Here is a 114,679-nt window from a genome sequence, read left to right on the forward strand (position 1 = left end):
ATGTCATTATTTTTTTTCTATAACACATTGTATAAGAGCTCTGTTTGTTGAAATATGTCGCTAAAAACGTTTAATAAAAATACGAATTCCAGATCATCCAGTTTTCTTTTAAACCCATCTGCCTGCCTAATTGATTTCGCGTTTGATTCTGGATAATTCATTATCTCCTGAAATACTTATTAATATATTATACAATTAATTTTTTTCTTTCCTGTAATACGGCATTTAACACTTTAGCATTCGAGTTCCGTCTCACTTCGCTATTTGTAGGAATTCGTTTTCCGACAAATTGATTTAAGAAATGGGATCTTTTGGAGGAATGGTGAAAATAAGCCGGAATTCCTTGAAGAGTCGAAAAAAATATTTTTACTGCCGTAATATTGGAGCAACTTTGCTGTCAAACTAAATTAAGGCGATGCGCAAAACAATGAGTAAAAATAGCTAATGGTGCAGAGTCTTTTACTAATTTTTGTAGTCCGTTTAGTTGGCCTGATATAACACTAGCTCCATCATAGGTTTGAGCAATTAGTTTCGCTTTACAGTCAAATTTACCAATCACACTAAACAGTAAATCGCGTAACGCTGGAGCATTTCGATCTTCCCCTAAATCAAAGAATCCTAAGAAATATTCTTGAACTATGCCTTTGGCATCTACTAACCTGCATACAATTGAACACTCTGTGCCTTTTCAGTTATATCGGTTGTTTCATTAACGATACATGCAAAAAATGGGGAATTAATGATGGCATTTTGAATAAAAATGGAAATTTCGTCTTTAATCAGGTCAATAAGTTTATTTTGTATCGTTTTTGAGAGGCCTCTAAAATAAGTATTTTTTTGCCAGTGATCTTTTAGTTTTGGATTTGAATTTAACATTAATTCCCAAATTGCTTTGAAATTTCCAGGATTTAGAGAGTCATCTGACTCATCGTGGCCACGAAAAGCCAGTTCCTGTTTAGCTAAAGTACAAGTTAAAGCAATTATTTTTTGAATAATTTCATTATACCTGACTTTTGAAATTTTCGACTGTTCGTCTAGCAAGTCACGAACAGAAAACTCTCTTTTTTGTACATCCTTAAAGGACAAAGAACTACTTAAATGCTCTTTACAAGTTGAATGTTTCTTAAGCGATGCAGATATATTTTTAAATTGGAGTATCCTTCACAATTCCATACACACTTTTTATTCGAAAGCAACAAACATGGCCAACAATACAGTTTCTTTGTAATACAACTTCCACACAGCCATTTATACACATCATACCAAGAGATATTAAAAGCACGTCCTTTTTCCCATCTTTTTGGTCAGTACACAGTTTTGGAATAGGCCTGTCACTCAAAATAATTTTTCGTCTTTCAGCCTCAGGTCTTTTAGCCAATGGTAATTCCAACAACGAAACAATAATGTCCAATCCACTGCCAAGTGCCAACATAACATTATTGGTACTAGTACTGCAACTTGGTAAAACTCCAGGCTCAGATAAACTCATTTTTGTCTATTATATTATCTTACTATTCCAAAAAAAGTAATATTTTAGTCCTCAAACTTAGCCTTTAATTTTTAAACAAAAATTTAAAATAAAGGCCTAATAAAAGGCTTTGGCCTCTTACGCCTTTTTCTTAATTACACAACCAACTAGTGTTAAATTAAAAAAAAAACGTAATAGGCAAAAGCCTTGTAAAAACATTGCAAATTTCTGGATTTAATTATTAGGTTCTTCACCAACTTCACTTTACCAATGTCTACAACTTTTAAATTAAAAACACTACAACTTTTTAATTCACGAAAACATTTAACGACGAACCCTCAAATTACGAATTAGCAAATTAAGAACAAACTCAAGTACAAATCGATAAATTTTTCCGCTAAAAACAAACATTCAACCGCGAAAACAAACGCCCTAAATGACTTCCGTAAGCGCGCATATAAAAATCAATCCTCCGACGCGTTGACCAGCGTCGCGCGATTTTTCTATAGGGATATATTGTGGATGGGGTCGGCCAAATTCGTTCGGGCCTATTAGTGGTTTTTTAAGTGCGTTTAAGCGATTTGATGCTTTTTGCGTTAAATAAAATATATTTGCGGGTTAAGATAATAAAAAATTGGTGTGTTAACATGATATTTAATTAAAATAAAATATTTTTAAAATTTTATTTTTGTATTTTGTATGCTCAAAATTGGCCTACCATGCCTATTTCCACGAGCCGCCACTGATACCTACATCACCTAAAATTATCAAAATATATTTTATTAAATAAATATATTATATATATTATTTTATTATATAAATATATTTTTATTATAAATAGTAAAAATGCAGTAAAAAAAGTTCTTTTATAAACTTAAGCTAAATTATTCCACATGTGTGTAAGTATTGGTGCAGTAATTTGATTGATGTTGGGGTAGTAAAAAGTTCGTTGTTTCCATTACTCATATTACGCTGGTATCTAGAGAATAAAAATTTCAAATATGGGACGTAATTATAAGTATTTCAATGTCGACATAATTTTCGTCCTATTTTTATTATGTTATAGTTTATCTCAGTTGTGTTCGTGACCTTAGATTACTTTTGCACAATCAGTGTTTGTTGTATTCACCACATAAATAAAACATTCTTGGACAACCATGTCCGCATATTATGTCAACGTTTCGATCTCTCTGAGGTCATCTGCAAAACACGAAAATATTAATGATATTTAAAATATTACAAATTTAGTTTGTTGAATATTCGAAAGATTGACATCAAAGATAGGCTGATCGGGATTATACAGGTCCCACTTTCTTGGTTAAAATTGTCACTGCATAAGAAAATAAGATTTTCCTTAAAATAGCAATTACTTATGTTTTGCACTTAAATTCATTATCAATAACAACTCTCAAAAATTTTTCTCTTTGGTCGACATTCAATTAAGACAATATGGACTGAAGGAAGCCCTAAATAATAATATGTTAATTTTGGTTAAGTTTAGCAAAAAAGGGATAAAGTGACATCAGTTCTTTAACCTAAGTAGGCAGCCATAACGAAGCATAATAGCATCCGTGTGCTAAGCAAATTTAACTATTAAATTCAATGCGTGCGGCCATACCGGCGCACCGCCTCTCGCTTCGCATTGCCCTTGTACCTAGGCGCATCGCACAGTAAATTGAGCTTAGTATTTTTCGGAGCCTCGCACATGGTCGCTCGCTTTGTTTTTGAAATTGTTACTGGGATGGATAAGGATAAATTAATTACCAATGTGTTTACCAGGGAGGCGATCTGGAACAAAAGTAGTGGAAATCATCATAATTCGATATTATTATCGAAGTTGTGGAAGAAAACGTCGACCATCTTTCCTCAATCCTTATAAGTGATGGAATTCTCCAAAGTAACTTCGTTTTTTATTTAAAGGGTGTACTGACATCCTTGGTTTATTTTTAATTAAATACCACTTTGTTAAGTTAGAATCTAATAAACAAAAATATATCTTCTAAATATCTATAAACAAAATATATCTTCCTACATTATTGGTAGTAAAATCATTTATAAAAATAAGGATTAAAAATGCTTTCAGAAGTCAAGAAACTTATAACATTACAAAGAAAAACCTATAAAAAAGAAATCTGATTTTAATCAATTAAATTTTTACATTTTTTTCTTCATACCTTTAATACTATATGCTTGTAATTAATTAAGAATTATTTCAGGTCGATCGCTAGCGCTCTTTACGCATATTTCTTTTATTAGGGGGAGAGGAGAAAGACAAAAACGCAGACATGTGCATTAAGAATTTTATTACATTGAACTTACACAGCAGACAAACATTTCAAGACAAATACCAACTTAAATCGATAAAAGACTAACTACAAAACGAAAATAACCAAAATTCATTGGTTCTCGTCATCTACTTTTGCCAATCTAATAAAAATATTAACTTATTTTACGCTATTAGAGAAAAAAATCATAAAATGCACAATGTCGAAAAACTAGAAACTTACATAAATAATCAAATAAAGATACGGAATAATCATTACAAAGATGAATGAATATAATTGATTCTTGAAAACGCGGCGTCGTTTATTTTTTGCCACCTCGTTTGCCTCTCACAGAGGCCGGTGCAGCGCTTTTACGGGTGGTCCTTGACGGAGTCGGCGGAGGCTCCTTTTTCACCTAAACGAAATAAAAAAGACGTCAGAAACACCCGTGCAATCGCACATTCAAAATTAATCTAGTAGCCACCCACTACATTAAACAACCTACCTACTACACCTTACAATCTAATTTTCTTTGGTTTTACCTCTGGTTCGGGTTCTGGCTCCGGCTCGGGCTCAGGTTCCGGCTCCTCGGCGGTTTCCATTTTTTCTTCGACGGGTGCTGCCGCCTCCTCGTTTTGTTCAGCATCCTGCTGCTGCTGCTCCTCCTCTTCGGCGGCCGCTTCATCTTCTTCGGCTTCGCCGTTTTCCTGCTCCTCTTCCTCGTGCACTTCGCTCGGATCGTACATTTCTGCGTCACCGTCTTCTTGACCTTCAGCACCTATATACAGCAAAAACCACGTTTCAGTATAAGCCCTAAGGATTATCATTTAATGGCAAACGAAAACGTTGAAAAGAAATATTGTCAGGGGCCACAATATGTCTGAAGGTTGTATGGTGAAAATCGTCAATCGCTCGCTTGGCAAAATTGATAGGAGCTGACAGAAATGACGTTGTTGATATTGCCTGATATGAACATCATTTGAGTTTGTTTTCATTTCAATGTATGCTGGAAGCGTGGGTTGGAATTGTTTAAGTTTAACTTTTAGCTAATATATTACATAACAAAATGCATGGCCTCTCGTCTCCTTTTGCACAATTCAAAATTGATTAAAATTTTCCTATAAATATCTTTCATGTAAGAGTAGGTATATTTTAACTAGTTCATAAACGTGGTAATAAAAGATTTTTTAAATTTCTTTCAGTCCCCATTACAAGAAAAGAAAGGAAAGAGATATGCAATGTACAGTAGGGTGGGTCACTTTATATAGGGAAAAAATAAAAATCGTCTTATTAATTTCTAATAGCTGTATTATGTTGCATTGCACAAAAACAAGTTACAAAAGAAAAAAAAAAGTTAATTTAACTTTTATCTTTAGCCCGCGCATGAATTTTGAAATTTTGATAAAAAAGACAAAATAGTTTCAGGGCATGACGATAGTGAATCCAGAATTTTAATTATAATAAGTTTTATAAACATTAGGAATTTAATGGTAGAAACATATCGTTAATGCTAAATATAAAAAAACACACAAAATTACAACTAAAGTCTTGTTAATAACATGCCATTATGCATGAAAATCTTGCTTACTTTCAAATTTGGGCATTGTTTTCCTAGATGAGAGTTTAGCATGAATCAGGCCTTCCCTTGACTTCTTGTCACACAGAGACATTGATGCTTCTGTCACTAATTTGACCGTCCGCTCTACCGCTTGTGTGTGACATGGTAGTCTAATGAAAATTAAATCTTCGTCACCATTTGATGCAACAATTTTTTTAAGTCATCATTTGAGAAGCTTCGGAGGATTGGAGGATCACAGTTGTTATTTTCTTGCCAGTCTATTACATCAATATAAGACGAAGCATTAAAATTTACTGCCGGTACTTCAAATATACGTAGTTGCCTTCTTAGTGCCAATGAATCTCGTGCCTTTAATATTCTTCTGGCAGCTAATTCCATAATATTCTTTTGCTCATCTGTTAACATGGCTAAGAGTAAATTCTCTGGATGGAAAAAATATGCATTTCGTTGAATGACTGGATCTATTACGTCTCTTAGCTCTTTTGATAGATATCGAGAATTTTGTATCAATTTCCATAAATTGCGGGACCCATCTTTACAAGAAGGATGTGTTTTTATCTGAAACCATACAGGGGCATATACTTTGACGATAAATTGCGCTAGGTGACATAAATTTTCAGTCGGATGTATTGTAGCAACATAAAGTCTCAATATTCTATTGGCTGTAGTCAACCAGCGAGCATGGGAAATTTTCCCTGGCGATTTATGGGCTAAGTCGGTGGGGCAGTTTCCAGTGATTACGGCTGTGTTTATCGCGTACAAATACTTTTGGTCCATGCTTAAATCTTCTGTTTTAATTACTGGTAGCTGACTTGGTATTATTTCGTACTCAATAACGGGTTTTATTTCACATTTTTCCAACTGTTTTCCAATAGGACCATTATACGAATGTGGACCAGTTGTTTTACCATCTAGCTTGTTGAACAAATGCCTCAGAGGCAACTCATTTAAGTGAAGCATGCAAATTATCCATTGTAGTGGTCGCTGAAGCTTCTTCTCAAACAGTCTAATTACACCTGCGTTCTTTCCAGTATTAGTTGCTGTCCCATCGCAACCAATAGCCACCAATTCGTCAGAACAAATACGTTTTGATTGTAGAAGTGCACTAATAGACCTTTCAATACTTCTGGCAGTACCATGTAATGGTGTAGTATAACCTACATACAAAGAACCGGGTTCTTTCAGGACAGAAATGTGTTCTTCAACTACCACCTTTCTGTATTTTTTGCCTGCTTTTGCCATGACTTTTAAAGTTTTGTCCTTGCGCCCATCAAAGTACAACGCGGGAAGCTGCAAATTGGTTTGTTCTCGCAAAAGCGTATCCCGTAATTTTTGTCTTTCCCTTCTTAATTTAGATTTATCTATTACCTCTACATCAGAAGATATGTCATGTAATACCGCCGAAGCAATTGCAGCCGCCGCTCTATCAGAAACACCATAACGGTCAGCGGTTTTCGATAGCGTCGGAAAACGTTTACGTTTCACAGATTCCTTTTTGGAGGTTTGTGAAGTGGATGGCAAATCTTCTACGTTGTGTTTTACGGGCGATACATAACGTTCCTCAAAATCCGTAAAAGCAGAGGAAGACACTTCTTTTTGTGGTTGATCACAACTAGGAATGAGTTTATTAAAAGGCTTTAAACTCTTACGTTTTCTGTCCAATTTTTTTTTCAGTTCTAAAGTGCGCACAAGATCTACTCCACCGATAAGCATTTTTCTTTCGCCCCTCCGGTCAAGCAAAAATGCGTGTTCTTCTTTGGGTACCTTCGACTCACGCGAGCATTTACAGAGATGAAGAAGATCCTTACATTTACAGGAACAAATATCAAACAAAACTTCACTTTGGCGCAAAAACAAGGCTTTCTTTTCTTCGGTCAACCTTTTTAGAGATTTAATGTGATTTTTGCACTTTCCGTGGTACGTTTTTAAAATCTGAATAGTTCGTGTGTGTGAGACCATAGGAATATGATTTTTGCCAAATTTTTTGAGCCACTATGTCTGCGATTTGAGAAAAAGACGGTTCTTTGTTACTTCCTTGTTGAATTTTAAGTTGTATTCTCGTCCATTCGTAAAACTTCATTACATCTTGGAAAGTTGGTAACACATTTTCTTTTAGTTCACCAATAGTTCCAAATATGGGACACTTGTACTTTATTCTTTTACTTTCCATACTATTTGGTAAGAAATTAGCGCCAAGTAAAGCTCTGATAAACAAAACAGATAACCACGATGGTACGCGTTCAGAGATTAATTCACACTAAATGTAGCATTATAGTGACCGCGGCGCGATTGGCTGCAGTGACTAAACAGCATGCATTGCGTATTAAAAATAGATTCAAGGTCATGAAAGGTCTGTAAAAGAATAAAATAAATTAACTGTAAAGCAAACGTCTTAAATTAGAATATAGGAAGACTTGCAGTGTCTTGCAAGGTATTACCTTATTTTACAAATTTGACGATAATGCGGCGGCCTTGCGCGGGCTCTTAGAGTTTAAATATTTCAATATATATAATAATAATAATAATATTCCCCAAGTAGTAGAGATCGGAAAAACATACTAATTTTAGAAATAAGAAGTGAAGCATCACAAAATCTTCAACAGTAAGCATATAAAATGCTTAAGACATCCAATTCAAAATATTCGCCATGTTTAGTAGCTACTAATGTAACTGTTCCTATTCCGGATGTCGACCGTGCTCGTGGATCTTTCCGCAATGTAATTGCTGTTGTGATGGAAGTAGATGAATGTAATGGAAATTATAAACTTGGAACAAAGGATATTATATGTGCGCTCTCAATTTGAACCTTGCTTAAATTAGGACTTCCTTTATATTAGTGATGTTTCCACTTTCCTTAGAAAAGCAGCTGCAATTGCCTCTGATACTAATCAAGGTTATCAACGATGCAATATTTTGCCGATATATCGGCTACACACTTTAGTACTATATACACGTTCGCCGGTTGAAAAATTTCGAATATGATTTTTGCGTAATGTGTAAAGAGACGGAGTAGAGCGAGAACAAACTTGGCTCCACCCTGGGCGGCTATCGAGTCGTCGTTGCGTTCATCAGTCCGGTTGCAATTCCTCGCATATGTACGTGTTAGCCGATCATGTTTACAATTTATTTCAACCTTTGGTACGAAGACGGATACAGTAATAAAATAAAAATGGTTTTCACTGTTGATCAAAAGATTAATATCATTAAATGGTATTGTCATGCGGATAGTGCAGAAGTTGTCGGCCGTTTTATATTTGCATATCCTGATCAGCAAGTCCCTACTGCTAAAACAATTTATAATACCTGGCATAAGTTTGAGCAGTCGGGATGTGTAAATCGGTGTGCAAAATATTCTAGTGGCGATCAGGAACCTCGTCGAACACCTGACGCTAGGATTGAAAAGGAGGTCAAGGTGTGTGCTTTTGTGGAAGTAAGTGAACCTTGTTCTAGCTCCCAAATTTCTTAAGAACTTGATATTCCAAGTCGTACAGTGCGTGATATTTTGAAAAGAAATAAGTACAAAGCCTATAAATTTAAAAACACTCAAGAAATTTTTCCAAAAGATCAAATAAAACGCTTGGAGTTTTGTGAAACCTTAAGAGAAAAAATTGATCAAAATGACGACTTCACAAGTAATATTTTATTTACAGACGAGTCATCTTTTTCTCTTCTAGGTCGACATAATTCTTCAGTCGTGAGATATTGGTCTCGGGAAAATCTACATTTGAGTGTACCATTACGAACTCAATACCCGCAAAAGGTAAATGTTTGGGCTGGTATTTTAATCAATCACATTGTAGGGCCGTTTTTTATTGATGGTACCTTAAACTCTAAGAGATATTTACTTTTATTGCAACAAAACCGCTGTACGAAACTTAGATGTTAATTTTGAGGAAATTTGGTTTCACCAAGACGGATGTCCCGCTCACAACGCTAGACAAGTGCAGGACTATTTAACAAACACTTTTCCTGAACGGCTTATTTCCACAAGAGGTACCATACCATGGCCTCCGCGATCTCCAGATCTGACGCCTTGCGACTACTTCTTATGGGGCTATTTGACGGAAATTCTTTACCAACACCGACACGAAAGAGCCGTTAATTTGGACGAATTTCGACTTAGAATTATTAATATTTCTAGGTCCATTACGCCTGAAATGTTAGCCAATGTACGTAGAGAATTTTACGACAGGTTGGGATACTGTGAAGCCCAACAAGGAGGTGTATTTGAACACCTTATTAAATAATCCATGTAATTAGAATTATTTTGTTTAAAGAGTTATTTTTCATTTTATTTTAGAATAATGTATTTAGTTTTCAGCAAAGGTTTTTAAGATTTGAGCATATTAAAGTTGTTTTTTGGACTTGCAATTATGCGCACGTTAAAAAACAACATAAATTTTTATCTTTCGTGTGCGTGTAAAATTCCAACTTGATTCGAGGCTGACCTACCCATCTCCCAAGCGCTTGCTAAACATCACTGCGAGCAAGCCGAAATTAAATTCGTATTGCATATCGGCGTCGCTATCGGTGGGAGGTTACCGATGCAGTCGTTCTCTGTCTATTAGATCTAATACATTAAAACTCAATCCGTAAGATTCAACTCGCCAAACGTGTACAATATATATTGTGTCAGGGACTTTCTATAGCGGCAACGTAAATAAATAAACACGGAGCCACCTCAAACAGCCCTTATACTCTGGCAAAGCTCAGGAAGGTCAGAAGAAATTTTTTTAAAAATCTTAAAACCTGCTGGAGTTTGCCCTAAAACAAAAAAAAAAAAAAAACAACAAATCACTAACCTTCCTCTTTAACCTCGCCCTCCTTCTCGGTCTTCTCGTCTTTTTCCGCCTTCTCCTTCTCCGCCTTCTTCCTTCGCTCCTCCCGCGCGTACTTCTCCTTGATCACCTCGATGAAGCGCGAAAAGTGCCTTTTGGTCTTCAAATGGTTGTCCGCGTCCTGTTTCTTCAAGAAACTGCGATGGCACAGTTTGCACTGGAACCCGGTGAACTCGGTGATGCTCTTAGTGGCGATCGGCCGGGCCGGTTTCCATGCGGGCATACGCGACGAAATATTCTCGAGACTCTGGTCCAATTCGAGGATCGGATCCTCGTCTTCCATGCGATTCGCGTCCTCGAGACATTCCTCCAAGTTGATATCGGCGTTTTCCTCTTCTTCCGCTTCCTCGACAACTTCGTCGCCATCTGAAAAGTTACAAAATAAATCGAACCATTTGGGGGTATTTTGTCGGAGTTACAGAACACTGATTGAAGAAAAACAAATACATATTGAAGCTAAATAGAAGATTATCAGTTGTCTAGAACAAGAAATAAGGAATTATTACAAAAAATCGAGATGTTTTAAAATACACAAAACGATAGCAGGGGGACCTTTTCTGAGATGGTAAGGAAAGGAAAATCAGAAACTGAAAAATCTGACTGTAAATCACAACAAATTTGCTCGAAGTGTTGTGGAAATCACTCTTATGAAGAATATAGGTCTAATGAACGAAAAAATGTACAAATTGTATACATTCTAAAAAGTCAAATGAAAACTTAGATGCTAGTCATGAAGCCTTAAGTCAAGAATGTCCTTATTTAGATTAATTAGCTTATGTAATAAAAAAGTTGATTATTTGTCTGACTGTGAATAGATCTTTCTCAAGATGAATATTAATAAGAGAAATTAACAAGTCATACTTAAAATGACACATTCATACTTGAGGTCGATATTTACGTCGAAATTTCAGGAATTTGTAGATTTGATAATAGGGAATGATTATGATGTTGTTGCTGTAAGTAAAACTTGGCTGACTACAAACGTCTCATCAAATATAGTTTCCATAACTTGTTATAATTTTTATCAAAAGGTAGAATTTTTCAAATCAAATCTCACTTAAAGACCAAGATTTTAAATCTTAATAATGTTACAGATATATGTTTTGCAAATATGTCGCTGAAAATCATTATTACCAAACTTCGTGATTACTGGGTCATATATTATACTATGAATAATGTCCCGGGCTTGTGCAAATGCACTTTACAATACTTTAGCAGAAATAATATCAACCTCCGACTATGTAATGGTTCTAGGGGATTCAAATCGTCGGTCTTATCACGTAAGGGCGTCTCTCAGTTTTGCTCATTTTTCAGAAATGCGATTTTAAATAATTTTACGCTCTTTTATTGTGAATAGTAATATATATTATTAGTCATTAAGATGAGCCAGAGATTTAAAGAAATCCTGATGATCTTTTTGTCTAATCACAGGAGTAACACCTGAACATAGAGAAACCAAATCCTGGTACTTGTCCTTACTAATATTGTTTGGGCCAGCATTCAGTCGTCTGAGAGCACATATGTTGTAATATTATGCTGTTGGTTTCGTTTTAGTGACAAACTATCATAATTTTGTTGATTGTTGCTCATTTTAAAAAAAGATCTGGTCTGGAGAATCTTTCTTAACTCTCACTTCGCTAATATCTGTCCTTAATCTGGTTTCCTAAATCGCTCTTCCTCACGGTCAAAATGCTTACATCTTTTGAAAGCTGTTTAAAATCGAGAAAGTCTTCAGTATTCAGAGATCTCACTTTGTATGGCTGTTTCTGTCTTGCCAGTGCAAAAACTGGGTGTAACTGAGATGAAACGTAGATATTTCCTGCATATTTGATTGCATAACCTATAGCACTGTGCGCAGATCGCCTTTATTCTGTCCGTGAAAGGATTCGAAGAATCTTAAAGATATTTCTTTCAAATTCTCTAAGTGAGTTACAGCATAGAGAAGCATTGCAGCCATGACAGTATTTTTATTTTGGCCTCGACATCCATCAGAAAAAAGGGCCAGTTCTTGGGTCACCTCATTGTCATTGTAATACTGCAGGGTTTTATAAATTGCCGTCGATATTTTTGATGCCCTTCTTTTGCTTATGCCTTCATGCCACGTCCAGCAGAAACAGTCTTAGACTGCAGGCAATATCATAAAACTTTAAATTGAAATTGGCCAGCCTGTTTTTATAAAATAACGCATTTTCGTTGCAGGTGGGTAAATATATCACCTGTTGAAGATCAAAACACCCACATAGCAAAAAGCTGTTTACTTTTGCTTCTTGTTCTAAAAGCTATAAGTATAACCTATATAGGTTTCGTACTAACCTTAAATAACTCTCAGAAGGCACAAATACACAAAAAACAACAGGATACATAGGCGGTAGGTACGATTTCTCGAAGCAAATCGATTATGACTGATTGCTAGCATCTGTGAATCGCCCAGATAACGCCGTAACTCAATATACGCCTTGAAAATTTTAATTTCGCATGATTTTTAAGTCACACGTATGGGCCTATCTTAAGTTAGGCCTATACGTGAGATTAAAATTTGAACTTTTTTGAGATACGACCAAAGAAATAAATAATGGAACAGCCAAAATATAAAATATTGATCATGCCCGTTCGTGAGATAAAAATATGAGGCTTCAGTAATTTTATGGAGGGCTTAACTCAATTAATTTTCAATTTTTCTGAGATACGCCCTTACGTGATAAGACAGACGAAATGTTTGATGCGACTTCAAGGGTCACTGACAGTATCAACATTGACTGAGTATCAACATTGCTAGATCATATATTTTTTAGTGATGCAGATCCTGTTGTGGATGTTGGAACAATTTCTGCTACCGGTGTAAGCGACCATAAATTGACATTTTGTAATATACGCGTACCAAATTTAGGAGCTTTCACAAATTATAACATATATTACATGCCAAAGATGATAAAGTACAATTTCTGTCAATTGAAAAACTAAGATAGGAAAGTGCAACCCGTATTTCTCCAAGTTAAATAATTTAGATTTTAGAGTCTGGTAAAGTTTTTAAACATTTTGATTTTTAATTGTTGATGTTTTGAAAACAGTTCAAGATTGGTGTAGGGTGTTATACATGAAATGTGTTTAGAATTTATCAAAGAATCCAAAAATATATGAATAAATGGGGTGTTGTTCTATTTAAAATAGTAAAGTTAAGAAATCTGAAAACGCGCAAAAAATAAAAGAAAATTGACGTGTCCGAGAATTCTTCAACCAGGTAATTCGTTTACATGTAAAAGCTATTTTTCCAGACTTTTTGGACACACTGTATGTAAGGATGCATGATTAATAAAAGATGATTTATTATTATAAACCCTACCTGCTCCCCCGAGCCTTTTCTCGGTTTTCTCCGCGATGGTTCTCAAATGTTCTGGGGTGAAGCAGTGCTCGATCCATTCGATCCTGGACGGGAACTCTTTGGCGCATGCGCGGCAACTCGGGTGCAAATATCTCTTCAAACGTTGATGACCCTCGGTCCTAAAAGACAAAAAAAGTCATCAATCACGTTACCGTGCCTAAATTACTAATGCGAAAAAAACACTTACTTGCGATGTCCCGCGATTTTACCCATAAACTTCAAGTCGCACATAGAGCAATGGTTGACGGGGGGATCGCGCCTCGGGAACTTCCTCTGACGGTTCTGGCGATTATATTCGATGTTCTTGCGCTCCTCGCACAGGCGCAGGTTCTCCCTCAGGATGTTCACGCAAATCTGGATGCTCTCCTCCATGGCCTTGAGCATTTCGTGGTGGGCGCGCCCCCGGATATGTTTACCCATAGATTCGCCGTCCCACATTTGCTTGGTGCAGATGAAACAGTTGAGCAGGCTGCGCGGCACGTTGACATACGCGCCGTCCTTCTTTTCATCTTTTTCTAAAAATTGTTGGTAGAATTTATTTTTCAAGCCAGGGAATACCGAATAAGATAAGTACTGCGTGATATCATAGTTATTTTATTTTTAAATAAAACTATTATAGTGCCAAGGTCAATATAATTATTGATCAGTCAAAAACCTGGTTTCACCTAAACAATATGGAGGATTGTAAATGCTCTACGTGGTACACAAAAATATCCCAATAACTAATATAAATCCATTATCTCTTCTGCAAGGTGTTTCTGGACAATCTGTTTATTTTAGTCCTGTAACAGTCAATGAAATTTCTAACATCCTCTTGGAAATTAAAGAGAAGGAAGATTCAGGATAGGATAACATTTCTAATAAGGTTTTTGTGAGTTTGCCTAGGTGTACACTTACTGCATTAATGGCTCTATATTACTGGGTGTACCATCATTATCTAAAATTACGAAAAAGAAATAGAATGGTTAAATTCCTAAAAGCAAAGGCAGTTTTAAATGAATCTCAGTTTGGTTTTCAGTCGGGCAAAAATACAAATGATGCAATTTTTCACACGCTGGAAAAACTTTACCTGGGACTTAATAATGGTGAGGGTGCAGCAGCGGTTTTTTGCGATTGGCAAAGGCCTTTGACTGTGTCTCACATGAAATTCTACTACAAAAATTGGAATTTTATGGATTTAGAGGTTTTATACTAAATTGGATAAAGTCCTTTTTATCTAATAGGTGTCAGAGGGTGCGTTTTGGTAGAATTGAGTCAGAGGAGTTGGATGTTACAGTGGGTGTGCCTGTGCTTGGTCCGCTCTTATTCCTAATATATATAAATGATCTACCATTGGTACTACAACATGGACGATGCACATCATTTGCTGATGACACTACACTTCTTTGGAGTGGCACAGATTCACATGCCCTCAGCATTGTGATAAACCAGGATTTGGCAAATGTTAAAACATGGTGTGATGTTAACTGTTTGTCTTTTAATGTCTCTAAGACAAATATCTTAAATTTCAAGTGTAGTCTAGATGATTTGGGTCCACAGCATATTAATGTCACAAATTGTAATAAATTTTTAGGGTTGTTTATTGATGATAAACTAAAGTTTGATAAACACATTGAGAAGCTTTGCACTAAATTGGCATCTGGCTGTTTTGCGATTAGAACAATTAAGTGCCAGCTAAATAAGAGTATTGCTAGAAAAGCTTGCTTTGCCTTGATTGATTCTCACCTGGCTTATGGGACAACTCATCTCTTTACTTACTTCTGTGTTCATTTTACACAAGTGTGCAGTTCGATATCTGTGCGGGCTTAATTTAAGAGACTCATGTAGGCCTTATTTTATAAAGGAAAATATATTGACTCTCCCTTCAATTTTTATTCTTGCTTGCTTAATATATAAGAAATATTACTCTGTGTTTAACTCTGTTAACTTAAATAATACCAGGTCATCTTTTAACATAAATTTACAAATACCTACTTCTAGTTTGACCAGTGGCGGCTCGTGGGTCAATCTTCAGGGGGGTCATTTTGGTTTGAAAACTTATAGTTTACTCTAATAAAAAAAAACAAATCAAGCTATTGATTTTTTAAAGTATTTGAAAGATCTTTTAGCATTTATATTTTAGATAAAAAATACAAACTTGGATAAAACTCAATAATATTTACCGGGATTTTTGGAATGCTTTTGACAAGCGTTTTCTTGATGCTCAACATAGACAAGGCACTAAGTCTAGATTGTCTTATCGTATTACGCAGGAATGTTTTTACTCTTTTTAAAGTAGAAAAACATCTCTCACTTTCCACGGTTGTCATAGGGAGTGTGCACAAAATATTTAATAATTTCACTGCTTCAGAAAATGTTTCAGACAAATTCATGTTAATAAAAAGCTGAAGTATGAAGAAAGCCCATCGAGTGGGTGCAGCTTTAGGTAGCCTTACTTTAACCACTCTATCCAGAACCATCGTACGTTTTGGAGATTGGTTGAAAAAGGACGAAAATGCGTGTAAATTTGCAAAAAATATTTTTATACGTTTATGTTGACTCGCCGCTTTTTGCAGGATAAGATTAAGTTGATGGGCATAGCAGTGAATAAAGTGTGCATTTGGGTATATTTTTAATTTATTTTATGTTTAATTTTTGTTTGTACTCCTCCCAGTTTACCGCTCATGACATGCACCATCGTAACTTTGGGCAATCAATTTTTCAGGTGCTTCATTAATTTTTAATAATTGAAGTTCTTCCAATATTACATTAGTGAAATGTTATGCTGTGGTACCTGGTGGGTTAACAAATTTCCTTAATCTTTCATGTACAATACCAGTTAATACATATCGTAATATGACAATCATCTGCGTTTTATTGGAGCTGTCTGTGGTCTCATCTATTTGAATTGCCACAAAATTTGTCTGGCCAATCTCCTTAATTATATGAGTATGTACAATGGCTAACATTAATTCTAAAATATCGTTCTGAATTGTTTTTGATGTTGCTTTAAATACTGTACTTTTTTCAATATATTCCTTAAACATTAAATCCAGTTCAGAAACAAAATCGATAAGGCCCAGAAAAATTCCAGGATTATTGGAGCTGTTACTTTCGTCATGACCGCGCAATGCAATTTCGAAAACTCCGCAAAATTTTACACAGACGATTACTTTGTTTAAAATACAGTAACTAACTAAAACAAAACATTCATCCAGTCAGGCCGTCGACTACGTTAGCGATATAGGACTGAAAGGTGACTCTCACTCCCGCTCACGAAATGCGAATCTGTCCTCTTTGTTCTATTTTACATGCATTTCTCCATAAGCCATAAGAACTGTATAGGGACAATTTAAAATACGGCCCAGCCACGGGCTTGTGTGATGAGCGCGAGGCGCGACGTTAGTAATATATTTATTTGTTTTGCTATTATATTTGTTTTGCCAATGCAGACTGCTTAGGGAATTTTATAATTCACAGTGAAGTTTTAGATAAAAGATATTTTTAATAAAATTGGTATTTTTATGAGATTATTTTTGGGGGGTCATTGGCCAATTGACCCTAAGAAGGAGCCGCCATTGAGTTTGACACAAAATTCAATTTTTTACAAAAGCAAAAAAATATTTAATCATCTTCCCCAGTCATTATGGAAGATTCAAACATTCAAACGTTTTCGACAGCAGGTAAAAACAATCCTGCTTCATAAGGCATTTTATAGCTTGGAGGAATACTTCACAGAGCATTTTTGAACTTGGTTACGTTTTAATATATACTATGTGATGTCTATTGATTGAGTTTGTAATGCAAGTACTGTTTAAGCAATAATAATAGACATATTTTAGATTTTGATTTCTTACTTGTATATTTGTGTTGTGCCATTTATTATTTATTTATTTTGATGTTACACTAATATGTTTTAGATTAATGATTGATTGTCTCAGTTGTTGATTGTTTACAAAAAGAAATATATATATAATATATATTTTTTTTACCACAGCTTTGTTAACAACACCTTGGTGTTTTAGACGAATAAAGCTTTATTTCATTTTTGATTTGATGGCTGAATTAAGGCTTGTCTTTCAAAAAGAGAAGGTTGCATTTAATGACCACATTTAAATTATCTTGAGTTTTGTAAGTTGAGATAAGAGTGTAAATGTTAGTTGAATGGTTGGGCATAATTGAGTAAAAACCATATCCAAAAGACCCAATCAAAAAAAAAAAAAAATTAAACAAACCCAATTAAGAAAGAGTTACAATACATCAAGTGACATACCTTCATCCTCTTTTCCTTCAGTATTCTTCTCATCCTTCCAGTCTCTCTTCTTTTCGTCACCATCTTCAGCAGTTTCATTGTCCTAGTAATAAATCATTAATGGACTGCTGCAAGAGCACTATAACAAAATGATTTACCTTATCTTCTTTTGCCTTAGCATCTTTGGGTTTATTGAAGTCCTTTTTCTTAAAATCATCCTTGCGCCTTGGAGGAGACCTTCTACGGCGGTCTTGGATGCGACTCTATATTTAGACAAGGAAACAATTACCATACGAGCAAGTGCTTTTTTAACATATTTAAAAGACATTGTATCAAATTTTGAGTGTATTTGAAGCTTGATAAATGACTTGGGAGGTCAAGAGATCATAGAAAGCAGCAACTATGAGAAAATATTTTAAAAGCTTGACTGAATTGAGTATTTGCTGCAAGAAACTCTTTCCCTTGTTTTGTAGAGTAACTTTTGGATGTATTTTTAAACCAGCGATAAACAACAATAATTCAAAAGATTTGGATGAATGTAAGTGCATATTAAAATCTAGAAATAACCAGTAATAGATGCTTGGAACTAAAGTTGTCACTTGATACTGGTTTAATTTGGATCAATATTTTTTTGTATAAATGATTGCCATAGGATTATAAACATAGCATTGGTGCATACTACAAAAATGTCCAGGCTAGTAAAATGTATATAAATAGGATCCCAATAGACTAAACTACTTCCTCTATTATAAGAGGAAACACTAGGAGGTCTGCAACAATATAGAATAATTTAATTACATACATACCCAAGCAAGTGATTTATTCACAAATTTAAATAATCCATCCACTAAAGTAAATTATCATAAAAAAGATAAATTAGGAAGTGGGCGCATGTGGCTCCTCATTAGAACTTCACAAGTTGCAATCAATCTTTGCAAAGCAATAAACAGAAAATCAGACTTTTTTGTATGAAGGCCAAAGAGTTGTAGTATTAAAGATGGGCCTTAAGTGAGAACCATGTAATGATTCTCTATGCTTCTTGATTATTGCAATGTTAAAAATCAATGTTTATAACGTAAATTATACTGAAAACATAAATTACAATTAAATAAAGTCAATAAATGTATACTTACCTTGCATGACAGTTGATTGAAGTACACTATTATTAGGTTCAGGTACAAATGTATATATAAAAAAGCAAGCAATAGGATTTCCAAATTGAAATCAACAAGAGAAATATTTTACGGCTACAATTATAAAACTAGTGAGAACCCTATTTACATAACTTTGTTCGGACATTAATGTAATATGGAAACCAAATAACAGAAGTAAAAATAATAGGCAATGTACTTGAAAAGGAATCCAGTACATAGAATAGGATATCATACCTTATTATAGGGCTCATGACGTCTAATATCCCGTCCCCGATTGTTCATTCTGTTGAAACCGTTGCGGCCCGAGTTATATTGCGGGCCAGTGTTTAATGAGAGTAAAGAGGGTGGCTGTTGTTGTTGGGGCTGAAGTAAACTGGTCAAAGCCAGAGCAAGTTGCGGATTTGAAAATTGAGATAGGAGTCCTCCTCCGCCTTGATTCATGCCGCCGCCGCCCCCTTGCCAGGGGCTTACACCTCCTCCGCCACCAGCATTGTTATAGCCCTGATTAGAATAAGACGGACGACCGCCGCCACCTCCTCTGGGGCCACCACCCATTCTGCGATTCATTTTTTTTTTGCAAACTAGATGTGGGAAGAAAAATAATTGGCAATTGGGAAGGTTATGTGGTTCTTGGCAAGTCGAGGAAGCTGGTGCACTTTGTTGTTGTAGCTTGGGATGTGGCACAAATCGGACTCATTCAACAAAAATTGAGTGATAAAAGTAGAATTTACTGCTATACAGTAATATGCTTAGAAACTAAATAAGCCATATTAAACTGACATGTTAATAGTAAATATAAATGTAAGACAGTCAAAATATTGGAATGGCCATTATAAAAACTGATAGATCATGTTGTAGATGGTTAAGCATTAAAAAGGAATTTTGAGCGTTCAATATTCAATTTTTATGTGCCTTCCAAATTTACCTTATAATTTAAAGTATTTACGTTGATGAGCATCTTTCATGGACGGAACACATCGAATATGTTACAGGTATAATTAGAAAACTTATTTTTAAATTTACTGAATTGAGAAATATACTAAGACAACTTTAAGACATTAAACTCTGTCTATTTTGCTTTAGTAGAATATATAATTAATTATGTTAATGTGGTATCAGGTGTTGCAGGAGTTACAGAAATGGGTTATTATAGTAATGCTCTTTAAAAGGAAAAGATATCCAAAGAAGCTGGTTTATAAAGAGTGGCTTACTTTAACGACTGTTACATATGAAGGCAATAATTAGGTGCATGTCAAAATCAGACTGGTCTAACAGAATAATAATTAAGAAATGCAGCACAAAATAAAGTCATTACAAAACCCTAAGCACTCCATATGCCAGAATCACATATACTGCCTAGGGCCAAAGGTTTATAACAGTTTGCCTGCACATTCAAGATCTAAATGATACCAGAAATGCAAGGGAGAAATAATTAAATGGATTATAGCAGAGATAGATGATCACAATTTGTAGTAGTTTTAAATTATTTTTTTCCTTTTATGGTTATTATTTGATGAATGATAATTTAGAAACATTTATTTTAACTTATATAATTTGGGATTCTAGTAAGTAGTTTGGAGTTAGAATTGTAAGTTAAAAGAACTATTGTACTTTGTTATACCTACTGTTGATAAATAAATAAATTTTCAAGAATGGAATAATAATTCCCATCAATTTGTAAATCAAATTGTAGCAGCTGTTAAAGATAATGGGCCATACATGGTGACTTTTTGGAAAAAGTAAACATGTTTTGCTCATACAGTTAACATTGAATATCATTTAATTAAAAATACTGAAAACTTGTTGAATTAATATTGAAAAAGTTCAGACAATTGTTCTTTGGTTCAAATGGAGTATTCATGTAACTGATTACCTTGGAAAAGCCCAGAAAAATAAAGGGGTTCTGGAAGGTAATCTTTTAACACCAATTAGTTATCAGTTAGAACCAGGTGGACCTCAACATAGTATATGCTTAAAAGACTTTTGAAGCTAGCTTAGTCCTGTGGTTGGAACCTTTGTGACACTAAAATTATGAGACAGTTTTACCACTAACCAAAACTTTTTACTTTTACTCTTGACACATGTTTCACTATTGACGTTAGCCACTATCTTCGGGAGAAGATTAAAACTAGTATTGACAATTACTAGCTCCTCTTATTAAAAATCCAATATGAATGCTGCTGAACTTGAAGAAGTTAAACAAGTTCATCAGTTTCTATATATTACTCTTGCAGCAAATCAAAAAAAGAAATAAGCTGAAAAACCTATATTACTTTGAGTAAAGTAATATCCATGATGAAGTGTTGGGAATGATGATATCAAACAAATCCCAGTATTGCCGACAAATTAGAAGCTGCCATTTTAAAGGAATTTGAAAAAAGATTCAGATCAACAGAGAAAGATGTTTTGCTCTCAGCATCTACAATTTTAGATCCTATAGGTTTAAAAACATTCATTATCTTTAAGACCCAATTGCTCTGGCAAATGTTATTAGATAGAAGCATAAAATATATATTATTTCAGTCCAAAAGAAAAATGAATCATCATATCGTCGGCCAAATGAGAAAACCGCGTAACTCCACTTTTTGTCGAAATTGAGATTTTATCGCCATCTATCAAAAGAGTACGAAACCTGCCTATTGTAAAAACCACTTATCAATCAAAACAAAATTCCCACCAAAAAAAGAAAATTAGCAAAGCGTGTAACTCCAACTATCAAAAATATAGCAGGAAAAACGCGTATCTCCCAGTTTGTTATGCACTGTCAGTAGTGTACGTACGTGCTTACTCTTGCAGTTAGAAAAAAGTGCTAAATCAAACGTTAAAATAAGTGGAACCATTGAATTTATAAGGTAAGATCATTACATTGAATAAGTACATTTACAAAAACATTGCTAGTTTATTAGTAATTATAAAAATACCTCTTTTAAATTAGCTTTGGAGTTACATGGTTTTCTTTTTTTAGTTTAAGAGGCACATGCATTACTTACGTGGTTTTCCATTAAATTTTAAAATTAAAATTAAAACTATTATTTTTAATTAAGTGCGGTTTCAATTTATAAATAAATAAAATTTTTTTTTAAGATGTCATCGCGAACAAAAACTATTATGATGATGGCAAAGCAGCAAGCTCGTATAGATTCTTTCGAGTATATAGTTGGAGAAAATGGGTTTTTAGTTCCTGATGAGTTTGAAGACATACGAGAGTTGGTGGGAAACCCAAACAACGAACTGCTTTATGCCGTAAACCTAAGTGAACAAGAACTTGAAAATAGTCAGATCGAAGATGCGCGCTTATCTGCTATCGACTCGCCAGCACCTGAAATTCCACTTGGTGTTGAAATTCCAATTAAAGACATATTAGATTTGATGGAAAGCGAAATCAATAATGCTTCATCTTCAAGGATTACTTGCTTTGCAAACTCCCAAGATGAGAGGAATGATAGTGATAACTCGGACGATGCTTATGTTCCCAAAGAAAATAATTCGGATAGTTCGGATGAATCTGATACTGACATGAACCAAGAGCAGCAAGCCATACTCAATCAGATGGAAGTGCAACACCAGCAGCCACCAGTACCAGAAACTTCTTAAAACTCAAATTATACAAAAAAGATCAGCACCGGCTACCTGGAATTGTAACATAAATAAAACTAAACGTTCAAAGGGATTACCATAGGAAGAAAAAAAGAAAATTGGGAATACTTGGAACTACCAAATGAACAAACCAGGTAAATTTCTTATCATTTCAAATTTACTAATTTTGCTTTTTCAATATTATATTACTCACAGATTTTTCATTTATTTCATTTTTATGTTTAAGAAAATTTTTGCAAAATCCTTGTGGGTGTACACTTGGCAAAAAAAAATGTACTATTCAATGTGACACATTAACAGAAGAACGAATTCTCATATTTAGAACATTCTGGAACAAACTAAATTAGGCGAAACGAAAGAAGCACGTGAAGACCTTAGTCGAAATTCTCGGTGTCAAAAGAAGAAGGGGAGAGCAAGAAATAGTATCCAAAAGAAATTTTTCTATGTAATACTTTCTAAAATTTGACACTAAGAAAGTTAGAGTTTGCAAAAGAATGTTTGGGGGGGACATTGGGGTTAAAGGAAACAATGCTTTTAAATTGGATAAAAGATGAAAATCAGAATGTCAATTTTGAATCTCCTGAAGTTAATCCAAAAAGTGAAATAAGAAAGATTAAATTTGCTGAAAAGAACGCCTGCATTTGCGAATTTTTAAATATGCTATGTAATAAGTCATTATTGCCGAGCATCTTCAAAAAAACAATACCTTGAACCTCTTTGGCAGTCACCTGCTGAGTTATATAAATTTTATAGAACTGAATTTGGTGTTGAGCATAATTTGGAACCAGTAAGTACAACTCCGTTTTTTTTAAAATTTGAGGAGCTAAACCTATCACTCTATAAACCAAAAAAAGATTTGTGTGATTCGTGTGAAGCATTTAAAACAAAAAACTTATCAGAGACAGATTATAACTTGCACCAGACTTTAAAAGAAAAAGCGCGTTGAGAAAAAGAAAATGACAAAAAAAAGACTGAAGCTACAGTAAATGTCTATACAATGGACTTGGAGTGCGTATTATTGTCCCCGAAATCAACAGTTTCTTCTATGTACTATAAGACAAAGTTGATAGTGCATAATTTCACCATTTTCAACTTAAAAACCACAGAAGGTTTCTGCTATCTTTGGAACGAAAGTGAAGGGGGGATAACGGCGAACGAATTTTCGTCAATTCTTTCCTATTTCGTGGAACAAGAAGTAAAAAATAAAAATCCAAATGAAATGATTTTTTACAGCGATGATGGGTGTACAGGGCAAAAACGAAACTCCATACTGGCCAATGCATTCCTAAATGCAGCAATTCAAAATAATATTATTATAATCCAGAAATATTTGTTTAAAAGGACACACACAGATGCAGGTGGATGCAATGCATTCTGCCATCGAACGTCAAATTCGCGACCGTAAAATAAACCTCTCTGCAGATTACGAGGGCTATTGTCAAAGGGCTAGATTGGTTCCTTTTCCATATTCAACAAAATACATTGACCACACCTTTTTTAAGAAGTTTGAATGTTTAAAATTTGATTCATCCATACCCCCTGGAAGAACCGTTGGCAATTCCGTTGTTACAGACCTAAAAGCCCTAAGATATTTGCCCAGCTGTGAAATAATGTTCAAATTAAGACACACAGATCCATGGAATGTCCTGAACCAAAGACTTAACAAGAAAATTATTTTATGTAAATTTGTGGATTTGCCAGTCCTGTACACTGAACGTCGAAAAATCAAGAAAAAAAAATACGACCACTTACCAGCTTTAAAATCGAGTATATTAACTGATTATCATAAATTTTACAATGACTTGTTATACGAGTGAATTTTTTAGTTTAAAGATCTATTAATGTAAATTTTACCTTCTAAGTATTGTAAATTCGTTAGGCTTTTTTTGCAACTTATTTTGTTCGTTGTTGTTAGATAAGTGTTTTCAAAGAAAATTAATACTTTTTTATACCTAGCTACCTTAAAAATGATCTAGGATTAAGGTCATTTTAATTTTTTAAATAAATATTTAGCTTTTCTTTCAACTTTTTAATTTTTCTAGTAGTTTTTTTTTATAACTGGAAAAGCACCTATATCCACAATTACTCATATTTTTTAGACGGAAAATCGCGTAACTCCATTTAATACTAGAAAACAATATTTTTCAAAGTTTTCCCTTTACATGGTAAAAACAAAGTATTTTTGCTCATATTTAAGGTTTTAACAATTGTTTGATATTAAAAAAGGAAGATAGGAAACAGTTTTTCTTATCTCCCGAAAAATTCCCCAAAATGGAGTTCCGCGGTTTTCTCATTTGGCCGACGATATTCTTCTTCTATGATCTTTCAGATAAAGGAGATTGATGTGATCAAAGCAATGGGTTTGTGGGCTTCCCACAAAAAAAAAAGCCTATTCAAAAAGAAAAGGTTGAAGGGATGAAACTGAGGAACTATCTCGGTATTTGTCAATGCCAGTAAAGCATCTAAAAGAAAAACCATTAAAGGTTGAGATGAAATAAAATTAGTTTAACCACAGCTTTGTAAGTTACAACAAAAATATCTATGCATATTAGCAACTCTGTCACTAGTGTAGGTTGTTCTCAAAAGCTGGGTTGATTGAAAAAAAAAATCGAAGTCAAAAAGTTTATTTTTGAAATCATTTTGTTTAAAATAATACCATAAACTGTTTTGAAAAAAAAACTTAATTGTATCAGTTGGACCCATATATTGATAAGATTAAAATATTTTGCCATCCCTAGTGAAGCCTAGGATTTTGGTTCGCAAAAGCTCCATCAGATGGCGCGCTATGTTATAAAATGGATGATTTACCGATATAAATTTTAAAATCAACCAAGGAGACTCGTGCAATAGTCAGGGATAATAAAAATCATGAAATATATCCATAAATTTTAAATAATTGACAAGCCCAAGCTAAAACTGAAAGGGTGAGTCTTGACACCCTTCCACACCCAGCGCAGCCATTTCCACACTTGCCATGAAAAAATAAAGTTCTTTTAAAACTCCCGTTGACCAAAACGGGGTTCAAGGAAACGGTGCATATGAACTAATGCAAGTAAATTCGCCCCGAATAGACGAACGTATAACGTGTGAAGAACATTTTTTTCCGCCATGCGGCGATACCAAGAGGGACGCCGCTTGGGCCGGTAACGTAGCGGGACACGGAAGTGTTTTATTTGGAATAATTCGCTGTAGAAAAGAAACTAGTAAAAAATAAATTAACTTACCTAAAGAACGATGGGACAGCTACACGAAACGGTTACCGTTAAACGAATTAACGGGGAATTTTATGTGGAAATGTGGAATTTGACGAGACAGAAACCGACGGTACACGTCACGCCACAGCAACGAATAAAATGGACGGTCATACTACGAAATGAACAGGATGAGGCCGCGCACTGCTACGAATCCGAGTTGGCGCAGTAACATTTACTACGGATTTTTTGACAGCGTTGACATATCTTCAAGGTAAATTCATTTATAATAATTAGAATAAAGCGTATTCAAACATCTAAATAATTATCAGAAAGTTATATTTACAGAATTTTCTATGCTATAAATGTTCCAATTCACTCACTAATACCACAGCCGACTTTACTCAAGCCGCGCAATGATAACATCGGCAACATTGGTTTCAGTTCCGTTTTCATTTCAAGGTCTTGCTTGGCAAAATTGACAGAGAGTTGTTGACATTGATTGATGGAACATCATTTGTCATTGTCATTTGTCATACCATTTTTGTGTTTGAATAAAATAAGCCAAATTTTAGCGAGTTATTTATTTTATATTTTAAGTGATTCTCATAAACATAATAGAAAAAGATTTTTTCAAGTTCCTTCAGTCCCCATTACAAGAAAAACATGGAGAGAGATATGCAATGCAAATTTTGTTAGGACTTTGAGCTATAGAATTTGTACTGGTTAGTTCTCTCCAACAAATTTCAATGAGGCTGATACTGCTGGTTTTACACTACGATACATTTATTTTGTCTTCTTTTTCAATTAAATCATTAAGTGAATTTATTTATTTATAAGGTTTGCACTGCCCATTTTTTTATTTTATGCTCCTATCATACAACTTCCTGTGTTCACTTAGATGAGACATAGTTATAGAGACTAAGAGAGCTAAGCACCCAGAATGGATAGGAATGATTTTCTTTTAACTTGTGTTTTTTTTTTAAGTTTCTTTTTATGTTATGTATACATGTGTCTTTCAATTAAGTTTTTATTAATATAGTTCCATGGAATGTTAGTATTATAAGAGACCAACAAATATTTACTATATAAGTGATATATGTTTATACTAAAATAAGTTTATTTATTTTTATTTATTTTTTTTTTTTATTTTACGGGATCAACCCCATTACAACAGTAAATTAAATACAAAATCAATTGAACCTAACCATACTTAACAATAAAATACTAACTATTAAGCAGTAATAAAGCCTACTTATAAATGTAAAATACCGAAAATAGTTTTATAACTTAAATCAATATAACAGAATTCTAAAAATACTAAAAACATACCCTACTAAAGTATAATATTCAGTATTGCACTAAAAAAAAAAAAAAAAAAATTAAACAATTTCTCTTATTTGACTCTTAAATCTAGATAAGGAAATGCCCAAAATTTCAACCGCCCTAGTATTGACAATTCTTAGAGTTCTTTCAATAGGAGCATGTAATGCATAATTGGCGCTATGAAATGGTAATGAAAAGACATGATACTGCCTTAAATTCCTAGATGGAATATTAAATTGTTTTGTCATCAGAAGTTCTGGACAAATTATCTGACCATTCAATAATTTATACAAAAAAATTAAATCTGCATATATCCGTCTTTGTCTCAATGTCTTCATATCAAGCATTTCTAAAACAATATCATAAACATGATCATCCGGAATTCTTATTCGAAGTTTATAGAGACAAAACCTAATAAATTTGTTCTGAACTCTTTCCAAGGACAAGCAATTATTCATGTAAAAGGGCGACCATATCACTGAGCCATATTCCAGCAATGAAACAACCAATGACATGTATAACCTCTTACAGGTCTCTATAGAAAATTCTTTACAGTTCCTTAGTACAAAATCCAGATTCTTAAAGGATTTGAGAACAATATTGTTTATGTGTGCATTAAAGTTTAAATGAACATCAAATGAGATACCAAGATCTTTAACTATGCTGCAATATTGAAGTGTACTTCCTTGAATGTTATATGAAGTGACAACCTTTTTAGTTCGCTTGAGAAAACTTATATAATTGCATTTGCTTACATTCAAAAACAAATTGTTGTTAACACACCACTCATTCAATCTATCCAAATCACTTTGCAACAAAATCTGATCAAGTATTGATAAAATCTCTCTAAAAAACTTCAAATCATCAGCAAATGATAGAAAGTCACTGTTCTCAAAACAGGCACCAATATCATTCACAAAAATATTATAGAGCAAAGGTGAACAGTGCCCACCTTGTGGAACACCTGAAGTGACATTAATATAGCTTGATCTTGCATTACCTATTCGTGCCTGCTGGGTCCTCCCTGACAGGGAATTTACAAACCAATTCACCATAAGATTAGAAAATCCAAAAATATCCTATTTTTTTGCCAAAATACTATGGTCAACTCTGTCGAACGCCTTGGAGAAGTCCGTGTAGATTACATCCATCTGACATCCCCTCTCCAAGGCATTCAACAGATTCTGCTGAAACACTAACAAATTAGTCACAGTAGACTTTCCAGAAATAAATCCATGTTGTTCGCTAAGTAACAACTCTTTACAATAAAAATATAATTGATCATAGATAAGACTGTCCAGGAGCTTCGGAATGGCTGATTGTATACAAACACTTCTGTAATTCTCGATTTTGCTATTGTCGCCAGATTTAAAAATTGGCATTACAAAACTATGTTTCCACAAGGTTGGAAAAATTGCAGAATCTAAAGATCTTTTAAAAATTATAAAAAGAGGGTATGAAATAGTACATACACACTTTATTAGAAAATAATTCGGAATGCCATCGGGTCCTGAACTAACTTTGGGTGGCAACTTGGTAATTTTATCAAAAATCAACCCAACGGAAAGGGTGGGATTAGGAATGGTCATATTTAACTTTGCTTGCTGATTGATAAAAGCACCATTATTGTTTATATTATTAATAGGACTATAGACTGTTGAAAAAAACTGGGCAAAACCTTCAGCTATCTGTTCACAGCCAACGAACTCATTATCATTATAATACATTAAATTAGGAAGTTTATTAATTGATCTTTTATTGTTTATGTTATACCAAAAACTTTTAGGGTTAGTGTAGAGTAGTTGGTCTAAGTTTGAAATATAATTATCATAACAAATATCAGTCAAAGTTTTACATCTAGCCCTAATGTTTGAAAAAGTAATATAATCTGCCACATTATGACTGACCCTGTAGCATTTGTGTGCAATTTTCTTTTGCCTAACTAAATATCTTAATTCAGCTGAAAACCAACTAGGAAACTTTGAAGTTTTGTATCTCTTTAGGGGAACAAAAAGTGCTATAGCCATATCCAGTATATGATAAAAATGTGAGACTGCTATATTAATGTCTGCTGAGCTTAAAACCAAGTCCCAATTAATTCCACATAAATAATTATTAATACCAATATAATCACCCATTTTAAAATCATAATAAAACTCTACATAGTTTAAATTCGACTGAGTTTCACAACTAAAATCAATTTCAAAATTATACCCTTTGTGATTTAATGACCCCTCAAAAAGACAATCAACTGCTTCCATTACAGCAAGAGTTTGCTTGCTTGAAAAAATTAGATCTAAATAAACACGCCTATCATTTGGAATTGTAATATTCTGATAAAAACTCAAACAAGCATAATGCTGACCTAAAACTAGACCCGCCGAGTTTAAAGGACAAGTCACCACCACACCATTGTCGTCATTCCACCAACTTGAATCAGGTACATTAAAATCACCAAAAATATAAAAATCACAGCTTGAATATTCTTGCCTGAGAATGTCAACAGTATGGCAGTGACTTTCATATAAGTTAATTGCAGAATTTGGGGGAATTTAAACTCCCCCAATTATAAAGCTAATACTACCAATTCTACATAATATATTGTTAATTAATTTATAATAAAAGTTGTTTCAATTTTCAAAGAGTTTGTTTTGTTTTGTAGAAAGATATATTGTTTCTTTAGATATTACTTCTAATCTGTTTAATTTTTCTTTAGGAAACAGAAACAAGTACATACTAAACGAGGATAATTCATCCTCTATCGAATATATGTTTGTGTTAATAAAATAGGGATATTTCTCGGGGAGGGCCGGGGTAGAATAGCCCTCCGGTACGCTCTGCCTGTCGTAAAAGGCGACTAAAAGAGCAACCCCTTTGGTGGTAGATGGTGTCCACTTGCATCGCCCGGTTCAATACCACCACATAGGACTTAGGCGGCGTGAAGTGGTTCCATGGAACTCACGTTTCGCCGCCATGTCGATGTGTCCGGTTTCCAAAGGGGAAATGGAGAAGAAAAGTAAATGCATGATGGCGCCCTCACGACCTAAACTTTCCGGAGGTAAACTCGCCTCCCATTCGGATCTCCGGGCGGAGGCTGGTCGGGGGGGTCCATCAGGCACATCAAAAAACCTAAAAATCAATTTCTGCAACATCAGAGGCCTAAACACCAATATTAATGCAGTACACCAACACCTGCAATCAAATAAGCCTCACATTCTGGCATTGGCAGAAACAAAGGTGAAACCTTCAACAACAAATGTTCACCTCATTTATCCTGGATACGATCTACACACCCGATTTCGACTAAACTTTGGATTGGCAATATTTGTCAAGAACGATTTGAGTTGCCAGCGGGACGAAACGCTTGAACCTGCGGACTTCGACGTCATGTGGTTCAAAATAATAGCCAGTGGAGCCACGAAATTTATCTGTTGTATCTACAGACCACCAAGCGACACCCAATATAGGCGGCTCTTTTTGAACCTGGTTGATTGCATTAACCATCTGCAAATTGACTACCCAAGCGCAGAAATCATCGTCATGGGTGATTTTAACGTTCACAATATCAACTGGCTGCGCTTCTGCAACAAGAACGACGATGAAGGACGAGAAGCTGAGCTATTTGCCACCATATGCGGGCTTACGCAGCTTGTGGAGGAACCTACCAGAATCCCCGATCGAGACGGCGAGTTCGCGAGTCTCCTAGATCTGGTCTTGGCTTCAGACCCTGACTCGTACATAGTATCAGTACATGCCCCCCTAGGAACATCGGACCACAAATTGATAACAGTCTCTTGCCAGTTGGAGGTTAAAACGCAGGATCCTCCGATGCCGCGGATGGTATGGCACTATAAATCAGCAGAGTGGAACCATCTTCGGGAATTTTATCGCTCATTCCCTTGGAAAGAAGTCTGCTTTAGAACCAATAACATCTCAGAATGTGCAAACCAAATTACAGAGACGATCTTGGCAGGAATGGAAGCTTATATCCCTTTTTCTACTAAATGCGGATCAAACAACAAGCAATGGTTCAACCTGAATTGCAAAAAAGCAGTAAACACTAAAAACGCAGCATATCGCAAATGGCGTCAACATTCTTCCTTCGAAAATCAGAGGAACTTTTTAGCCTCCAGAAATAGCTGCAAGCGAATTATTGATGAATGCAAAGAGAGCCACAACAACAGGATCAAAAACAAACTGCTAAACTGCCCAAATGGAACAAGATCTTTCTGGTCGGTATCGAAAGCCGCTAGTCAAGGATTTGCTAAGTCGGCCTTGCCACACCTAACAGCAGATGATGGTTCTATCGCGGTAACAGCAAGGGAAAAAGCCAACTTACTGGGTAAACTTTTCGCGTCCAATTCTACTCTGCACTCGCAAGGCAAAACACCGCCATATTTGCCAAGGGTGAATTCATCGATGGGAAAAAATTTGGTTTCCCCAACGAATTATAAATAAAATTCTTAAAAGCGTAGACACCAACAAAGCTTCTGGACCTGATGGAATTCCAGCCCTAATACTAAAACATTGTGCAGACGAATTGACTCCTCCCTTATGTAGACTGTTCACGGCATCGTATAAGCAGGGCCAATTTCCAACAAGCTGGAAAACTGCTCGAGTGCAAGCTGTACCCAAAAAAGGTAAGAAGACGATGCCCTCCAATTACCGCCCGATTGCACTAGTTCCAGTAATATCGAAGATTATGGAGAAAGCAGTCAACCAACAACTGTTAAGATATCTGGAATCATCTGGACTAATCAGCGATCATCAATACGGCTTCCGAAAGCTTAGATCTACCGGCGATCTTCTGACCTACGTCACACACTTGTGGACGGAGGCCATGGAGAAGCATGACGAGTCCCGCTCAGTCGCTCTTGACATTTCCAAGGCATTTGACAGAGTGTGGCATGAGGGACTACTAACCAAGTTCTTCTCAATCGGCATACAAAACTCATTATTAAACTGGATCAAAAGTTTTCATGAACAGCGAACAATCCAAGTAGCCGTCGATGGATACCTCTCCGACAAACATTAACGCTGGAGTCCCTCAAGGATGCATTCTATCCCCCACCCTTTTCTTGGTATATATCAACGATTTGCTAGGAACCATTGTCAATCTAATCTACAGCTTTGCGGACGATAGCACACTTATTTCCACATTTAAGTCCGCCAAACCAACGACAGCCGCAAGTGCTCAGAATCTTAGGCAGCAACAAGTAGCTTCAACCAACAACGATATTAGAGCAATCTTGGAGTGGGGCGATAACAATTTAGTCAATTTTAACGCTAAAAAAACGCAGGCTGCAGTATTTACGATGAAGACTAACCTTGGTGGCCCGGAGCTGGTTATGGCAGGGAAAACATTGCCAATGAAATCATCTTTACATCTTCTAGGAGTCGAGGTCACCAACAGTGTGTCCTGGCATGACCACGTTGCCGAGGTCGCCAGGACGGCTTCCAAAAAACCGGGAGTGCTTTTCAAAACGAAAAAACTGTATACACCAGAACAGCTGCTGACTCTTTATAAGGCTCAAATACGCCCTTCCCTCGAGTATTGCTCGCATGTCTGGAGCTCTGCACCAAGCATAGTTTAAACCTGCTGGATTCTATACAGAAGAGAGTGTCGTCTTATCGACAAACCAGAACTGACAAAGAGTCTGGAGCACAGGAGAAAGGTGGCTGTTCTCTGTTTATTCTACCGTTATTATCACGGTAAGTGCTCCTCTGAGCTGGCAGGCCTGATTCCACCCAGGGCTGTTCCGGCAAGGACGCGTCTAGCAGTTGCGGCTCATTAACATCGAGTCCACCTGCCTACCCCAAGGACGTCGCTGTATCGGGACTCATTCATCTGGAGAACATCTTCTTTGTGGAACGGGCTTCCACCTCACATATTTCCCGACGCATACAACCTACAGCGATTCAAGATAAATGCCTACAAATATCTTCGCGCAAGCACCACTCCAAGAGTGACATAGGACTTTCCTCTTGTGCTTGTGTTTACCATAAAAAAAAAAAAATCCCAAAAACTTAACTGACGATTCGCAGACAATTGAAACAGTATCCAAATATACAGAAAAACTCTGAGCTTCCAACACATTCTTTGAGAAACTTGCATGACACCAATCATTAAACTTTTTTATAATCGAGCGGGCTTTGAATTCGATTTCCTCCATACTCTCTCCTGTAACTACAATAGTAGTATCGTCTGCGTACATGAACAATTTAATGAATTCTGAGAGATCGTCAACATATAATAGGAAAAACAACGGCCCCAAAGTGCACTTTAAGGTACAAATGCCTCATGAAAAATTAGAAGGAATTATATGTAATTATGTCATAACATAATTACATTACGGATTAGTATGGCAAGGATTCAAAAAAAAAAGACAACTTAGTAAAAAAAACTTAAATCATTTATTCCATGAAAACAACATAAATACAGTAATAATTAAACTTTAACTTCTTAACTTAAGAAGGGATCATCCCCCTGCTTCTCTTCCAAGTAGCTCCGCCCTTTCTATTATGGTTCGCCCTGCTTGACTTATTGACACTCTTCTTTTGTCTGTTTAATTGCGTTGACTTCTCTTGACCTTGGCCTTTTGGTTTACCTATAGATTGAGAAAAAAAACACGGATTCTTACTTAAGTTATACAAAGTGAATTAACTTAAAACTAACCGACTACGTCGTTTTTAGGTTTTTCTTGGCCGTTTCCGGCTCTAGGATTCCTCTGTCTGTACCGCGCTTCCCTCCTCTCACGTAGCACCGCGGGATCTTCACAGAAATTCAATCTGTTACGGTCCGAGGAGGCGTTCTCACTCTAAAATGCGTTTTTCTTTGTTGTCATTTCACCTATAAACGGAATATATCGGAGTATTTACCTCGGATGGCTCCTCTTCGCTCTCGGATTCCTCTTGTTTCTTACTTTGCCTGTTGGGATTGAAAATTTTCAATTCTCCATTAAGAGGATCGTCTGCCACCGGTAAAGACACATCATCATTAAACCGATCGTCGTATTCGTCATCATACAAGTAATCCGTACTGTACTGGCTAAAGAAAACCGAAAATGTAACCCTGCATATAAAATTCTGTGTGTCCTACTTACATTCCTTCCAGCACCTTCTTTTTAATACTTTGAATGTCGGTTTTGTCGTTTAATAAGGTCAGAGCGTCATTGTAATCGGGTTTTTTCCCCTTATAGGCCAAAATTGGTTGCTCAGGTTCCGGTTCCGGAGGTATCCGAATAGTATCGAAAGGTATTTCGGCCAAATGTGGCGGTAAATTGTTTTCTAGTATCGCATTGATCACGTCGGACGAGTTGAAGTTGTAGGATTCGAGACACTGATAAATATATCCTGAGAATGGATTTTTTAGCTAAAATTAATTTTAAAAAAAGTGAGACCTTACCATCTCCCAAGTGAGGGAACATATCGACAATACCCCGAATCATTTCCTCAATATCGCTGTCATTTTGTGCAGTAGACGTTCCCGCTTCTAAATCCGGTTGGAAATACTCCGGTTCATACGGCGGCTTGAAGTCTTTAAAAACATTCTCTAACGTTTGTCGGTTCAATTTGGACAGTTCCTGTAACTTTTTGTTGCGCGGCAGCTTTTTTATGCACGACACTATAAAATCCGTACGCGTCGTATCCCTAGATTTGCACCGTTAAGGAACCAATTTTAAAAGAAACCAATAATCATTACGAGAGTAAGAAAAGGATACAACATTTGGCAACAGCTCGCCAAAATTTCGTTTTGTGTAGTAACTTTGTATGTCGCATCATAATCACAGATAAAATAATCTTCTTCTAGGGCAGTAGTCAGTAGACTCATATAAGTTTCCACTACACCTTCTTGTTTTGATTCGTTGTCCCTTAAATGATTTAATTTACGTAATTATAGTAGCAAAAATACTAGTAGTTGTTTGCAATATGGCACTTATAAACTAGGGATTAAGTTCCAAATCCATAATAATAATAATAATGATAAATAAAAATAAATAAATCAGTTTATTTACAATAATAAAAAAAAATTACAAAATGATTCATTTCAATTTACCAGTAAATAAACAATAATCACAGAAGTAGTAGTATACTATTTGAACGTGATAACTTATTACACCTATACATAATATTCCGACAGAGGTTTCATTTCAGGGTCATTCTGTTAGTGGTGCTCTAGATATTGCTAACCTTCCTACATGTATAAGGGATGTTCTGATATTTTGTGTGCTCCACTAAAAACAATTTTTAATCTGTGTCTAATGACGAATACATTTCCTGAAATGCTGAAGTATGCAACAGTAACTCCAATAATTAAATCGGGAGATGCATGTTTGGTTAACAATTATCGACCAATTAGTGTTCTCAATTCTATATAATAATAATAATAATAATATGTCTTTATTAAAAAAAAGCAATATTAATCTTACAATATTACTTAATACTACATTGCCAAGAAGGCGAAGATTAGCTTAAAGCTACTCTTTAACTCTTAACCTTCCTAACATTCACAGTTTAAATGGAGAAAACGAAAAAAAAAACAAAAAAAGAAACAGGTATATATAAAGTATTTATCTTCTAGAACATTAGACTATATTTTGGATTGAGTTAAAAACAAAAGTTTAATATTTCCTATACACATTTAACGAAGTATTAAATATTGGTTTATAAGTATTAAAGAACTTAACGGCATTATAAGTAAAAGATCGCTCGAATAGAGCCGTGGAATGGTGCGGCATGGTCAAGATATTGTATCTAATATTTCGAGTGTGAACATGGTTTCTTGGTATTAACTTTTCAAAAAGATATTCAGGTCTTTGACTAACATATATTCGATAAAGAAAAGTAGAAGTGAAGAATTTGAATAGGTAAGGTAGCGTTAACCACCTCAACTGAAGTATAGAGTCTGATACATGGTCAAACTTTCCGAGGTTAAAAATAAATCTACAGCAAGTATTCTGCACGCGTTGCAGGCGGTAACGATTTATTTGGTCTAAGCAAGGATAATAAACTATAAGGCAGTAATTTAGAACAGATAAAACAAGAGCCACTACAAGTTTTTTCCTAGTTTTTAAATTTAAAATGTGTTTATTGGTATAAAGCATACGCATGCGTAAATAACACCTCTGCAGAAGAGTATTAACATGTTCCTTAAACCTTAAAGAATTGTCTATTGTAAGTCCCAGAATCTTCACAGTATCAGAGAACAAAATACTTTCGTTATCCAATTGAATGTGAACAGTTTCCATTACATTTTTATGTGATCCTCGGTTTGAAAACAAAACCATTTTTGTTTTATTAGGATTAATGACAAGGTTATGCTCTTTTGAAAATTGATTTATTACGTTCAGATCAGCGTTAATAGTATCAGCCACGTTATCAAAATTAGCAGAGTCAAAATAATGTATGTATTGAGTATCATCAGCATACTGATGTATTTCAGAATCTTCAACTAGACCGAGTAAATCTGAAGTATATAAAAGAAATAATAATGGGCCTAGGATCGACCCTTGTGGGACACCAGAAATAATGTTTTTCGAAGCAGAATATTCATTATTCACCCTCACTTTCTGGGTTCTACGCCATACTTATGGCGTTTTAAAAAAGGACAAAACAACCTCACTACAGCCATAATATTTCAGTTTCGCTACAAGCAAATCATGATCGATGACATCAAATGCTTTCGAAAAATCAAGGGCTATCATAATGGCTGAAATCTTTTTGTCAAGAGCTCGCATGATATTATCGGTGACGTTTAGAAGTGAACTAGCTGTACTATGATGTTTCCTAAAACCAGATTGATGGGAAGGGAGGATATTATTTGACATTAAAAATGATGACAGCTGCATATAGACTATTCTTTCGAGAACTTTGGAGATTACGGGAAGCAAACTTATCGGACGCAAATCTTGAATACTTTCAGGACTGGAGGATTTGGGAATCGGACATACCACTGATTCACGCCAGGCCGTAGGAAAATATCCTACCTCCAAACAACAATTTATAATATCAATCAATCAATCAATCGGATATATTACATATAAGCTTTTACAAAGTATGTGTAATAAAATCCAATAATTATAATCTATCTCAGTACATTTTAAGGTGCACCTAGGTAACCAAATACCTGTATGTGCAAAAAAAATCAAAAACAATTTTATAAAAATAAATATTTAAACAAAATATGTCCCATCCATTAACTATTGCAAAGTTTCCATTTAACACCCAATAAATAATTAAACATTAGAAAACAAAAATCCTTCACGATCATGTATGAATGCCTAAAGCTATGAAATATGAAAATTAATTAACAGTAAGTAGTTTTTTAAATACATGTAAATGATCATAAATGTAATCCCTAGATATTTTACAAAATTTTTTGACAGCTTTTGTATGTCTAATATATGGTGGTAATAAGTTGTACAGTTTGGGTGCGTGGTAAAAAATTGATTTTAATTTCATAGTAGTGGCAACAGTTGGAATTGATAAGTGTCTATTTACATTTAATCTAGTCTGATACTGATGATTAACAAAGTTCTTAAATTTATTCGACTTGTGAATATATATACAGAGCGACCAACAGTATAATGTGCGTACATCAAAAATATTTCTGGAATAAAGTAATGCAGTAGAAAATCTTTTGTTTTTTTTGAAAATAACTTTTAAAATGTAGTTTTGGGTTACATTTAAAGAAGTCAATGTGTTTTGGTATATCCCACCCCAAAGAATTAGACCATACCTTAGTAGTGATTCCACAATTGCTTTATAAATCGAAATCAAAAGTTGTTTATTTAATATTTCCCTGAGCACATAAAACTTGTATATTAGTTTTCGAATATTTTTTGATAGTCTAAGGATGTGGTGGTCCCACTTTAAGTGTTTGTCAATATAGATTCCAAGATATTTTGTAGAGTGAACTTCATGAAGTTTATCCATAAGACTATCTATGTAAATACTATTAAATGATGGACGGTTTGCAGCTGTGAGGGAAAATGCTATATAAATAGTTTTAGTGATATTTAATGATAATTTAAATGAGTCTAGCCAGTGTTTTATTTTCTTTATACCGTTTATAGCATGTTCCTTCACCAAATCCCATGTTTCCCCATAGAAAGTTACTGCTGTGTCGTCAGCATAAGAGATAGTACTACCGTTTTGTATTGACATATTGGTTAAGGAATTTACATATGCTACAAATAAAATTGGACCCAGAACAGTCCCCTGAGGGATGCCCATTTTAATTTAAAGGGGTTCACTTATAGTATTTTCAACTTTGACGGATTGCTCTCGATCCATCAAATAATCAGCAAAAACGTCTAACACGGTTCCCCTTATCCCATAGGATTCTAGGACTTGGAGCAATTTGTTATGAGGGACCGTGTCAAATGCCTTGGCTAGGTCTAGGAAGACCGTAAGACACTTTCTGCCACCATCCAAATGGTCTGTTATTTGCTCACAAAGCACACAAACTGCATCGGTTGTGCTGAGGCCACTCTGGAAACCAAATTGGTTCTTAGAAATTATATTGTTTTGATTAAAAAATTCCACCAGGCATTCTTCGTCCTTAAGGCATTTCTCAAAGACTTTAAAAAAAATGTTCATTATACTTATGGGTCTATAATTATTTATATTTGATTTATCACCTGCCTTGTGAATAGGTTTTACTATGGCTTGTTTAAATTTTTTTGGGACCTTTGCAGTTTGAAAAATTAAATTTATAATGTGTGCGAGGGGGGAAGAAATATAGATATGAATATGTTTTATAATATAATATGACACATCATATCACTCATATTTTATAATATGAGTGACATGATCCAGTATATCAGGGAGACATAAGTGTAAGATACGTCGAGTTATGTTATCCACACCAGAGGCATTGGACCTAATATTTTTTATAGTTTTTTCGACAGTACTTTGGTCTACTAAAGAAAAATGAAAATTATCCTCGGTAAATTTATTACTGGAGTAGAAATTAATTTTGTTTACACATTTTTCAGATTTATTAAAAACACTTACAAAAAAATCATTTATTTGATTTGGATCAGATATATTAAACGGCAGCTCGTTATTATTCTTGGTTGTTTTAATATTTAAAGTTTCTAGACCTTTCCAAAGTTTTTTACCAGTTTTGTCACTCTCCAAGCTTGCAAGATATGCAGCTTTTTCTCGTCTTATTGATGCCAACGCAAAATTACGACACTCCGTGTAATACCTCCAATTTTCTAAACACTTGTGATTTTTGTATTTAGTCAAAGCCTTATCACGTTCCTTTAAAATAAGTCTTAAGGTGTCTGTCAACCAGGGAGCTGGCTTTTTACTGACCCTTATAGTTCTGTAGGGTGCATGAATATTAAATAAATAATTAATATTTTGTTGTAAATATTGAACTTTTTTATTTATGTCCTCAAGATAATAAATATTATCCCAGTAAATCTGTGATAAATCAATCCTAAAATATATCTCATTGAAATGTTTAAAATTGCGGATGGTTATAAATTTTTGTTTTTGTCTTTTAACTACTAATTTTAAAGTGCAGAAAGGTATTTGATTGTGATCACTTAAACCTGAAACAACGGTGCCACTTTTATGACAAATATCTTTAGTATTGATAAAAATGGGATCTAAGCATGTTGCAGTAGTATTTGTTATACGAGTTGGTTCATTTATTAATTGTACGTACCCAAAAGAGTTAAGCATAGAATATAATGAATTAGGTTTTAACATATCAATATTTAGATTTCCGAGAATTACTGAATAATCATAGGTCACTAAAAGATGTAGAACAACTTCTTCCAGGAAATTTATAATTTCAAACCCTTTCGATTTAGGGGGTCTGTATATTATAAGTATTGCAATATTGTGAATACCAATTTTAACATTTAGGAGCATAAGTTTACATTATTAACATTAATATTTACAATTTCGCACTGAAACATTGACCTGACATAGATGCCAACACCACCCCCAACTCTGTCTAATCTATCCTTCTAAAAAAATTATAACCTGGCATAGAAACCGCACTGCTTAATATATTTTCATTCAGCCACGTTTCACTTATACCCAAAATATCATATTTATTGTTTACAAATTTGAGAAAATCCGGAAAACTTGGCAATAAAGATCTAATATTTACATACATTTAAATAAGAATTTAATTGTTTGTTAGCCATTTCTTATAAACTATAAATATAAAATAAACTATAAAAATAGCTATTTATCCCAGTAAAAAAAGTTATTCGTAATTAATTTGAGATCCAAGCTTTAAAAGATATTTCTGATAGGAAAGACAATCTTTACCAATGCTATAGTGGTTAGTAGAAATAGACTTTACATTATGTTTGTTATGAGAACCTAATTTAACACAATTAATACACATTTTTTCATCAGAAATACATTCTTTCAATTTATGATTTTTTCCGCATTTGGGACAAGTGTCTTTTTGTTCGCGACAGTCTTTTACGGTGTGACCATATGCACAACATCGAAAACATTTAATAACACGCAGATAGTCCTCCACAACTGACTTGCTCCATCCCACAAAAACCGATCCTATTCCTAGAAGGCGCTTACGAAGTGCCGGGCAAACTTCAATCACAAGGTCAATTTTGTTATTGCGTTGCTTTAACTTGGTAATATATTTGATTTCAGATGCTAAATATGAGATATCATTTAAAGACGTTATGTTGCCTATTATTGGTCCGTTCTCTTGCAAAAATTTTTGAAAACATTCTATACCAAGATATCTTGAACACCTTTATAAATAAATTTGCTCTACAGCAGCACGGTTTCTTGCCGGGAGTCTCGACTGTCACCAACCAATCTTGACCTTCTGACAGAGGCAACAGCTAAGGCTATTGACAATAAGGAGCAGGTAGATGTGATCATGACGGACTGTGAAAAAGCTTTTGATAAGATTGATCACGGTCTGCTGATCACTAAACTGGGTAAATTCGGTTTTTCTCTGTCCGCATGTAAATTTATAGATTCCTATCCAAAGAAAAGAATTCAACGGGTTAAGATGGGTAGAGAATTATCTGTGCAGTACATGGCAGTATAATTCCAATTTTTAAAAACGGCGATCCATATCAAATGACAAACTACAGGCCCATATCTCTACTAAGTAACTTTTCAAAAATATGGGAAAAATGTGTCAAGACTCGCCTAATTTCATTTTTTTAATCACAAAATATAATTTTTAATGCACAATTTGGTTTTAGATCTAATAAAAGCACCGATGATGCAATATTTTTTTGGTTTAAAAAAATTATGTCAGATATGCAAGAAAATAAGAAATGTCTTACAGTATATATGGACTTTGCAAAGGCTTTCGATACAGTCTCCCAGACTTGCTGTTAAATAAATTAGAAAATGTTGGAGTAAGGGGTCAAACTCTGGAGCTTATTAGATTCTACTTGGAAAATCGAGTGCAAAGAGTGCGATGTAATTATATCCTAAGTAGTGATATGGTTGTAAATACTGGAGTTCCTCAAGGGACAGTTTTGGGTCCTTTTGTTCCTGGGTCCAATTTTATTCTTGATCTATATTAATGAATTGGGAAAATTACTACAAGATAGTTCGGTTATTTGTTACGCCGATGATACTGCAGTCACATTCACAGACAACAGCTGGGATGGTGTATACTCGAAAGCAGAGCAAGGCCTTTATGTAATTCAAAACTGGATAAATGAAAACAAAATCACCCTAAATATAACAAAGACCAAATTTATAGCTTTCTCTTTGACAACTAGTGATCAACTTAAAAAAAGTAATATTAAAATTCACAACCCAACTTGTAATTTATTAAATAACAACTGTCCTTGTCCTTGCATACAAAAAATTAGTAAAATTAAATACCTAGGTTTATACATTGACCAGTATCTACGCTGGAATGAACATGCTTTTGAAACGTCCAAAAAACTTAGAAAACTTTATTATAAATTTTATCAGATTCATAATATTTTAGATAAGAAAACACTAAAAATAGTATATACTTCACTAGTATAATCAATTTTAAGATATTGCTTAGTAATTTGGGGTGGTCTGAGTGATAATGCCATGCAAATGTTAAAAGTATGCCAAAATAAAATACTTAAGATTATCCTAAGCAAAAGCAATCAATATCCTACAATCAACCTTTATTCGGAACTAAATGTACTAAATTTAAGAGAATTGTTTGTTAGTGCGTCTTTGTTACTACAGAAAGGTTAAAGATATTTTTAGGGAACTAGACCATCAGTATTATACTCGTTCTAAAACAAACAAGGATTTGCAATCGCACTTTTTCAGCAAATCACACTTGCAAAGAAATATGCTGTTTCTACTTCCCAAATTTCTTAAGCTTCTGCCCACAGGCCTAAGGTCTAAAGTCGAAGTAAATAAGCATAGAAAAGGTTTAAATTTTGAGATAAAAAACTTCGTCATTTACCATTACGAACTCTTTAAAAGATTAATGTAAAAAAAAAAAGAACGAAACGTAGTAGATAAATGTGTATTACACTATAAAAATAATATTAGAAGAACAGAAAGACTCTTCTTCCAATGCTTCTCTTGTTTCTGCTGCTTCATTCCGGGTTGTTTTGTCTCCTTGTCTCCTCTCTTACGCTTCTCTTTATAAGAATTATTTCTTTTGTATATAGATGGAATTAACTATTTAGGACATATTAGCATGTATTATATAGATTATTTTAATGTTATGATATGGTTTCATTTTAATTATTTATACTTAATAGCAGAAAACTGCCACACAGGTCGAGGGATGGGAAATTTCGATACAGGCCAAGCTAACGGTCTAGTGAAATGTTCCATTCCGTGATAGACGCTACAATAATATTAAGGTAATTTTGTTAATGGGATATTGTACCAATATAGACTTGTATTGCTGTCTATTTGCTATTGAATGATTTATATTTTGTAAAATTGAATTAATATATTGTATTGTATTGTCTGGAGTGCCACAGGGCAGTAACTTTGGTCCATTACTGTTTGTGATTTTTATTAATGACTTGCCAGATTCTGTAGAATGTTCTGAGTGTGTCATGTTTGCAGATCACTTTAAGTTATTTAAACATATATTATCTATTAAAGATTGTGATGAGTTGCAGAGTGATTTAGACTCAGCGTCTGAGTGGTTTAAGGTCAATAGAATGTCATTAAATGTTGGTAAATGTCATGTTTTACCTTTTACACGAAAAGTGGAATGTACCAAGTTTGATTACATGATTGATAATTTGTCACTAAGCAGGAAAAGTGAATGTAGGGACCTTGGTGTGTACATGCAGTCAAACTTTAAATTTAACCAGCACTATGAACCTATTGTCAATAAAGCATATAAAGTTCTTGGATTTGTAATTAGAAACACTAAAAACTTTAAACAAGTAAAATCAATCATAATGTTATACAATACATTGATTCTAAACAAATAATTACTTACATGTACTGAAAAGCATCATCTAGACATTTGGATATAAAAGAATGAAACAGTTCCACAAATTCCCTTCTGCCTACATTTATAACATCAATGGTTGCTCCAAAGAGGGTGGTATTTGTTTGAGTTTCTTCTCTGTCATCCAGTAACTCATATATTTCCCTATATATGTTTACATAGGTATAGGGCAGCCTAGAATATAAAATTGACAAAAAGGGTAATAAAGACAACATTTTTTTGTACCTATATGGTAGTTCTTTAACTAGCGCTAACTCTAATGCAGGCTTATAAAAGTGAAATAGGGCATTTAAAGTGAGCAGTGTGCTCACCAAATAGTCGCCCACAGAATACACCCAATTCAAGCTAAATATTGGTGGTCTGTTTAATATTGATATTGGAACACTGTCTGATCCTTTGGTGCCACATATTTGATCACAAAGTATCTCTAAGACCTATAAACATCAATATATCTACTAACTATTAGTAAACCTATTATAGGGACTTACCATACAATTCTGCTCAATAACAGTCTCCACTTCCTTAATAAGAAAATCCATTTCTGTAGTGTTATTAAAATAAATATCCACTATCTTATTAACAAATTCTAATTTGCTATGACTATATACAACAGCTAGAGTTATCACAATAGGTAAATTAAGAAGTTTTTTCTCAATTATTTTGGACAAGCCAAATGAGTTTGGCATATATTCATACTGAAAAATAAAATGTGACATAGTGGACCTAATTATGTCACAAACTTACCTCGCTCTTTTTAAATGTAATCAACTTCTCATAGACCAACAAGAATTTATTAAAAACAGCTTTAAATAACTGCAAATTGTCCCTTTCTAAATATTTAAACTGAAAAGGGAGAACTGGGTTAAGTAGGAAGCTCCTGAGGGAGACAGTCACTGAGGGTTCATACAAAACCAAACACCAAAACTGATGAAAATCACAATTCAATAAATATTCTAAACCTTGAAGGTATACAATATTTTTAGCCAGAAAAGTGACATTTTCTTCATCTTTTTGGTGAATTGAAAATGGTACCCACTGGGACAAACTCCCTTTTGGCAACCATCTTTTATCAAGGGCTGGAATAATTTCAGTTTTCTCTTCCAAGTAAGCAGCTTGAAGGTCTTTCCCTGAACAGTTTATTATGTCCTACAAAATGGACTTCACAAAAAAACTCTGGATAGCAATCATTTTTAAAAGTTACCAAATCCTCGGGCAACTTTTTCCTCAGCTGTCTCCACTTTTTCTCCAAATGCACTTGCGTTATCGGCAACTTATTAGGGTTCTATAATTGAATATTTAAAAACTTTTTAGGGGCTATAACATTGTGAAATACCTTGAAAACGTTGATGTATTGGAAGTTTGGTGCCTCTATGGAATCATCGTTAATATTTAACTCGGACAGGGAGTTGCTGATATTCATAATGGTCACTAAAAAATTTATGGGATTCTTACAGTTTTAATACCCCATAAGGAACAATTTAGAAAATGTTAACAGGTAATTCACCCGTTACCGCTGTTCCAGAAATTTGTTTTTTTTTTTAATTGTGACTGTCAAAAAATTTGACATGTGTCAGAGCTTGACGTGTCTTAAAATTTGACAGAAAGAAGCGAATTTTAGTGCTGGAATTTATTCGTTTTTTTGTATATAATTAAATTAATCATCTAAAAAAAAAGGACAGTTTTAGTAACATTTAGGAAATACATTTATTTTGTATTTGAACTCTTGTAACATAAGTAATACATGATCACAGCCGACTTTACTCTTGGCAACGTCGCACCACGTGGAGATTCGGATCCGTTTACGCTTTGAAAGCGCGGCTCATTTGAAATTTTGATTTATTTACAAATGAGAATATTTTATTTATGTGATTGATTCCATGTTTCAAATATGTATAGGTGCCGTTAATAATTATATAAATGCATTATTAGACTTTTTCCCCTATAGTCTAGTCTTTTAGTTATATAAATTTCATCAATTAATAAATTAACAACTTTCCCAGTCGGTGTTAAATAAATGGATACAATGTTTAAATAATTAGTGGTGTCATCAGTTTTATTTAAGGCAGAATTTGGTGACACATCAAAGCTAGAAGAAAGATCTGAAGGTATCTCTCGGTGGGTAGATTAAAATAATCTCTAAGCAATTCATATGCACAAGGGGATATAATATACAACATAAAAGACATTACTATTAAAGTACCTATTACTCGATTACAAATGTCACTATCTTTTTCATCCTCTAGGTTGTGTGAATCAAAACTTTCCAATAAATTTAACGCCTGTTTTAAGAAATCTGAATTTTGGTTATTGAAGTCATAAAACTTCTCTAGAGATGAAGAATATGGTTTATTAAGCTCACAATAATCAGAAGACTTATACCTAGTTAATAGATTTTCGAGTTGAGACCACCTACTTAATTTCAATAAAAAGAAAAAGAAAAGATGAAAGGTAAAATTCATTTTAGGTCAATTCATTGTTTTTTAAAAAGACTTTAACATGTAGGTCGCTATCTATTGATATTTGATTAATAATGTTTATACAAGCATCATTCAAGTTTAAAGTATAGAAATATAGTTTTGTATCCCCAACAATTTTTACATTCCACAGGTCAGATATTAGAATTTTTTGGGAATAATTAATTACTCATAAGATCTTGAAAATTTGTTATGAAATCAAGTTGCTCTTCATTGGCAAGTTCTTTATGTTTTTGTTGTTTACTATTTCTTTTCTCTGAACTTTTTGTAGGAAGAGGCACTGTTTTTCTAAAATTAATGTGCCTAATTGGACCTAATTGGAAATCAACGTTCTTTTAATTTGATAATATTATTTAGGTAACATCTAAAGCAAACGCCTAATCAAAAAGGTTACTTATAGAGAAAGGTGCCTTTTTGATTGGTGTTAATTTACTGCAATAATCAATTAACACTAGTGCACTACATGAAACCAATTACAAAATGGAAATAAAACAATGTTTTGCTCTAATACATTTCTTATTTAATTTTCCTGAAATAAATTACTTAAAGGGATATACATAAGTAATTTACAATAATTTATTATAACAGACTCCATATAAATTAGAATTAATAATGTTTAAAAGTATTTTGTTATCACTGAACACCCTAATTTTTAAAAAGATTGTGAGGACTTTTGTGCTATTTTTTTATCATACATCTAAAGACATTACCATTAGGTTAATTTTTTTTTTATGGTAAACACAAGCACAAGAGGAAAGTCCTGTCACTCTTGGAGTGGTGCTTGCGTAAAGATATTTGTGGGCATTTATCTTGAATCGTCGTTCTTGTTGCAGAAGCGCAGCCAGTTGATGTTGTGAAGGTTAAAATCACCCATGACGATGATTGCTGCGCTTGGGTAGTCAATTTGCAGATGGTTAATGCAATCAACCAGGTTCAAAAAGAGCCGTCTATATTGGGTGTCGCTTGGTGGTCTGTAGATACAGCAGATAAATTTCGTTGTACCACTGGCTATTATTTTGAACCACATGACGTCGAAGTCCGCAGGTTCAAGCGTTTCCTCCCGCTGGCAACTCAAATCGTTCTTGACAAATACTGCCAATCCAAAGTTTAGTCGAAATCAGGTGTGTAGATCGTATCCAAGATAAATCAGGTGAACATTTGTTGTTGAAGGTTTCACCTTTGTTTCTGCCAATGCCAGAATGTAAGTCTTATTTGATTACAGGTGTTGGTGTACTGCATTAATATTGGTGTTTAGGCCTCTGATGTTGCAGAAATTGATTTTTAGGCTTTTTGATCCGCCTGATGGACCCCTCCGACCAGCCTCCGCCCGGAGATCCGAATGGGAGGCGAGTTTACCTCCGGAAAGTTTTAGTCGTGAGGGCGCCATCATGCATTGTCTTTTCTTCTCCATTTCCCCTTTGGAAACCGGACACATCGACATGGCGGCGAAACGTGAGTTCCATGGAACCACTTCACGCCGCCTAAGTCCTATGTGGTGGTATTGAACCGGGCGATGCAAGTGGACAACATCTACCACCAAAGGGGTTGCTCTTTTAGTCGTCTTTTACGACAGGCAGAGCGTACCGGAGAGCTATTCTACCCCGGCCCTCCCCGGGGTAAATGGATGCATAATAGAGCAACAAAAAATCTTTTCTTTCTCAAATTGACGAGATATGCAGCAAACTATCTAGATTGTATTTTTCATTGTTCCTTAAAAGGCATCTAGGAATGAAGGGTCTATTGAGTGTGTAATATGGGATAGTGTACCCTCTCTTGACCTCACATGTTGCTGTTTGGGTAGAGCTGGCAAAAACCGGCCAAAATCGAAACCGGTTTCGGTTAAAACTGTTCATTAGAAAACTTCGTTTTAAAACCAAAAAACAAATACGGTTTTTAAAAACCGAGAACGGTTATTCGAAACCAGAAACGGTTTTTAAAATCGAAAAACCAAAAAAACCTCATCAGCCTAAAAATTAAAAATGTATAGTTAATTATTCGGAAAAGATATTATAGATTAATCGGTTTTTGATTGCTATCAATTTGACAACGGATTTTGCTATGAATGAGCTGCAATATGTGTTTTACACATGGTGAACTAGAATAACTACAGTTAAGATTATATATTCTTGATACTACCGTGAATACTGATTAAAAACTCGATTTTAAACAAGTAGGTATATTCAGATTCAAGAAATCTTAATTTTTTTGATATACGAATTTTTATTTATTTTGATAACATTGTTGCATCTTTATAAAAACAGCCTTAATGCGTCCGTATATTAACGATGCCATACATTATTACTTCCATCCGATGTTACCAAACTTAAGGACACAATAACATCTACATATGAATGCAGATGCATTTACTAGGAATTAATTTATTTTTGATTTAGCATTATTTAGCGGAATTCTGTATATTATATGGTAGAACGACTAGTTGAGCAACGACAGGCAGTCATAAACGTCCTCCAAAGTCGCGTTTTTACCTCCAGGTCTCAAGCCATCAGTTTTGAATTAAAAGAATCGGATTGGGATATGTTAGAGGCACTCGTAGTTACTTTAAAGCCGTTTACTTTAACTACAGCAATTATGAGCTCAGAAAACTCTCCAACCATATCAATAGTTTTGCCAATTGTTCAATCCCTTTTAGACAATTTTTTAACTTTCGATGATAAATTTGCCTTGCCTGAAATAAAAAAGAGATTGTATCTAAGCAGATAAGGTCAAGATTTGATGTTAATGATACTGAAGGCGTCTGTCAGACCAAAGCAATAAAACTCCACGATATAGCAATTTTTTAGACTCGCGGCACAAAATGCACGAAAGTAGTTTTGGAACCATTGTAAAAACTAGGTTAAAGATCAACCAACTTTTGTCACAAACACCAAATACGATAGCTGGTCCCCGACAAGATGAGACTTCTGTATCACTTTTAAAAACGGCCGTAGATTTTCTCTTTCCGACAAAGTTGCAAGACCAAATCAACACGTCGCAACATGCTGTTAAAAGGGAAATTTAAATATATGCCAAAGAAAAAATAAATAGATAAAAACTCATCCCCATTAGATTGGTGGAAAGTAAAGGAGCCAAGATTTCCTTTTATGAGTCAATTAGCTCGTCCTAAATATCTTGACATACCAGCAACTTCTGCACCTTCAGAGCGAGTCTTTTCTGATGCAGGGAATATAGTTTCAGCTAAAAGAAACTGTTTGAAAGCAAACACAGTAAATATGTTGGTTTTCCTTAACAGTAATCTAAAACTCTAAATTCTTAAAACTATTAGTTTTCCTTGACTTACATTTTTTAGAGTTTAAAAAATTAATTAAAAATAGGTATTAATTTAAGCAATTTATGGAGTTTTATTTAAGTTGTCCAAAGGAAATTTCCAATAAATACTGCAACCCAAACTGCTCACTGCTAACCAAAATTCGACTTAACAAAGTCGTTTTTTCATTTTGATTTGGTTGGTTTACCTTTAAAATCACGGTCATAGTCAACCAACAATCCATTAACCACCTAATAGGTTTTTGGTTTTGGTCAAAAGTTCAAAAACGTCGGTTAACCGAAAACTGATTATTCGGTATTTGATTTACTCGAAAACCGATTAATCTATTTTTGAAAACCCGTGAACCGAATATCCGGTTTTGGGTTAATCGGTTAACCGAAAACCGATTAATCGAATATCCGATTTTCGGTTTTGGCGAAAACCGAGGTTAACCGAAAAATCGATTTCGGTTGCCAGCACTAGTTTGGGGTAATATATTAGCAGAGACAACCAAGTTTATGTACAAGTTGGTTGTCTCTGATATTAGAGGCACAAAGGGTATTTGTATTCCAGAAAGGATTTATGCGACTGATTTTTGGTTTGAAATATACACAACACAAAGTTCTTTAGTAACTTTAATAGTAATATAAATTGTATAATGATGTAGAACTCCATTTTGAGTACGCTTCTGTCCTATGGTCACCACAGGCAGAAATCAACATTACCTGAGGGCAATCTTACTTCACTCTAATATCACTGATAATTTTTAGTCTTAATATTAAGTTTGTTATGCATACATATTGTTATAAATATAATTTTAATTTCTCTAAAATGAGTGTTTTTTTACATGTGATTACAATTTATAATTGTATTTGTTTCAGAGTTTAAATTAATTAATATCTGTAAAAAGGGATTTTTCCACAGAATGACTCTGCAAGTGTGAACAACATGAAATCCCTGCAAGAGTTAAAAAATAAGAAAAATTCCTGGAATAAAAATAATATTAAACACCTAGAACCAATGATTGAGTTTTGTGCATCTTTATTATGAAATGTTTGATAGGAAATAAAAACATAAATTTATATTCAACAAATATATTACATAAATAAACATCTTATATACTTATTATGTATAAGTAACAAAAAAAAAACAGTCCTAGAATCATAAAATATACTAAAACTTATTTATTCAAAAAAAAAACTCTTCATTATTGCACCTTGTGGTGCACCTTCTTCCTTACATAGATATATTATTTATATACATGTAACTGGTGGTAAGGATTCCCATAAATATTGCAAACACGTAATTAAGGTGAAACGTGTGTCCCGATTGCACTCTGAAATAGAGAGAAAATTAGAATGCAAATACAAATACAAATAAATATATTACTGTTAACACATTTTTCTTTATAACTAAGAAATTATATATTTGTAACATCATAGTTTTATTTTTGCACCTAGACAACTCAATGTCTGTATGTGCAACACATACATGCTCTAATAATTTAATTTTTTTTTTTCAAATTGAAACATACCATAGATGATTACCTAGACAGAAATTAAGCAATTAATAATTACCAAAACAGAATTTATACAGTATTTTATGTACCTACATACATACATACTCTATAATATTACACAAATGCTCTCTTAAATAATATCACATTTTCAAATATAAACATCCTACATTTTTTACTAAAATTTTTAATTTCGGTTATGTTTCTAACTGTTACAAATAAGAAATTGTACCACTTTGGAGCCAAATAGTTGAAAGATTTGAAATTTAATGTGTCTATTTACATTTTGCCGTGTTTAATAATGATTATCAATAGATTTCCAGTCTAAAATATTAGATTTATAATATGTACTAGAGGTTCTAATAGGTATGAATGAAGAGACTTTATTACTATTGATGTCATTCCAGCAGTTATTGTTTAGGGAGCTTATATGTTAATTACATAATTTTTTATCACAGGTGGTAAATACATAGATGTTTGATATGCATTTTTTAGTTTAAATTGTTTTTGGGAGAGACATCTATTGATGTCATAGTTTCAATTTTCTATAATGTGGTCTACTCCTCAATGGAAAGGTTTATTCCTCTGAAGAGGTATAAAAGTTCTTCTTTTCCATCTTGGTTTTCTTCAGAACTTCGCAAAGAAACAAATTCATAAAAAGTTTAAAATTAGTGGTCAACAGCAGGATTACGATGAATTTGTATTGTTGAGACAACAATGTGAGTTGTGCTATCAACAATACATTAAAAAGGTGGAAATGAATCTCGCTGGCAATCCAAGGTACTTCTGGTCATATATTCAAAATAAAAGAACTGGTTTTAGTCTTCCCTCCAGAATGACATACAATAACAGAATTAGTATGAATATCTCGGATACTGCGGATATGTTTGCAGAATACTTTTCATCCGTCTATTCGGATGAGCAAGTCAATGACATACCATCTTTTGATTTTGATAAATCAATTTGTCTGAGCACTTTAACTCTGTCAACGCAGGATGTTTATGAGGTTATTACGTCCTCTAAAAATAAGCTCTGCGCTGGACCAGATGGGATTCCGGCATTCTTCCTAAAGAAATGTGTTTGTGTTCTTACGAAACCAATACTGTTCATTTTTAACAAATCTCTGGGTACTAGTTCTTATCCCACTGTCTGGAAGAGAAGTTTTCTAAAACCCATTTTTAAATCTGGTAGTAGAAATGAAATTTCCAATTATCGGGCTGTGTGTAACCAATCTGAGTTGCCAAAGCTGCTTGACTGCCTGGTCAGTCATAGGATTGCCTGGAGTTTTAAATCTTTATTTAATCCTGAGCAATTTGGATTTATAAAAGGCAGATCTACTGATGCTAATTTGGTGCTGTATGTCAACTACCTCTACCGCTGCTTTGAGAAGGGACTTCAGGTTGACTCAATATATGCAGATTTTTCCAAAGCTTAGGGTTAACCATAGGGTACTCTTGCAGAAGCTTAGGGCTTTAGGTATTGTGGGGACTCTTCTTCAGTAGATCTCGGGATTCATCAGAGGTAGAACCCAGATTGTTAATCTTGGAGGTACATGTTCCTCTGAAATGTTGGTGCCATCTGGGGTGCCACAGGGCTCTCACTCGGCCCCTGTTTTGTTTTTCCTCTTTTTGATTGATTTAGTTTGGAAACTTGAAAATTGTCGTGTGCTAATGTTTGCTGATGATGTGAAGCTATTTAGGCTTATCACATCCCTTTCTGATGCTGTGCTCCTGCAAAAAGACCTCAATTTGTTCTTTGATTGGTGCCACTTGAATAGAATGTCCCTTAATATCAATAAGTGCCATAAGATTACTTTTTCTAAGCAAAGAAACCCAATTGCTTTTCTTTATAAAATAAATAATGTAGCAATTGGTGTCAAAACAGAGGTTTCTGACTTAGGAATATTTCTTGACTCCAGGTTGTCTTTTAAAAGTCACATCAATCAGGTGACTGGTAGGGCAATGAAAATGCTGGGTTTTATCCAACGGTCTACAACTGATTTGTCTTTGTTTACTTTTAGATTACTTTATTGCTCTCTTGTTAGGCCCATCTTGGAGTATGGCTCAATTGTGTGGTCCCCATCATATAACTGCTACATTGAGCAGATTGAAAAAACTCAAAATAAATTTTTAAGGGTGGCGGCTTTTAGATGTGGTTACAGAAGACAGCAGTATTACTATCAGTGGGTCAGGGATAACCTGAACTTACCCACATTAGAGTCACGAAGAACATTACTCGACTTATGTTTTATGCATAAGGTTTTAAATGCTACTATAGATTGTCCCGAGTTATTGTCTCTTTTTAAACTTAGGGTGCCTTCCAGATTGAATAGACAATCAAAAATATTTTCAGTCCCATTCCACCATACCAATTATGGCATTAATGAGCCAATTACACAAATGGCTCGAAGTGCTAATGGTCTGTCAGGACAGATAAACTTTTTTGACTCTAGGATTACATCTTTTAAGGGGCAGTTAAAGAATATTATTTCATAGCGGCTTTAATTAATTAACTCATCTACACCTTTCACTGATTTATAGATAGTTTTGTATCTGAATATATATGTTTGTATGGGTATGCTATGTAATACTTTTGTAAATGGATTCCGTTAATAAATAAATAAATAAATAAATAGATTAGTAAGAAAAAGCTTCTCACCGATATCTTTCTGGTGACATTGGACTGGGCGGACTCACCCCGGGCACATTAGAGTCTAAATAGACGCACATCCAAGTAAAGTATGAGATCATTAATCCACAAAATAGTGGAAACCATATGCTGCTATAACTCTCCAAAGCGTCCCAGATACTTTGGAAGTCTAAACTGGGGTTAACGTTTAGGCTTTTCATGGTTATTCCTGGAAATTGTGAAGTTAATGGTTTAAATAAAAGTAATTTGGATTGAATGCAGTGGTTGAACTGTATTTACTTACGTTCCTCATAAATAATTTTTATGGAAATTATAAGTAATGCAATGCAAAGTCCTAGAAATGCGATCCTTTGCTCTGTGAGATACGGGGTGCTCTCTTTCCGTTTGTTTAACATGGCGACAGGGGGAAAACGACAAATTACTGTATAATACTATTTGTTTATTAATTTTTTGTTTATTTATAGTTTATGACGTTTCCGGTCCTAGTTTAACATGACTGACACAAGGACATATATCTGGGAGTGGCTAATGTACAAAAAAGAATAGGGCTGAGTTACTTATTTTATCGGGTATTACATCACTTAGGGCCAAATTACGGACCAGCTGGTAAAGTTCCTGTGTGTTATCAGGCAGATAAATGCTATCACAGAACACAAATATATAGAGAAGTGGTGGTTGCATACAAACTGAAAGAAATTCTTCTGACAAATCAGCTAGCGGCCTCTCGCTTGGCAGCGGAAACTGTTGCAACTAACTTGACAGTTTGACGTGTCTAATTGGACCAATCGAAATGGTAGAAAGGCGTGGCCAAATTAAGGCGGGAAATCACATTTTATTTAATCTGACAATCTTATCATTTAATCGTAATATCTAAAGCAAACGCCTAATCAAAAAGGTTACTCATAGAGAAAAGAGCCTTTTTGTTTAGGTGTTAGCATCAAATATTGATCTGAACAAAAATAAAACTTTTCAGCTTTATTTTACATATCTAAATAGGTTAATTTACTGCAATAATTTACGAAAGTGTACTAACAATAGTGTACGACATATCACCAATTGGACAAATGGAAATAAAACAATGTTTTTTTTGCTTTAATACATTTATTATTTAATTTTCTTGGAAAAAAAAAATTACTTAAAATGATATACATAATATTCAATAATTCATTATAACAGACATTATATAAATTAGAATTAATCTAAAAATGTTTAAAATTATTTTGTTAGCACTGAACTACCTTAATTTTATACAGATTAGAAAAGGTTGTCAACATTTTTGTGCTATTTTCTCATAATACATCTAAAGGCATTCCCATTAGGTTAATAATATCCTCATTTTATTAACACATAGAGTCAATAGAGGATGAATTATTCTTATTTAATATACTTGTATCTGTTTCCTAAAGAAAAATTAAACAGATTTTAAAATTATTTAAATTATAATCTAAATATTAATTTTTAAAATTAATTAAAAATTCTATAACAGAGTATTATCGAAAGAAACAATATATCCATTGACAAAACAAAATAAACTCTTTCAAAATGAAAACAACTTTTTAGTATAAACATATATCACTTACATAGAATATTTGTTGGTCTCTTATAATACTAACAACATATCTTGGAACTATAATATTACTAAAAACTTAATTCAAGGATAGATGTTTACATAAAATAAAAAGAAACTCTTAAAAAAACAATTTGTAAGAAAAACATTAAATCTGATCCATTCCGGCTGCTCAGGTCTCTTAGCCGCTATACCTATGTCTTGTCTCAGTGAACACAGGAAGTGGTATGATACGAGCAGGAAATAAAATTAAAAAAATAGACAGTGCAAACCTTATAAATGAATTTACTAAATGATTCATGTAAAAAAAGACAAAATAAATGTTTTAATAAATATGTATTGTAGTGTAAAGCCAGGGGTATCAGCATTATTAAAATTTGTGGAGAACTGATCAGAAGAAATTGTATAACTCAAAGTCTTAATAAAATTTACATTGCATATCCCTCTCCATGTTTTTCTTGTAATATGAACTGAAGGAAATTAAAAAAATCTTTTATTACTGTTTCTCAGAAACATTTAAAATATACATACTCTTATATCAAGGTCAGGAAAATGTCAATCAATTTTTAATTGTTGAATAGAAAATGAGAGGCCAGACATTTTGTAATATGTACCTATTTATAATAATCAAGTTAAAAATTAAATACTTGAAAAGTGAAACCTCTTCATTGAAATCAACTGAATTTGATTTTAATAAAGACTAAAGATTGAGAATACAAAAACATAATAGTAATAAAGAAAATCAGATTTTCTTACCAGAAACCTGGAATTGCTTGCCGCAAATTAATTAAAACACTACTCCCAATATTGAAAGAGAACTTTTTAGAAAAAAAGTCATAAATTTAAAATAACATTCTTAAAACAAATAGCAAACTCAACCCACGCTGGCATTCATTGAAATGAAAAACAAATTCAAATGGTATGACAATGACAAATGATGTTCTATCAGTCAATGTCAACAACTGTCTGTCACCTCCCTGTCAATTTTGCCAAGCAAGATGGCCGATATACGATTCCGATTTTTACCATACAAGTTTCATCCATGTGAATGCTATCCTCTCGGTAAACCTACCTGTAGCTGTAGGAGGAATGATGAACCAAATTTTAACCTGTTGTTAAGTAACAGAAGGTTTACAGTTTGGCAACATCGTAATAATTGTTCTGGTTGGTAGTTGGTACAATAATCTTGGGAAAAGAAGAAAGATTATAATATTTATAGGGCTATGAATCTCCGGTCCTGAGAAAATAAATAAAATAACCAAAAATAGTGGAACTGTTTGGTTTTTAATTTGAAATAATAGTTACAGGTACTTGCATACTTGTTTTGTGCCAAATCCGATATTCTTTCTGTTAGTACTAGTATTAATAGGTATTTGCATTTTCGCTAATTGTTTGTAAATATACCACCAGACATTTGATAGTGAATCACAGTACACAGCTTTTTAGAAACTGCATACTGTGCAGTGAATTTGGTAGAATTTTAATAATTTTTTTAATATTATTTTTTTAGAGGATGTCTCAACAACCTGATAAAAAAAAAGGTCGGTAAACTTTTCTAAAAAAGAAAAATAAATTATTTTGCTCTGTAATTTAGTAAATCAATATGCAGGTACAATTGAATCAAAAAAGACTGATGCAACATCTTGGGAAGAAAAAAATCAGGCCTGGGAAAAAATGACAGCAGAGTTTAATGTAAAAAACCCTGTGTCAGGAGTGGTTCGAACCCTGAATAATCTTCAAACAAAGTATGAGGGTATAAAAAAAGATCTAAGAAAAAAAAGTAGCCAAAAACAAACAGGAAATATTTAAAACTGGTGGCGATAGTGCAACCATAACACCTCTTACCACCTATGAGGAAATAATTTATAATTTAATAACACTGAGTGTTTAGGGACTGCCCTTAAGATATCATGATGATAGTAAGTGACAGAATATAGTGGCTCGAATTTGACGTTCACGATCTCTTATAATGATATAGATGTTATGATTATAGATGTTTTGTTTTTATTTATTAGTCATATAACAGTGACATAGCCAGCAAAGAGGGGCAGGTGAGGGAAGGGTGTAAACTGTAACCTTACGTCGGGCATTGTCAAATAAAATAAAGACAGATTTAACCAGATGAAAAATCACAAAATACTTATACAGATTAAGAACAAAATTTAAAATATTATACGCAAACTTCTTGCAAAAGTATGCAAGCTCCAACTCTTTGAAAAATTTGAGATTAAATTTCCTAGTAAGCTTTTTCCTGTTGTTAACTTATTCTACTGGTAAGCAAGAATTATCCTGCTGGTAAGACAAAGTTCATTATTCAATTTTTAATGTTACCAGCAGGATAACTTTTCCAGACACTTTACCAGCTGGTCCATAATATGGCCCTTATAGTAAAAATCAATTGAGGGGTTCCATTCCAAAACTGGCGTTGTCCACATTGAGTATAATTTTACAATTGGCAAAAAACGTTTTATAAGTGCTATGAATATGAATGTAAGCAATTCTTATATCTATAGAATAACGGTAGTAATTTTAGCATTTACTTAAATGCTCTTAATTTCAATTCGACGAAATTTAATAAAATAAAATGGACAAGATAAGTTATGGCATTTAAAGCTTTTTCAACGTTTCGAAAAAAAAGGGATACCTCTTTTGGAATTTATGAAACCTGAAATACACGTTCGGCGGTTAAAAAATTTCGAATATGATTTTTGCGTAATGTGTAAGGCCTGGGACGACGGCCAAAGATACACGACAGGGACGCCACATCTCCGCGATGTCGCCAGCGTGTATCTTTCGTGTATCGTGTCGAACCCATGTTTTAAAATCATTTTGTCCCCACCAACGCTGCGCCGAAGACACATCCAAATGCGCGTCGTCTTCGTGTTGCCGCAGATGTCTGTGCAGCTTCTTAGCAGCAACAAACATTTTTTTTTTATTCTCAATAAAAGTATGCACCCACCATTTTCTTTTTTTTTGCCTTTTTATTTTTTTTTCTATTCCGCAAATACCAATACATTCACACCACATCCTCGTCTTCACTCGATGACATTTTGAACTAAACTGAACAACTAAACGTAGGACAGAGGTGGGTTGCTAAATAGCAACCTGCTATTTTATAACTGCTATCTTGTTTGAGACATATGTAACTATTATGAGCCCAAAAAATAGCTGCTATTTTTGTAGCAGTTGTAATAGCAATATAATAATGAGCACGCGAGCCGATTTTGGTTAGATTAGCAAAACTGTGATGCGCGATCTGCAACTGCGACTGAACGGCGAGACGCGATTTTCGGCTATTTACGGGTATTTTGCATTTTTAGCAAGTAAGGTGGAGAGAGCAGGCATGACCGGAATTTACCGGATCAGGAATTCGGGTCACATTATTTTATATGGTCTGTTTTTAAAAAACAAAATGTGTTTTATTGTTGTTTTTCTCTGTTTAAAGCAATTTATAACAATTATTGGTAGGAAAAGTGGTGTCAACGCATAAATAGAAAATTGAAAAGGTTGTGGACTGTATTTGAAAATTGTAAGTAACTGCTAAGTAAGAAAATTGTAAAAAACGAATGTACCACACTACTCAAATGGGCACTTACCGAATAAGACAGTTGTGGTCTTCTTAAAGGGGATCCCCTTAGTTGCTGTCCAGGCTCACCACTATCACACAATGGTTTTTAAACCGAAAATTAATTAACTTGTTTGAACAATTGACTTAGTATCGACACCAAAAATTAACTTGTTTTCAACGTCGTTGCTCTCGTAAGTGCTTCGACCTTGCACATCCCGCCCAGATAATGGGAGAAAAATGGTACATATTCCACGCGAAATGGAGTAAATTTTGAAATTAATGATGGTATGGAACAGGTGGTTATTGGGTGACAAGGAATATCTAAATATTGTAGAGCCAGGAGGACGTTCATATTACATATATGTATAATAATAATAATATATATTTTATAATATATCGTCGAGATTTTCAGTTAGATCCCCGTAATTTATTTCTCGAGTTCTAAAGCCCGTTTCAAACGAATATAATATAATAATCGTGTAAACCGAAAATTTAATTTTAAAAAAGTTCGAATTATTTTTTCTTTTAACAGTTGTATGTATAATAAGTTTGTAAGTGCGAATTAAAATTCGTTGGAAAAATCCTGAATCCAGTATCGTATTTATCGTAGATTAATCCAATTTTTAAATAAAATGTAAGTTAAAAAATTAATTTGTGTGACCAATGGGGACAAAAAACATTCTTAAAAAGAGCAATCAACTTTACTTAATTAAAATTATGTATATTAATAAATATACATACATACATACGCATACGTAACGTGTCAGATAAAGCTGATGTAATAACTGTTATTTAAATAGCAGCTATATTTAACTGCTATTTCTGTTGAGCAGTAGCAATAGCAACTGCTATACAAAAATAGCGGGTTTGACCCATCTCTAGACGGCCTTAGAGTTTGTCTAGCTAAGGAAAGGTACACCATCTGTTTCAAAGCTGCGCCAAGTTTTGTCCCTAATAACAGTAATAACGCGCGATTAGCGACAGTAGCGCGCCTTTTTTTAATTTTAATGTTAGAGCACAGAACACAACGGCACTGTTTATATGCAAATCGGGGCGATCGATACCGTTGCTTTGGCAGCGGCGTAAACAAATTTACTGCGCAACCGAGGCGAACAACACGTGCTGTACCTTTCCTTAGCTAGACAAAGTCTAGCCGATCATGTTTAAAATTTATTTCAACCTTTGGTACGAAGACGGATACAGTAATAAAATGAAAATGGTTTTCACTGTTGATCAAAAGATTAATATCATTAAATGGTATTGTCATGCGGATAGTGCAGAAGAAGTTGTCGGCCGTTTTATATTTGCATATCCTGATCAGCAAGTCCCTACTGCTAAAACAATTTATAATATCTGGCATAAGTTTGAGCAGTCGCGATGTGTAAATCGGTGTGCAAAATGATCTAGTGGCGATCAGGAACCTCGCGTCGAACACCTGACGCTAGGATTGAAAAGAAGGACAAGGTGTGTGCTTTTGTGGAAGTAAGTGAAACTTGTTCTAGCTCCCAAATTTCTGAAGAACTTGATATTCCAAGTCGTACAGTGCGTGATATTTTGAAAAGAAATAAGTACAAAGCCTATAAAATTAAAAACACTCGAGAATTTTTTCTAGAAGATCAAATAAAACGCTTGGAGTTTTGTGAAACCTTAACAGAAAAAATTGATCAAAATGACGACTTCACAAATAATATTTTATTTACAGACGAGTCATCTTTTTCTCTCCTAGGTCGACATAATTCTTCAGTCGTGAGATACTGGTCTCGGAAAAATCTACATTTGAGTGTACCATTACGAACTCAATCAATACCCGCAAAGGTAAATGTTTGGGCTGGTATTTTAGCCAATCACATTGTAGCGCCTTTTTTTATTGATGGTACCTTAAACTCTGAGAGATATTTACTTTTATTGCAACAAAATATTATACCCGCTGTACGAAACTTGGATGTTAATTTTGAGGAAATTTGGTTCAAACAAGTCGGATATCCCGCTCACAACGCTAGACAAGTGCAGGACTATTTAACAAACACTTTTCCTGAACGGCTTATTTCCACAAGAGGTACCATACCATGGCCTCCGCGATCTCCAGATCTGACGCCTTGCGACTACTTCTTATGAAATTCTTTACCAACACCGACATGAAAGAGCCGTTAATTTGGACGAATTGCGTCTTAGAATTATTAATATTTCTAGGTCCATTACACCTGAAATGTTAGCCAATGTCCGTAGAGAATTTGACGACAGGTTGGGATACTCTGAAGCGCAACAAGGAGGTGTATTTGAACACCTTATTAAATAATCCATTTAATTAGAATTATTATTTTGTTTAAGAGTTATTTTTCATTTTATTTTAGAATATTGTATTTAGTTTTTTAAGATTTGAGCATATTAAAGTTGTTTTTTTGACTTGCGATTATGAGCACGTTAAAAAAAACAACATAAATTTTTATCTTTCGTGTGCGCGTAAAATTCCAATACTTGATTCGAGGCTAACCTACCGATCTCTAAGCGCTTGCTAAACATCACTGCGAGCCACAGAACACAAAGAGGAAAAAGGTCCTTGGTCTGTTTTCTGTGCTGCGAGCAAGCCGAAATTAAATTCACATTGCGAGCGGTACGGAGAATCGGCGTCGCTATCGGCGGGAGGTTACCGATGTCAAAGTTTACTGAATAAAATACAAGTTGCTTCACTCGGCGAAAAACCTTTTATCTTTCGATCTCAAAGGCAGGCCGCCGAGCTCCTCGCCGACGGGGAACTAGCAAAAAATGTAAAGGGGAATTCTGGTAAAAAATAGCTATTATTTTACGAGTTTCGTCTAATTCGGACTGTAGGGGAAGACGGAGCACGATTTTATAATAACTTTATTATCTGGAATAAAATTATTATTTAATTTACCTACTTGGGAAAAATATGTATATTGATAATACTATAAATTATTTGTTTTTATAACCACCAAACTAAATAAATTTTACATTATCAAAGTTTACCTAATTCAAGAACTAAATGGTTAAATTTTTTTTGTTAATAATTAGGTACTTAGGTATCTTATTAAAGGTTGTTTTGGTACGACTGGTTTCATTAGGATTTATTTTTAAATCAAAGTCAAAAGTTTGTGTGAAAAAATGCATATATTACTGTTACTAAACTTAACAACTAAAGATAGACATAACTACTAAGTAATGACATGTTTAAATTTTAAATGATTGATTACTACACTTTTTGACGTTTTTGTTATTTTGTCAGACTAATAATAGCATTACCAAAGACATTATAAGTAAAAAACGTAATGTTTCATTCATAACCAGCCCAAATTTTTTTAAAAGCCCGGCAAAACTGTATGGGAGTTGGATTTCTCACATTTCCAGTACAATTCCTGATTTGCCCGAAAAAGTTTTCGAAGCAATCTTGATTTAGATTTCTGGTAAACAGATATTTATATCCCTTACCCTGCAAAGTCTCAAATAATATCAAAATAGCATTAATAGACAGCCGCCAACCAAAAATAAATTTAAGTTGTTTTGTCATATTTTTTCCATTAACATTTATAACGTTTAAGTTTTTAAATAAGTTGTCCATTTCTCTTAAAAACAAAATTTGTTTTTCATTTCCCATGAAAGCATTGAAATTTTGCAGAGTACTCGAATTTAGAATATCAAATAATCTATTCATTTTTTCAATAAAATCTGCAGTAACTTTTGCTGCCTCTGGAAGAATTTTAAAATCAATATAAGTATGCAATGCTGCAACAGAGTGACTAAATATCTGTGTCGCTAATTTAACCTTCATTTTCTGAAAGTTATTTGGAAGAATGTGCTCGCTAGATAGTCTTGGAGCAAGTCTATACTGTTTCATTTTATCATAATTATACATGGTTTCCAAATAACTCTTATTTGTTGCTCCTTTGTTAATTACAAAATTGTACTTAAAAAAAATTATTCCTCGTTGATTTTAACAAATGTGCAACGTCAGACATATATACAAGTTCTTTGTCATCAACTAAAAACCGCGGATTTTCCTCAGATAAATCTAAAGTAGTTTTGACTAATTTATAAAAATTTGAGCCTTGGTCAGAAACCACGCCTAGGACATTTAAACCTGTTGAATTTATTTTCCGAACTGATTCAAATAACATATTTTTAAGTTCATTTGAATTTGGAGATGATTTATAGAAAAAATATGTGATAGGCTGCTTCCAACTGGTTGCAATACCCCGTACGGCCATTAGAACCAAAACGTTGCTGGCAATATCTGTAGTGTTTTCTCTCAAACCTTCCTGGAAACCAATACCTTGTCACTTGAGATATTGTAATATAGATGTGACTTAATGGACATCTCATCTATACATAAAAAACAGTCTTTTGCCTTGTCATTTAAAAAACGCGATTTCAATTCTGTTAATAGAAAAATAAAATCATTAAATCCTGGATTTATTGGCCAGTTTTTTGCGAAACGTTGAAGAGTGGACTTTGACGGCAAACGACAAACGGATGACATTTTTTTATAGGCTTTTGGTCCAACAAGGTATAAACTCATAGCAAATTGTTTATATTCATTTATGTACCTGCTTCCCCGAGGAGACTTGTTCAGAAGAGATAGCTGACTCTTAAGGAATGCACAAAAATCTGCTCGATAGTTGTCATCTAGGAATTTTTGAACATCGTCCAAAGTAACTCCTACTTCCAGGGATCTTTTTGCGTGAGAGCCTTCCTTTTTCAGAGTTTTTAATTTCTTTTCTTAATTGAATTTTTCTTGGAGTCATTGCTGAAATCTTCATTGACGTTTGACAGAACTTATCTTAAAAGTAAAATTTATTTTGGATATACGATACCTGTTTTAATACAACATTAAAATTTAACTCAAAACAAGATCAAAATAATTTAAAATAATTGAAGGTAATGTTTTTTGTAATTTATTGAACTTTACCCAAACTGAAATAATAAAATCTAACAAAAAATATAAATTTTTTTACTCAGGAGCTAAAAAACTATTATAGGGGTAGCGTCGTATTCATTATTAAATTACTAGGTTTTTCTTAATTTTTATTGAACTTTAAGTAAAACATTTAAGTATAGTGCAAGCGTAATTGTTTTGCATATTATAAAAAAGTTCACAGTGCCGATTCTTTCACTTACCTGTATTATTACATACATCCGTCTGGACAGAAACATTAACCTGCATCGGAGTGTCAGTTTGCACGGAAGCGTCACTGAATTCCTTCCTTAATGTGTGACTTGCAATGATGTTAGAATTATCTGTGTCTGGAAAAATAGTACGTAAATTTGTAAATAATTCTGATTTCCCTATACACCAAAGAATCGCAAATATTAAAAGGTACCTTCTATAATACATATTGCCATTATAAGTGCACAAATTAGAAGAAAACATAAAACATACTTGTCGATGCTCTGGTCAGGAACAATGTAGGAATTGCGTCGGGTCTAAGACGTTGATTTGAAGGGGACATAAAACTGCTCTCCGCAAAATGCAAGCTACAGATATTAACCCTTTTATAACATTGTTCCGGAGTAAGATCGGCATATCTATGTTCGCCAGTAAATCCCAAAATACCTTTCCAGAGTTGGCACCTATATTCCATTTTTTATATTAATTTAAAAAAAGAAACAGGAACCAGATCATAAAGTAATTAGGAATGCAATCATGAATTTAATAAACAACTAATTCCAATGTACTTACCTATTTTAATTTTTCGGGCATCTAAAAAACATTAAACCACTTCCACGCTTTGTAAAATAACTGTCTACCGAACAATAAGTCGACATTTTAATATATAAGATATATAAGTAAACTTTGCCGATGCAGTCGTTCTCTGTCTACTCTCTATCTATTAGGTCTAATACATTAAAACTCAATCCGTAAGATTCAACACGCCAAACGTGTATATCTCTCATTCCTTCACAGTTTTTCTCTGTCACAGATTTTACTCTTTTGGAAGGGAGAACTTTTTTTTTTTTAATCGATTTCGAAAGGCGGCAAAAAATATCAGTAAACACGTTTTCGGGTTTTTCTAAAATTTTTTTTTTAAAAGCGCAAGTCCATTTATACCAGTTAGAGTTCTCTATATAAATAATTAAATTCATACAAAAAAGTACTTTTATTATTATTGCCAATATACAATGCTTACGATTAAATAATAAACCTACTTATGAAAGAGTAAGTATGAACAGAATTATTGCATTTCTAAAAAAAAAAACATTAAATTAATTAACACAACTACCTACATAAGTCATATAATTAAGTCATATACTGGCTTTGGGTTTTAAACATGCGAAATAATTCGGCATCGGTTCGCTCCATATCGAAATCCCTAAAAAAAAAAAGTCATTAAGGAGTGGAAATAGTGGGAAATAATAGAGTAGAAGTGGATTTTTTTTAAAATTCTGATCGATTTCCGCTCTTGTTACAGAATACTGTATTTTTTAAATCATACATTTTTTTATTAATAATAAGCACACCGTCAGAAGGGTCAATAATTAGCAAATTTATTAAAATGAAATGAAGCTGAAATGAAAAGAGAAATTAATCAAGCAAGAACTCTGCGTCGATTAAAAAGACATTTTGTCAAAAGATGCAGAACTTGCATAAGAGCTCGTGGTGAACGCTGAAAATTTATTGTAGGCCTCATCCCCAGGAACAATAAAAATTAAATTATTCGATTATTTTTGTAGCTTTGTTTTCTAGCTTTTGTTTTTATGGCATTAATAAACAATCTGATTTATGCATTCAAAAATACGCGTTTTGCTAATAACTTATTTAACTTTACATAATTTGCCTTGCATCTTTTCCTTTTGTATATTCCTGAACTATACATATCTGTCCTTATATTTAATATAAATGCGAGTCAGCAGGTGAGAGGTTTAGATTAACGGTTACATTCGAATAGTTCATACATGAGTCAGTGAAACCTACGATTTAAGGGTTGTACTTAATTCCCTCGGGATATACATATTTCGAAGGAGTTAGCCCATCCTGTATATGTGATTATCTAAGTCTAAAGTTGAAAAAGACCTGAATTCAGGTTGTTTTATACTTACACTGAATTCTTAACGTCATAACTGGACATCGGCGTCGTAATAATACCGACCTCGCTCAAATGTTTTAACAGAAACGTGTTGTCTTGCCGCTGGAACAACGCCATTTCATCCGGAAGACACTTTCGCATTTTAATACTGTATAAAACAATCCTAAAAAAAAATTGAGCAAATTCGAATTTAGTCAACCCTTATATATGTATATATAGGGTGACTGATGGTACCTTAGACGTTTACGGAGAACCGAAATTTTTTTTGAAAATTTGGCGTCATGCATTTTAGGTGGCGATCTAACGATTAAAAATAATTTAAGCGATGCAGCATTGCCTTGCCGCTTATACTAAAACGTAGTAGCAACTTCGTTATTTTAAATGGAATACCCTGTATATTATTTTATTTTCTGATCCGCTATCACTTCATTGTTTTTGTATAGGTTGTTCCTATACCTATCTTTAGTGGTTTTCGAGAAATTAATTCTTTTCTAACAATAGCTCCAAATAAATATTTATTACTACGGCACTGGAACGCGCAGAAAATTAAAATTATGAGCGAATTCTACGGAAGTATTGTATATTATACTCTATTTCAGAAGTGTGTAGAGCAATAAAACCTCATTAGGTATGCAAAAGTGATACCTGGTGATCCACCAATATTTTATGCCACTACCTTAGTTGGGTATTAGTTTCAATGTAAAATTCTTTCTTTTCGTTGATTGCAGGTAGTGCCATCCGGTTTTGGGTCAATTTATGAGTTTTGCCCATTGTTACCCACTGATAAACATTGAAAACGGTTCGCCAAAGGCGTGCAACTGGGACTTGTTTTTTACCTTATAATTAATGTACTTAAATGCTATTTTATTTTAGAATATATTTTTAAAATATTATTAGAATATATTTTAAATATATTTTTTTCACAAATTTATTGAACATAATATGTAGAGTAAAACAGTTGAAAATGTCACTTTTGGATCTGGCACTTTTTGAACAGTGTATAACAATTTTAAATTATAATAGATTGTAGTCTTCTTCGTCATCTGACGAACTGTCATCACCTCTTGACATTATAATTAAAGGATCGACTGTCTGATCGATGAGGTTGTCAAGATCCCACATTTTGTCCTCTTGCTTAATTACATGCTGGACTGCTTTTCGCCAATTCTCTGGTGTCGCTTCCGTAATGGCTTGATCAAACAGTAGCTTAACATCTTTCATTTTAAAAGTCGTGTTTTGTCTTGCTACAAATCCTCTTACCTGCGCCCATATCAGTTCTATAGGATTTAGTTCGCAATGATATGGCGGTAAGCGCAGTACAGTTATATTATATTTTTCGGCTATATCTTCCACGGCGTATGTCATGAAACGAGTTTTGTGTAAGTTTGCTATTGCCAGCAGTTCTTTTTTTATCAAATTTGCTTCAAACGCAATACCTTTTGCAGTCAGCCAATCGATAATTTCTTGCTTTCTCCAACTTGAAGTTGGCGTCTTCTCTATTCGCCGTGAATGATAGCTTGCGTTATCCATAACCACCGCCGAATTAGCCGGAAGAAATTTTATCATTTCACCAAAATAGTCCTCGAAAACGTCTGAGTTCATGTCTTCATGGTAATCTCCTGTGCGAGTAGACTCAAAGGTTAGCAGACCTTCTTTTAAAAATCCCTCTTCGCTTCCAATATGTGTGATTATAAGTCTTTTTCCTTTTCCCGAAGGTACTTTAATACTCGTAGACAGGCCTTCTATGAAAGCTTGGCGAGCACTGGTTATATTTTTGTCTTGCCACATTTTTTGGACTATATAACCTTCGTTAATCCACGTCTCATCAAGATAAAAAACTTTCTTTTGCTCCCTGCGGTACTGCTTGATACTTCTCAAGTATTGTCGTCTCCAACAAACAATTTCGTCGCTCTCCAGTAAAAGTGCTTTGCGGTTATGCTTTTCCCAAGCAAAATCCATATTTTTTAAAGTTTTCCATAAAAGTTTTCTACTTATCAACGGAATACTGTCACCTCGGCCAAGCTCCATTAAAATTTTGTCTAGGGTGGGTATTTCCTTTTTAAAATAAAAAGAGTGAACTTTTCTTCGAATTATACATTTAGCATTTTCATCAAGGACTTTTGTAGGTCGTCCTGGCTTTTGCTTGGGAGATTCCACTTGACCTGCTACTTTTCTTTCCCGCAACAATTTGAAAATGGTGGACTTTCCAATTCCACTCATTCGAGAACATTTTTCAACAATTTCTTGCACAGTAAAACTAGGGTAATCGTGTTTTATGCAATCATGTACATTTAAAATAATAACTTTTTCACTCAGCGATAGTGGAGAGTCCAACGAAAAGTACATCTTTTCGTTGGACTGAATACCTCCATTTTTTAAATATTGGGATAATAATATTGTGATTACACTACAGCGTAGCAGTGACTACTAACGTTTAAAATATGATTTAAAAGTATTTATAGTCTGTATATATTACCTGACCCCATTTTTGCATGTTACAAAGCGTTAAAAGATAGGTACCTATACAAAAGGATTAAAAGTATTTATTTAGTATTTAATCTCTTTCAAAATAAAGGCATTTAATCCGTGAAAATTAAATTCATAAATATTATAAGTACCTGCGCCTATGAACTACCACGAAATGTAGCCAAACAGAACGGAATTCCCCAGTTTATTGCTCTATACACTTCTGAAATAGAGTATAGTCTTCAATATAAAAATTTCCTGTACATTATACAGGGTTGGTCAAAATTAGTGATTTTACGTTAGATACAAAAATTGTGAAAAATACATTTTTTTAAATGGAACATTCTGTATATTATAACATATTCTAAAAGGAAATTGAAATCCCTTTTTAACGAGGATTCATGTTCCTATATCTAAGTAGTAGCAATTTTCTGTAAAAATCGGAATATTTTGACATTCAACTATTGATGTTTAACAGTTACATTTAGTTGATTAATAATAAATACGCTTAAATGTTTTTTTAAAATAGTGACCTAAGAATTCATTAAAATGGAAAGAAATAGTTTATTTTCAAATGAAGTTCTGATGAATCTATTTATTATTCATGGGCAATGTCACAAAATTGTAGCAAGAACATGCAGCTAGTTTAACGAAAAGTGCCCCAATCATAGCTATATAAAAAGGGGAGATAAAACTTAAAATACAATACAATAAAATATAAAGTTAAATTAAATAAACTTTTAAGCCTCTTTTTTTACTGCTGATCTTTTAGTCAATATTTATCATTTTAGGGCTTAACAAAAATGAAATCTTATTACTCTAAAAATTAGTTTTGTCAGTTGAAATATTTGTATATAATGGGGTTAACTGTAAGTATACTCAAAATTTTTTGTTGACAACTTTTTTATGAAAATAATCCATAATTTAGTAGTAGAACAGGGTTTCTTATTATGCATTAATACATGTTTAATTTTATTCTTAACCTAAAATTGAGAAAATTTATATGTAATATTTTGAATAAGGTTTTCTGTTTACTAAAAGACAATCAAATAGCGTTTTTCATTTACAACGGGTCATTAAATTCCCATAAATACCTTCAGATTTTGCGCTCAGTAGTAAAAGATTTTCTGGAAAATTTAACGCTTGAAGATTATCGTACTTGCTGGTTCCAGTTGGATGGGGCACCCGCTCATTGCACTGAGAAAGTGACACGTGAGTTATTTGAGAAATTCGATGACCGCTGGTTTGGGACCATGGGACACCGCTTGATTTTTACTTTTGGGGTAATTTGAAGCAAATGGTATACAAGACACCGGTAAATAGTAAACAGGAACTACGTCAACGACTTATCAATTGCATTGGTCAACAAGATCCTTCTAAAATACAAACAGCGACAACATATGCTGTGCAACGTAGAATTTTTGAAGCGCTTAGAAGTCAATGGCAATCATTTTGAAAATTTTTTGTAAATTACTTATAATCTTAGGATAACTAATTAAATCATTTTTACCTTGAGATTTTATTTTCTCAAACAAAGCGCGCATTAATATTTCGCTCGGAACCAGACGTATCATTGGCGATGCCCACTGGCAATGCTGTTTATATTTTTTCCGCACGCGATTTTGACATTCTGAGGTTATAATTTTATGCGGTTTACGTTTGGACCTGTGTTTCTTGGACCATGGTTTTAAGTAGAAATAAACGTAAGTATAGAAAAATTAATTATTTTGTTTTGTTTAAAATATAGTTTGTAGCTTGCAGAATTACGATTTAATAAAAAATTGTCAAAAAAGATAAAATTTCGGATGATTTAGAGAGTTTTAGTTAAGGTATCATTAGTGATACCTTGGGATTCTACCGATTCAGATATATATTATATTATTATTATTTTAGTTGATAAAAACTACTTTTAGTTTTTATTTTTTGATGATAATATTTTTGTTTTAGGACCTTTAACACAAAAGGAGCTTCAAGATTTAGCAGAATATTGATTTAAACCAGTCGGATATCGGAGAGCTGTCATCAGAAGATGAAGAGGAGGACCTGACAACGCATTTTGCTGAAGATGAAGAAGATCAACAAACAGACTCTTTATCATCAGACGATGACCTACCTCTGTCCCATTTTCTCCCAGCAAGAAAAAAAAAAGTTGGGGCCGAACTGCTAAGCTAGAGGTACATTCTTTTCCATTTTTGAATGACGCTGCGTACCCCATCAAATATTTAGAAAAATACATTTTAGACGACTTTTACGAAGATATTGCACTTTACACAAACATGAGAGAAGTAAAGGATAAAGGTCGTTCTTTCGAGACTACTTCTGATGAAATAAAAATGTTTTTTTTTGAGTGTCGATATTAATGGAAATTTACGGACTTACGGAAGAATTCGGATGTTTTGGTCCAGAGAAATGAGGGTTCCCATGATATCTGATAATATTACCAGAGACCGATACTTTGGTTTGCGCTGTCGTCTAAAACTTGTAGAAGATGACAAGATATCAAGGGAGCAAAGGAGTTTAGGTAGGTTTTGGAAAGTAAGGCCAATGCTTGACAGAGTTTTGGATGTAGACAAAATTAACGTACCGAGGCAGCATCAATCGACAAACAGATGATACCAGTCCATGGTAAAGTAATAATGCGACAATTTGTGCGTGGAAAACCTGAACCAGTAGGCATTAAGAAATTTGTAATGACAACACCAACTGGAATTCCTTTGGATTTTTACTTGTACGAAGGAAAGGGCTCATCCCTAAAGTCAGCGCTAACTCCTGTACCAAAGAAGCTTGATATAGGTGGCAGAATGATACTCAAACTAACTGACACTTTACCAGCTGTTGTTTCAATTTACACTGACAGATATTTTACATCTATTCTACTAATAGATGCATTATTGTCCAGAAAACTTACCCTAACAAGAACCATGATGCTTAATAGGCTTCCAAAAAACGCAACATTTTTAAAAGATAACGATTTAAAAAAATCAGGTAGAGGTTCCCATGACCAGTTGGTAAGACAGGATTCCAACGTCAATTTAGTAAAGTGGTTTGATTCGAAACCTGTACACTTTGCTTCATCATCTACTGGCGTTGAGCCACTAGGAACATGTTCACGTTGGTCCAAAACCGAAAATAAATACATAACAATAAAACAGCTTGCAATAGTAAATGAATACAATTTAAAGATGGGAGGGGTGGTGGACTAGTTGAGCCCGTACCAGACAAGAGAGACAGAAACAAAGACTTTCATGAAGAACCAGCAAAAATCACGATCTAAATGTCGAAAACCTGGCTGCGGAAAATTAACATTTGCAAAATGCACCTCCTGCAATATTTTTCTGTGTTGTAGCGTTGCAGAAATTGTTTTGAGTTATTTCATAACTAATATAATATTTATTATATTGTATAATACCTACAAGTGCAATGTGTTTTTGTAAATTTCATGTAATAGACTCTTGGGTCTGAAGAGGATAAAGTTATTTTGTATTCGCACAAATTTTCTTTTATCAATTTTTTGTAAATATAAATATAAATTTCGTTGAATTTTCGGCATGTTCTTACTACAATTTTGTCACATTGTTCATGAAAAATAAATAGATTCATCAAAACTTCATTTGCATAACACCCATCTGTATTACTTAATTATTGATCAACTAAATGTAACTGTTAAACGTCAATAGCATAGCATTGTTTGGTCAGGACCTTTGATGGCCATCTAAAGCAAATAAACAGAAAACCTCGTTAGAAAAGGAGTTCAATTTCCTTTTAGAACACGTTATAATACACAGGATGTTCCATTTAAAAAAATGTATTTTTCACAATTTTTGTATCTAGCGGTAAAATCACTACTAATTTTGCCAACCCTGTATAATGTAGAACAAATTTTTATAGTGAAGACTAATGTACAATACTTTCGTAAATCACGCTCATAATTTCAATTTTCTGCGCGTTCCAGTGCTGTAGTAATAAAAATTTATGTGGAGCAATGTTTTGGTCGAAAAATAAAAAAAATAATTAATTTCTCGAAAACCACTAAAAATAGATATAGGAATACCCTATAAAAAAACAAACATCAAGCGATAGCGGATCAAAAAATAAAATAATATACAGGGTATTCCATTTAAAATAACGAAGATTCTACTACTTTTTAGTATAAGCGGCAAGGTCCTTAGATCGCTACCTAAAACCCATGATGCCAAATTTTGAAAAAAAAATCTATTTTCCGTTTTCCGTAAACGTCTATAAGGTACACCATCAATCACCCTGTAATTAAATAAAAAAATTTACCGCCATTTGAGCAAATGATCGAACTGTTTGCCCTTCTGATCCGGCTCGGGGCAGCAAAGGAGACACGCGAACTCGTTCGAATCCACGTCATTTTCGGAAATGTACGAGTGACACACCAAATGGACCGTAGCGGAGCACCGGGAGCATCTGATCAACTTGTACAGTGGCCCCAAGGGCATTTGGCACACGCAATTGGTGTAATCCACACTGGATATGAACGAATCGTCGCGTGAGATCTCATCTGGAATGAAAAACACCTGTTTTATTTGGAGTGGCACGAGGGAATGGAATAGTAACATTAAATATTAATTTAAACAGGGCATTTTAAATATATTATTAATTCTTCAAAATTCATAATTGGAAATATATTTTTCCGAAAATCGATAAGAAATAATAACATTTTTGACAACATATTTGAAAGAAAAAGTCAATATTTCCTCCAACTTGATTGTTGCCTGGCAACCGAAAATAACAGTAAGGAAATATTCATTTCTGTCTGTAAGGAAATGTTATTTCCATACAGTAAACTTTAGAACATAAATGCGAACAGGCTTTTTCCTAAACAATTTTATTTTTAAAACTTTCAGCACAAACAAGGTTAACATTATATTTTAAAATTATTACTTATTATTTGTTATATTTACTGTTATTTGACAATTAGTACAAGTATTGAAAACTGGAAGAACTTGAGAACTAATAGCATTATTTTGTTGAATATTTTCCAAACTAATAATTTTATTTGTATGACAATAACTATTACTATAAATGATCTTGATGTATTGGTTTTTGAATCCGGTATGGTAACTAAAAGTTTAGATAGTAGGTCTTGTATATCTTGTACCGTCATTTTAACCAGCTCGTCCATTCTGCAAGCTCCGGAAATTCCAAATATTACAGCTACCTACAACAATAAATAAGCATGTAAAGAATCCAAATATAATTTGAAGTTTTGTAAGTTACCTTAATCATTAAATATTCCTTGTCTGGAGCTTCCTGAATAAATTTGTTTATTTCTTCTTTAGTTAGAATCTTGGATTTTTTTAGCTTATAGGCATGTGCTTGTTGTTTTAGGAATGCCCGAAGTTTTGAATATTCAGATATATCCACATCATCTCTAATTGCAAGGGTTGCCTTCAGCATTGAATAATTGGCCCATAAAGTTGAAGAATTCATCTTGGAACCAAGCTCCAAGAAGTATGCCATTACAACATTTTCCGAGAAAGAAGTTACATTTTTATTCGTACGGTAGTCCATGAAGCGGTTGTATGCATAGTTATACTTATTTCTAGATTTTATTGGTAACAATTCCAATGATGCAGCATTCATTGCCTCCGTGAGTTCTGGGAGGGTTTCAGAAATGGAACAGTCATCATCACTCATCATTTTACACGTTACTTTGGCTTTTTAAAACGTTAAAAAATCAACACTTTGAAAAGACGCCACAAACTTTTCACTCGTCAAGTTTGACAATTTAAAATTATGTACTTCGTTTCCGTAGTTACAAAACAATGTTTCATGGCTTCTTTTATTTAAGGGAAAAATAATAATGTTGATTTAAAATTTTTAACATGATTAGTAATAATTTACCGTAATTTTAATGATTCCCGATTTTCGGAAAAATAGTATGTAGACCTCGTAGGAAAAGCCACATTCCCGGACATAAAATTAAAATTAAACCAACAAACCTACATACAAAATTACCTACTGCTAGAAATAGTCTAATTTAATTTTTTTAAATAATAAAAATTATGCCACTGGTTTTATAAATTTTCGTCAGAGCCAATAAATCAAACAGCGGACTTTTACATCAACACGTATAATGCTTAAAATGTTACAAAAGATACTGGATTATAATAAGTTGCAAACCATACTTATTTTAATTAATTAATATTACGTCTAAAGTCTTTACGAAACCAAACCGAATCGCACCCCGGTCGATAAGTGATCCCCTAAAAACATTTGTCTCCGATTCCAAAAATGCCGATGGGGTACTTTTGAGAAAACCCAGCGGCGGCGATTGATTTTGTGTGTTTTTTTTTAGATGTACTCTAACACTACGGTAAATGGTGAGAGTTACTAAAAATAAAATAGAAGAATAAGCCTAAAATATTACAAGACATATCACGTCACAATCCAAAAAAAAAGGAAAAATAAACTGTCACAAGGAAAAGGAAAGAGAAGGAGAGAATGGGAATACAACTGCTAATTGTATGTAGGACCAGGCAAGATTGCATTAAAAAGTTTTTTACTTTTCAGAATTGAGGTGTTAAAGATGTCAAAATATGCATCTTTATTGGTATGATACAGTGAGGACGCGCAAGTTGAACAAATTCATTTAAAATTCAGGGGGGGTCTTCGAAAAAAAAAACGCTCGGACACGTTCTTCAATTTTACAGTTAATCAATTTTTTCTTCTTATCTTTAAATTGTGTATATAATTCTGTTCTGTTCTAAGGAATGTGTGCGGCAAATATGCTATTTAATATATCATATAAGGCTCCACATGCATCATTAACGTTAGAGGATAAATACACAGTAGACCAGTCAGCTTCAAGGATCGAGTCATAAAGGAGATGGAAGTTGGCCTTTCTAAAGTTAAAAGAATGAGATAAGTTTTTATTGAGCAGAAAATTATCGACACGTTAGCTTGGCATAAGACAGTAAAATCAATTTTCAGTGCAGGGTGATCCAAATCCTCCAAGACAAAAGGCACGTCATTACGAGAAACAGTACAGGTGAAGTTAGCTAAAACAAGATCGAACAGTCTGTTATTATAGTTTAGGATGTGATTACACTGAACAAGATTAAAAGTGTTAGCAAAATTATTCACAGCAATAGACTTTTGACTAACATGATTACCTGTAGGTGAGTTAATAGAGAAATCAGACATGTTAAAATCGCCCACTATTATTACATTATGGCTTAGCTGTGATATTAAGAGTGTAAACTGATCCAGAAATTGCTCGAAAATTACAGATGTGATAGATGGTGGCATGTACAAAACAATCATGTAAAATATCTGTAATTTAATGGTAAATTTACAGCCAACAACATCGAGGGCGCAATACTGTTGCAAAAATCAGACAAACAAATTTTTTCAGACACCATGTTTTTAGAAACTCCACGGAGAACTTCGCCACTACGTGTGGCAATCACGGATTCAAATGTTCGGTCCGACTGGTAAACATCATAAGTCTTTGGAAATATTTCACCACTAGATAGCTCTGGCCTCAACCATGTCTCAGTGATGCATATGGTGTGAAAATACATACTGAATTTTTTTCCGCATCCTTTTCATCAACACAGATATCCTGGGCGAACTGTATTTATTGTTATACCTGCTTAGTTATTTATAGTTGCTAAGGAAAATAAAGAATTTATTTTGCCGTCAGTTACATTTGTGACAGTCTTTGGATAGAGAAAATTTATTTGTTGAATTGAAGATTTTACTTCCAAAATGGTTCACACACTAGCCGAAAGAGTGGAAATTATTCTAAATTATGGTGCCCAAAATCAATGTGCTCGGCACGTTTAACGCCAGACATTCGGAGAAGATAACTTCGCATAGGTATGTTTTGGACCTTATTACTAAGTTTACTGAAACTGGATCTGTTGCAAATAAAAAACGTGATCATCGGCGAACTTTGGATGAAGCCGCTCAAGTTGAAGTTTTGGGTCATTTTGGAATACATCTTAATACTTGATTACGCAAAATTGTTGCTGCTACTGGTATTTCATTAGGCTCTGTTCACACAGTTACCAAACTTCATAAATTTCATCCATTCAAAATGAAAATATTGCAAGAGTTAACCGAGGACGATTTCGATAGGCGAGTTCAGTTTTGTGAAACAATTACTGAAGCGATTAATGATAATACTATTCATGTAAAGAATATCTGCTTCAGCGATGAATGCACATTTTATCTAAATGGATTTGTTAATAAGCATAACTGTAGATATTGGAGCAATGAAAATCCTCATGCATTTGTAGAAGGGCATACCCAGTACCCTCAAAAAATTTATGTATGGGCAGGCATTTTAGGAAATAAAGTGATTGGGCCATTATTTACTAACGGAATGTTAAATGGAGACATTTATTTGGATATGTTAGAAAATACCATCAATCCGCTTATCACTGAATCCATTGAAAACCAAATCGATGATGATAGAAACCCTATACTTGATGAGGCTGAAATATATTTCCAGCAAAACGGCGTTCGGCAATGGCTAGACGACGAGTTTACCAGACAAATGGATAGACTTTTTTCTATGGCGTCATTTGAAATCTATTGTGTTTACTCCCCAACCTGAAAGTTTGGACTAACTTCGTCAACGCACCATCGACATGATATCCCACAACATGTTTTTGAAAATGTTCGTCAGGAATTTGAACATCGCCTATATCATTGTTTGGCCAAAAACGGGCAACATTTTGAACACTGAACACACTCTTTTTTTTGTTTTCTATCTGAACAAATTAAGATACAAAGATTTTTCTAATTTTCTCGAAAACGAATCGACCTATTTAAAAAAAATCAAACGTCAAAATAAAAGACTTCGAAAGACCTTTTAAACAAGCTATTACTCGATACCCCTTACCATTTAAAATTTTTAAGGGAATGACCCTGGGGGGCAGTGGGTGAAGTAATTTTAGGTTAGAAAGTTGTCCCCTTGACAAACCTCTTGACGTATTTCGGCGTTTTTTTTTAAACAGTGGTTTTCTATAAATCCCTGGTGGGAAGTTTTCAAATGAACACCCTGTATACACCGCATGTATCCTCGATTGTCAATCATCCTGCGTACACGAGTTATCGGAATGTTCTTATAGTTCTTACCTGCCGTAACATATCCATTTCTCTCTGACCCAGGACTCCCAATCACCCGCCTTTTCTTCAAAGCAGCCTCACCATCAGTTTGTTCCTCCTCGATTGTTCCGATCTCCTCTACGGGTACATTATTCTTGTCCATAATCCTCGTGGACATTGGAGTGGCCGCTCTGGAGTCACTGAACTGCAATAATTCTAAATATTAAAAAAAAAAACTTTTCTTGTTCGTACTGGTATTACATTTCGTCCTTTAGCGAGAGTGCTGACTTTATGAAATCCGGTACTGATGGCCCCAAGGTTGAGGAACCTTTCACCGAAAAAGTCGGCTCTCACCGGCTCCGTGGACGCCTCGAAGTAGGGCGGCTCATAGTTCTCGGGGACGCTCGAAATATAACTCAAATTGATGGTTAAATCGATGGCGCTCTCTGCATGTTTTCGTCCCGGGAGCTCGTGCAGGGTCTCCAAATATTCGGCCGTGGCCGTTTCCACATTGATATTTTCCTTTCGAGCCAGCTGTTTTTTTTCGTCTCTATTGTATTTGAGAATGATCAGGTAGGTTTCCAGGATCTCTTTGGTGCCTTTTTTATATAGGGTAATAATGACTCTCTTTAGCTGCAAAAAGGTTATAATAGATTAATTATTAAAAAACAGTTGGTTCTTACATAATCTTTCTCGATCGCATCGACCACCCCGTGCATGATCGTATGGAACATCCTGATAAACGGGTTTTGGGATTTTCGCTGATAAATACTATAACGCACTTTATCGTAGGTCCTAGTTACGAACTCCTTTTCTGGTATGTCGACTCTGTTATGGATGATATTTAATACGGTGATCTTGACGAGTCGTTTAACGTATTTTTTTGAAAACAGAAAAGATGTTACGGATTTTTTAACATCGTTGACCTGTAAAGTCTGTAAATAAAAGAGAGGTTATGACCATCGTACCAAAAAAAAACAGGGACATTAAAATTTAGGTAGGGAATTGTCTCCTAGTCTATTATAGCAAATCGCATTCCTTCATTAGAGGTAAAAACAAATTTAAAACGTACACGGGGTATTAAAGATAGGTTAGATGAATGGACAAAAATAACAATCAATAATCAAATTTTAGAGTGGGTTAAGGGAATCAGAATAATTTTTAATTCTAAACCAAAACAGTCTAAAATACCAGTTCCTTTTATCTCCAGAAAGAACTTAAAAATATATAAAGAAGTAATTCAACAATTATTAAAAATGAACGTTATATCTAAATGTCACGCAAAAAAGGGGCAATTCTTATCATCATATTTTTTGATAAGAAAACCAAATGGTTCTCATAGATTTATTCTCAATCTGAAAAAATTAAATTCTTTTGTTTTTAATCGCCATTTTAAAATGGAGGATTACCGCAATGCTTTAAGAATCATTTCGAAAGGATGTTACATGGCTAGGATAGATCTCAAAGATGCCTATTACCTCCTATCTATCGACAAGAGAGATAGGAAATACCTACGTTTTTGTTTTGAAAACGAGTTGTATCAATTCAACAGCTTACCTTTTGGATTAAGTTTAGCTCCTCTTGTGTTTACGAAGTTATTAAAAACAGTGACTAAACATTTAAGAGAGAGTGGTTGTAAGATAATAAATTTTTTGGACGATATTCTCATTCTTGGCAATGATTTTTTGCTATGTTATGAGGCGGTAGTTAAGGTTTCAAAGACTCTTACCAACCTAGGTCTTGTCATAAATTATGATAAAAGTTTACTTTGCCCTGTTCAAGAAATAAAATTTTTAGGTTTCATTTTTAATTCAAATCAAATGTTTTTTACATTACCCCAAGATAAGATATTTATAATTAAAAAACTATTAAAACAAACTAAAAAGGAAAATAAATTACAGATTCGAAATTTTGCTTCATTAATAGGAAAACTAGTCGCAGTTTCACCTACTTTAGATTATAGTTGGTTGCACTTAAAACCACTCGAGATTGCGAAGCAGAAAGCTCTTAAGTTAAATCATTACAACTTTAATAAATTTATGTACATTCCAGAAAACATAATCCCGGAAATCGATTGGTGGCTGGCAAAAATTTCTAGAGCTATAAAACCAATAAAACCACCAGCTTTTCGTTTTGAAATTTATTCTGATGCATCAGAAACAGGTTGGGACGCATGGTGTGGTGATATAGAAGCAAAAGGTTTTTGGGGAAAGGACGAAGTAGGGAGATATATAAACTGGCTGGAATTATGCGCTGCATATTACGGTCTTAAATCTTTGGCAAGAGAATACTTAAATTGCAGAATTTTGCTTTAAATTGACAACATTACGGCAATTGCATGTATAAATCAATTGGGTAGTATTCGACATCCTCATTTAAACAAAATAACACGCCTCATCTGGGAATGGTGTGAATCAAAGAATATTATTATATCGGCTTCATATATTAACACTTCTCGAAATACTAAAGCGGATATTTTATCTCGAAATAAAACCTACAATACCGAATTTGAGTTAAATGATGTTGTATTTTCAAAAATTATAAAAACATTCGGGCAACCAGAAGTTGATTTATTTGCATCAAAGCAAAATGCAAAATGTGAGAATTATATTTCTTCGGGCCCCGATCCAAACTGCCTTTGTGTGGATGCATTTACTATAAGTTGGCATCCATATTATTTTTATGCATTTCCCCCTTTTTTATTAATTGACAGAGTTATACAAAAAATTATTTATGAAAAAGCCACTGGTATTTTAATTGTTCCAAATTGGCCTACGCAACCATGGTATCCCGTATTTTTAGAACTTCTAATTAAAGAACCTATACATATTGCTCCCGATAAATATTTAGTATTTTCTCCTTTCAGAGGAACTCACCCCCTTTATCAGAACCTTTCCCTGGTAGCAGGGAAGTTGTCAGGGAATCGTTAAAAAGAAAAGGGATTACGGATACTGCTCTTCCAATTATGTAAGCTTCAGTAGCAGACAATACCTTAAAACAATACAACATTTGTTACAAAAGATGGTGGAACTTTTGCTTAGAAAAACAATTCGATCCTTATAACTTTAATATTAATTTGATTTTGGATTTTCTTCTTGAGAATTTCAATAGAAGGCTCTCTTATTCATCATTAAATACTTATAGAGCTACTTTTTCTTTAATATTTCCATTACAAAGTGAAGAGGAAAGTGTTTTAAATCGGTTTTTTAAGGAATTTACAATAAAAAGCCCAGTTCTCCTCGTTATTCGACTACATGGGATCCTAGCCCCGTTTTAGGATACTTGGCCTCGTTAATTCCTTTACAAGAATTAACAATAAAAGATTTAACATTAAAACTGGTTACACTACTATTATTAACATCTGGTCAAAGAGTGCAAACAATATCAAAAATTGAAATAGGTAATATTTTCCAGAGTTCTGAAAAAATTGAGATCAGAATACCCGCTAAATTAAAAACTTCAGGTATTGGCAAAAAACAACCATATTTGGTTTACTCATTCTTTAACGATAAACCAGAACTTTGTGTAGCTACCACCTTAAAACATTATTTAGAAATTACTTCTCAGTATCGCCTTCAAGAGGAGGCACTTATATTGACTTTTAAAAAACCTTTTCATCCTGCCTCTACACAATCTATAAGTAGGTGGGTAAAAGAAGTTCTTGGGAAGAGTAATATTGACACCAAAATATTTAAAGGGTATAGCATAAGGCATGCCTCGACTTCTGCAGCCGCAAGAGCAGGCTTAGATATTAATCTAATTCGAAATACAGCAGGATGGACTGAGAAGTCGATGGTATTTAATAGGTTTTATAACCTACCTTTAGTAAAAGACCCCAGCAGTTTTACAAATTGTATTATAAATAGCTTAAAATAAAATGTTTATAGACATATATATATATATATATATATATATTCAGAAAAGAATACTTAATGTATTTCAAATATTTTGTTGTTTTGTATAGTACTAGTTAAGGTTTGTTAGTTAGTTAAAATTGTTGAAGTTACAATTTGACAGAGTTATTTAGTATTTAATAATTTGATGTTTTCTCTGTTTAGATTTCAGTGCGAGTAGGATTAGTAGATATTATTATTTTGTTAATGCGTTTACGAAAATTTTTAGTAATATATGATTATTAATTTCTGCACAAAAACCGCAGTAATTTCATTACCTACAAACATCTACCAACACTATCATAGAAGGACGAAGATGCGATGAATAATTATAAGATTGGTTGACTTACCTGGAAGGAAGATCAATCTTAATTATTCGAGCATCGAAGTCCTTCTATGATAGGGCCCACCCTCCCAAAAATATTTAAATAGGCACCCTAGGATGATGCGATTTTTCGCGTCACAATAATGAACTGAGGCTAAGCAGGTAGAGAGACCCGGTCGCAGGTTTATTAATTTAGGAATTCTTCGAAATATCTGTGCGTCGATAGGCCATAAAATGGGACCTACCAACACTATCATAGAAGGACTTCGATGCTCGAATAATTAAGATTGATCTTCCTTACAGGTAAGTCAACCAATCTTATAATTTTATGTGCATAAAACAATATCTGAGGTAAGTATTTACCTTTGAAGTTCAAATTATCTAGAGAACATAAATTTAGTATTTAAATTTTGTGCATTCTTGGGTAAATCTGACGTTAAAATATCGTGTTGGAGTTAGGCAATTTTCATCTTATACTTACTTAGTTTGGATAGGAGATAGAGGCCATTATTTATAGTTTCGATGATAAACACAAAAGTACCTATTAATATTTTTTCCCCTATAATACCTATAAAAAATTTAATTTAAAATTTGGCTTTACTTTAAAAAACTAACATTATGAATTTTTGCTTAGCTATATAAAAGTATACTTTCTAATTAACGCTGTATATTTCAGAAAGAATCCGCAATCCCGTGCGATGAAAATGCTTTTATTGGCTAAGCAAAACATCCAGAAAAAGCCCAACAGACAAAGCGATTCCGAAAGCGATGTAACAAGAGATTTCTTAACATTTTGTGATACTTTTCGATCAAAAAATTTATCTACACTCTTAACTGATAGTACTAATCTAGCAAACTCCTCAGCATCTAATAACCACTTATTAGCTGACGACAATTTAATTACTAATGATGATTTACTCACCCTGGCTGAAGAAGAAGTTGCTAACCTGAATTTTATCTCCTCAAATTTTCCTGAAGATGAAATTAAAATTGAACCAGAAGATCGTCAGAATTTCGTTCCAGTCCAGAATCAATTCATGGTGAAGAAGTCCCAACCTCCAGTTTGGAAGAAGTTATTAAAGTTTCTTCAAGTCGTTCAGATAAATCTTATGAACCCAGTGAAAATGAAACAAGATCAAGTGAAATTGAAGTACTAGAAGAGCTACAAAATAACACTCCAATCGAAACCCCTTCACGGACACGCAGAAAGAAACGTCATCAAAAGGAATGGAAGAAAAATAAAAATAAGATTTTGAGACAAGAAGGAAAGGAATATTTTGGAAAACAAAAGCAAGAAGAAAAATGGAATTATGATATTAAAAAAAAAAGCAAAAGCTACAGGACCGAGATGCAAATGCAGTAATGGTAAATCACAAAAACCAGTAATGAAGTGCAATGAGATAACAGAAGATCAAAGAACAGAAATTTTTACAAGATTTTGGAATTTTTTGTGGAACGAAAAACAATTGTTTCTAAGGACGCTGGTTGAAAAGAAAAGTACTTCAAGAGCTAGGGACCGAAAAAAAGAGAACGAGTCAAGAAGGGAATTTACCTATATATATTTTCTTCATACAACATCCAAGATAAGAGTGTGCAAAACAATGTTTTGCAATACTCTTTCAATTGCACCAAGAACTGTTGCACATTGGTCGATTGAAAAAAATAAATCACACCACACTGCAAATGATTTGGTGGATGATGACCTTAATGATACGCGTGATAATAATTCCTCCCAAATGGTGAATCGAAAAGCGAAAATCGACACACAAAAAAAGAAAATTTGTGCAATTTCTTTAAAGTTCTTCCAAAACTAGAGTCACATTATTGTCGAAAGAGCACAAAGAAATTATACCTTGAAAGATCTTGGCAAACAAAAATGGAATTATTCATCGCATCTTCGTCCTTCTATGATAGTGTTGGTAGGTCCCATTTTATGGCCTATCGACGCACAGATATTTCGAAGAATTCCTAAATTAATAAACCCGCGACCGGGTCTCTCTACCTGCTTAGCCTCGGTTCATTTTATTGTGCCGGCGCGTGCAGATATTCGATTGTAAAAAGTTTGTGTTTGGTTTTTCGCGTTTTTAGTATCATAATAAGGTTCATAAGAAAAGGAAATTATCAGAATTAACCAGAGATGTGGACGATATCAAAATGACTTTAGCCCGTTTAGAGAAGAGGCTTTTACCGCAAACAAGTTCATCTTATTCTGGTAGGTTAATGTTTTTAATTTATCATTTTTAGATTACATAAATCGTTTGGACGGTATTCTTCAGTAATAATATAAGGTTGGGGTTGTTTTGACCCCATACCTTCTTATACAAAAATCTTCTGTTATCGTCTTGATTAACAGGAGATAAACAGGTCGTCTTGACCGTTAGGTAGAGGTCCTTTTTTTTGTTATTACTATATTATAGGACATTTTACAGATAATTTGCCGTTAGTTGTATTGACTAAAAATGTTCAGCAAATTTGTACATGTACACCTACCTACCTATAAGAGCAAGAATTGTTTTTTGACTTGCTTTGCCACCCAACAACATAATTTTATTGTTGTTTTGATTTACTTTTAATTGCACATTTATGAGTTTTTCATTATTTTGTGTAAAAGAGGGCAAATGCCTGGTTTCTTATTTAGACCTTTTCTATTGTTGCCAGATTCCGAAAACAGTAGTTCTACCAGTGATATGGATACTGGTAGACACGCTAATGGGACTCCTCCTGTTGACAACAGTAACTTACCTAATAGAGAAGCTCCTTTAGAAGTTGAGGTGCCAGAAGATTCTACCAAAAATGTAGAATACTTTAAGGACCACCCTATGGACCAGAAAATATTTGGCTCTATCTAAATATTCATGAGGAATTGGCTGTAAGATGGAGTTGCTACGTACGGGAAGGTTTACCTGTAGATTTAAGGAAAGAGTTGCTTCAAAAGCATTTAATTCCCGAAAATTGCAAGACTTTAAGTGCCCCTATTTTAAACGAAGAACTTAAACCCATACTTTCATCTCAGACCTTGAAAAATGATAATTTTCTATCAGGCATACAGTCTCAAGTAGGCATTGGGCTGTCGATACTGGGTACAGTAATTTCAAAGAAAATAGAAAAACCTGATCAAGAGTGTGCCACAAATATGATTGAACAGTTAATAGAGGTCGGTCAGTTATTCGCAAATGTACATCATGCCATGTCCTTAAAAAGAAGGTTCGAAATCAACCCCTTCATCAATGAAGAGGGAAGATTAGCAGCCAGCCAAATGGCGATAGATGAATATCTTTTCGGAAAAGAATATATTTCTAAGGTAAAATCTTGCCAGGAAATGAAAAAAGCTGGTAAAGATCTTTCAATCTCCAAGAAAGTGGATTTATCAAGACCTGGAACTTCGAAGGCATCATCAACTAATTTAAACTACCAGCGCACCTATCCTAGGGAGGGTGGACCCTATCATAGAAGGACTTCGATGCTCGAATAATTAAGATTGATCTTCCTTACAGGGAAGTCAACCAATCTTATAATTATATCGGTTTTATAAGAATAACTGGTGTATAAAAAACGATTCACAACCGCTATCTATTGCAGCATTTAAGAACAGTTTCGACGATTTTAATTTAGCACTTTTTTCACCTAAAAAGGATGAATGTGATACGTGTGTGGGTTACAAGACTAGTAATATCGACGAAGCTACCTATCAAGAACATCAGAAGAAAAAGGAGGAGGCACGAAAGGAAAAAGAGGTTGACAAAACAAAAGAACCTGTAAAATTTTTTTCAATGGATTTGCACTCAGTTCTACTGAGTCCAAAATCTAATGTCAGCGCTCTATATTATAAAACAAAATTAATAGTCCATAATTTTACAATTATGGACATTAAATCCTTGGATGGATATTGTTTCCTCTGGCATGAGGGTCCTGCCGGACAAACTGCCAACACATTTGCTACCATCATTTACAAGTTTTTAGAGACTAATATTATACCCCAAAAAAACTCTACTATACTCTATTTCAGAAGTGTATAGAGCAATAAACTGGGGAATTCCGTTCTGTTTGGCTACATTTCGTGGTAGTTCATAGGCGCAGGTACTTATAATATTTATGAATTTAATTTTCACGGATTAAATGCCTTTATTTTGAAAGAGATTAAATACTAAATAAATACTTTTAATCCTTTTGTATAGGTACCTATCTTTTAACGCTTTGTAACATGCAAAAATGGGGTCAGGTAATATATACAGACTATAAATACTTTTAAATCATATTTTAAACGTTAGTAGTCACTGCTACGCTGTAGTGTAATCACAATATTATTATCCCAATATTTAAAAAATGGAGGTATTCAGTCCAACGAAAAGATGTACTAAAAATTCTCCACTATCGCTGAGTGAAAAAGTTATTATTTTAAATGTACATGATTGCATAAAACACGATTACCCTAGTTTTACTGTGCAAGAAATTGTTGAAAAATGTTCTCGAATGAGTGGAATTGGAAAGTCCACCATTTTCAAATTGTTGCGGGAAAGAAAAGTAGCAGGTCAAGTGGAATCTCCCAAGCAAAAGCCAGGACGACCTACAAAAGTCCAGAGCAAAAGAAAGTTTTTTATCTTGATGAGACGTGGATTAACGAAGGTTATATAGTCCAAAAAATGTGGCAAGACAAAAATATAACCAGTTCTCGCCAAACTTTCATAGAAGGCCTGTCTACGGGTATTAAAGTACCTTCGGGAAAAGGAAAAAGACTTATAATCACACATATTGGAAGCGAAGAGGGATTTTTAAAAGAAGGTCTGCTAACCTTTGAGTCGACTCGCACAGGAGATTACCATGAAGACATGAACTCAGACGTTTTCGAGGACTATTTTGGTGAAATGATAAAATTTCTTCCGGCTAATTCGGTGGTGGTTATGGATAACGCAAGCTATCATTCACGGCGAATAGAGAAGACGCCAACTTCAAGTTGGAGAAAGCAAGAAATTATCGATTGGCTGACTGCAAAAGGTATTGCGTTTGAAGCAAATTTGATAAAAAAAGAACTGCTGGCAATAGCAAACTTACACAAAACTCGTTTCATGAAATACGCCGTGGAAGATATAGCCGAAAAATATAATATAACTGTACTGCGCTTACCGCCATATCATTGCGAACTAAATCCTATAGAACTGATATAGGCGCAGGTAAAAGGATTTGTAGCAAGACAAAACACGACTTTTAAAATGAAAGATGTTAAGCTACTGTTTGATCAAGCCATTACGGAAGCGACACCAGAGAATTGGCGAAAAGCAGTCCAGCATGTAATTAAGCAAGAGGACAAAATGTGGGATCTTGACAACCTCATCGATCAGACAGTCGATCCTTTAATTATAATGTCAAGAGGTGATGACAGTTCGTCAGATGACGAAGAAGACTACAATCTATTATAATTTAAAATTGTTATACACTGTTCAAAAAGTGCCAGATCCAAAAGTGACATTTTCAACTGTTTTACTCTACATATTATGTTCAATAAATTTGTGAAAAAAATATATTATTCCATTTAAACAAAAGTAACTTTCTAAAATAAAATAGCATTTAAGTACATTAATTATAAGGTAAAAAACAAGTCCCAGTTGCACGCCTTTGGCGAACCGTTTTCAATGTTTATCAGTGGGTAACAATGAGCAAAACTCATAAATTGACCCAAAACCGGGTGGCACTACCTGCAATCAACGAAAAGAAAGAATTTTACATTGAAACTAATACCCAACTAAGGTAGTGGCATAAAATATTGGTGGATCACCAGGTACCACTTTTGCATACCTAATGAGGTTTTATTGCTCTACACACTTCTGAAATAGAGTATAGTAAATTAATTTTGTACAGTGATGGTTGCACTGGACAAAACAGAAATGCAATTCTTGCCAATGCACTTTTCAACTTTGCACAAAAGCATGGGATTACAATTGAGCAAAAATTTTTAGAAAAAGGGCATACGCAAATGGAGTGCGATTCAATGCACTCCACAATCGAGCGGAAACTAAAAAACCAGAGTCATAAACGTCCCAGCAGACTATGTCAATATTTGTCAAACTGCTCGTATAAATCCGAAACCCTACGTGGTGGAGCACTTGGATCATACATATTTCAAAAACTTTCAAGATGTTCAATACATTAATTCCATCCGTCCTGGTAGATCGTCAGGTGATCCTACTGTAACAAACATTAGAGCACTTCAGTATAATGAACACGGAATTCTCTTTAAAATCAGGCATACAGAAGAATGGATGCCTTTGCCTTATAGAATGACGAAAAAAGATAAAAAAATCTGGAATTTAGAAGAGTTGCCGTTAATGTATCCGATACCAATTAAATCTGAAAAATTTCAACACTTAATGGACCTTAAATCTTCAATTCCTAAGGACTTTCATTTTTTTTATGATAACTTACCACATTTGCAAAATGCCTCTTTCTTTTTGTCTTTTGCTTGCGTCTTTAAAGTTTTTTTATAATTAAGTTGCAATGAATCAGATTGCCTATCTCCTGTTGCGAACCCATGCTCATGGAACGCATATTACCTAACTCCAAATAGGGTGAACTGCCCAGTTAGCCGGCCACCCCTAGTTCTCGGCCACTTTTTCACAAAATAGTTAATAAATAGAGCATTCTACAATTTATTTATATGAACATATCGCCCCTGACTAATGTAGTTCTTCGCGCACCATATTCACGCACCAACATCCTTATAGGCCAAAGCAGGCTTAAGAAAAATTCAGTCAAAACATGTACCTCCAGGAGTGCGTTGCATTTGCCGTTTTCTTACGTTTAGTGTAGTGTGCAGCTCGAAAGTAAATAGAATATAATTTCTGAAAACATCGAGTTTTGAGGTAAGTTTTGTGACTTTTTAGTTACTAAGGGGTTAATCTTTAATAATTAGATTAAAATATACAAGAAAACTTAATATTTAAAAAGAAAAATACGTGGCCGGAAAACCGGTCAAAAAAACCTTTTCTGCCATTTCTCGGCCAGGGTGGCCGAGAAGCGGTCTAATATAAATATTTTTCTTTATCTTTTTTTAACTTACTGATAGTTAGGGACTAGAGTGGGTTTCTCTTTTTAATAATATTCAGTTGGTTAGTAGATCAAGCCAGATCTCGGCCGGGTTTTTACGAAAATCAAGGGAGATATAAATATTTTGAAAGGGGGCCGAGAACTGGTGAATCCGCCTATTTTTCGGCCATTTTTATATTTTGCCATTAAAATGCATGCAAAAAATTAGTTTCTTGCAATGAACATATTGTTTTTTTACTTTATTAATTTTAAAAAAATTAAGATCTTAAATATTAAAAAAAAAAAACAGATGTACCTACTTGTAGGTCTGGCAAACGGATCTGAAACACCGGACGCAATGTTTGTTTTTATTTTTTTTAATTTTATCTTCAAATTATTATTTTAAAATTTAATTTAAATACATTTATAATATAATTATATACGCATTTAAATTAAATTTCACAAACAATATTAAAAAAAAAAAAAAAAATTAAAAAATAAAAACAAACATTTCTTTTGGTGTTTCAGATCCGTTTGCTAGCCTATACCTATTTACATTCTGTGTTTTTTATTTTTATTTAGATGGCTACCAAGAAAGGCGTAAAGTTAAACGTTTCAAAACCCCGTAAGATGTTCACCTACAATGAAGAAAATCTCAATGTAGCCCTTAAACATGTGAGGGAAGGAACCTTGAGCGTTAGAGCAGCTTCAAAAGAATTTGGCGTTCCCAGGAGCACTATCCAAGATAGAGTGGCTGGAAGAAAACCAGATGAATTGAAAAAAACTGGGCCAGAACCAATTATGACAATTGAAGGTGAGAAACGCATAAAAGAGTGGGCTATAGCGCTTGCTAAGTCCGGATTTCCAATAAAAAAACATGAGTTGATGGAGACCGTTACTAAAGTTGCCATTAGTAATGGAAAAATCGATTCTTTTAAAAATAATAGGGTTGGAGAGAAATGGTACTTGCGATTTCTCTCGAGACATCCAGAACTAAAATTGCGTGAGTCTGAAAGCATTAATAAAGCACGGGCAGTAGTCACCGAAGAGTATATTAGGTCATGGTTTAGGGAATTGAGTAATTTTTTGGAAGAGAATAATCTTCAAGAGGTTATGGAGGATCCTACCCGTATTTTCAACGGAGATGAATCAGGATTTTCATTAGATCCTAAAACAGGAAAAGTTCTTGCTCCTCGGGGTCTTAAGAACGTATATTCAGTTAAAAAAGGCAATGAAAAGGAAACACTGACAGTTCTTATTACATTTAATGCACATGGAGATATTTGCCCCCCACTAGTTGTATTTCCGTATGTAAGGCCCCCGAAATCAGTTATTATGAATATGCCTGATAATTGGGTTCTTGGTAAATCCGACAGTGGGTGGATGAAGAGCGACGTATTCTATGAATATGTTTGCAATGATTTCAATAAATGGCTTGAGAATGGCAATATTAAAAAGCCAATCATATTATTTATAGACGGACATCGCTCACATTTAAATATATTTTTAAGCGAATTCTGTGAAAAAAATGGAATTATTCTTTACTCACTACCACCCAACACCACCCATGTACTCCAGCCCGCAGATGTAAGCGTGTTTAGGCCATTGAAACACCAATGGAAAAAAACCGTCAGGGAATGGCAAAGTACACAGGATGATGTAACCAGTTCAATTACAAAAGTGAATTTTTGTAAAATATTTCAGCAAAGTTTAGATAAGGTAGATATGGTGCCTTGCATTAAAAATGGATTTCGTAAATGTGGACTCTTTCCATTAAATCCGGACAATGTGGATTACACAAAGTGTGTCCAAAATGTTTTAGAAAAAAACAAACGCCCAGTCCAAAAAGAATATGACATTAAACAAGAAGAAATTGATAATGCCAAAAAAGTGATAAATCTTATCGAAACAAACTTAGCTGCCAAAGGTGTTGACGCAAAAATCATTTACCAAACCATAGATGAAATAAAGGTAAAGACTGAGCATGAAACGATAAATATTATAAGTGACATAACTGTTAATGACATGGAAATAACAATACATAAAGATAATTCATTGTCAGAGTCACTACCTATTGGTAGTATTGTCCCAATGGATTCTTTGAGTATAATTCCCTTTGAGGATTTAAATTTAACATTGACAGATTTGCCGTTGGATATATCTGTCACTGACATATTTGGAGCCAAAGAACCAGAGCATAGACACAACTATAATGATTCTATAAATATTTATCAAGACAATTACAAACAGAAAGGACCAAATGACAATGATAACAAAGATGAAGCAATTGAAAAAAAACCCGAACATGATAATAAAAAAGATACACAAGGAAATTATACATCTGCTATCACCAAAGAAACTCATGAATTTACCAGTCCAATTGAAGAATTCGGTAAAAAAATTAAAAATGATGACAAAAAATGTGAAGAAGATGATCAGAATCCACCAGAAAATGAAACCCTTGCTACCATTGAAGAAAGTCACGACTCTACTAATCCAATTGAAGAGACTAAAAGTTTAGATGACAATAAAAGTGAACCAGAAAACCAAAGAAATCTTGCAGACAATGATGCCTTAACTATCATTGAAGAAGGCCATACCATCAATCAAACTGAAGAGTTCAAGCAACCATTATTATTTAAAGAATCTAAAAATAATATTCCTGAAGAACTTGGATATGACATAAATAGTAGTAAAGAAAATATTAACAACCAAACAGCATGTGAAGTTAAAGGAGCAGATGCAATAACAAGAGAAGAAAGACCATTAAAAAGTATCGAAAATGAACTAGATAAAATCCAGATTGGCGAAAAAACCCCCCAAAAATCTATGAACGACGTTGAAGTTTTAAGTCCATTTTCTCAACATCTGAAGTTTCCCGAACCTATTAAAAAAAATAACGAAAGTAAAAAACGAGATAAACTGCCAAGTGCAATTTCCTCCAAAGCTTGGAGGGAACATATTCAAAAACAAGAAAAAGAAAAACAGAATAAACTGGATGTCCAGAAGAAGAAAAAAGAAGAAAGACAGGAGAAAAAGACACTGATAGCTAAAAATATGAGTGTCTCGAAAAATAACAAAAAAAGTAAAAAAATTAAACTTATGTGTTCTCTTTGCGAGGACGAACTTATAAGTGATACAGAAGATGACAATTTGAAAAATGTAGGCTGTGATATCTGTCCTAAGTGGTACCTTTTAGCGTGCACTGAATTGTCCCATTTATCATATTCAGAAGCTGCAAGCAAAGATTTTATATGTATTTCTTGCCAGTAAAATACCTACCTACCTATGTATATGTTCCTTGCCGTTACTTACCTAGTTATTATAGTAGGTACTTATAATTTAGGTATCAATAGTTTTAAGAAAAGTTTTAAAAGAAGCAATGTTTTTTTTATTTTTGTTAGAGTTTTGTTTCTTTTTTTGTTTGTCTATAGAGTTTAAAAGAACTTAAGTTTTTGTTCAAAGTATCTGTCTGTTATTTGTTTGTGTATGTACCTAATATTAGGAACCTACATTATAGTAGGTAAGGTATTAGTTTTACTATTTACTATTAGTTATAAGCAATTTTTTATATTTTTGTTAACTATAGAGATTTGAAGTTCCTACAAAACTAGGTAGGTACCTACTAAGTATGTTTGTACTAAGTTGGTATTAAATATATACCCTGTTATTTGCTTCTTTAGTTGCGTTTTTTTATTTTTCAATACAAGAATAAAAACATATTACATTTTTACTTGTACGACTTATAATAAAATTAAAACAATCTTTTTTAATTGCTTCTGGACTTTATTTATTTAGATCGGTCGAAAGTCAGTATTTTTCGGCCACCCCGGCCGAGAACCGGCATTTTGAGGCCGAGAAAAATTCCACCTGGCCGAGATCTGGCAGAATGCACATTTTTTAAATTTTAATTTATTTATAAAAACTGGGAATATTTTATCCTTTTTAGACCAAAGGAAACAATTAAGAACACTATAAGGTTTCACATAAAAAAACAAAAAAAACAAATTTTGTCCTTTTTCTAATTTTATTTCTCAGTCAAAGTCAAAAATTCAGTTAGGTGGCCGAGAACTGGGCAGTTCACCCTATTTCAAGAATAAAGCCTATTTTTGACAAGAGCAATAATTTTCTATGTTCAAGCATTAAACAAAATAAAATATTTTGGAAACTTATCTTGTTTTATTATATTTTCTCATTCTGACAAGTTTTTTGCATCTCCTGAATAATTTAAAATTTTGGAGTTAGGCCATTTGCATCTTAAGCCGACGATACGTTAAATAAAATGAAGTCACTCAATAAAAATCGATTAACTGTTAGTCGGCCACGACCATTTTAGTTTTTAGCCTAATATGTTTTACGGCGGCCATTTTGTGAACCAAAAATAGCTTTTTACGAATGTTCTAATTAAAAACACAGGATACGTCCACTTACCAGGGCCATTTGTTTGACAGCAGTCGTCATTTTAATGAAAATTTCAATTTCGCAGAGAAAATACTAAAAAAAACACCAAAAAGGACAAAAATTGTTCTCTTCACGCACGCGTCCGCTTCTCTTGCAAGTCAAAACGTGAAAGAATGACGCGACGTGACGACAGTTAGAATAAAACACTGTCATTTATTTTTTTTAAGGAATTCCATCCACAGCCCTCTTATTGTGAAAAATTGTGCGTCTCCCATTGGTCCGATTCCAAATCTGAATAGTTTTAATTAGGTAGAGGGCCGCTTGGTGGCACCGGCTACTTCCCTATAAGTAACCCGGGAAAATTTGAAAGCTGTCACCTGACCAACTATAAAAAGAATTATTTACTTATAAAAGCTTAAAATAACACAAATGTTGCAATAAATTAAACCAAAGACTAACAAATTCCTACCTTGCTGCGGTATTTTACGTATGTAATCGCCCACATAACCAACAAAAACTAAATTGACAATCATAATATGTGTTAGAAGCTAGCGTCTAATCGATATCCAGCGACCAAAGTCGAGAACATATGTCGAGCGACCAATTTATAGTCGGCGCTCCTTGTTATTTAATTTATATAATGCCCGCATTTCCTAACAATATGTTTTTCCCAAAAAACTTTAGTTTGTAGAGGTTTGCAAGCATCTAAAATCAGTTTAAATATTTATTATCTTTTACAGAAAAAAAAGAGTTAGAGCCTTTTTCATTTCTTAAACATTTGGCTTTTTAATTAATTCCCACAACAAAACCTTAGGTTGTAGAGGTTTGAGACCATCGTAAGTCGATTTAGGTATTCATTGTTATTATCTGGACAAAAAGTTATTAAAATCCCTTGGGAATTTCAGGAGAGGATTAAATAACAGGGAGCGCGGACTGTAAATTGATCGCTGGCAACCGACATATGTTGCGTTCTCGATTTTTTGCTGGACATCGACATCACACAAAATGGCATGTATTTGTTGTGACATTCAAGTCAGTAGTTTCCCGCGTACGTTACTATTTATTATTTCAACCTTTTTTATCCTAATTTTAAAATGCCATTTTACATGCCCAAACCGATGAATCTATAATAGCCCTTCAAGCAATTTGGCGCTTAAAATGTCTTGTTCCGCGGCAGAAATCGAACGGAAGCGCCTAGAGGCCCTGCAGCGACTGAACAAAAACAAACAGAGTCCCTTAAAGCAAACGAGTGCTTCGGCGGCCCCACGAACCCCCCACGGTGATCAGCCCAATGGCTTAAAAGCCCCCACGGCTTTTCCAAGGAGTCCCTTGGCCGCTGCGAAACCTTACGATAGGTCTAATTTTGGAAATAAGTATAAAACTACAGTGGACTTTTATGGCATCAGCAAGAAAGTTGAAGTGACCTTAGCTTTGATTTCCTCGACCAGGTTTTGTGTGAAAACAAGTACCTTTAGTGCAGCCGTTATAGATGTATTGAAAAGTATTCCTTCTCGAAACTATGGTAAGTTAGATAGATACTTATGTAGGTATATATATTCTTTATTTAGTCAAAAAACTAATACAAGTTGTACAACAAGGTTACTTAATAATTACTATATTACATTTTTAAAAAAGAGTTGAATAACTAACAAACACTATACGATTACCACAAACATGTATATTATACAAAGAAAAAATGAGATACCAATGAAATGAAATATATCTTTATTAAGTAGGTACATCTAATATACATAACAAAACAAAACTATACTAAATAAGTAACTTAACTAGGTAACAACAAAAAAAAATAAATAAAAAATAATAATAAGCACAATTTCACCCTCTTGAAAGAAAAACAAACAAATAAATGAATTTCCACCAACCACATTAGTTTATTGCCCTAATTCGCCAATTTCCAAATTAATTTATATTATTCAAACTAATTTATATTATTCATATAATTCTTTAGAACAGGTTTAAACCGATCAAGAGATTGTGATTCCTTTATTTCTCGAGGAAGACTATTATATTTTTAAAAACCCTTAAAAAACAAAGAATTCATGGTACTTCTAAAATTTGCTATTGGAATAAAAATATCATCACTATTTCTTGTAGGGTAATCATGGACATTTCTATTAAAAGTAATGAACTGTTTGAAATAAGGTGACACTAAATTATTTACAATCCTATATATAAAAATCATAGAAAGAAAGCAAAACCTTCTCTCAACAGAAAACCAATTTAGAGTGTTGAGCATAAAGGATATTGGTGTAAGGCAGTGTGCATTTAATATCACCCTTATGCCCCGATTCTGAAGTCTGTTAGTCTGGTTTATATTAAATAAATACTGCACTGAGGCACAAAAATCAAAATGTGGTTGAATGAGTATTATAAACCATTAATTTAGATTGATAAGATAGACTTATTGATATTCTACTAAAAAAGAACATTTTTTTGCAATTTTCTTTTCAATGTAATCACAAGGAGTTTTAAAGTTAAGCAAATATTGCTTTAGTTTTCGCCACATTTAATTTTTAACTTTAACTTATTAATATTTAAATATAATGATATCTGTGACAATACCCCATTCATTTTATCTACTGCTCTGTTAGGACTTGTATCACTACATGCCAAAAATGTGTCATCAGCAAAAAGGTCATCAGAAAAAACACCCCAACCACATATTTATTATTATCAAGATCAGTTTTTCAGGGTCAATTGAAGGGCTGATTCTCATGAATGTCCATGACGAAAACCTGATTGATTAGTCATCAAAATTTCATTACTTGTAATATGTTCCAAGATTTGATCATATACTGCCATTTCTATAACTTTTTCAATAGGAGGTAAAGTATTTATTGGTCTAAATTCACTAGCATTTATTGTATTATTGACCTTTGGAATTGGAATAATTGTGCTAGATTTTAGTTTTTCAGGGATTTCACCAGAGCTAAGAGATGTATTCAATAAATTCAATATAACATGACCAATAGTTTCAAATAAAGATTTAAAAATTTTTGCATTTAGTATTTCATGTATTGAACATTTATTGTCAAGTTTAGTAATTATTTTTTGAGCATCAGATAAAGTCAATAACTTAAATTTAGACATTTCAAAATTTAAATTGGCATCAATATTATTCCATTTCTGTTGGCTTGGTATACTTTCATTAATTTGTTCAATACTAGCAACAAAATAAAAATTAAATATTTTTGCAATTTCCGAGCTATCTGTAAAGACTCTCTGTTCACCCTCACCATTAAAGAAAATTGAATTTGGAACTTTAGAAACCCCTCCATTAATTACACTCTTCAATGTCCTCCACATTTCGTTGGGATTACTCTTAAACATGTCTATCTTCTCAAAATAGTAATGTTCTTTCTTCAATCTCAAAAGATTAACAACATTATTCCTATGAGCTTTGAACTCCTGCCATTTATTTGGTCTTTCAATATCATTTGAATTTATAAAAATTTTATATGCCTTGTCACGGATTTTAATTTTATCAAAAACCTCATTATCAAACCAAGGCAAATTAGATTTGTATTTGCAATTCTTGATAGGAGCAATGTCATTAATCACCTTATAACAATTTTCCAATAATTCGTTAAAAATAACTTTAACATTGATAGAGTTCAAATTCCAATTACATTCAAACAATCTTAACCCTATAATGCTAAGATTTTTCTCACTTATACCAGCAAGTCCTTGCACAGTGTACTAGCTCCTGAGGGCTGGGGGCATTATGTATTTATTGCCGATGTTTATTAAATTTACTTGTATTTCTTTTGTTATATTGCATTTGAAATAAACATTATTATTATTATATTTCTATACTTTTTGACCTGTTCATGTACATATAATTTATTGCAGAGGTTAACACTAATAACAGAATGGTCAGTAATTTTTGGAGTATCATGCACCTCCACCAATAAGTTATTTTGATTTGTGAGCACATAATCAACCAAGGTAGCACTAACATCCCTTATTCTAGTTGGTACAGTGATTAATTGACTCACTCCATAGGATGTAAACAAATTTTTCAACTTAATACTATAAAAGCTGTTATTAAGAAAATTAACATTGAAGTCACCCACTAAAACACATTTATTATTTTTAGAAAGTACAGAATTACATATATCTTCAAATCCCTCAATGAACTGTGAATCTGAGCTTGATGGAGAATGATATATGCAGCCAATAACCCAGACAAGAGATCCTAAATTCACCTTAATAAATTTACACCAAAAGTTATCCTTTAGCTCAATTTTTTTAATGTTTGCAAATGTATAGTTATCATTAATGTAAATCAAAACACCACCTGTATGTCTGCTGTTTGAGTCACACCTAACACATGTATACTTTTCAATATACAATTTGCTATCGTCAATGTCTGTTGTTGTCCGCTTTTCACTTAGCAAGATAACTTTTGGATTAAAAGACGCAATGCTCTGTCATATTTGATCTATATTTTTTAAAATACTCTGTGCATTAAGGTAAATTATGTCTGAGGAAAAAAGTATATTAGATGTTAGTTGTAACTCTGCCTTAATACTTTTATAGTAGTCCCTTCGCATAATTGTTTGGTCACTATTTATCCAAACACCCGGAATGTTTATATGATTCCTATTTTTTTAGCACACTTTTTGCATCTTCCTCTGACTCCAAAATAACTTTAATTGGACGAATCCTATCTGCCGCAAATTTACCAAGTCAAGTCGAAAATTTCTCACACCATCCTTGTTAAAATTAAAATTCTTCAATATGTCCCTGATTGTGTTGCTATCCTCAAGATTCCGTTCTGTCTGAGTTTTGACTTATTTACATTATAAATTATAATATTTTTCGCCCTATTCTTTCTTTCCAACATCTCGTTTATTAAATTTTCATGACTGTTTTTATTATGGTCAGAAATGGAATCCATTTCACACCTCCCAGAACTAGAAGACTTAGAAGAAAGTCTCATTAGATAAATATTTAATCCAATTTTATTTAATAGGAATATTTTTAATCCAATTTTAATCTTATGGACAAATGTCAGCGTATCGAGTAGAAGATGCTCTCTGACTGGTATCCAGTAACATATCTTTTATTGGGGTCAATCTTGGTTTACCTAGTATTATATGCATTGCCCTATATTGCAACTTTTGAAGTTGAGACAACTCATTTTATTTCTAATAAAAATAATACACTAGAACAATAATTAAAGTGAGCCAAAATAAGTACATTGTAAATAGTTTTTTTTGTCCATAAGTTTAATTGAGGTGAACATCTAGTTAAATAATAAATCTTATATGAAATCTTTTTAATGATCTCTACTGCATGACTTTTAAAATTTAAGTCCCGATATGCCAAATCTATATGCCTAAGTTTTTAATTTTTGTTACACATTCTATTGAATGTTCCCCTATTGTGCTGGTAAGTCTCTGTAAAAACATTCCTTTGCTATGATCATATGTATCACTTTATTTATACTACAGTTTAATTAATCACTTTATAGAAATATTAAATAATGGTTTTAAAAAAGGGAAATTCACTGGAGCCACATTTTGCGATTTAAGCAAGGCTTTCGATTGTGTCTCCTTTAAAACCCTGGCAATGAAGATATTATAATTTTTTGAGATATAGCATAAAATTAATAGAATCCTATCTCTCTGGTAGATCTCAACCGGTTAATTTGAATGGCTCACAATGTGATTTTGGAGAATTAAAATTTGGGGTTCCTCAAGGATCAGTGGTTTTTTTTATATAGATTAATGGTCTCAAGGGCAGAGATCCTAGTGCTGATCTTATTCTCTGCCAACAACCTAACCTTAATAAAAAAGGCAATTGACACTGGTACTTACAAATGAAACCACGACCTAAAATATCATGAGCTGGAATCGGGGTGCCCTTAGGATGGTGGACCATGGCATGTTTTGATTAACCATCAAATGTATTTATTGAAAAAACTTTACAAACACTATAAATCAGGTAATAGTAATTACATGTAAAGCCTATAACAGGAAAAAAAAACATAAAAAACATATTAAAATAATTTCACAACAATAACACTAAACCTAAGAGAAAAAAAAAGATAAGAAGAAAAAAGTAAAACATGAGTCCTAAACTATGTCCCGATGCTCAAGCAACCTCCTAATTTCCTTAACCCTGATATTAAATATATCTACATCTTTAAAGCCAATTAAGACATTGTTACAAATCCTTAACATATTATTGATTGGAGATGTAGTATTAAAATTATTTATATAAAAAAGCTCTTTATTAGTTATTCTTAATCTAGTCTTTGGTATCTTAAAAGAAATGTATTCAATTAGATCACAGCTCAAGTATTTAACATTATTTACAATGAAATATATAAAAATGATGCCTGATTCTGCTTTCTGGTACAGAGCATCTGGAAGTCAAATGTTTTTACCATTGCCCTGTGTGACACCATATATGAGTATTCTTTGTTCTTTCTGACATACAGAAATCTTAAAAATCTTCTCTGTACCTTCTCAATCATGTCTGAATGTGATGATGCTTCAGGTGACCAGATAGTAGAGGCATACTCCATATGTGGCCTAACAAGGGCATTATAAAGTCTAATGATATAGTGCTGACTTTAAAATTTTTACTGTTTCATGTTACAAAACCCAAAGAACGGTAAGCCTTATTAACTATTTCACTATAGTGACAATTAAATTTCATATTGGTCTGAAAAGTTACTCCCAAATCTCTAATAAAGTTTTTTCCAATAATTTTGGTATACTATCAATATAGTAGTCTTTAAGAAAATAGTTAACTTTACGAGTGAAAGTGACCACAGCACATTTTTGAACATCAAGGGACATCTTATTAATCTTGAACCAATCAACCACAGAACATAAGTCATTTTTTAATTTTACAGCATCTTCCTTGACAGCAATAGTTTTAAATAGTTTAAAATCATCAGCATACATCAGACTTACAGATAAGGAGACACAATCAGGCAAGTCATTAATAAAAAGAACAAAAAGCAAGGAACCAAGCTTGCTACCCTGGGGAACACCTGAGGTTGACATATATTGATCTGATAGACAATTACCAATCTTAACCACGTTGTTTTTCCCAGATAAATAAGATTTCATGAAATTACAAGCTTTTTTAGAAAAACCAAAGCCAACCAATTTATTTAAAAGCACACAGTGATCTATGTTGTCAAATGCCTTCTCACAATCGGTGTATAGCATATCTAACTGCTCCTTAGACTCAATTGCCTTAGAGATTTGTTCTGAGAGGATACACAGATTTGTCACTGTGGATTTATTATTAACAAAACCATGCTGACACTTTTTAATTTTATGTTTAACCTGTTCATATAAATTATCAACTGAACTAAATAACAATATGGGAGTACCTCAAGGAAGTGTTTTGGGACCTCTTCTATTTATATTGTAATATGAATAGTGTAATTGTGAATTTATAAACCTTTTTGCTGATGACACATTTTTGGCATGTAGTGATACAAGTCTTAACAGAGCAGTAGATAAAATGAATGGGGTATTGTCACAGATATCATTATATTTAAATATTAATAAGTTAAAGTTAAATGTGGCGAAAACTAAAGCAATAATATTTACATCTAAGTATAAATATCAGAAAATTGTGAATATTAGTCCTCAATTATTAATTAACAATGAACAAATTGAATTTGTAACATGTATGAAATATTTGGGTCTGCAACTTGATAATTTGCTTAACTTTAAAACTCATTGTGATTACATTGAAAAGAAAATTGCAAAAAAAATGTTCTTTTTTAGTAGAATATCAACAAGTCTATCTTATCAATCTAAATTAATGGTTTATAATACTATCATTCAACCACATTTTGACTTTTGTGCCTCAGTGCAGTACTTATTCAATATAAACCAGACTAACAGACTTCAGAATCGGGGCATGAGGGTGATATTAAATGCACACTGCCTTACACCAATATCCTTTATGCTCAACACTCTAAATTGGTTTTCTGTTGAGAGAAGGTTTTGCTTTCTTTCTATGATTTTTATATATAGGATTGTAAATAATTTAGCGCCACCTTATTTCAAACAGTTCATTACTTTTAATAGAAATGTCCATGATTACCCTACAAGAAATAGTGATGATATTTTTATTCCAATAGCAAATTTTAGAAGTACCATGAATTCTTTGTTTTTTAAGGGTTTTCAAAAATATAATAGTCTTCCTTGAGAAATAAAGGAATCACAATCTCTTGATCGGTTTAAAACTGTTCTAAAGAATTATATGAATAATATAAATTAGTTTGAATAATATAAATTAATTTGAAAATTGGCAAATTAGGGCAATAAACTAATGTGGTTGGTGGAAATTCATTTATTTGTTTGTTTTTCTTTCAAGAGGGTGAAATTGTGCTTATTATTATTTTTTATTTATTTTTTTCTTTTTTTTGTTGTTCCCTAGTTAAGTTACTTATTTAGTATAGTTTTGTTTTTATGTATATTAGATGTACCTACTTAATAAAGCTATATTTCATTTCATTTCAATTTATATCATAGAGAATATTTTCAAAAATTTTAGATAAACAATTTAAGATCTGATCGGCCAGGTGTGCCATACACAGACTCAAAATATTGGGCAAAAGCATTTGCAATATCAATGGGGTTTATTGAAATTGACATTATTTAAGGTTATGGCTACCTGCACTCCTAGCTTTAGATTTAAAGAAAGCCCAAAATGCACTTGGATCAGCAGCTAAATTTTTTTCAATTGAAGTTTTGTACAAATTATATTCATATTTTGTTTGATTTTTTATTTCAGCTCTAAGGTGCTGATATTCAACACATTCTGGGTTCACTTGCTTACTCAACTGACAGTGAAGCTTATTTTTCTTTTTAATTTTATGTTTTAAATCAAGAGAGAACCATATTGAAAATTTCCCTGCAGTGTTGGATTTTATCTTGGTTTTTGGAATTGAAATGTCCAGAAATTGGTCAATTAGTTTATAAAATGTATTAAACCTCATACAAACATCATAGCATGTAAACACCATAGACCAATCGCAATCAGAAAGTGATCTATAAACAGTAAAGAAGTTACCTTTTGTATAGTTGTATGTATAAGTCTTCTTATTAATTGTTTTATTTTGTACAATCCTCAGATTAAATTGTAAATTAAGAGCAGGTAAGCATCTTCAGGTAATAAAGGGTCACTTGGTCTCAATACTGTGCATTTTTCCATATTAGTTAGTGAAAGATCTAAAGATCTGTTCATAAAATTAGGAATATTATTTACTTGACATAGATTATACATATTAATAAATTGCTGCATCAGAACATTCTTATCACAATCTGTATAATTACAATTATTAAAATAAGGCAAATTAAAATCTCCTAGCAATATCACATTTACATTTTCTAAGAGTAAATTTTCCTCAAAAAGTTTAAAATATTTTTCATACATTAAAACAGTGGAATTTGGTATAAAATAAACAACAGACAAATAAACAGGTATATTTTCAACACTTACTATAAGTATCGGACAGTCACTATCACAGTTGGCATTTACAATTTCATAAGGCAGTTCCTTCTTGAGTGCAATGAGGACTCCTCCTCCCCTTTGGCCAATTCTGTCTATACAGAGCACTGTATATCTCTCCTCTAGGAGCTCTGAGTTAAATATGTTCTCATTTAACCATGTCTCGCTAAATGCAATTACATCATAACATTCCGATAAAGTTGCTGTATATAATGCATTTGTTTCGGTTCTTAATCCACGTACATTCTGATAGTAGATTGTCAACTGCCTTGATGTAGTTAGGTTACTTTGAGAGGGTCCTCCTATTGTTCTGGTGGCACCCTTCTCTTGGTGAAAAACCGAGCTCAAAACAGCTCCGTTTGGCCAAACTTCTTTGTTCCAGGCTTTCCGAAAGTTCTCTTGATTGATAGTCACCTTAAAAGAGGCATACACATCTGGGTGTTTAGACTACATTGATTCACAAGATACTTCAGGAAAATAAAGCATAATATATGACAATAAAGCATAATATATTGACGGACTATAAGGGCAAGCATCTATTTATATGTTTTTTTTTATATAGATCCAAACACTAAAGTCTGGAATTTCCACATAAATGATTATGACAGTGTCCTTTCCAAAGTAGGTAACCTAAAAACTGAAACTGTAGTGTTAAACCCTTTACCGAAGTTTGTACTTAATGCTGTAAAATCCTCGACAACCTCCTTTGAACTAGACACATCAAAAATGGATGAAACCCTTGTGCAAACGTTACTGCCCTTCCAAATGGATGGATTAAGGTGCCAATAATTGTCAATAAATTATTATTAATAGTATAATCATAATTCTTTTATTCAGTTTCGGGGTTCAAAATGGAGGAAGATGTCTTATTGCAGACGATATGGGCCTAGGTAAAACCTTTCAGGCTTTGGCCATAATGGATTATTACAAGGAAGATTGGCCACTGTTAATTGTAACAACCGCATCTATGGGGTAATAAGGCCCCGTTAGGCCAATGAACTTTAAATTCTAATATTATCAGTTTTTTTTTCAGGAGGGCATGGGAACAAACAATAATCCAATATCTGCCATCTGTTCCGGTCCTAGAGATCCAAACCAAGTCCGAATCGATCCAAAAGCCCAAAGTAGTAATCGTCAGTCATGATGGGATGTCTCGCAACTGTGATAGCTTAATAGCAAAAAAATTCGGCTGCATTATAATTGACGAGTCTCATAATTTAAAAAATTTTAAAACAAAAATGACCCAAGCTGCTCAAAAATTATGTAAAACCATTAAGAGGGTGGTTTTGCTTAGCGGTACCCCAGCATTATCCAGACCGGCTGAACTATACTCGCAACTCAGCTTGCTGGACGATAAGTTCTTCGGCTCGTTCTTCGGATATGCCAAGAGATATTGTGATTTGAAACAGTCCAACTTTGGTATGGATTCATCTGGGAAATCGAACTTGCAGGAGCTCGAAATTGTGCTCAAGAGTAAATTTATGATCCGGAGAAGAAAGGAGGATGTCTTAGGAGCTTTGCCCAATAAAACTTTGAAAGTCATCAAGCTGGACGCTGGCTTGAACGATTTGGAGGAGGAGGAGAAGAAGCATTTGGACATGCTGTCCAGTCAGTTTGTTAATACGAAAAAGTCGGCGGAAAAGCGGGCCATTCTGTTGACATTTTTTAATGAGACTGCTAAAATTAAGATTCCTGCTGTTTGGTAAGTCTATTATAGTTTTTCATTTCAAAGCAATAGTGTTATCAGTGGCGGATCTAGAAGTCAGTGGGCCCCCTGGCAATATATATTTTGGGGCCCCTAACCTCTTCCTCAGAAAAAAAATAACTTTCCTCTAACTCTAACCTTATTTGATAGATTTTTTTGTAGGTTAAAATAAAATTTGTTTTTTTTTAAGTATTTTATATTTAAACAAAAAACAAAAACAAAAAAAAATGAATTATAATGAACGAAAACTGTAATACTGTAATGGAAATAGAAACAAAAATGAAAACTAAAAAATAGAAATAATCTAACAAAACTTAATTAGGCAATATTGGTCTTTTCCTGGCTTACGGAGAAAAAATTCAACACCGTAATGAAAATAGGAACAAAAAAGAGAACTAAGAAATAGAAATAAATTGACAAAACTAAATTAGACAATATTGCTATTTTCCCAGGTAGCGAACAAAAACTTTATTATTTTATAAAATTTACGAAAATAGAAACAAAAACGAAAACTAAGAACTAAAAATAATCTAACAAAACTAATTTACAATATTGGTTCTTTCTTGACTTACAAACAAAAACTTCAGTACAAACCAAACTGAGATCTGTTAAATACAATTCAACAAACAAAAATAATTTAGGCTATATTGGTCTTTTTCTAACTTTGGCGTTTGCAAATTGATCAATTAAATCTTTTAAATCCAATTTTGAGGCAACACTATGTTCAATATTTAAAATCGATAAATATCTCAAACGCTCTTCACTTATTGTTATTCTCATGCAATTTTTTATCATTTTTAATTTATTAAATGATCTCTTCAAATTGGAGACTGTAACAGGTAATGTAAAAAACAATAAAAATACAGTATAAACCTCGGAAAAATCAACTTCCATACATGAATAATTCTTTAAAACAATTTCAAAAAATTGTCTTATTGACGTATTTTTTTGAATATGGGGCTTAAGCACTTCACGGAACATATCGAATTGATTAATAAGAGTAAGTTTTTAGCTAAAACCAGAGTTACACGAAATAATCTTTCTAAAACAAGTTTCCAAAATGAAACCTCATACTTCGTTTTCTCTTCTAAGTCTTTATCATTAGTTTGATTTTTTTTTCCATAATTCATATACACTAGACGCCTCAATATGTAAAATTGTATTACTGTGTTCAGTTATCCTGGAAGAAAGATGTTTCCAGTCTCTTAAGCCACTTCGCCATTGGTTGGTACTTTTTGAAAACAACCAACAAGGCAACCAAACTCGAGGTGGACTTCCGTATTGGGTTTTTGACCAATAATAACTCTCATTAAAGCTTCTATTTTCTTGGGAAGGCTCTTTTGAAAACGGTCCTTTGGGTTTATTTGGTGGTAGAGTAATAATAATTCGTTTGTCGGAATCCGAAAGCTCTTTATCTTTGAAATAACTTAAATCATTTAAAATATCTGAACTTTTTGAGTAACATCCAGTGGCACTACCCTCTACCGACGGCGACGAAGGAAGAGACTCATCCGTAATATTTCTCAAAATATCTTGCATCTCATTTGCATCAGATCTCCCAGAAGTCTTAAATATTTCAGGATTCGTATTTTTACTATTAGCATCTATTTTTTGCGCGAAAAATGACTTACTGGTACTCACCTTCCTGGCATTTTTGTTGAGTGCTTATCTGTTTAGTGGCATGCTTCTAAAATTGATTTTTGTCCAATCACATCTCGTATGATATAGTTTGTTAGCAACAAAATCTTGTTAAGTCTCAAGTTCTGCCGAGCTCTGATTGGTCTGATACGAGGGGACCTGTCTTTTACTGATCTTGCTTCACTGACAATATAACAAATTTAATAAATTTTAAATAAATAAAACCAAATACTATCAAAGAAAACCGAAAACGTTAGATTAATTTTTATTAAAATGGCTTTTATATTTACTTTATTGCATACACTTACAATGACGTAATGACCTAGTTGTTAAGTTTTTTTAAACGTATTTAGTTTTAATAACTAAAATTGCTAATAATAAAATTAAAATAGTCTATTTTATTATGTAATGTCTGGGGCTAGGGTAAACTGCAATTATTACAGTCAATTGGCTGCCATCTGCGCGGTGGGGGCCCTTTTTTATTTCAAAGTCAAATTTCTACATTTTAATAACTTTTAATTTTATAAACGGGTCCGGGTATTGTGTATCGTACAATGTACAATAAAAATAAATACATATGTCATTTCTTAAAATTAAACTAAAACTGTGGTCAGTTACATTTTCTAATAATTATTTACTTTTATAATTATTTTCTAAATATGCAAATAGATTTTTTTTTTTAATTTTTAACCCCGCACATGGGACCCCTTGAAGCCCGGGGCCCCCGGGCAACGCACCGAACTACCCGACGATATGTCCGCCCCTGTTTGTTATAAGATCCGTAAAATCATGTTTCATTTTTGATGTGACATTTGGAATATTCTTATGAAATAATGATAAAAAAGCAACTATGGAATTATGTCGCTTTGGGGTTAAATCAGTCCAAGCAATATAGTTTTGAAAATAATTAAATTTTAAATTCAAATTAAAATATACTTATTAAATCATAGTGAATTAAATACTTTCGCGGACCAGAGATGGTCGAATATCTTAAAAACTGCTTGGACTTTTCTGATGAAAACAAAGAGCATCATATTAAGAAAACATTTCTGTACAAATATTGTTTTGGAGCCAAATCAATCCAATGGAGTAGGGTTCGAAAACTATGGTTTAACCACAGTTTTTGAACTCAACTGTTAAAGTCCAGTTCAGAGATCTATTAGAATCTTTGATGTGCCGCGAATAGTCCGTGTGCCGGTGTTGCTTGTATTGCCACATGGCAGATAATAGTGTAGTAATAGAGTTCGTCTTCAAATTTTATGTATTTCCTTTTTTTTTGGTATTGAGGTTTATTTTTATTTGGTGGTTATTATTAACGGGGATTTTGGCTGCCACATTCAATGTCCTTTTATTATTGTTATTTTTTTTAATTTATACATATTATGATATATTATTATAATAACTTACTCATGAAAGTACCTCTAATTTAGTACCAAAATCTTTTGATAAAACGTAATTATGTAGTCAGAAAAGTGGAAGTATATTTTTTTAAATAAACTTTTACATTAAAAACTATCTTGCTGTCTATATCTTATGTGTGTAAAAGATACAAGTTTCACTTATAATAAAAAAACACACACTTTGCATCTTGAATGTATTACTTATTAATTTGTTTGCCTCATATTCAGTTATTATGCATAATAGGAGAGATTAGATGAAAATTAACAAAAATAAATGCTTATACTAAAAACTAAAAATCTTATACAAAACCCTACATTTTAAGTATACTGGATCCAAAAATTACAGTGAGGATACTAAATACTTTTACAAATTTAACCACTCATTTGAATCTGACCCAGAGTTAATATAATTTTCTAAACTCTGTTTTTTTGCTTTTTTCTTTAGCAGTTTCTTTTATTAAGGAAGGAACCAGTTTCTCTGTTGCCTCTATGGATTCTGTCGGGGGCTCTAATTCCTTTCCCAACTTAATAGATAGAGGTTTTAATAAATATATGTATTTCCAAAGGGACTGATTCTGTTTTTATTTTAATTTATCCGGTGATTTAAAGGATGGGGAAGAAATCACAACACACAATTTATTCTGATAAATTCAACCCGTTTAATGAGATAGTAATATCCGAAAAAAACACAGCTCTTACTTCGGCGGACACTCGGGCAAATACTTCTTAAACTAAATAAATTCTTAAAGTTTACATCCACAAACGTTTTAGGTCACTACTTATTTAATTTAGTGAAATAGGGTTTTAGAGATCGATAGGGAGAGAGATTCTTTCACAAAAAAGGGAGATTTAGAGGCATACTTGTGCCAATTCAGCGGATGAACGATGAGAGCGCGCGTGACTTAGTATATTGGCCCTATTAAAATCTTGACGGCCACTCCCTGCCCGAATTGACGAGATAGACCCAATCTTATTTTCGGTGTTTTTTTCCAAGACTTGCCGATGAAGTGGTGGAGCGGCCTCGAAACCGACCAATAGGACTAAACGTATGTCGTTTGTGAAGAGCCGCGGGGCCATAAATATTAAATTCTAAGTATTATAATTAAGAGGAAACAGTAGTAATTTGTACAAGGTGAGAGAATTTGAACAAATTCCAACTTCATCTCGCACTGAAGCATATGCATACTAAAACAGATTTAAAAAGTGTACACGAGTAGCAGAAATAATTTTTAAATTTAATTAACAATAATAAATTTACAGTATGTATATGTTTTTAAAAATAATTACAACTTAGGTATAAAATAGCCTTTTTTCTTCCAGTGAATTATAAAAGAAGTAGTCTTGCCTCTCTGTGACAGAACAAGTGTGGCAGTAACTGTACAAGAAATAATTAAACTGGTTTTATAAGGTCTCTGTGAGACAAATCATGGACAGAAAACTGTGAAAAACAAAATTTTAAACTTGGCTTCTTAATAAAAACAGTGTTTTTCTTACCATAGCAAAAAAGGGATTATTTTCCCAGAGGAAAAGACAGACTTTATTGTGTCGCTGAAGGACAATAGGGGCACTAAGCTGAAAAAACAAAACTTTAAACTTGTTTAATACGTTGAGTGCCATGGCGAATTCCGGAAAACCGCCCTAGGAAACCAACTTCAACTATTTAACTTAGCATATTGTTTTAAATGTTTCTGACATATTTTTTGTCTCGTAAACTGACTTTGACTATTTCTAAGCTCACTAGTAGCTGTCCAGTAAACTGGACATCGGACTCTTTGCAAAGGTTTTCCCCATATAACCCGCCGTCCAGTTAACTGGACATAAATATTTTTACAAAAGAAAAGACAGTAACAATTTGGTCAGGTGGTTTAATCAAAATTTAAAAACACACATGATATTTTAATAAACGTAAATATAAGTTTAAGTAGATTTGCCCTCATGCCAATCTTTAAAGCAAGGATGCACACAAAGGCCCGGTTTTTCAGGACAGACGGGACAAAAATATCTTGTTTTTCTCGAAACTTTTACGGCTGTACACTGGCGACATCTTCTCATTGTGTTTTTTTCTTTTTCAGTTGGAGGATTTGGCTCCAAAAAGTGAAATTTGCCTCTAATATCTGCCTCATTATCCATCACTTACAAATTACTTCCTTTGATAAAGCGCATAATAATCTTTTCTCTAAAGTTTAAAAGTCTTATATTTTTTCCTTTTGGTGAAGATTGTATATCTGTACCAGAGAGGTAAACAGTCGTAAGTAACTCCATTTTTACTCGATATGGAGTTAATATCATTTTCGAACTGAACTTCTTCAATTTTATATTATGGTAAAAGTAAGTCCTGCGTTGTGGGTTGCCTGTATTTTTAGTTTTAAAAATGTAGTATCTCCACGTATCAGTGGGGTAAAGAAACGTATCTCCTGACACGTTTCACTACGTCCAGTGTCGCAATGTGGTAAACAGTAGTAAGTCCGCGGAACGTAAAGTACCGGCAAAGCGCTCATAGTTAATTACTAATATTTTAGTGCTGGATCTACTATAGAACACTTAATTATTTAGTCCGACAACTGCCCCAGCCAGAACCGCAATATTATTATGATGCTCATATATCTGCGGCTACTAAAAATTTGTCCAAACTTGAAAATTATTGAACACAAATTTTTACTGAGGGGTCATACACACATGGAAGCTGATCACATACACGCTCTTATTGAAAGGACTTTAAAAAAACAACCAACCATGGAAATATGTACTCCTTGGGACTGGCAACAATTAATAAGATCCACAGGCGCAACTGTTATAAAACTAGACATTTCTTCTAGATATTTTAAACATTTTGACTATTTGCATAGTCAACTCAACTCTCCTGTTATTAATAAGAAGAAAAATACTGAAAAGCAAGACTTTTTGATATCTAAAGTTGTATATTTTCAAAATAAAGCTGATCATCCTAGCACTATATTTTACAAACTGAAATTTAACGATGAAGAGTTTAAAACTTTAAATGTGACCAGATCTGTTCGAAATTCAATGCCACCGCCCAATGAATTGCCTAGTCTGCGCAGTAACTTAAAGGCAATAACAAAGAAAAAACATGACTACTACTACTACTAAGCAATTTCATAATTTTTTTTAAAAATCTTCCGATTTCTAAAGCAAAAGGCCAACATAGTTCCGATGAAGAAGATAGCGATTGATTTTTTATCTTCTATGAATCCCAATTGATTTGTTTAATAATTTAAAAAAAAACATTTTTTGTAAAGAAATTTATATACATTAATAATGTTAACCTAAAGAAATAAAATTGGTTGTGCAACATAAAGTTTTTATGATTACCTGTTTTTTCAAATAGGGGTAAAAAGTCGTAAGTCCAAAATTAAGATACAGTTTCTAAATTAAAATTAAAATACAAATTCAAATAAATTAAAAATAGTGGTTAATAAAAACCTTCATAACGATAAGTTAAATACCCCAATTACACTTTCGTAGAATGTAGAATAATCACTCAAATCTTAAAGTGAATTAACGTAACAACTTATTTTCCTTATTACTTAAATATTCCTTTTATGGACATACCATTGTTTACCTCTCTGCTATAGATATATAACATGCATTCCATATACATAAATCGATTAAATGGAAAAATATTTTGCGATACCATCTAACTCTTTTACGAGGCGTAGAGTAGTACGCCATCATCTGGTCGGATCGGTCAATTCCCGACATATGTCTGTTATAGTCGATTACACATGCAGGTTTAATTTTTTTATTGTTAGCCCTTCTACCTTGAACTTCAACCATTACATGCTTGTGGATAGTACTTATCATCCTAACATAACGTTTATCCTTCCAATTTGTAAGTAAAACTGGTCCTTTTCTTTTCCAAACTGCCTCACCCTTTTTTGGCTTCGCTTTCATAGTGTCCTTATGGTTTCCCTTTCTGCCTTCACGAAGAGTTCCCACCATTTCCGTTTTTTTCTTAAATAAAAATTCAGCCAAAGAAACACTTGTGTAAAAATTGTCAAGGTAAATTGTGTGGCCTTTATTCAAATAATCTTTTAATAGTTCTTTTACCACACTTTCTGCGTGTGTAGAACCTTCCAAGACTAACGTTCCCTTTCCCGTATAAATAATAACGTTTAGAACAAACCCATCATCCGTTGTTAGCTCATATAATTTTATACCAAATTTGTGGCTCTTATTTGATATATTGTTTGTTATATGTGTTGTTGTTATTTGATAGATTGTCGAAATGACAATCTACCCTTCCAACCAATCATGGCTTCATCAATGGATAAATGCTTTCCAGGACTTAAAACTTTTTTTATATTTTCTAGTATTTTTTCTAAAATAGGTCGAATCTTAAACAACTTGTCATTTTCATCAATTATAGCGTGATTTACAAATCTAAGATTTTTTAAAATAATTTGAAACCGATTTCTAGACATAGTCTTTCCAAATACAGGATGAAAGTATGAAATATCTCGACTCCACTGCTTAGCTAAAAGAGGAAACTTTACAGTTCCAGATAAACAGCATAATCCTATAAATGTTTTCATTTCATCGATAGAAATATCTTTCCACTTTGTATCTCTACTTGATCTCGTTTTCTCAGAAGCAAATACTAAATTTGCTCTTCTATTAGTCTCGGTGGTAATTATTTTAAAAATATCTTCATCAAAAAAAAAAAAAACCAAAGTAATCTAATGGATCTGGATTGGGCGGAAGATCACTAACCCTAATTTCCTTTGCACCAGCAAAAGGAAACTCCGTTGGATCTTCTTCAATATCCGTCCACTCTTCTTCAATGTTCTCTGCTTCTGTAGTGGTTGGCACTTCCGGTGTCCTCACGTTTCTTGATATATCATCTAGGCTACTATATTCTACATTTTCTTCAGACTCTGAACTACTTTCTTTTCTATCCGGATTAAACGAACAGTCCTTCATCCAGCGATCATCATCGCTGGAAAACTCAAAATCACTTTCATCTGAGTCATTCAAACACGCCTCCAATTCAGCACTGGTCAGCGGCTTTTTATTCTCATCAACATCCCTTTTTCGTTTTCGGAGACCACTGCAACTAAAGAAAAAATTAACTCAATTTTACGAAATCACAAACACTTGGCATCAGCGCATTTTAGATGGTAGGTAACCCGCTTTTAATAAAACGAACCTAAACAGAACATTGCTAAAAAAACCACGCCATAAATAAAAAAATATTACAAAGTTGTGCACATATTTGCTGTAAACACATTTAAAATATCTTTTCTTCTACCGCGATGCTGCAATGCCAAAAATATTGAATCCCGATAGTTGCCCCAAAATGTATCGACGACAATAAAAAACAATGAGAGTTATAAACAACACCACTTATAACCTCTTCAATTTGACAACAAGGAAAGGAAATAATGTACTAATGATAACATAAATAAACACGCCTTACCTGGGAGTTTCTTCATTCACATTTATATTAAAAACCCAAACACAAAACTATTACACTTGTATAAAACCCGCCAAAACCAAAATATAAACACTTTCTTCAAAAAACCACAAAAAACATGCCCGGCAGCGACACGCACGAAATAACTTCCTTCGCACTCGATGTTGCCATATTGTGCCTAATATGAGTTTGATAAGTAAACCCACACTTGACAATTCTAATCCATTCACATACCCCGAAAACAAATCGGTATACATTAAAGCGCGATTGTAAAATGTCCAGTTAACTGAACGCGGGCTATGAGTAAGAAACTGCTATGTCCAGTAAACTGGACGGTGGCACTCAACGTGTTAATTAATAAAAATATGGTTTTCTTACTATGGCAAAACAAGGACTTTTTCCCAGAGAATGGAAATCATACATAAATCATAAATGTATCACACCATGTTACATGTTACAAAAAATTTAGACGAATACAGGCCAAATTCTCCATTTCCATAAACGTGTAAAAAGCAAATCCGGCAAAAACCATCCAATAATACCCTCACATGACCCCTCTCCCAACTATTAAAGGTGATAGACCCATCCTTAAATATCTTAGTCGATTCTTAGACGAAAGTAATATAAAAACAGCCCAAAAATTTATCTGGGTACGTAATTTTCGCCCCGTAATCTTCAAAATCAGTGGGATAGAGAGAGATACACAATCACTTGCACAGCCTAAAGTAGAAATCTAGAACCAGCACACAGATATTTTATCTTTGTTTAATAGACTGGCTAAAAAGAGGTGACAAGTCTGTGAGTGCTGGAAGTGTTTAAAATATTGTGTAAGATGCTTGGATTTTAGTCCGCGGTCAATTTTTTGATATTATTTTCTTTATGAAAATAGCATTTTCGACAGAAAAATAAAAAATAGTGTAAAACATGGGGTGATGATTTCATAGATAAATTATATAAAATTTACCCATTTAAACATGTATATCATGCGACAATATATACGACATAGCGGCACGGACACATCAAAGATTCTAATAGATCTCTGAGCTGGACTTTATCTGGATAAGCGTTCACTTTAAAGCCGAATATCTCAAAAACTACTTGGACTATTTTGATTAAACAAAGAGCATATTATTAAGAAAACCACTCTGTATAAAAATGTCTTTCCCATCAATTTCAGTGCGCACATAAAAAAAATCGTAGAAACCAAAAAGAAATTCCTGGTGTTCGCCCATCATTTGGTGATGCTGGACGCACTAGAAAAGCTCCTAAATCGCATGAATTGCCAATACGTTCGGATAGACGGACAAACCAGTTCCACGCACCGGAATAATTTGGTCGAGAGGTTCCAAACGGACGAACATTGTTACGGTGCTCTACTATCCATCACCGCGACTAATGCCGGCATAACTTTGACCGCGGCCGAACTAGTTGTGTTTGCCGAGCTGCATTGGAACCCTAGTGTATGTCGTTTAAAAAATTCTTTTATTTTTAGTATTGATTTTTTTTTTTTTAAATTAGATTTTAAGCCAAGCGGAAGCCAGAGCTCACCGGATAGGCCAAGAGAAACAAGTTTCTATTGAATATTTATTGGCAGACGGCACCTCCGATGATCACATTTGGCCGCTGTTGCAAGAAAAACAGTCGATTTTGAAGGAAATGGGGTTGACTAAGGAGACGTTTTCTAGTGCGGAGCACAGTGCTCCTAAAAGGGAAACTAACCCTAAAATTACTGGTTTTTTGCAAATTTCCAATCATAAGACTGATGATAATGATGATGATGATGGCATATTTGATGACGGTTTGGATGATGTTTTATGTAATATTGATTTTTAAACAAGTGAAATATCACAAGAACACTCAGGGCGGTTATAATAGTGTGGAATTTTTCAATTAATATTTTTTACTACTTGATATTTGTTGTGAACAGTATATTTTTTTTGTATTTTTTTGCCATTATGTTTATTATTAAAAAATAACGTTGCTTTACTTTAGTGTAGTTTTTTTTAAATGAGAAGAATTTTCTAGCAAGAATTTCTACCAGGACTGTTCAATGCAGGGTGTTAATTAATTGAGTGCCGATAATATAGGATGTGATTCCTTGGGTGATTTAAAAAAAAACATAGCAGTTTCTGACGTAATAGATATTCAAAATACCACACACTTTTCAAACGGTATGACCTCAAACATCAGGTACAAAATATAGAAAAACTGAGACGGTCAACTTTACGATATACTTTACTTTGATAACGA

At 33.5% G+C, this 114,679-nt stretch overlaps 6 protein-coding genes across 7 annotated transcripts; 1 reads left to right on the top strand and 5 right to left on the bottom strand.

Moving 5' to 3' along the window:
- Positions 1 to 3,754: 3,754 nt before the first annotated feature.
- Positions 3,755 to 25,885, bottom strand: LOC126744861 (zinc finger protein on ecdysone puffs-like). 2 transcript variants are annotated; one of them, XM_050452460.1, is made up of 9 exons: positions 25,735 to 25,885; positions 19,148 to 19,494; positions 17,918 to 18,022; positions 17,781 to 17,862; positions 13,716 to 14,043; positions 13,490 to 13,647; positions 10,114 to 10,515; positions 4,275 to 4,510; positions 3,755 to 4,147 (listed from the first exon to the last, which is right to left on the bottom strand). In XM_050452460.1, the coding sequence occupies exons 2-9, from the start codon at positions 19,478 to 19,480 to the stop codon at positions 4,055 to 4,057; spliced, it is 1,737 nt and encodes a 578-aa protein (XP_050308417.1). In that variant the 5' UTR covers positions 19,481 to 19,494; positions 25,735 to 25,885; the 3' UTR covers positions 3,755 to 4,054. The 2 variants fall into 2 exon arrangements, with proteins under 2 accessions (XP_050308417.1, XP_050308499.1); XM_050452542.1 differs by having other exon boundaries at positions 4,238 to 4,510.
- On the bottom strand, positions 4,518 to 59,908 carry LOC126744782 (uncharacterized). Its single transcript, XM_050452370.1, has 2 exons — positions 59,691 to 59,908; positions 4,518 to 8,444 (listed from the first exon to the last, which is right to left on the bottom strand). The coding sequence occupies exon 2, from the start codon at positions 7,268 to 7,270 to the stop codon at positions 5,471 to 5,473; it is 1,800 nt and encodes a 599-aa protein (XP_050308327.1). The 5' UTR covers positions 7,271 to 8,444; positions 59,691 to 59,908; the 3' UTR covers positions 4,518 to 5,470.
- LOC126744631 (activating signal cointegrator 1 complex subunit 2) lies at positions 33,423 to 45,025 on the bottom strand. Its single transcript, XM_050452162.1, has 12 exons — positions 44,805 to 45,025; positions 44,673 to 44,753; positions 44,216 to 44,617; positions 43,960 to 44,166; positions 43,697 to 43,905; positions 43,460 to 43,645; positions 34,749 to 34,898; positions 34,433 to 34,677; positions 34,131 to 34,380; positions 33,907 to 34,075; positions 33,704 to 33,845; positions 33,423 to 33,635 (listed from the first exon to the last, which is right to left on the bottom strand). The coding sequence occupies exons 1-12, from the start codon at positions 44,889 to 44,891 to the stop codon at positions 33,496 to 33,498; spliced, it is 2,268 nt and encodes a 755-aa protein (XP_050308119.1). The 5' UTR covers positions 44,892 to 45,025; the 3' UTR covers positions 33,423 to 33,495.
- On the bottom strand, positions 50,289 to 54,014 carry LOC126745641 (ADP-ribosylation factor-like protein 6-interacting protein 6). The gene is made up of 3 exons (XM_050453613.1): positions 53,659 to 54,014; positions 53,385 to 53,583; positions 50,289 to 50,546 (listed from the first exon to the last, which is right to left on the bottom strand). Exons 1-3 carry the CDS (start codon positions 53,768 to 53,770, stop codon positions 50,447 to 50,449), a joined length of 411 nt encoding a protein of 136 aa, XP_050309570.1. The 5' UTR covers positions 53,771 to 54,014; the 3' UTR covers positions 50,289 to 50,446.
- A 4,693-nt stretch (positions 59,909 to 64,601) lies between the features above and the next one.
- Positions 64,602 to 92,950, bottom strand: LOC126744987 (uncharacterized). The gene is made up of 7 exons (XM_050452649.1): positions 92,767 to 92,950; positions 77,784 to 78,035; positions 77,362 to 77,733; positions 77,131 to 77,305; positions 72,298 to 72,538; positions 65,561 to 65,710; positions 64,602 to 64,833 (listed from the first exon to the last, which is right to left on the bottom strand). The coding sequence occupies exons 1-7, from the start codon at positions 92,794 to 92,796 to the stop codon at positions 64,761 to 64,763; spliced, it is 1,293 nt and encodes a 430-aa protein (XP_050308606.1). The 5' UTR covers positions 92,797 to 92,950; the 3' UTR covers positions 64,602 to 64,760.
- A 648-nt stretch (positions 92,951 to 93,598) lies between these two features.
- Positions 93,599 to 114,417, top strand: LOC126744705 (SWI/SNF-related matrix-associated actin-dependent regulator of chromatin subfamily A-like protein 1). Its single transcript, XM_050452262.1, has 6 exons — positions 93,599 to 94,258; positions 102,815 to 103,031; positions 103,090 to 103,224; positions 103,286 to 103,954; positions 113,607 to 113,889; positions 113,948 to 114,417. Exons 1-6 carry the CDS (start codon positions 93,895 to 93,897, stop codon positions 114,260 to 114,262), a joined length of 1,983 nt encoding a protein of 660 aa, XP_050308219.1. The 5' UTR covers positions 93,599 to 93,894; the 3' UTR covers positions 114,263 to 114,417.
- Positions 114,418 to 114,679: the final 262 nt, after the last annotated feature.

Source organism: Anthonomus grandis, chromosome 1, assembly GCF_022605725.1.
Source record: "Anthonomus grandis grandis chromosome 1, icAntGran1.3, whole genome shotgun sequence".
In the NCBI taxonomy this organism is placed as follows: domain Eukaryota; kingdom Metazoa; phylum Arthropoda; class Insecta; order Coleoptera; family Curculionidae; genus Anthonomus; species Anthonomus grandis.

Coding starts and splice junctions, on each gene's coding strand:
- LOC126745641 (XM_050453613.1), bottom strand. CDS start 53,770: ATGTTAAACAAACGGAAAGAGAGCACCCCGTATCTCACAGAGCAAAGG. Junction 53,584..53,658: donor AAAAATTATTTATGAGGAAC/GTAAGTAAATAC, acceptor CACAATTTCCAG/GAATAACCATGAAAAGCCTA. Junction 50,547..53,384: donor ATGTCACCAGAAAGATATCG/GTGAGAAGCTTT, acceptor TCTCTATTTCAG/AGTGCAATCGGGACACACGT.
- LOC126744782 (XM_050452370.1), bottom strand. CDS start 7,270: ATGGTCTCACACACACGAACTATTCAGATTTTAAAAACGTACCACGGA.
- LOC126744861 (XM_050452460.1), bottom strand. CDS start 19,480: ATGAATCGCAGAATGGGTGGTGGCCCCAGAGGAGGTGGCGGCGGTCGT. Junction 14,044..17,780: donor TGAAGGAAAAGAGGATGAAG/GTATGTCACTTG, acceptor AACAATTTTTAG/AAAAAGATGAAAAGAAGGAC. Junction 10,516..13,489: donor GAAAAGGCTCGGGGGAGCAG/GTAGGGTTTATA, acceptor GTAACTTTTCAG/ATGGCGACGAAGTTGTCGAG.
- LOC126744987 (XM_050452649.1), bottom strand. CDS start 92,796: ATGACGACTGCTGTCAAACAAATGGCCCTG. Junction 78,036..92,766: donor CTGTCAAACAAATGGCCCTG/GTAAGTGGACGT, acceptor TTTTATTTACAG/ACTTTACAGGTCAACGATGT. Junction 64,834..65,560: donor TATGACGTTAAGAATTCAGT/GTAAGTATAAAA, acceptor TTTTTTTTTTAG/GGATTTCGATATGGAGCGAA.
- LOC126744705 (XM_050452262.1), top strand. CDS start 93,895: ATGTCTTGTTCCGCGGCAGAAATCGAACGGAAGCGCCTAGAGGCCCTG. Junction 94,259..102,814: donor TATTCCTTCTCGAAACTATG/GTAAGTTAGATA, acceptor TTTTTTATATAG/ATCCAAACACTAAAGTCTGG. Junction 103,225..103,285: donor GTAACAACCGCATCTATGGG/GTAATAAGGCCC, acceptor TTTTTTTTTCAG/GAGGGCATGGGAACAAACAA.
- LOC126744631 (XM_050452162.1), bottom strand. CDS start 44,891: ATGAATATCAGCAACTCCCTGTCCGAGTTAAATATTAACGATGATTCC. Junction 44,754..44,804: donor AATACATCAACGTTTTCAAG/GTATTTCACAAT, acceptor ATTCAATTATAG/AACCCTAATAAGTTGCCGAT. Junction 34,678..34,748: donor GCGAGCTGTTGCCAAATGTT/GTATCCTTTTCT, acceptor GTGCAAATCTAG/GGATACGACGCGTACGGATT.